This window comes from Phacochoerus africanus, chromosome 6 (assembly GCF_016906955.1).
Source record: "Phacochoerus africanus isolate WHEZ1 chromosome 6, ROS_Pafr_v1, whole genome shotgun sequence".
NCBI lineage: Eukaryota > Metazoa > Chordata > Mammalia > Artiodactyla > Suidae > Phacochoerus > Phacochoerus africanus.
In genome coordinates this window covers 131,090,481-131,233,987 of record NC_062549.1, presented here as the reverse complement: position 1 = coordinate 131,233,987, position 143,507 = coordinate 131,090,481, and the positions used below count along the sequence as shown (strand labels likewise).

The 143,507-nt window shown below is 45.9% G+C and overlaps 2 protein-coding genes across 11 annotated transcripts; one reads left to right on the top strand and one right to left on the bottom strand.

Annotated features, from left to right (window-relative positions):
• Positions 1–32,776: 32,776 nt before the first annotated feature.
• MCOLN3 (mucolipin TRP cation channel 3) lies at positions 32,777–63,435 on the bottom strand. Of its 4 annotated transcripts, none has more exons than XM_047785433.1 (14): positions 63,008–63,435; positions 62,448–62,666; positions 60,015–60,244; positions 54,480–54,647; positions 51,391–51,544; positions 49,827–49,911; positions 49,653–49,749; positions 44,057–44,156; positions 40,646–40,758; positions 40,417–40,566; positions 36,831–36,932; positions 36,604–36,726; positions 35,502–35,708; positions 32,777–34,549 (listed from the first exon to the last, which is right to left on the bottom strand). In XM_047785433.1, exons 3-14 carry the CDS (start codon positions 60,240–60,242, stop codon positions 34,418–34,420), a joined length of 1,659 nt encoding a protein of 552 aa, XP_047641389.1. In that variant the 5' UTR covers positions 60,243–60,244; positions 62,448–62,666; positions 63,008–63,435; the 3' UTR covers positions 32,777–34,417. The 4 variants fall into 4 exon arrangements, with proteins under 4 accessions (XP_047641389.1, XP_047641390.1, XP_047641392.1 ...); XM_047785436.1 differs by lacking the exon at positions 35,502–35,708 and adding an exon at positions 35,736–35,828 and having other exon boundaries at positions 34,489–34,549; XM_047785434.1 differs by having other exon boundaries at positions 62,448–63,435.
• A 9,001-nt stretch (positions 63,436–72,436) lies between these two features.
• On the top strand, positions 72,437–134,903 carry DNAI3 (dynein axonemal intermediate chain 3). 7 transcript variants are annotated; one of them, XM_047785426.1, is made up of 23 exons: positions 72,437–72,629; positions 78,347–78,416; positions 78,802–78,840; positions 83,628–83,809; positions 84,406–84,510; positions 87,188–87,337; positions 88,342–88,541; positions 93,544–93,660; positions 95,831–96,021; positions 97,025–97,149; positions 99,809–99,898; positions 101,429–101,515; positions 102,161–102,289; positions 103,458–103,531; positions 104,944–105,091; positions 106,413–106,500; positions 115,225–115,355; positions 118,848–118,911; positions 124,437–124,567; positions 126,982–127,186; positions 129,430–129,521; positions 130,365–130,487; positions 134,590–134,903. In XM_047785426.1, the coding sequence occupies exons 2-23, from the start codon at positions 78,353–78,355 to the stop codon at positions 134,731–134,733; spliced, it is 2,679 nt and encodes an 892-aa protein (XP_047641382.1). In that variant the 5' UTR covers positions 72,437–72,629; positions 78,347–78,352; the 3' UTR covers positions 134,734–134,903. The 7 variants fall into 7 exon arrangements, with proteins under 7 accessions (XP_047641382.1, XP_047641388.1, XP_047641385.1 ...); XM_047785425.1 differs by having other exon boundaries at positions 72,451–72,629; positions 129,430–129,578; XM_047785427.1 differs by lacking the exons at positions 130,365–130,487; positions 134,590–134,903 and adding an exon at positions 129,774–129,969 and having other exon boundaries at positions 72,451–72,629.
• The last annotated feature ends 8,604 nt before the right edge of the window (positions 134,904–143,507 follow it).

Genomic DNA, 143,507 nt, shown 5'->3' with positions numbered 1-143,507 from the left:
GATGGTGTTGGTTGTAGTGGCTCTTTAATAAGTAACTTGACTGCATCAGTAATGGGTTATGATAAGCCATAGGGGCTGACAATATTTGACCCTTTCTGGATTGGTAGATAGCCTAGGATTTTTAATTCACTTAATGTGAGGAACACTATAGCAGGTCAAACTGGGTGATTAGTGGAAGAATGCTGATTGTAAGCATATTAGGAAGAGGACTTGAACCACTGTGGATAAAGGTTCCAGTTTTATGAATTGCTGGGCTCTGAAAACCCTAACAAATCCTGTTCTACAGTAGGAGGTGTATAAATTAATTGAAGGTAGATTATATCCCCATTTAGTCTGAAGACGTTTTGAAAATTAGGCCTCATCTCTCTTCCTTTCTTACTGGGAGAAATCTATAGTAGATAGACGGTGACAAGGACCATTCCAGTCTGAACTCAAACCATGTAGGACTTTCACTGTGGGACAGACAGGCCCTTCATACCAGTTACACCATTGGGGTGTCCTGATCCAGCATCAAGGTTGTAACCCTACTGTTGAAATCTAGAATAGGATTATGGGAGTTCCTGTCATGGCTCAGTGGTTAACAAATCCAATTAAGAACCATGAGGTTGAGGGTTCGATCCCTGTCCTTGCTCAGTGGGTTAACGATCCGGTGTTCCCATGAGCTGTGGTGTAGGTTTCAGATGTGGCTTGGATCCTGCATTGCTGTGGCTCTGGCATAGGCTGGCGGCTACAGCTCCGATTAGACCCCTAGCCTAGGAACCTCCATATGCCATGGGAGCTGCCCTAGAAAAGGCAAAAAGACCAAAACAAAACAAAAAAAATAGAATAGGATTATCTTGTTATCCCTAAGGTAACTTTTTCCAATGGTCAGTGCTTTAGATCAGTAGGTGATAAGGCATTTTGATTAGTTGGTCTGAATTTTAATCACTCAAAGATTGTTTTGAGGCAGAAGATAGATAGGCTCCAGGTTAGATATTTACAACTAGCCTCCTGTTTATACTTCAAGAGAAAATAACAGGAGCAGGATAAATAGCTGGACTTTTTCTCCTGTGGACACTTTAAAATAATTGTAAGGCAGGGCAGAGAGGGGTTAAGCCCTGTTTGGGTAAAAGATCAAGAGGTCACATACTTCCCATCCTTGGGGTCAGGGAGACCCCAACTACACGTGTGCAGAAAGACTCTTAGTGTTAAAAAGGGAGGGGTACCACCCCATAATTGATGCTGTCAGTCTTCCCATAAACCCCTGTGCTGGAATCCATCTGGGCTAAAAGACACACACACACACCTAGGAGAGCCCTGGGTTCAATCAAGTGTGAGAAACAAAGCAAGATAGCTGGCCAGAGGAAAACCAAGACCTGGGAGATCAGCCCCTACCTTAGTGATTTAATGATGCTTTGGCACGCTCCCCACCAGCAGGAGAGTGTGCTGTTGTGCTTCTAAATACTTCCCTGCATGTTCTTCCACATGTGCTGTGCTTATAATAATAAACTTTATGACTCCTTTTATAGTTTTTCCTCCTTGAAACATTCTTGCTTTCAATGCGGGCAAGAGTCAGGGCAGCTCTGCTTTTAGCCTCTGGTCCCTGATGGTTTAGAGGTTAGGGTTCCTGGTTTTCAGCCAGCCTGTCCAAGTTCAATTCCTGAGCAGAAAACTAAGATGTCACTTCAAGCCAGTGCTCACTGCTGTCTCCCGAGATCAGGTTTATTCTCTATGGGCATCCCAACCAAAATTGCTAATCCATTAAAAACTATGTTATCCCTTAAAGTTGTTAATGGTTTTTGTTTTTTGTTTTTTGTCTTTTTGCCTTTTCTAGGGCAGCTCCCGCAACATATGGAGGTTCCCAGGTTAGGGGTCGAATCGGAGCTGTAGCCACCAGCCTACACCAGAGCCACAGCAACGTGGAATCCAAGCCGCATCTGCAACCTACACCACAGCTCATGGCAACGCCGGATCCTTAACCCCCTGAGCAAGGGCAGGGACTGAACCCACAACCTCATGGTTCCTAGTCAGGTTCGTTAACCACTGCGCCACAACGGGAACTCCTGGTTTTTTGATTAATTAATTAAAGCTCCATAGGGTCTTCTCAACTTAAATTATTCCTGTATTTACTTGGGAACGTCAGTTTCACTGATTAAAAAGAGACAGTAAGGAGTTCCCATCGTGGTGCAGTGGTTAACGAATCCGACTAGGAACCATGAGGTTGCGGGTTCGGTCCCTGCCCTTGCTCAGTGGGTTAACGATCCGGCGTTGCCATGAGCTGTGGTGTAGGTTGCAGACGCGGCTTGGATCCCGCGTTGCTGTGGCTCTGGCGTAGGCCGGTGGCTACAGCTCCGATTAGACCCCTAGCCTGGGAACCTCCATATGCCGCGGGAAGCGGCCCAAGAAATAGCAACAACAACAACAACAACAACAACAAAAAGACAAAAGACAAAAAAAAAGAGAGAGACAGTAAAACCCTCATGTAACCAGTCACACAGTCCCTATTTGGAGAACAAATGACTGTGCCACCTTTCCACACTCAGGATATAGTGACCATAAACAGATACCACTGTGCAGGCAGAGCCTCTAATACCAGAAGTGCTAGAGGCAATGTTTCTTATAAAGAGGCCAGGTTTGTAGTAGTAGAGTTCCTTTTGCCTTTTTTAAAAATCTTTTCCTTAATGCATACTTTTGTTGGGCTAACCAAGTTTGAATAGATTAAGTATTAGTTTAGGTTTATTTCATTGTTAACTATCGGTGACATCACTTTTTCCCTTTTTTTAAATGAATTTTATTACATTTATAGCTGTACAAACATCATCACAACCAATTTTAAAGCATTTCCATCCTAAACCTCCAGCCATCCCCCTACCCCAACCTGTCTCCTTTAGCAACTGTAAGTTTTTCAAAGTCTGTGAGTCAGTATCAGTTCCGAAAAGAAGCTCATTGTGTCCTTTTTTTTTATTCCAGATGTAAATAATAGCAGATGAGGTTGGTGTCTCACTGTCTCACTAACTTCACTTAGCATGATAATTTCTAGGTCCATCCATGTTGCTGCAAATGCTGTTATTTTGTTCCTTTTAATGGCTGAGTAATATTCCATTGTGTATGTGTACCACATCTTCTTTATCCACTCCCCTTCAAGGGACATTTAGGTTGTTTCCATGTCTTGGCTATTGTATATAGTGCTGCAGTGAACATTGGAGTACATGTGTCTTTTCAAGTCATGGTTTTCTCTGGATAGATGCCCAGGAGCGGGATTGCTGGATCAAATGGTAAATCTGTTTTTAGTTTTCTGAGGAACCTCCATACTGTTTTCCACAGTGGTTGCATCACTTTATATTCCCCTCAATAGTGTAATAGGGTTTCCTTTTCTCCACACCCTCTCCAGGTGGACCCAGAAATACTGGGCTTGGATTTTAGCCCTACAATTTTCTAGAATCAGGCTGGTCCATGTAGAATTGTACTTCTAGAAAGTTGGCCTTCTGGTTGTGAATGCAGTGTCAATACAGTGGTTTCTGGGGACAGGCTGTGCTCATACCTGAGCTCTTTCTCTCTAGAGGCCTCCTCAAGCTTTTTCTTCCCTCCCACCTGATCTTCTCCCTCCTCAGCCAGACACCCTCTCCAGCATTTATTGTTTGCAGACTTTTTTGATGGCCAGGGTTGTGCCTCCAAACCATCAAGGGAACTCAGACCCGAGTTAGCCTGTCGAACTCTCTAGCCATTGGGCTACTGGACTAAGGACCCATCTCCAATCTTGCCTGGGAGCCTGAAGGTGAAGCGCAGGTGATTGCGCGCGGGGGCGGGGGGGGGGGGGTTGGGGGGGGGGGCCACTCTGGTGCTATGGCGCCATCTGGTGGCCATCTTCTCTAACAAAATCTCCGGCCTCTCCCTGCCTCCCACAGCAGAACCCTGATTCAAAGCAGATGCTGTGTGGGTCCCGGCTCCTGCCTCTGGAGGAATACAAGGCAGTCTGAAACCCAGTGAAACCCTCAAGCATTCTAAACACTCTGCCACCAGATCAGGCTGCAAATCCACATCCAGTGCTAAAGGAACACCTGTGTCCTCTGTGTGACATCAGGCTTCTTGGAGCAGAGAGTTACAGGACCCCAGAGAAAAATGCCAAACCTCTCGGTGCTTGCTGGGGGTTCTGCCATACCCACCATCAACCCCACTTCTGAGCCTGGATATGCAGCCTTGGGGCTGTACAGGGGTCAGAAGGTACTCTGGCGCCATCGTGTGGACATCTGCTCTAACAGCAACTCTCAGGTTTTCCTCCTCTCTGGCTCAGCAGCCCCCAGGGCTGCATTGGCCTTGGGCAATATGCCGGTTGGCTTTCCTTTCCCCTATTTCTTTAAATACCAAGCAGTGCTTGACTAAGTGGGCTATGTCTCTCTAAGTCTTCCAGAGCACTGAGGGCAACCTACCCCCCACTTCAATCCACTCAAACCCTCAGCTCAGTACCCAACATGTTATGCCTCCTTCACTTTTTCATATATTTATGCACTTACACATTTATGGATATTGGTGTGTATGTATGTATTGATTTGTTTTCTTACCTTTCTGACTTTTATTCATTCATACATACATGTCTTTCTTTCTATTTCTTTCTTTCCTTCTTTCTCCCTCTCTCTCATTCTTACTTTATTGACCCCAACTGAAGCATGTGTGAGTTCTCTGCCCATGGACAGATTTCAAGCCACAGGGACAAAGTCAGATCCTTTACCCAGGCAGACAGAAGGGATCTCTGGGACAGCTTTCTTTATATCTACTGGCCTTAATTCCCCAGACCTGGCTTTTGATCAGGTCTTCCTACCAGGAATATAGAGAATGGAAAGAAAAGAACGGAGTTTCAGGAGACCTCTCAAGAGAAAAAGCACAGGGGTTAGTGTAGCTTCTCACCAAAATATCAACATATTACCACCTTCCATTCACCACCCACAGGCACTTTATCCAGATCACAAAACCCAGCTCAGCATCTGGTTTCAAAATTTCCAGCTCTGGCTTCACAAGAGATGGTGTCCTGGTGAAGACTCCTGCCTCAGCAGGTGGTCTGACCCCACTGAACCTGCCAAACTTTCTTACTACTGTGACACCCGACCAGGCTGCAAATCCACATCCAGTGCTGAAGGGACCCCCGTTTCCTCTGCCTGACTGGAGGCATCTTGGCCCAAAGAGTCCCAGGTGCCCTGAAAACAACCCCAAATCTCCGGATGCTTCCTGGGGCACCCCCCAAAAGCATCATCAACCCCATGTCTGAGCCTGGAGCCTGAAGCCTTGGAGCTGCACATGGGACCAGAAGGTACACCTGGCACCCTAATAGCAACCCACTGGCCTTCCTTCCTCCTGTCTGGCTGAGCTCTCCTGGGGGCTGCACTGGCCTTGGGCTGGCCTGTGGATTTGACTTTATATTTCCTCCTCCTCTAAGTGCCATGAAGTGCCCCAAGAAGTGCAGTATTTCTCTATCAAAACCTTTCAGGCCACTCAGCCTAACTTACCCAAGTTGATACTGTGAATACCCTCTACTGCCCCAACCATTGAGCCATGGAAGCCTTGTTACTTTCTTCATATAGTAATTACCTGAAATAATTAGCTGTGGTGTATGGATTTATGGATTATTTCCATCTTTATATACTTATTTATTTACTTATTTTTTTGTATCCCCTGTGGCATGCATATATAGTGTGGCCAGGAATTCAATCCATGCCAGCTATTACCCCAGGCTCGTACTTAAAACCCTCTGCCGCCGCAAGTATAATGTCAGGATAGCCTTTTGAATTGCTTTATCTATCAATTCACTTAGCTACTATATAGAATGCATTATGTATTTTTAGACTCTTGATCAATTGATCTCCTTTTTTGACTAGATACTCTTATTTATTCATTTATTTGGGTGCCACCTGAACACTGGGGAGTTGTCTTGCCAGGTTTTGATTTCCCAACACCGCTCTTACCACAGCCCCAGCAGGACAGAGACAGACTCAAGCAGGTAGCCATAGAGAACTCAATGAGAGCTTTCTTGATATCAATCAACCCTGCTTAATTCATCAGCCCTGGTTTCAGTCATGTGTCCATACCCTGGTGCTTACTGAAGAGAGAAACTTTTATGGAAAGTCAAGAAGGTAATTTCACTAGGTCTCTTGATCAAAAAAATCACCAGGATTGCACAGCTGCCCACTAAAATGTCACCAAATTCCACCCTCCATACATCAGGACCAGCCTCTATCCAGATACCTAAACCTTTGACAGTCAGGGGCTTGAAAATGGCCAGCTCGGATTCAAAACAGATGTGTGTGGGTCCTGGTCTGCCTCTGGAGGGACACAAGCCAATCTGGAACCCAGAGAAACCCTCAAGCATTCTAACCCTCCGCCACCTGACCAGGCTGCAAATCCATATCCAGTGCTGAGGGGACCATGTGTCTTCTGCCTCGACATGAGGCATCTGGAACAGAGTCACTGGTGCTCAGAAAACCATGCCAGACCTCAGGTTGCTTGCTGGGTGTTCCACCACACTCACCCCCAAACACACCATCAACCCCATCAGTGAGTCTGGATATGCAGGCTTGGAGCTGCACATGGTTCCAGAAGGTATCCTGGCGCTGTCTTGTGGACATCTGCTCTAACAGCAGCTCTCAGGCCTGCCTTCCCCCTGTCTGCCTCAGGTCTTCTGGGAGCTGCACTGGCCTTGGGCAAGCTGCGGCTTTGGATTTTTTTATTTTATTTTTAATGATTTTTATTTTTTTCCATTACAGCTGGTTTACGGTGCGCTGTCAATTTTCTACTGTTGCACAAGGTGACCCGGTCACACATACACATGAACATCCCTTTTCTCACGTTACTATGGTCCATTGTAAGTGGCTAGATACGGTTCCCAGTGCTGCACATCAGGATCTCATTGCTTATCCATTCCAAAAGCAATAGTTTTCATCTATTAACCCAAATTCCCAGTCCATCCCGCTCCCTCCCCCTTGCCAAGTCTGCTCTCCACGTCCATGAGTTTCTTTTCTGTGGAAATGTTCACTTGTGCTGTATATTAGGTTCCAGATATAAGTGACACCATATGGTATTTTTCTTTCTTTTTTACATTTGTTTGTTTGTTTATTGTCTTTTTAGGGCTGCACCCGCAGCATATGGAGGTTCTCAGGCTAGGGGTCTAATCAGAGCTGTAGCCACCGGCCTTTGCCAGAGCCACAGCAATGCTGGAATCCAAGCTGCATCTGCAATGTATACCACAGCTCATGGCAACACTGGTTCCTTAACCCACTGAGCAAGGCCAGGAAGCAAACCCACAACCTCTTGGTTCCTAGTTGGATTTAACCACTGAGCCACAATGGGAACTCCTTTTTCTCTTTCTTACTTTCTTACTTAGTATGAGAATCTCTAGTTCCATCCATGTTGCTGAAAATGGCATTATTTTGTTCTTTTTATGGCTGAGTAGTATTCCATTGTGTATATATACCACATCTTCCGAATCCATTCATCTCTCAATGGACATGTAGGTTGCTTCCATGTCTTGGCTGTTGTGAATAGTGCTACAATGAACATACGGGTGCATGTGTCTTTTTCAAGGAAAGGGGAAGTTTTGTCCAGATATATGCCCAAGAGTGGGATTGCTGGTTCATGTGATAGTTCTATATATAGTTTTCTAAGGTACTTCTATACTGTTTTCCATAGTGGTTGTACAAATTTACATTCCCACCAACAGTGCAGGAGGGTTCCCTTTTCTCCACACCCTCTCCAGCATTTGTTATTTGTGGACTTACTAATGATGGCCATTCTGACTGGTGTGAGGTGGTATCTCATAGTAGTTTTGATTTGCATTTCTCTGATAATCAGTTATGTTGAGCATTTTTTTCATGTGCTGTTGGCCATCTGTATATCTTCCTTGGAGAAATGTCTCTTCAGGTCTTTTGCCCATTTTTCCATTGGGTTGTTGGCTTTTTTGCTGTTGAGTTGTACAAGTTGTTTGTGTATTTTAGAGATTAAGCCCTTGTCTGTTGCATCATTTGAAACTATTTTCTCCCATTCTGTAAGTTGTCTTTTTTGTTTTTTGTTTTTAATGATTCCCTTTGATGTGCAAAAGCTTATTTTTGCTTTTAATTCTGCTTTGGGAGACTGACCTGAGAAAACATTTGTAAGGTTGATGTCAGAGAATGCTTTGCCTATGTTCTCTTCTAAGAGTTTTATGGTGTCTTGTCTTACATTTAAGTCTTTAAGCCATTTTGAGGGTATTTTTGTGCATGGTGTGAGGGTGTGTTCCAGTTTCATTGATTTACATGAGGCTGCCCAGTTTAAGTCAACTATACTCCAGTAAAATTAAATAAATAATAAAAGGAAACTTACTCAAATTATGTCAAGACACTCATCAACGCTTGATCTCCCTCTTCCCCATAGCACTTGTGGAAATGTGAATAGTCCCTAAAGGAAAAATCATGTTGAGTCCATATGAGACCATGTATGGGAGGCACATTCCTGAAGGAACTGGCTCTGAGGCCACCCTGGGGGATATGGACCAATAGAAATATGCCTTACAGAGAGGGGGAAATAATCACAGCTTTACACCATGTAACAATCCAGAACTACCTTCTCCTTCTGAGCCACAATGGGAAATCCAGGAGTTTCTTTTGAGGGTTTGATTTGTTCTACTTTCCTGAGGATTGCGGTTTCCAAGTGGAGGGTAAACCCCATTTAATTCCTAGAGCTCTAGAGACTCCCTTAGTAATTTGGGGAACAAAGGCAGGCCCATTGTCCCTCTTGATGGACTTAGGGGGCCCAAATGGGGAATTCTTTCCTAGAGAAAGGTCTTAGAAACCTCCAAGGCAGTCTCAGTTCAGGTGGGAAATAACTCCATCCAGTCTGAGAAGGTGTCAGTCAAAACCCACAAACATCTGAAACTTCCTTGTGCCCAGAGCATTACTGTAAAATCAGTTTGTCAGTCTTGACCTGAACATGCACCTCGATACCAGAGAGGGGTCACTCCAGTGACCTTGGGGAGGGTGAGTTTGGGGCCTGTTCTGGAGGCAGGGCAAGCTCCAACCAGCCTGGTAGTGTTGGACAGGGAGAAAGGACCGTGCTGGGAGATTTTGAGAGAGAGAGAGAGCTCACGGACTCATATGAGGCCTGTGGTGGCTCTTAGAGTGAGAGGAGGAGGGAAATCAGCCCAAGAGGAGTTGGCTTGAATATTGGGCAAGCACTGCTCCAGGATCAGACTTGCACACGGCGCAGGGCCTGGAAGGCTGGGCCAGTGGTCATGAATGAAGAGTGGAAAAGCAGGGTTTCCTTGGTGGGCAGGCTGCGACGATCCTACAGACCTGTCTCTTGGTTCTCTGAAAATTTCTTCTTTTTCTTCCATTCAAGCCTCTCCCTCCTCTGGATCACCCCCAAGGAAAAATCTGACTCAAGAAAAGTCACGTAAATTAGGAGGGGAGGATGACTAATTTTTAAAAAGTTTACCTGATTCAGAGTGGCCGTGGCTCATTGACTAAGAGGAATGGTGAAGGATTGGGAGGAGTGAGAGCCACAGCTGAATTGGAGGGGGAAAATACTCCCTCTGGACAGCTCTTGGTTGTTCTTACAGGAGGAACTGAATCAGCTACCCCAGGGCAGCCCATGGGTTTGTTCAGGAGGCAGGAGGAAGTGCTCTGAGTTGTCATTGGAGAGAATGGTCGCCAGAGGGCGCTGAAGTGCCATCCAAGCACAGCAGGGGCTTGGTGTTGGCACTGCTAGGCTCAGAGATGGGGCTGCAGATGGGGATGCTGGGTACCCCAGGAGATGTCCTGCAGGAGGGGTTGCTTACAGGCCACAACTGACCCTCCAGGCCAAATTGACTTAACTGGTGAAAGGAAACTTGTTCCACCTTCACACATCTGGGTCACTTTCAAGAGGCACAGCTAGCCCAAAGCCCACGTTAAAGGACAGCTCTTCAAGGTTCAGACTGCCTTTTGATTTTCCAGAGGTAGAACTCTGAAACACAGACAGTTGGTTTGAGTATTGGGCATTTGGTTTTCCAGAATCAGGCTTCCATGATGTTTGGCATCTGGAGAGCAGGGCCGATGGTCATCAGTGGAGAGTATAAAACAGGGGTCCTTTGGAGGGCAGGCTATGCCCATCCCAGAAACCTGTCTCTTGAGTGTTTTCTAAATATTCCACATTTTTCCTTGATCTGAGTCTCTCTCTCCTTTCATGCACCCCTGAGGGGAAATCTTACCTAAAGCCAAGTCATATAAGATAAAGGGTGGCTAAAAGGAGGATAGAGGGGAAATAATTTAAAGCCAATTATCTGACTTGTAGTGCATTCGGCTGATTGACTTCAAGGGCTGCTGATAGGGAGCAGGGAAGGATATGGGAGACTTTGAGAGAGAAACACCACCCTCCGTAAGGCCCTTGAGTTTTCTGAGAAAGAAAGGAGGACCAGATTAGGCTCGCAGATGGTCACGAGCAGTGCAGACAGAACCGCTTGCCATCGGGAGGCGGAGGATGGGATCTGAATTGTCAGTAGAGGTAATGGTCGCTAGAGGACAAGGAGCCCTGACATTGCCCAACTGCAGCTTGGCACTCCCAGACTTAGAGACAGGGTTGGAAATGGTGCTGGTGGAACCCTGAGGATGTGCCCAGCAAGGAAAGGTGAGTTACAGGTTGCTTCTGAATCTTGGGTCCAAAATTCCTCTCCTGATAGTGGGTACACAGTTCTTCCTTTACAACTAAGGGTCATTTCCGTGCTGCTGGTGGACCGCTAAGACTAAACGGTTTGGCAGGCTGCCGGGGGTCTCACTGCCTTTGGATTCTCCAGCATCATAACCCTGAATACAAAATATTTGGCTTGATTCCTGAGCATGCAGTTGTCCAAAATCAGCTTTCTGTTATATGTATGGCATCAGGAAACCAGTGCTTGAGGATCTGAATGGAGTGTGAAAAAGCACTAGTGTTTTTGTCTGGCCAGGCTGTGCTCCTCACTGGGATATATCTCCAAAATTTCTCCGCTGAGTGCCTTTTTGTTTTTGTTCCTGAACCAGTGCTTCCTCTCATTCATCTCCAGGGAAAGGGCATTAGCTAGGAGGCAATCGCATGTTTTAAGGTGAGCAGATGAATTTCCAGCTGGTGACTTGACATGAAGTGGGATTGATCAGTTGATGGATGTAGAGCAGTGGTGTTGGGAAAGGAGGAAGCAGTGCCATAGGAGACTTTGAGAAAGAGAGATTGCCCTCTGTCAGGTGGGATGTGGTTTTCGTTAGAGGGAGAGTAGGTTGAAAATCAGCTGTCAAGTGCACAACCCTAGTGCAGTCCATCCCTGGGTTTGGTCAGGAGGCAGAAGGAAATACTCTGAGTGGTTATTATAGAGAATGGTTGCCAGAGCACTGGCAAAGCCCAGAGGCTGCTTGGGATTGACTTGTGCCAGCACAGAGCCAGAGCTGAAGATGGGACTGGTGGATCCCCCAGGACATGCCTAGGGAGCCAGGGGTAAGATACAGAGCACCACTGACTCCCCAGGATAAATACCTCACCTGAGAGGAAGGACCCTGTTCTTCTGCCTTCCCATCTGTGGGGCGCCCTCAGACAGCTCAGGTGGCCTAACGTCCAGACAGTTGGGCAGGCTGGCAAGAGTGGTGACTGCCTTTGGGTTGTGCGGAGGCAGAAAACTGAACACAGAGGCACTTGGCTTGGCTACTGGACATGCAGTGCTCCAGGACCATGCCTGCACCATGTTTGGCATCTGGAAAGCTGGGTGGGTGGTCGTGAATGGTGAGTGGAAAAGCAGAGGTTCCTTGGTGGGGAGGTTGCACATTTCCCAAAACTTGTCTCTTGAAACTTCCTTCTACTTCTTCCATCTGAGCCTCTCCCACCTTTCATTCACTCCTAAGGGAAAAATCTTAGCTCAAGACAGGTCACATAAATTAAGACGGGAGGCCGATTAATGTAAATCCAGTTACTTGATTTGGAGTGGGTTCAGCTCATAGACTAAGAGGAATGCTAAGGGATAGGGAGGATTGAGTGGCATGGATGACTGTGAGAGAGAAATACCCCCATCCTGGAAGGCACTTGGTTGTTCCTAGAAGGAAAGGAGGAATTACATCAGCTCTGAGGTACACAAGCCCAGTGCAGTCCATGGGTTTGTTCAGGAGGCAGGAGTGGGAGGGCTCTGGGTTGTTATTAGAGGAAATGGCCACCAGAGGGCCCTGAAGCGCCGGGCAAGCCCAGCAACTGCTTGCTGTTGGCACTTCCAGGCTCAGAGATGGGGAGGGGTGTCTGGTGAGGAGGGGAAGGTTACAGGCCGCCCTTGACTCTCCAGTCAAAATTGGCTCATCCGGTAAAAGGGAAATGGTTCCACCTTCAACGCATCTGGGTCACTTGCAGTCAGCTCAGGTAGACCAAAGTCCACACCCTGGGACTGGCAGTCAGGCGTCTGGCTGACTTTGGGGTTCTCCCAAAGGAGAACTCTCAACCCACAAGTAGTTGGTCAGAATATTTGGCATGTAGTTTTCCAGAGCCAGGGTTGCACGGTGTTTACCTAGGAGAGCTGAAATAGTTGTTCCTAGAGGGAGAGGATGATTTACATTGGCTCTGAGGTGTACAAGCCCAGGGAAGCCCCATGGATTTGTTTCAGAGGCAGGAGGAAGGGCCTTGAGTTGTAATTCAAGAGATTGGCCACCAGAGGGCAACAGAGCCCAGCAGATGCCTGGTATTGGCCTATCCCAGCCCAGAGGTGGAGTTTGACTTGGGGGTGGTGGATCAGCAGTGGTCACGCCTTGTGAAGAGGGCTTGGGTCTAAATTAGCTCACCTGATAGGAAGGACCTTGTCTTGCTCTTCCCATCTGTGGGTCACTTTCAGACAGCTCAGGTAGCCTGAAATCCAGATTATTGGACAGTCTGCGAAGGGTTCTGACTGCCTTTGGATTCTGCAGAGGCTGCATCTGAGACAAAAGGGTGTGGGATGGAATACTGGGCTTGCGGCGCTCCCTGAAAGGGCTTGCGCAGTGTGTGGCCTCTGGGCAGCTGGGTGGGTGGCTGTGAATGGAGGGTGCGAAAGAAGCATTTCCCTGGTCAGCAGGTTCATCAATCACAGAGACTCATCTCTTGAAGGTTTTCTGTAAGTTTCCTTCTTTTCCTTCCGTCTGAGCTTCTCCCCTCCTCTCATTCACCCCTGATGGTGAAAATCTCACCTCGACCCAAGTGACAGAAATGAAGATGGGGAGGCTGATTCATTGAAATCTGGTCACCTGATTGGGAGTGGGTTCAGCTCAATGACTTAGAGGAGAGGGGAAGGATTGGGAGGAGTGAGCCCCTTTGCTGACTATGACAAAGTTCCATAGTTGTTCCTCCATCTGAGCCTTGCTCTCCGTTTGAGCCCTACTGAGGGAACATCTTACCTGAAGCCAGGTGACACAAAATAAGGGCTGGCAATGTGTGGTGGGGGGGGAAGCAATACAAAGCCAGTTTCCTGACTCAAAATGTGCTCCCCTGATGGATTCAAGGGAGTGCTGACAGATAGGGAACAGGGAGGCATATAGGAGACTTAGAGAAATTCCATGCTCCATAAGGCCTTTGATTTTTCTGTAAGAAAGACAGGAGGAGGAGGACAAAATTGAGCTCACAGGTTCTCAAGAGCTGTGCCAGTGGGGCCAGGTGAGTCAGGAGGAAGAAATTTGGGACGAGACTGGCTGGGAGTGGAAATGACCACTGGAGGATGAGGAGCCCTGACATACCCAGCTGCTGTTTGGTTTTGGCACTTTCAGGGTCAGAGATGGGGTTGGAAGTGGCACTTGCAGCACCCTGAGGATGTGCCCAGCAAGGAAAGGCAAATTAGAGGTTGCTTCTAACTCTTGGGTCCCAAACAGTTCCTCTGAGAGTGGGTGCATCGTTCTTCTTTCATGACTAGTGGTCACTTGCATAGGGGGTCACAGAGGCCTAAGACCAGATGACTTGACAGGCTACCTGGGAGGGGGAGAGTCTGAATGCCTTTGGGTTCTCCAGAGGTAGGACCTTGAATCAACAGGTATTTGGTTTGAGCCTTGGGCATGTCCGTTTTCAAGAACTGGGATTTGGTCAGGTGTGGAATCTGCAAGCAGTGCTCGTGAACCTGAATGGAGCGTGTAGAGGTGTCTTACGCCCTCGGGTGTAACGTAAGACACAGACCTCAGGAAGGCGCACATCCTCGCCAGCCACAACCATCACTTCTACACACTCCTTTTCTCCTTTTTTTTTTTTTTAACCTGAGTCACTGCATCCTGCCAGATACCCCAGAGGAATGATCCACAGATAGAACTAGATTGAGTAGATTAAGGCAAGCAGACGAATGTCCAGGTGGTGAGTTGACCTCATGTGTGATTGGCCAGTGGGTGCAGGGTAGTGATGTTGGGTAGGGAGGAGGAGGGAATGCCCTGGGAGACTTTGAGAGAGACCTTTGGCCTCTGTAAGGAACCAGTGGTGATTAGAGTGAGAGTAGGAGAATATTCAGCCATCAAGGGAACAAGGGGAGAGCAGTCCATTCATGGCTTTGGTCAGGAGGCAGAAGGAAGGGCTCTGAGCTGTCATTTGAGAGAATGGCCACCAGAGGGTGACAGAGCACCAACAGAGCCCAGCAGCTGCTTGGCATTGGCAAATCCCAGCCCAGAGGTGAGGTTGGAGTTGGGGACGGTGGATCCCACAGGGACGTACTTGTGAGGAGGGCTAGCTTACAGATGCCCTCTTACTCTCACTTCTGACCTTGTCCTCCCTATCCCATCTGGGTGTCACCTTCTGACAGCTTGGGTAGCTTAAGTCCTTATGATTTGACACACTGTCAAGAGTTCTGACTGACTTAGGATTCCACAGAGGCAGACATCCAAGCCCAGAGGGCATGGGATTGAGCACTGGGCTTACGGTGTTCCTGGATCAGGCTTGCCTGCTGTTTGGCATCTGGACAACCAGGCAGGCAAATGCGAATGGCGAGTGTAAAAGCAGAGGTTCCTTGGTCAGCAGATTGCAACCATCACAGAGATTCAACTCTTGAGTATTCTCTGAAAAGTTTCTTCTTTTCCTTCCATCTGAGCCTCTCCCCTCCTTTCATTCACCCCTTAGGGGGAAAATCTGACCTCAATCCAGGTCCCAGAAATGAAGAGAGGGAGGCTGATACATTGAAATCTGTCACCTGATTTGGAGTGGGTTCAGCTCAATGACATAGAGGAGTAGGGAAGGATTGGTAGGAGTGAGCGCCATGGCTGACTTTGAGGGAAAAAAATAACCCCATGGAAGGCACTTGGTTGTTCATAGAGTGAGAGGAGGGATTAAATCAAATATCAGGTGCACAGGCCCACAGCAGTCCATCCAATGTTTCTGAAGTTCAGGAGGCAGAAGCAGGGCTCTGAGTTGTCATGAGAGAGAATGACCACCAGAGGGCACAAAAGAGCATGTCAAGTCCAGCAGCTGCTGGGCGCTGGTTTTCCCAGGCCAGAGGTGGGGTTTGATTTGGGGGGGGTGGATCCCCCCCACCTCCAGGAGATGACTTGCAAAGAGGGCTAAGTTACAGGTCGCCTCTGACTCTCGTGTCTAAATTAATTCACCTGATAAGAAGGACCTTGTCCTGCCCTTCCTATCTGGGGTCTCTTTCAGACAGCTGGGTAGCCTAAAGTGAAGGTGATTGGACAGGCTGTCTAGAGTTCTGACTGCCTTCAAATTCTGCAGATGCTGCCTCTGAGACAAAGGGGCATGGGATCGAATCCTGGGCTTGAAGTGTTTTGGTGTGGAACATGCATCCATGTCACTGGGCCTCTGGACAGCTGGGAGGGTGGTTGTGAATGGAGAGTGCAAAAGCAGCTGTCCCTTGGTCTGCAGGTTGCATCCATCCCAGAGGCTCCTCTCTTGAGGGTTCTCTGAAATTTTTCTTCCTTTCCTTTCATCTGAGCCTTTAATGCCCTCTCATTCACCCCTGACAGGGAAAATCTTACCTCAAGCCAAGTCCGAGAAGTGAAGAGGGGTGGCTTATTCATTGAAATCTGCTCCCCATATTGGAGTGGTTTCCACCCAGTGACTTAGAGACGTAAGTGAGGGATTTGGAGGGCTGACTTTGAGAGAAAAATAAGCCCCCGGAAGGTGCTTGGTGGTTCTTAGTGTGAAAGGAGGGATTACATTGACTCTTGGGTGCACAAGCCCAGTGCAGTCCAACGAGGGGCTCTGTTCAGGAGGCAGGGCTGTGAGTCATCATTAGAGACATGGCTGCCAGAGGGCTCGGGAATGCCAGCCAAGTCCAGCACCAGCTTGGTAGTGGCACTTCCAGGTTCAGAGATGGGGTTTGAGATGGGAATGGGTGGATCCCGCAGGAGGTTGAAAAGGTTTTACTTACAGGCTGCAGCTAACTCCTCGGTCCCAATTGGCTCACCCAGTAAAAGGAAAATCATGCTGCTTTTCAAATATCTGGGTCACCTTTAGTTGGCTCAGCCAAACGAAGCCTGTGTTATTGGATGTGCCTCCAGGGTTCAGGCAGCCCTGGGGTTCTCCAGAAGTAGAACTATGAGCACTCTGTCAGTTGGCTGGAGCACTGGGCATGCATTTTTCCAGAGTTCTGGGGTTTGGCCTCAGGAGAGCTGGGCTCCTGCCCGTCAATGAAGAGTGAGTGTAAAAGCCAACGTCTTTTGGAGGGAGGCTGACTTTACGCCAGAGCCCTCTCTCTTGAGGGTGTTCTGCAAAGCTCCTTAGTTTTTCTTCCATCTGAGCCCCTCCTTCCTTTTAAGCACCACTGAGGGAACATCCTTCCTGAAGCCAGGTGACCCAGAATAAGGGCTGGCAAAGTGGGGTGGGGTGGGTAAGTAATGTAGAACCAGTTGCCTGACACCAAGTGTGCTCCCCTGATGGACTCAAAGGAGTCCTGACAGATAGGGAGCAGGGAGGCATATGGAGGACTTGGAGGGAGAAATGACAAACTCCACAAGGCCTGTGGTTTTTCTGAGAGAGACCGAGAGAGACAGAGCCTGAGAGAGAGAGACTGAGAGAGAGACCAAATCAGGCTCCCAGGTGCTCAAGAGCAGTGCCAAGAGAACCAGATGGGGTCAGGAGGCAGATGTTTGGGATGAGACTGGCTGCGGTGGTAATGGCCTCTAAAGGATGAGGAGCCCTGACATCCTCAGCTACTTTTGGTGTCGGCACTGCCAGGCTCAGAAACGGGGTTGCAGGTGGCACTGGTGGCAGCCTGAGGATGTGCCCAGTGAGGAAATTAGAGTTATGGGTCGCTTCTGACCCTGCGACCCCAAACACCTTCCCTGTGAGTGGGTGTGTAGTTCTACCTTCATGACCAGGGGGTTATTTGCATAGGGGTAATGACACCTTAAGACCAGATGATTTGACAGACTCTCTGGGGTTGGGGGAGAAAGCCTTTGGTTTCTCCAGTGGTACAAGCCTGAATCCACATGTTTTGAGACTTGGGCATGTCCATTTAAGAGAACAGGATTTTGTTGGGGGTGGCATCTGGAAAGCAGTGCTTGTGGACCTGAATTGAGTGTGTAGAAGCAGGATCTTTGGCTGCCCAGGATATGCTGTTCCTGAGAGCTATGTCTCAAATTCCTTCCTGGAATTCCTTTTCTTCCTTATCTACCTGAGCCACCGCTTCCTGTGAGTTACCCAGGAGGAATGAACCATAGCTAGGACTACATCGCATGTATTAAGGCAGGCAGATGAATTTTCAGTTGGTGAGCTGACTTGAAGTGGGACGAACTGGTGGACATAGGGTAGTGGTGTTGGACAGGGAAGAGGAGGGAGAGTCCCGGGAGACTTTGAGAGACACATCTGGCCTCCTGTCAGGCACAGGGTGGTACTTAGAGTGACAGGAGGAGGGAGCTCAGCCATCAGGTGAACAAAGTGAGTGTGGTGCATCACGGCTTTGGTCCAGAGGCCAGAGGAATGGCTGTGAGTTGTTATTTGAGAGGTTGGCTGGTAGAGGGTGAGGGAAAACAGGCAGAGCCCAGGAGCTGCTTGGCATTGGCATATCCCAGGCAAGAGTTGGCATTCCAGTTGGGGGTGGTGGGTCCCATGGGACATGCCCTGCATGAGGGCCTACTTTACAGGTTGACTCTACCTCTTGGGTCTAAATTAACTCACCTGATAGGAAGGACCTTGTCCTGCCCTTCCCATCTGAGGGTCACTTTCCAACAGCTCAGGTAGACTAAAGTCCAGATGATTGGACAGGCTCTGAAGAGTTCTGACTGCCTTTGGATTCTACAGAAGCTTACATCTCAGCCCAAAGGCATGGGATTGAATACTGGGCTTGCAGTGTTTTTGCAGATCAGACTTGCATGGTGTTTGGCCTCTGGAGAGCTGGGCAGGTAGTCATGAATGGAGAGTGAAAATGCAGCAGTTCCTTGATTGGCAGGTTGAATCCATCCCAGAGATTCATCTCTTGAGGGTTATCTGAAAATTTCTTCTTTTCTTCCATTCTCCCCTCCTCCCATTCCCCCCTTAGTGTGAAAATCTTACCTCTTGCCAAGTCAAAGAGGTGATGAGGGGAGGAGTCTTCACTGAAGTCCTGTCACCAGATTTGGAGTGGGTTTGGCTCAAGGACTGAGAGGCGTGGGGAGGGTGTGAGTGCCATGGCTGACTGTAAGAGAAAAACAACCCCCCAGAAGGTGCTTGCTTGTTCTTAGAGGGGAATGAGGGATTAAATCCACCAAGGGGTGCAGGAGTCAAGGGCAGTCCATCCAGGGGATCCATTCAGAAGGCAGGAGGCAGGGCTGTGAGTTGTCATTGGAAAGAATGTCTGCCAGAAGCTCCTGTTGTGGTGCAGTGGAAACAAATCCAACTAGGAACCATGAGGTTGCAGGTTTGATCCCTGGCCTCACTCAGTGGGTTCAGGATCCAGTGCTGCCCATGACCTGTGGTGTAGTTTGCAGACATGGCTCTGATATGACATGGCTGTGGCGTAGGCCAGCAGCTGTAGCTCTAATTGGACCCCTAGCCTGGAAACCTCCATATGCTGCAGGTGCGGCCCTAAAAAAGGTCAAGAAAAAAGAAAGAATGTCTGCCAGAGGGTGCTAAAACATGGTCCAAGCCCAGGAGCAGCTTGATAGTGGTACCTCCAGGCTTAGAGATGGGGTTTGAGATGGGGGTGGGTGGATCCCCCAGGAGGTGTCCATTGAAACGGGGTTACTTAGAGGCTGCAGCTGACATGCCAGTCTGAATTGGCACACCCAGTAAAGGATTCTGCCTTCTAAATATCAGGGTCACCTTCAGTCGGCTCAGCTAGCCCAAAGCCCACTCTGTTAGATGGGTCTCCAGAGTCCAGACGGCTGAGAAATAGAACTCTCAGCACGCAGGCAGCTGGCTGGGGTGTTGGGCAGGCAGTTTTTCAGAGTCGGTGGTTTGGCCTCTGGAGAGCTGGGCTGCTGCTGGTCATCAATGAAGGGTGAGTGTAAAACTGATGTCTTACCTGGCAGGCAGTCTTTATGCCAGAGACCTCCCTCTTGAGGGTTTTCTTCAAAGTTCCTTAAATTTTCCTCCATCTGAGCCTCTCCTTCCTTTCAAGAACCACTGAGGGAACATGTTACCTGCAGCCAGGTGACACAGACTAAGGGCTGGTGAAGCGGGGTAGGGGTGGGGTGGGGAACTAGCATAAAGCCCGTTGCCTGAGACAGAGTTTGTTCCCCTGATGGACTCAAGGATTTCTGAGAGATGGGAGCAGGCAAGCCCATGAAAGACTTAGAGGGAGAAATACTACCCTCCACATGCTCTTTTATTTTTCTGAGAGACAGAAAAAGACCAGATCTGGCTCACAGGTGCTCAAGAGAGTGCTGACAGATTGGGAGCAGGGAGGCACATGGAAGGCTTAATGAAATACCACCCTCTATGGATGGCCGTAGATGATTCTGAGAGAGTGAAGCAACAGGAGGACCAAGCCAGGCTCTCAGGTGCTCAAGAGCAGTGCCAACGGAACTGGGTCTGGTCAGGAGGCAGAAGTTTGGGATGAGAATAGCTGGGACTGGGAATAGCCACTAGAGGTCAAGGAGCTCCAACGTAACTAGATGCTGCTTAGTGTTGGCCCTTCCAGGGTTAGAGATGGGGTTGTAGGTGGTGCTGGTGGCACCCCAGGGACCTCCCAGTGAGGAAAGTTGAGTTACAGCTGCTTCTGACTCTCAGGTCCCAAACACATCCTCTGGGGGTGGGTGGGTAGTTCTACCATCATGACCAGGTGGTCATTTCCATAGGTGTCATGGAGCCCTAAGTGCCGATGATTTGACAGTCTATCTGGGGAGCAGGTGTGGTTTGGCCAATAGCCTTTGGTTTCTCCAGCAGTATAACCCTGAATCTACAGGTACTTGTCTTGAGCATTGGGCATATCTGGTTTAGAGAATGGGCTTTGGTTGGGGGTGGCACCTGGAAAGCAGTGCTTGAAGACATGAATGGAGAGGTGTAGAAGCGGCATTTTTGGCTGTGCAGGATATGCTCTTTCCTGGGTCTAAGTCTCAAATTCCTCCCTATGTTTCCTATCTTTTTCCTAACTGAGCCATGGCTTGCTAAAAGTAACCCACGAAAATGAACAATGGTGAGAAATAGGTTGCATGTATTCAGGCAGCCAGATGTATTTACAGGTGGTGAGCTGAACTGAAGTGGGATCAGCCGGACGACATGGGGTAGTGGTGATGGGCAGGGAGGAGGAGGGAGAGTCACAGGAGACTTGGAGAGAGACCTCTGGCCCCTGTAAGGCACGCGGTTGTACTCAGAATGAGAGTAGAAGGGAGTTGGGCCTTTAGGTGAACAAGGGTAGTGCGGTGCCAATATGGCTTTGGTCAGGATACAGGATTAAGGGCTCTGAATTTTTGTTCAACAATTCATCACCAGAGGGTGAAGGAGCACTGGCAGAGCCCAGCAGCTGCTTGGCATTGGCGAATCCCAACCCAGAGGTGGAGTTTGAGTTGGAGGAGGTGGATCCCCCTGAGGCATGTATTGCAAGGAGGGCCAGGTTACAGTTTACCGCTGACTCTCAAGTCTAAGTTAACTAACCTGGTTGGAAGGACTTGTCCTGCCCTTTCCACCTGTGGGTGGCTTTCAGACAGCTCTGTAGCCAGATGATCTCCCAGGAAATGTCACATACAGGCCACAGCTGACCCTCGAGTCTCAATTAGAACACCCCGTAAAAGGGAAAGTGTTCTGCCTTCCAAATATCAGGGTCACCTTCAGTCGACCCATGCTGCCCAAAGCCCATGTTGTAAGACAGGCCTTTGGGGTTCATATGGCCTTGGGGTTCTCCAGAAGTAGAACTCTGAGCATGCAGGCACATGGCTGGATTACTGGACGTGCAGATTCCCAGAGTCCCGGGGGCTGGCCTCTGGAGAGCTGGGCTGCTGGTCATCACTGGAGAGCGAATGTAAAAGCCAATGTCTTGTGGTGGGCAGGCTGTCTTTATGCAGGCACCCTCTCTCTAGTGTGTTCTGCAATGTTCCTTACTTTTTTCTCCATCTTACCTGAAGTCAGGTGACACAAAACAAAGGCTGGAGACGTGCGGTGTTGTGGGGAATAATGCAAAGCTGGTTGCCTGACTCAAAGTGTGTTTCCTTGATGGACTCAAAGGAGGGCTGACACATAGGGAGCAGGGAGGCATTTGGAGGACTTGGAGAAATACTGTCCTCTGCAGGGCCTCAGAGTCTGGAGAGAGATGGAAGGACCACATCAGACTCCCAGGTGCTTAAGGGCAGTGCCCGCAGAACCAGTTGGTGTCAGGAGACAGAAGTGTGGGACAAGACTGGCTGGGAATCATAATGGCCACTAGAGGACAAGGAGCCGTGACACACCCAGCTGCTTGGCACTTGCATATCCCAGCCCAGAGGTGCGGTTTGAGTCCATGGTTTGAGTCCCTCTGGGGTCTGCCTTGTGAGGGGGGCTAGGTTACAGGTCACCTCTCACTCTCGGGTCTAAATTAACTCACCTGATAGGAAGGACCTTGTCATCTCTGGGTCACTTTCAGACAGCTCAGGGAGCCTAAAATCCAGATGGTTGGACATGCTGTCAAGAATTCTGACTGGGAGTTCCCGTCATGGAGCAGCAGAAACAAATCTGACTAGGACCCATGAGGATGTGGGTTCGATCCCCAGCCTCGCTTAGTGGGTTAAGGATCTGGTGTTGCTGTGAGCTGTGGTGTAGGTCGCAGACACAGCTCAGATCTGGCATTGCTGTGGCACTGGCATAGGCTTGCAGCAACAGCTCCAATTAGACCCCTAGCCTGGGAATCTCCATATGCCAAGGGTACAGCCATAAAAGGAAAAAAGACAAAAAAGGGGGGGGTTCCCATTGTTCTCAGCTGTTAAGGAACCCAGCTAGCATCCATGAGGACAGGGGTTCAATCCCTGGCCTCCCTCAGTGGGCTAAGGATCCAGCTTTGCCATGAGGTAGGTTGCAGACATGGCTTGGATCCCACATTGTTGTGGCTCTGGTGTAGGCCTGTGGCTACAGCTCCAATTAGACCCCTAGCCTGGGAACTTCCATAAAAGAATTTCGATTGCCTTCAGATTCTCCAGAGGCTGACATCCAAGCCCAAAAAACATTGGACTGAGTACTGGCCCTGCAGAGTTCCCAGATCTAGTTTGCATTGCTTTTGGCGTCTGGGCAGCTTGGTGGTTGTCATGAATGGGGAGTGCAAAGGCAGCGGTTCCTTGGTAGCATTTTGCATCCATCCCAGTGTCTTGTCTCTTGAGGGGTCTCTGAAAATTTTTTTCTTTTCCTTCCATCTGAGCCTCTTCCCTCCTCTATTTCACCCCTGATGAAAATTCTTACCTTAAGCCAAGACAAAGAAATGAAGAGCAGGATGCTGTTTCATTTAAGTCTTGTCACCTGTTTGGCTTGGGTTTGCCTCTTTTGCTATGTCTGGTGTAGTAGATAGAGAAGAGTGTGTGTCATTTTTTTTTTTTTTTTTTTAGCCTGGAGAGAGAAATACCCACCCCTTAAAGGTATTTGCTTGTTCACTTTATTGTGAAAGAAGGTACAGATTCCACCTGCCCCTCCCCGGCCACACCTCCAGACTCAGATACCGGGTTGAAGATGGAACTAACTGGATCCGCCCAGAGTTGTGAAGTTGTTTACAAGCGACTCTAACTCCCCCAACCCCCCACCAACTGCCTCACCTCAGGCACAGGACACGCCTATGCCTTCAAGTGTGATGGGCCTTTCTAGTCTCCTTGGGTGGCCCAAGTGCCAGAGTGTTTGACACATTCCCTGGGGTCAGACTGTCCTTTGTTTTTAATGCTGGGCAGGGCTCTGGACCTAGAAACACCTGTCTTGAACCTTGGGCTTGCAACTTGCTAACCTCTGACTTGTGTGGGTTGTCATTTGGAAAAGGGGTCTGTTGGGAGTTCCCATTGTGGCACAGCAGAAATGAAACTGACTAGTATCCATGAGGATGCAGGTTCAATCCCTGGCCTCACTCAGTGGGTTAAAGGATCCAGCCACTGCTGTGAGCTGTGGTGTAGGTTGCAGACATGGCTCGGATCCCACATTGCTGTGGCTGTGGCATAGGCCAGCAGCCGTAGCTGCATTCATGACCAGAAGCCATGCTTTATAGAAGCCAAATGCCATGACGTCCTGATTCTAGAATTTTGTACATCCAAGATTCAAGCCAGGTATTTCTGGGTCCAGAGCTGTGGATCCAAATGATCAAAGGGGACTCAGACCCCAGACAGCCTGTCAAACTCTCTAGCCATTGGGCAACTGACCAGACAAGAACTGAACCGTAGATGTGAAGGCAGAACAATGTCCCCTCTCTGAGGTGAGGAAAATTGGGGCAGGTGGTCAGAAGTGCACTGTACCTAAGTCCCAAGCTCTGGGCACCTCTTTAGGGTTCCACTGACCCATCTCCTACCTCTGAGCCTGGAGGGGCAGCAAGGGAGCTGCAGGGGTGGGGAAGGAGGGGAGGCTCTGCTGGTGCATTTGTGCCCTTGTGTGGCCATGTTTTCTGACAGTAATTCTAGTCCTTCCTCCAGTCTCACTCAGCAGCCCCTGGGGTACTAACCCTGGGCACCTGGCAGCAAGATTTTGATCCTCTGCTCCCTCTAAACATAATGAAGAATGTATTTACTGACTTCTTCATTAACTTATTCTCTTAAATATTTATTTTTTATTATTTATTGGGTGCCACCTGCAACATTAGGAAGTTGTCTGACAAGGTTTTGTTTGTTTGTTTTTATCTTTTCTAGGGCTGCACTCATGGCATATGGAGGTGCCCAGGCTAGGGGTCTAATTGGAGCTGTATCCGCCAGCCTACACCAGAGCCACAGCAAGACAGGATCAGAGCTGTGTCTGTGACCTACACCACAGCTCACAGCAATGCCAGATCCTTAACCCACTGAGTGAGGCAAGGGACTGAACCCATAACCTCATGGTTCCTAGTGAGATCCGTTAACCACTGAGCCACAACGGGAACTCCTCTAGGGTTTTGATCTTCCAGTGCAGCTCTCACCCCAGCCACAGCAGTGACAGAGATAGACTCTTAAGAAAGGCAGCCATGCGGGAACTCCCTGAGAGCTTTTCTTGTATCAATCAACCCAGCTTATTTCATCAGACCTGGTTTAGGTCAGGGCTCCTTAACCCTGGTGCGGTCACTGAAAAGAGAGACTCATATGGAAAGGAATGGGGGAAGTTTCCCTAGGTCTCTTGAGAGAAAAAAGCAGAGGGATTAACACAGCTGCCCACCAAAATGCCACAGAAAACATGATCCATTCATTAGCACCAGCCTCTATCCACGTTCCTAAACCCTCGACAGTCAAGAGTTTGAAACTGCCAACTCACAATTCAAAACAGATGGAGTTTGGTTCCAGGCTCTTGCCTCTGCAGGAATACAAGGCACTCTGATACACAGGGAAACACAGGGAAACCCTCAAGAATTCTAAACTCTGCCAAAAGACCAGGCTGACAATCCACATCAAATGCTGAAGGGACTCCTCTGTCCTCGGCCTGACAGGAGATATCTTGGAGCAGAGAATCACAGGTGCCGGGAAAACAAGCATAAAAGTCCAAGTGCTTGCTGTGGAATTTGCCCAAAACACCATAGACCCGGAACTCTGAGCCTGGACATGCAGCCATGGAGTCTCCAATGGGTCCAGAAGGTACTCTGGCGCCATCGTGTGGACATCTGCTCTAACAGCAACTCTCAGGTTTTCCCCCTCTCTGGCTCAGCAGTCCTGAGGACTGCATTGGCCTCGGGCAATATGTTGGTGGGATTTCCTTCTTCCACTTTCTTGAAATACCAAGAGAGGACCACAAAATGGACTATTTCCCTCCCAAAGGATTTCAGAGCGCTGAGGCCAACCTACCCACGCCACTCCATTCAAATTCTCAGCTTCCAAAATATCATGTCAGGACAGCATTATTCCATTTTTCATATATTCATGTGCTTATGCATTTATGCATAGAGGTATGTATCTAGGAAACTATTGATTTATTTTCTAAACTATCCAACTTTTAATCATTCATTTGTGCATGTCTTCTTTTAATTCTTTCACTTTTCATTAATGCTTTCTTTCTTACCTTTCTTTCTTTATTTCATTCTTACTTTAATGACCCCACTCAAAGCCTGCACAAGTTGTCTGCCCATCGATGGTTTGCAAGCCACAAAGATTGCTTAAACCAACACAGGGACAAAGACAGATCCTTAACCCAGGGGGCCAGGAGGGCTCTCCACCAGAGCTTACTCTGCATCAATCTACAGGCCTTAATTCACCAGACCTGGCTTTAGAGCAGCTCTTCCTACCAGGTGCATAAAGAGAAAAAAAAAGAGGCTCACGTGGAGGGAAAAAAAAAAAAGCGGAGTTGCAGGAGACCTCTTGAGAGAAAAAGCACAGGGAATAGTGCTGCTGCTCATGAATCGATCACTGTTTAAGACTTTCCATTCACCACTCATAGGCACTTCATCCAGATCACAACCAGAGGCTGGGCTGGGGTTTCAAAATTGCCAGCTCTGCAACTGATAACTCCACAAGAAAAAAAAAAACAAAAAACATCAAAATATGGGAAAGACATGAAAAGATATTTCTCGCAACAAGATATACTGGTGGCCAACAAGCACATGAAAAAAGACTCACTATCCCTCACTGTTAGAACGAAATGCAAATCAAAACTACTATGAGGTCCCACCTCACCCCCGTCCAAATGGCCTTCCTGGGTAAGTCTACAAATAACAAATGCTGGAGTGGGTGAGGGGAAAAGAGAGCATTCTTAAACTGTTGGTGGTTATGTATATTGGTTCAAACACTGTGGAGGTAACACAGAAAACACAATAGAAAGGTCCTATGACCCAATAATCCCACCCTTGGACATATATCCAGGGAAAAGTTCCTCGAAGAAGATACCTGCACCCCGTGTTCTTTGCAGCACTATTAACATGGCTGAGAGATGGAAACTAAGTAAACATCCCATGACAGATACGTGGAGTAAGATGATGTGGGACATATACACGACAGAATCCTACTCAGCATGAGAAAAGAACAAGCAACTGCCATTCACAGCCACTTGCATGGAACTAGACACACTCATACTAAGTGGAATAAGTCCAAAAGAGAAAGACAGTACCATAGGATATCACTTCTCTCTGGAATCTGACATAATGTACAAATAGACCTTACCACAGGAAAGGAACTCAGACTGGAAAACAGACTTCTGGTTGCCAAAGGGATTAGGATGGTGTGGGAAGAACTGGGAGTTTGGGTATGATGGATGCAAATTCTTGCACTTGGGAGTTCCCATCGTGGCACAGAGGAAATGAATCCGACTAGGAACCATGAGGTTGCAGGTTCGATCCCTGGCCTTGCACAGCGGGTTAAGGATCTGGTGTTGCCGTGACATGGCTCGGATCCCTCATTGCTGTGGCTCTGGTGTAGGCCGGTGCCTACAGCTCTGATTAGACCCCCTAGCCATGGGAGTGGCCCTAGAAAAGGCAAAAAGACCAAAACAAACAAATTCTTGCACTTGGAGTGGAGAAGAAATCAGATCCTGCTGTATAGCACAGGGACCGCTCTCTAGTCATTTGTGATGGAACAGATGGAAGCGAATGTAAGAAAACACTATGTACAATACATGTAAGACTTGATTACTTTCCTGTAAAATAGAAATGGATGAGCACAATACATCAAGGATAATGGGGAAAATTCATAAAATCAAAACAAAAATAGCAGCTCTGCTTTCCTCAGAGAAGGTCTCTGGGTCCAGACTCCTGCCTCTCGAGAAAAAACTGGCAATTTGACCCCATTAAACCTGCCAAGATTTCTTACCAATGTGACATCCAAGCAGAAGTAGTTATCAATGATGTGCATATGTATGTATGTATTTATTTACATCTTCATGTATTTACTTCTGGATGATTCTGGACACACATATGGCATGCAGATATCATCTGGCCAACAGTTGAATCCATGCAACAGCTGTTACTGCCCAAGGCTCTTAATTAAAGCCCTCTGCCATCACGTGTATAAAGCCAGAATATCTTTTTTAGTGCTTTATCTTGTCAATTCACTTAGCTACCATGGAGGAATGTATGTATGTATTTATTGGCTATTTTTACCAATTGATCTCCTTCTTTGAAATATTCATTTTTACTTATTCATTTCTTTGGATGCCAATTGTGGCACTGGGAAGGTGTCTGGCCAAGTTTTGATCTCCCAACACAGCTCTTACCACAGCCACAACAGCGACAGAGACAGACTCTTAAGTTAGGCAGCCATGAGGGATTTTCCTGAGAGCTTGCTTGGTATCATTCAACTTCACTTAATTCATCAGACCTGGTTCTGGTCACTCCTCCATACCGTGGTGCAGTCACTGAAAAGAGAGGCTGATATGGAAAGACAAGAGGGAAGTCTCCCTAGGTCTCTTGAGTGAAAAAAGCACAGGGATTAGCACAGCCGCCCACCAAAATGCCACCAAAGTTGTCCACAATCCATTCATCAGCACCAGCCTGTATCTGGATACCTAAAAACTCAAGTTGCCAGCTCACAATTCAAAACAGATGCTGTGTGGGTCCTGACTCCTGCCTCTGCAGGAACACAAGGCACTCTGATACACAGGGAAGCCCTCAAGCATTTGACAGCCTCTGCCACCAGACCAGGCTGCCAATCCGCATCAAATGTTCAAGGGAATCCAGTGTCCTCTGCCTAACAGGAGGCATTTTGGAGCAGAAAGAAACAGGTGCCCAGAAAAAAAAGCCCAAACCTCTGGGTCTTGCTGTGGATTTCACCTAACAGACCATGAACCCTCTCCCATGGGTTGAGCAGGTGCTCTGGCGCCATCGTGTGGACATCTGCTCTAACAGCGACTCTCAGGTTCTCTCTCTGGATCAGCAGCCCCCAGGACTGCATTGGCCTTGAGCAATGTGCTGGTGGAATTTCCTTCCTCCATGTTCTTAAAATATCAAGAAGGGCCCTACAAAGTGGACTCTTTCTCTCCCAAAGGCTTTTAGAGCACTGAGGCAAACCTACCCAATACCACTCCACTCAAACCCTCAGCTCCTAACCCATCACGTCAGGAGAGACTTATTCCATTTTTCATATATTTATACACTTATGCATTGATGAAGATAGGTGTGTATCTAGGAGACTTGATTTATTTTCTTACCTTTTCAACTTTTAATCATTCATTCCTGAATGTCTTGCTGCTTTCATATCTTTCGTCTTTCTTTTCTTTCTGCCTTTCATTTTTGATCTTAATTTATTGACCCCACATGAAGTGTGCCTAAGTTGTCTGACAGTTGTTGGTTTGTAAGACTCAGAGATTACTGAAACCAACAAAGTGGAAAAGACAGATGCTTTAGCCAGTGAGCCAAGAGGGATCTCAACCAGAACTACCCTAAAATATACTGGCCATAATTTACCAGACCTGGCTGTAGATTACATCTTCATAACACATGTATATACAGAAATAAAAGAGGCTCACATGGAAAGAAAAGAACGGAGTGGCAGGAGACCACTCGAAAGAAAAAGCACAGATAGGAGTTCCCGTCGTGGCACAGTGGTTAACGAATCTGACTAGGAACCATGAGGTTGCGGGTTCGATCCCTGCCCTTGCTCAGTGGGTTAAGGATCCAGCGTTGCTGTGGGCTGTGGTGAAGGTTGCAGACACAGCTTGGATCCTGCGTTGCTGTGGCTCTGGCATAGGCCGGTGGCTCCAGCTCCGATACAACCCCTAGCCTGGGAACTTTCACATGCCAGGGGAGCGGCCCAAGAAATGGCAAAAAGACAAAAAAAAAAAAAAATTTAAAGACATCTGAAGCCACATAGATGGAACTGAAGACACTCACACTAAGTGTAATAACTCCTAAAGAGAAAGACAAATACCATAGGCTATCAATTCTGTATGGAATCTCAAACATAGGGCACCAGAAGACTTTTACACATGGACTCATGGACATGAAAAGGACATGAACTCATGGACATGAAAACAGATGCCTAGTTAGCAAAGAGACAGTGGGGATGTGGGAAGGACGAGGAGTTTGGTGATAAAGGATGCAAATTCTTGCCCTTGGAGTGGGGGCGCAATCAGATCCTGTGGTACAACACAGGGAATACTATCTAGTCATTTCTGATGGAACATGACAGAGAGGAATGGCACAAAAAGAAAAACAACATACCTGTAAGAAAGGATCTGGGGGGAAAAAAAGGGAAAAAGAAATACATAAAGGGTAAAGGGGGAAAAAAATAGCATTGAAAACAAAGAGGAGCTAAGGATACCCCACAGAAGGGCTCTGGGTCCAAACTATACTCGCTAAAAAAAAAAAAGAGCATCCTCAACTAGTTTAGGTTGACAAGATTTCTCAAAAAGGCAACACAAGAACAGAAGACGTTATCTGTGGTGTAGGAACCTATTTCTTCGTGTCCATCTTTACGTGTTGCTTTCCTGACTTCTGGGTGATTCTGGACCCACTCGTGGCAGGCAGCTTTGGTCTGGCCAGGAGCTGAATCCACGCTGCAGCTCGTCCTAGCCCAGGCTCGTGCAGAAAACCCTCTGCCACCGCATGTAAACGGTCAGCAGGGCCCCTTTCCGTGCTTGACCTGTCAATGCCCTTAGCTACCCTGCGGGAAGGTATGTACGGATGGATTGACTTCCCCGTCACTGGGTCTCCTGCTTTGAGGTAGTCCCCTTTACGTGTTCCTTCATGTGGGTGCCGCCTGCGAAGGCACTGGGCAGAGGGGTTTGGCCAGCTCTTGACCTCCCAACGCAGCTCTTGCCACAGCCGCTGCAGGGACGGAGACCCACTCTCAGGAAAGGCAGCCACGAGGGAACTCCCTGAGAGCTTGCTGGGTGTCAAGCCACCCTGTCTAACGCATCAGGGCCCCCTCACCCCGGCGCGGTCCCTGAGAAGAGAGGCTCGTGGCGAAAGGCAAAGGGGACGTCTCCCTAGGTCTCCGGAGCGACCAAAGCTCGGGGCTTAGCACGGCCGCCCACCCAAACACCTCCGAGGGCCGCCTTCCACGCATCCATCAGCGCCAGCCTCCGCGCAGGTTCCTAAACCCTGGGACAGTCCGGGGCTTGCCAGCTGCCAGCTCCCAGTTCCCAAGAGAAGCCGCGTGGGTCCCGGCTCCTGCCTCTGCAGGAACCCCGGGCACCGCCATCCCCACGGCAACCCCCAGGCCTTTCTCAACACTCTGCCACCCGACCAGGTGGCCGAGGCGCCTCAAAGACACAGGGGCGAAGGCGCACCTGTGTCCTCTGCCCGACAGGGGCCATGCTGGAGCAGAGAGTCCCAGGGGGGCACGGAGAGCAACCCCAAACCTCTGGGTGCTTGCTGCCGGTGCCACCCCACACACGCTCAAGCCCTGCTCTCAGCCTGGACCTGCGGCCTGGGAGCCAGTCGGGGCTCCAGAGACGCAGACGGTCCCCTGCCGCCCTCTGGTGGACAGCTGCTCTCACAGCGCCTCTCCGCGCCTCCTCCTCTCTCTGGCGCCGCAGCCGGGGCTGCAGTGGCCCGGGGCACCAGGCCGGCGGGATTTCCCCTTCCTCCAGGCTCTGCAAAAGCAAGAAGGGCTCCACAGGGTGGCCTCTTTCTCTCCCAAGGTCTTTCAGAGCCCCGAGGCCAACCTACCCCACCGCCACTCCGCTCCGGACCCCGCGCCCCGCATCGGGAAGGACGGCCTGCTTCCGTTTCCCAGGGATTCATGCCTGGAGGCCTTTAGGAAGAGAGGCGTGGACCTTGGAACCTACGGATGTATTTCCTCCACTTTCCAACCTGTACTCCTTCATTCCTACAGGTCGGCCTGCTTTCCTTCTTTCCTGTTTCTTCCTTTCCCTCTCTCTTTCCATCTTCCTTTCCTTTCCTCCCTTCCTTCTTTCTTTCTTCTGTTCTTTCTTTCTTTCTCTGACCCCACCTGAAGCGTGCAGGACGGGCTCCCCATCGACAGTTTGCAGGCCGCCGAGGTTCCCAAAGCCACCGCAGGGACAGAGGCAGATCCTTAACCCAGCGAGCCACGAGGGCTCGCCACCAGAGCTTCCTCCGCATCAATCTACCTACCGGCCTTAATTCACCCGACCTGGCCTTAGAGCAGCTCTTCCTACCAGGTGCATAGAGAGAAAAAAAAAAAAAAAAAAAAGAGGCTCACGTGGAGGGAAAAAAAACGGAATCGCAGGAGCCCTCTTGAGAGAAAAGGCACAGGGAATAGTGCCGATGCTCACGAAACTGTCACCGTTTTAGCACCTGCCACTCACAGCCCGCAGGCACTTGGTCTGGATTCTGAATCCCAGGCCTGGTTAGGGTTTCAGATTTGCCCCCTCTTCAGCAGTTGCAAATCATCAGTAATTAACAACAACCCTCTTCCACACTCTAACCTTAACTCCAACCCTAACTCTAACCTGAGCCCGCCCCTAAACTTAAGCCTTGTCTGGAACCCAAACCCCTTACTAAAATCCTAATCGGAACCTGAATTGGTTCCTTAACCCTAAACAGAATCTGAACCCTAATCCTGTGGGCCTCTGGCTCCTTGCCCATTTTGCTGCGTATTCTGGCAGGGCCTGCTCTTTTGAGCCCCGTGGCGCCGTGTCCCTGTCCATGTCTGTTCCACATCCAGTGCTGACCTGATGTGTGCCCTGGGAGTGGTTGTGATTAAGCAGCCTCGCTACAGCAGGCATGGAGTTGCTTTGTGTGTTTTCCCGGTGGGCATTGCTGGAATGAGGTGAGAAGGAGAACATGCTGCAGGTCCTTGTCCCCAACCCAGGCTCATCCAGAGTGCCAAGGTCAGCAGGTGCTGGCTGCTGGGCCACACGAGGGAGTCCCCATGAGTACCTCTTGATCTCCCCCTGACAACATGCAGGCTTCCTTTGAACAGAGTGGACAGCCCACCCCAGGTGGGAGCTCCTGGTGACCCTACAGGGGACAGGGCAGGGAGAGGCCAGAAGGGAGGGGAGAGGGTGCCAAGGGAGACCCATAGGGTAGGGGACCAAGGGGTCTGGGTTTGAGCTGGGGACGGATGAGCAGGTGGTGAGTGTGACCCAGGAAACCTGCCCTGGTGACATGTAGCTGAACCTGCTTCAGGGGGAAAGGTCTCCTCGGTGATTCCCAGCACAGGATTGTTAAACAAATCCCATCTAAGGAAGGATTTCTAACACAATCCCACTGAAGGGAAGGCTCGCCAAGTGAATCTTCCTAAGTGGAGGCCGGTGAGGCGGCCCCCTCAGAGGAGGGCTGTGGAAACTGCCAGGGGCAGGCGAGCCCCCTGAGTGGGCAGTGGGTGCACTTGTGCTGGTCACTGTCCACAGCACAGGCCTGGCCCTGCCAACATCAGGACCCTGTCATCTAGGTGTCCTCGGACAGCAGCTGATGTTAGGCATAAAGGGGGAGCAGCTCATGAGTGTAAAACATTTTCAGAGGAAAGCAATATTTGATGACTGTACTGTTCATTTGTTGACTTTTTTAGCCACAATTTTTCCGGTTTTATGGGGGAAGATGTGGGGATTATAGACGAGTCAAAATTTAAATTTTCAGAATCTGTGTATCTGCAGCTTCAGTACCACTGATGACCCATAGTTTTACGGCTAGGAAAGGATTTCTGATTTTACGTATCATGTAACGGATCTGCTGTGATGACAGGACAATTAAGATTACAACGGTACCTAGCAAATGGTTTCAGTTGGCCTCCTTGTGCATCTAGTGCACGTGTATGAGTCATTTTAGTCGCCAACAGGATGGAAGCTCCAGTGGGGACCTAGGATGGTGGCGTCAGGTCTCTTCTGGTCTGTCCTCGTGGGAGCCTGGGCTGCATTACAAGAAGCTCCCAGCTGACTTTTGGGTTCTGACCACCACGTGACGAGAGAAATTGTTAACGGTTTTGTTTTGCATGTTGCAACGGGTCCTAACTGCTCCCTACCCCAAGCCCTAAACCTAACCTACCCCAACCCTGAGGGACGCGAGACCATCTTTACTGTGTTGCCCCTTCACTGTCTCTCATTGTTGATGGCCGCCATGGCAACAGTAGACTTTGACCTGTTCTCCAGTGGAAAAAGCAAGTGGACCAAATAAACAACGACCCGCTCCACACTGATCCCAAATCCTGCACTTAATTACTCGGAAAATATTGTCCATTAAGTTGGAAATGTTTGCCTTCTCTGTAACTGTGTGCTGAGACCTGAGGTGCAAAAGCCACCGATGGGCAACAGGGCTACCAACTCCAACTTCAATTACAAAAGAAAACTGTAAATGCACAACCAAGTGCCCAGGCTGCTCTCCAGGTTTCTGCCCGAGCGATTCCTGAGACACGGCCCAGCAAGTTCTCTCCCTGCCATCTCGGTGGCCCGGGCCCATCTTCCTGATGGACTCCTGGGAGGGATCAGGGCGTGTGCATGATCCGACCCCAGAGCCCAGATGCTGACGTCAATGTACAGCTGAATGTCCTGGGTGAACCCATGGTGGCAGAAGACCACCCAGATGGCACATCATCCGCTGGCCAGCTGTTCATGGCTCAGAAGTCCCCGGCCTACAAGGGCCAGGATGCCCCACCCCATTTATGTAAAGAGCTGCCTGGTGAGGGGCTGTAAGATGTCCTTCCCAGATAAGGACCTGGAAGGAATCCCCTGAAGCCGGTGGACCCCGGAATGAAAGGTCCCCAGGTCCCCTGAAGCTGTTCCGTCCCCACCCTTTTCCAGGAAGGATTAGGTTGCAGGGCTCTCTCACTGCCACACTCTTCCCCATTCCACCCGTACTCCCCGCTGGCTTCCCAGGGGGCCACGCCCCGGGTCCGTCAGTATCAGCAACACGGAGTGTCTAACTTTCCTTGCAAATGACCCCCACTTCCCTCGGCACGTCTGGACCCGTTTCTATTCCATCCTAAAGCATTTCCCCATCTGCAGGTTGAGCTCCTGATCACAGACACCAAGGGGGACGGCTCTGGCAGGGTGAGCCCATGGGGCTTGGCCTTCAGGACTTGCCCAGGTGTAATTCCCAACCCGCCCCACTCCTCTGGCACCACGAGAGGAAGCAAGGATCAGGCTGCCCTAGATTGGCAGGTAGCAGGTATGTCCACACTCAAGGGGACAGCCTTCCCGTCGACACTGGAGGGCCGTCTTCTAATTGGTCCTCTCCCGACTTGGGCTCATCTTTGCACTCGGATATAAACGTGCGGAGTTCAGTCTCCGGGAACCCATCCTCTTGATAATGCTGTACAGAAGGATAAAAGAGGTTTTCATTGTGAAGTCCCTTGAAAACACATGTATTTCAAATTCAAAGTGGATCATTGGCAACAGAAGGGACCAATAGTATACCTACCAGTATAAGGTTATTAGAAATGTATTCTGCTTTTCCATATTTCAAAGGCCTCAAACTGACTTTTAAAATATCCACTGTGAGTGATAATAGCTTGCTTTTTTTTTTTTTTTTTTTTTTTTTTTTTTTTTTTTTAGGGCCAAGCCCTTGGCATATGGAAGTTTCCAGGCTATAGGTCCAATCAGAATTGCAACTGCCGGCCTAGGCCACAGCCACAGCAACACCAGATCCAAGCCGTGTCTGTGACCTATACTGCAGCTCACAGTAATGCAGGACCCTTAACCTACTGAGCAGGGCCAGGGTTCTAACCCGCACCCGCACCCGCACGGATACTAGTCGGGTTTGTTACCACTGAGCCGAACTCCAGATAACAGCTTTTCAGCTCGTGCCCCTGACTGTACGGCTCATACATGGCTAGAACTTCATGTATCGCTATTCCCTGACTGCTGCTCAGACCCAGCCTCTGGTGTGGTCCCAAACAAGCAGGGGCTTTCAGAGAGTAGCGGGTTCAGCCATAGCATATTCCAAACAAAGAGGTCGACTTTTCTTTACGAGAATTGGATTTTAAAAAATTTTGACTGCCTCAATTGTCTGCTTCAGTACCTACTGATCTTTATAATTCTAATAAAAGATTAGAAAGCTTGTTTGAAAAAGCACAATTCCTCAGAGACAAAACGTTCAACGTTCTAGAAATCGTTTCTCTGTCATTCGTGTCTCTCAGCATCTAAAATCAAAGTCCTTCCCGCTACCCTGAAGAACTTGCCCTTCTGTCAGTTCCCTCCCCCCGGGTCCTCTACTTCACTGCCACTCTACCAGTTCTAGCAGATGCGGCTCCTGATGAACCTACCTTAATTGTTTCGTATGTATCAGTGATCAGTGCGATGAAAAGACTTAAGATCATGTATATAAAGAGGCTGATGAATGAGTAGAGGTAAATTCTGCTAAACAGCCAGACCAAGTAACTTTTTTGCTGCATTTTTGCAAAAGTGGCAAACATATCATCTCCATTTATCAGTGAGAAAAGGCACTCGGAAACCACGTTCAGAGAACGGAACTGGAAAAACACAACAGAAAAACTCACCTCATTTCATGTTCCTTCCCATCGGAGGCTTTGAGCATGACACCCCATTAAAAATAATGGGAATATCCCCAGGTGCCCTTTCAAACACATAACCTGGAGTAAGTACAAGCATTTTTTTAAACAGGAGACATCACGCAGAAGTTTAACAGCATGTACCCACTGGAGACACCTAGGGAAACGGAGTCACTCCCACAGGCATTTGTTTTGTGACACTTATAGCATGTACACGCCTGCTGTTTTTCCTGGAAAAATCAGCTCCTTCTTGACGCTCCTCCGAATAAGAGCAGCCTGAATACAAGACAGAGGGGCTGGTCTGCACCCTTCGTGTTTTTCTGAGCTAAGCCTTGCTCTTCTCTTTACCTTCGTAGAAAGAGGTCCTTGAAATGCTTTTGCAGAAAAAGCCAGGCCCCAACCATGCATGCTCATGCTTCTTGCTTTAAACTTCATTCCATTCAAGATGATGGCATTATAGTCAGGACTATAACTCCAATAAAAAAATTTTTCAAATGGTTCTACAAGTTTCTCCCTATACTACTTTTTAAAATAAAGTCACATTTCAATAAGACTTACCTAAATAGCCTACTCCAATATATGCTGATGAATCAGTGTGGCAAACTTGCCTTGGCAGATAGTAAGAAGAACTTAATTATCTGACATTCCACAAAAGGAGTCGAGGCAGCCAAGTGAATCAACTACCCTCTCAAGTTGGTCTTGCTTTACCACTTTATAAACACGGCAACAGATACACTACCTTCAACGTTTTAAGGCTGAGTCGCAAAATAAAAGGAGCCTATTTTAAAAGAATAACAAGCCACTGGCACTGCTCTGAGAGCTTAACAGCAGCAGGAAAAACGTTGTTTGGCGGTACCTTATCATGGTAAGGTCCCAGCACGATCCATCCGCAGAAGCAATAGCCTAGATAAATCATAGCCGCACAGCAGCAGAACCTGATGACGCTGGGCAGCGCTGCCCGAAGGGTCAGAATGAGGAGCTGGAAAATAAGAGAGCTCATTAGAAGCCTTGGTCCCTCAGACAAAGCAGTGGGCTAACTGTGACAGAGAAACACCAACAGCGTGGAGCGCCCTGGATTCCTACATTGTACTTTGGAAAGAAGCTGAGGTATCGGAGAGCTCCAAGCCACACGAGCAGCGTAGAAGCCCCGAGAAGTATGCTGCAGACACCATAGCTCGTCAGACTCTGAAACAGAGTGGAAAAAACAACCAGTTACACATTAGAAATTCATGCCGGGAGTTCCCGTTGTGGCGCAGCAGAAACGAATCTGACTAGGAACCATGAGGTCTCGGGTTCGATTCCTAGCCTTGCTCAGTGGGTTAAGGATCCAGCTTTGCCATGAGCTGTGGTGTAGGTCGCAGATGCGGCTCAGATCTGGCGTTGCTGTGGCTGTGGTGAAGGCCAGCAGCTGTAGCTCTGATTAGACCCCTGGCCTGGGAACCTCCATATGCTGCAGGTGCGGCCCTAAAAAGACAAAAAAGAAAAGCAAAAAAAATCATTTGGGCAGAAATTATTTGAGTAGTAATGAGTCAGGCACTGTTTTAAGTGCTAAGGAGGAAACAGTGAACAAAATCCCTAATCCCTAAGTGGAAGTAAATCAGCAAGCCCCGTGGTACACTGGCTGCCAGTGACCGCTGAGGAGGAAATCCAGGGCGGGGTGAGGGGCGGCTGCGCGATGCCCCGCAAACAGGGTGGCGGGGACCAAGCACAGAGCGCGGGAGAAATGGATTTGGGATTTTGGAATAACCCGAGAGGAAGAGGAATCTGAAATATACATATTCTGAAATATATATCTGTACACTTCGCTGTACACCTGAAACTAGCATAACAGTGTAAATCAACTATACTTCAACAAAAAACAGCCTAACAGGAGTTCCTCGGTGGCTCAGGGCGGGACGGATCCAGCGCCGCCACTCCTGCGGCTCAGGTTGCTGCACTGGATCCCTGGTTCCTGGGCGGCCAAAACCACTCTAACAAGTAGGGCGATCCAGGATGGTGGCACTGAAAAGCGGGTGTCTGAGCATAGACGTGAGGAAGCAGGGGAGCAGCCAGGCAGAAATCTGGGGGAGAGCTTTCCTGCCGCTGGGGCCGGAAGTGCAGAGACTCCAGAGCAGGAGGGGCCTGGCGGGGGCGGGGCGATGGGGGCGTAGGGAGTAGCGGGGAAGGTAGCCTAGGGCCTCCTGGGGACAATTTCACCACTTTGCCTTTCACTCTGCAGAGACTAGGGAGATGGCTAGCTGAGAGCAGCAGGGACACGAGGCGAGGCTGGCCCCTGGCTGAGAGCAGAGGCTGAAAGAGTGACGGCTGCTGTGATGATACAGAATGGAGCTGTGGTGGTTTGGACCAGGCTGGTAACAGGGGAGGGATGAGGTGATGGTTGAAGGTAGCCAAATAGGGTTTCCTCTTGGATTAGATATGGAGGGGGAAGGAGACTGGTCGAGGCTGAATCCGTGGTCTTTGCCTTGAGCAACTGAAAGGAGATGCCATGAGCTGAAGGCCAAGGGGAAGTGGGTTTGAACGGTGCAGGTAGAGATCTCAGGCATTCTGTTACTGCCGTGTTAAACGTGAGAGGCCAGGGAGACACGCACATGAGGATGTGGCATAGACAGGTGGATATTTAAGACGGGAGTTCAGGGAGTAATTCCAAGCTGGAGACAGTTTGAAAATTACTGGAAAATAGATACTATTTAAGGCCATGGGATAGGATGGGGTCACCAAGACAGGGGCAGAAAAGAGAAGGTGTTTGAGCAGTGTGTCCTGAAGCCCTTTAGCACGTTGGTACGATGCGCGGGAACCAGCAAAAGAAAGTTGGAAGAGCAAGCAGGGATCTAGGAGGAAAACCAGGTGAGCGACAGCCAGGGAAAAGGGTCATCAACAGGGAGGCAGGGCCTGCGGTGCCACAAGCTGCTTCGAGGTTAAGATGAGGCTACATACCTGACTAGCAGATACAGCAACAGGAGCGAACACCGGAAAGCACCCTGTCTGTGGCTGTCAGGACGGCCTGACTGGAGCAGACACCACACAGACTGGGACGCGCAGGGTCAGAAGCAGGACTAAACCCTCTGCTGAGGTCTTTGCTGTATAACAGGGAGCAGAGAAATGGGGAAGGGCTGGAGGGAGAAGAGGCTGCGGTTTTGTCTTTTTAGAAAGGAGAAAAAAGCATCCTGATGGAAATGACGTGGCAGAGACGGAAACCGCACGATGCACGAGAAATGGAAGAGGAACAGCAGGAGCTCCGCCCCGAAGTGAGACGGTGGGGACGGCATCTGGTGGGCTTTCTACCTTCAGCTCATGGCATCTCCGCAAGGAGGAGGTGGGCTTGGTCAGAGACCTAAAGAGCACGTGCACAGTAACAGGAGCAGCAGAGTGCATGGACACTGACGCTGATAAGTAGATACATCAAGTGCAAGTTGGTGGAATTTCTATTTTTTTCTATTGTTTTGTGAATAGCTGAGAGTGAGGATGAGGCCAGGGTATTAGAGGTTTCAACAAGAGAAGAAAATATATGAAATGATTGGCTATAAGACAGGGGGAATGAATGTTCTAGAAAAATGTAGAAAGAGTCTTGGACACCATTAAGGGCTCACTGAGGTTGGTGAAAATGAAGAGTTGCTGCAAACCTGCCCCCACCCCTCTTTTTTTTTTTTTTGCTCCCTAAAGTTAGACACCTAGTTCATCGGTACTTGCTGCTCGTGGCAGCAGCTGCTCTCTGGCCTCCCAAACCCAGTCTCTAAGGGATGGGCCTGGGCTGTCTCCCCAGCTCCCCTGAAGTTCAGTGTGCCTGAACTCTCTCCAGGGGAAGTGAACAGGTGCAAAGGCTGCCATTCTGAGCAGAGGCAAGACTGAGAGAGACCCACCCACTCCACGTTTTCCTCCCATGGGCTGCGACCTGTTTGTGAGGCCACCCAGCATCAATCCCGCAGTCTGAGTGAGCCCTCGCGGCTGGCAGGGAAAGGACGGGAGACGTCTGGGTCCCTGAGTGACAGTGTGATGCCGAGTGACTTGCCAGCCTGGAAAACCTGCCCTGACTGTGGCATGAGGGGAAAAAGGCTCCTTTCTCCCATGAGCCATTGCATCTGAGGTCCCTGCCCAGGAATGTGAAGTATAACACATTCCCCACGTGGATCATACTCATATTTGGTAGTAGTCAAAGCTAGAAAGACATACGTTTAAACAAGATTAGTTTGAATAGTATTAGTTTTACTTGATTTTTTTGCTTTGGAGGAGGGTTGATATCCAGGCTGACTTAGTCCTAAACGAAAATGGAAAACCACTTAGCAGATCAGTGAGAAAAGCAGGAAACGGGAATATTTTCAATCCGAATGAACAAAGGAAACACCTGTAAGCCCACCCACAACAGCAGCTTGGGTTTGCCCCCTGCCCCCCTACCCACCTTCCAGCCCTACACTTCCTGTTGGAGATTCTGGGAGTTCTTTTAGCAACAACAAAAAGACACCTTTTTCTGTAGTGGCCTTGGTGTGTGCATCACACTTTGAAAAACAGCCCAAATGAGTTCTTGGCTTGATTTTTTAAAAATTAGTTATTTCAGGTTTACTCAATACAAAGTTTGAAAGAAATCATTTACTCTGCAAATTCTTTCATTTTGGAAAAATAAATGACCATTAATGCAAAACTAATACTAACAATGGAAATAGGAAAAAAATTTTACCTTAGCTTGGATTTCCATTTTCAGAATTGATCCAATGACAGTCAATATGTCACTAATAATTATCATAATGTACCATCCATTGACGAATTCCATTCGGTCCGAAACAGAAACTTCCTTCTTATAGTGAAGGAGGAAAAAGTTGGCAAATTCCTTTTGGGAGAAGAGAGGCAAGCTGAGTTTGTCTATCAGTCAAACGTTCCAGCACGTTCCGAGAAAGCAGCGACCCTACCTGCTGAAGCTGGAGGCCCCTCACCACAGACCGCGCACACAGGGTCAAGGAAGCCAAGCAGGTCAGAAGAACGAAGGCGTCGAAGATCATCATGTAGCGCGTGTTCTTCTGAACTGCAGGGAAAGAGGGTCACCCGCTCACACAGTGGGACACTTAGACCGTGACACGGGCGTCTTTCTTTCTTTTCATTTCTAGCCTCGTTTATTTTAACCGCTGCATTGCGTCCTTCAGCATGGATGTACCATACTTTATCTGTAAGGACCCTGGGATTGTAATCTGCATTTCCCGCTACAACCCCCTCCCCAGGTCCTCTTCATGCACAGCTACAAGTGAGCTCTTCAGACGGATGAATATCTAAAGATGGAATTGTTGGGTTAAGGCACGTGCATCTCTCTAAAAAGAGATCTAAGCACTTGTTCTCCAAAACGATCTTGCCAGTTTACACACCCACTCATATCACCACATCTCCATCACTGGATATGAGTATCTTTTAATTTTTGCCAATCAAAAGAGTAAATAATTTCAAATGCCGTCTTCATCATGTATCAAAATGCCGTTTGTATTCAAGTACCATATCTTACCCGTCCAATGTTTTTTGTGTGTTTTAATGCCTAAGACAAATACCCCTCATTATTCTTTCCTAGAATTTTTGCTGACTCCTCTTGCTTATTTATTTTTCCATATATTCTTTAGGATCAAATTGTCAAATTCCAATAAAAATTCTACTGAAAATTTCGGGGGACTCAAGAGATTAGATGTGGAGCCATTTGTGCAAAAATATGGTGTGCCTTTTCATTGACACGTCTTTTTTTTTTTTTTGTCTTTTTAAGAGCCACACCTGTGGCATATGGAGGTTCCCAGGCTAGGGGTCTAAACGGAGCTGTAGCCACCAGCCTACTCCAGAGCCACAGCAACTCAGGATGCGAGACTTGTTTGCGACCTACACACAGCTCAGAGCAATGCCGGATCCTTACCCACTGAGTGAGGCCAGGGATCGAACCTGCAACCTCATGGGGTCAGATTCCTGGTCAGATTCGTTTCTGCTGTGCCATGATGGGAACTCCTGATTCGTCTTCTTTTTGCATTCTTCAGGAGCATTTGCAAGTTTAAGATGGATCTTTTACACACATTTTTAGAATAATTTAAGTAATTCAAGCGTTCTTTCCAAGAAGACAGCAAGAGAAAAGGCTCTGACCCACCTTCTTCCATTAGTATTGAAGGAAGGTTAAAGGTCCTTCTTCTGCAAATCTCCACCACCAGACATCAGAGACCTTTAATATCAGCTTGTAGTCTTTTGTTAATATAGTTAGGGTCCCTGCATGTCCTATTAAAATATACTCATCTAGGTAAAAAATACTCATTAAGCACCATTATGTCTCCACATGCAGAGGATGCAGTGAACAGGACAGGCCCCTGATCTTGTGCAACTTCTACTCCTTTGAGACAAGCCAAACAAGTAAATGAACAAAATACTTTCAGGCAGAGGAAAGTCATGTGAAGAAAATAAATCCGAATAGCCAATACGTATTGAATGCATTTCCTGCCAGGCTTAATTCTAAGCACTTAACAGGGTGGTTTTTTTTTTTACTCATTTGCACCTCATGGCAACCCCCACGGTGGGTGCAATTATCCCCACTTTGCAGGCGAGAACCTGAAACACAGAGAGGTCTCAGAACTGGCCCGAGACTCCAGAGCCAGTAAATGGCAGAGTCGGGCTTCCAACCTTTGCAGTCTGTCTCCAGATCTGCATTGGTCACTTTGCATGAATGGTTCTTGGTAACCCCAGGACCTGTGAGAAATGCACATTCTCAGGCCTCACCCTAGACCCAATGACTCAGGAGCTGCATTTCCCTAAGGTCTCCAGGTAACACTAAAGTTTGAGCACCAATGCTAAGGGGGCTTGGCGTGGGGGACTGGGGAGAAGAAAGGCTCACTTTCCCCAGTGAAGGAAGGGCCACTAAGGGGGCACTGGGCTTTAGTTGAGACCTGAGTGACATTGCAACCACCCATTCAGAGACTCTGACATTGCAACCACCCATGCAGAGACTCCGAGAGCCAGTCCTCCCAGCAGGAGCATGGCCAGGTGAAGGGGGCAGGCAGAGCGCTGGCCCGTGCTGTCTTACAGAGCATGTCTTCACTGAGCAAGTGGGGCTGCTCTGTGCTGATGAAAAGAGCTCCAGACTATTTTGCAATGAAGCATTATCCTGTAGTTTTGTCAAGAGGCACCTGTTATACATATGACTAAATCTACTTTAGAAAAACTTAAAATCCAAGAAATAAGCATTTGAAAGAAAGCCTATGTGCCAGGCATGTTCACATGCCCTCATCTTCCCCCTTCTCAAGTTTCTGGAGAAGTGCTACAATGTCTACAGGTGACAAAAGAGGCTTGTGTTTCAAAGAAACAATTTTGTGATTGAAATAAACGTTTGTGATCCAAGATCCTCATGTATGTGAAGTTACCTATTAGTGAAAAGAATACTAGAATGAAGAAATTTTCTTTTATTTACTCGGACCATCTCATCGCTACTTTTGCATTTCATGAATCCTTCCGTAGGAAACCCTAAAGCAATTATTATCCAAACATGTTCTGAATAAGGACCCACTACACACTGCTGGGTTCCAGCCCAGACCTACAGACTATCCTGCGTGGAACGTGGGAGATGGGATCTTGGCAGGTAACTGGGATGATGGTCTGCTGACTTAATCATCAAAGTCTAGCATGACACACTGTCACGTACAAGGGACTAGGAAATGAAGCAGAGCTATTCTTTCCAGCCAATTTTCTGAAGTTCAGCTCCAAAATTCTCAGTGGTACTCAGTTTACACCTGAATTTGTGTCCGTATTTCTAGGAATGTACACTTTCCTTATTTAGTCTACTTTCTGACCTAGATAGGAAATCTTTATAAAGTGTGGGATGCTTCAAGGTCAAATCCTCCCTGACATCTCCCTGGCTGTAGGACCATGGGCACCAAAAATCAGTTCTGAGCCTTGGTTTCTTCATCTGTAAAAATATGGATGCTACCTATCTATCTCAACAATATTTTCAAATATTAAGGTAAGGAAAATGTAGGTGGAACTACTTATGCAATAAGTACTCAATAACATTGCTTTGAGTATATGTGATCTTTTTTGCTGGAGGGATTGTAAACAATTTTTTTTTTTTTTTTTGGTAAAGAGTGAGCCAGTGAGGTCATAAGGAAAAGGCAGAAAAAGCCAGTTCAATTACAAAAAACTTATGAATTACTTGGAACATCAAATAACTACAATGAATTGATTTACTTGCAGAGAATTAGGGACTTGGGAATGGTCCAATTCTTTTATTTACTGTCCCACATACCCCTGGACCAGCAATTTAATGACCACTTCACATTATTAACCGTCTTGAAAACTAGTAAAAATCTGTCACTTACTTGATCCAGATACATGCCAGTCTTTACATTCCCTGATGGAAATGTCATTTTCTAAACTTATCTTAATTCTTCCACTGTGGGCTCTGTTGTCAAATGTTATCTGTGAATAATAGGAAAAGGGTCAAAACAGACCTATAGTTTTTAAAGCCAAGATACCTCTATGCATTAAACCAGAAACAATTTTTCCAAGGTGATGAGAGACCCAGACTCTCATCTCTGACCTGTTGCCAACCCTGTTCAACCTGGGGAAGTTCCCTTTATTTCTTTGTGAACTGAAAAGGCTGAACTCAGTCTTCTACAGAGAATTTTCAGTCTCCAAAATCCTGTTTCTAAGCTGGTGTTCAAGCCCTGAACGACTTACCAAACAAGAGAACTTCTTGCTCCTTCTCAGGCTAAGCACCTTCAGATGCCCTCCTAAAATGAGCAAGAATGGGTACAAGTCTGTTTTTCCCCACCTTCCAGCAAGGCCTCAGATAGGCATAGATTTTTAATGCTCTTTGAAGTCATACTCAGACAAGGGCTCATCATTTCTGTCTTGAAACATTTTAGGTGGAGATCTTTCAATTTTCCTTCCGGGACTAGATTTCTTCAGGTATTACAAAGGGTGTGGTCATAGGGAAACAAAAGCCAGGTCTGGCTTCAACGGTAACTGTTTCAGGACAGCAGGCATCAAAGGGGCAAAGCCATGCTGAACACCTTTCATGCTTCTTCCACTGTCTTCCCTTCTAGCTCCCTTCATGTTCTCCTTGCAGAAACAGAGAGGCAAGGTATGAAGATTAGTCTCTTTTTTTTTGTTTTTGTTTTGGTCCTCTTCTCTCAAGTCCATAAGGAAAAAAAATTCTGTTAAAGTCTGTCATTTAAATGAGTTTTATAAGATTCTTCATGTGGGGTAATCAGATCTACTTCAGATATAAGATTTCAAATACTCAATAAGTCTAGTTACTCTGTTTATCCTCACGTTCAACTGCAAGTTTCTTCCCTTGACAAGCAACCAAGGGCATTGTTAGTGTCTGCCCATGTCCACAGTTGCTGAGGGGCCCAGCCTGAGCCTCATGAGAAGAAAATGCTCAGGATCACTTGAATGAGTCAGAAATCCTTGCCAAGGAGAAACCATGCTTTTCACCACACAAAGAGCTTCAACTTCTTACAAATAGTAAGGGGCTCATTAAATATCTATTGAATAAATAAACTTTCACTTAATGTCAATCATGTCTAAGTAAAGTTTAGAAGAAGTTGACTTCTTTAAATGAAAAAGAGGAGTTCCCATTGTGGCTCAGCGAGTTAAGAACCCAACTAGTATCCATGAGGATACAGGTTCAATCTCTGGCCTTGCTCAGTGGGTTAAGAATCTGGCATTGCTGCAAGATGTGGTGTAGGTTGAAGATTCAGCTCAGATCTGGCATTGTTGTGGCTGTGGCACAGGCCAGCAGCTGTGGCTCTGATTCAACCCCTCACCTGGGAACTTCCACTTGCCATGGGTATGGTCCTTAAAAAAAACAGACATAAAAAAAATGAAAAAGAAAAAACACTGGATTTAATTAACAACAGACAGTAGAGAAAAGAAAGAAGATTGGTTAATTTGAAGACACAGCAATAAAACTATCCAAAATAAGAAAAGAAAAAAAAAAAGACTGAAAATAAAACAAAATCGAGAGCTATGGGACAACTTTACATGCTCAAATACACATATTATTAGAATCTATGAAACGTGGGAGGAAAGAAAAAGAAAAATATTTGAAGAAATAATACTGAGTCAATGTCAAATATAATGAAAACTAAACCCCATAGGCCCAAGATATTCAATGGACCCCAAATACAAGAAACAGGAGGAAAACTACATTAAAGTATATCACAATCAAATCATTAAAATCAGAGCTAAAGAGAAAAAAAATTTCCAGCAGCCAAAGGGAGGCAGATACATCCCAACCAGAAGAACAAAGATGAGGAAGACAATAGATTTCTCACAAATAATACAACTAAAAGAGCAACGTCTTTAAAGTACTGAGGGAAAAACAGTCAACCTAGAATTCTATACCTAGTGAACCTTTTTTTTTTTTTTTTTGGTCTTTTTGTCTTTTCTAGGGCCGCACCCATGGCATATGGAGGTTCCCAGGCTAGAGGTCTAATCAGAGCTGTAGCTGCAGCCTACACCACAGCCACTGCAACTTGCCAAATCCGAGCCACGTCTGTGACCTACACCACAGCTCACAGCAATGCTGGATCCTCAACCCACTGAGTGAGGCCAGGGATTGAACCCGCAACCACATGGTTCCTAGTTGGATTCATTAGCCACTGAGCCACTACAGGAACTCGGAACTATTTTTTTTTTTTAATGAAGGTGAAGAGTTCCCCTGTGGCACAGTGGGTTAAGGATCTGATATTGCCCTAGCTGTGGTGTAGGTTGCAGCTATGGCTCAGATTTGATCCTTGACTTGAGAACTTCCACATGCTGTGGTTGCGGCAAGGAAGGAAGGAAGGAAGGAAGGAAGGAAGGAAGGAAAAGAAAAAGAAGGTGAAATGGTTTTTCAGGAGTTCCCGTCATGGTGCAGCAGAAAAGAATCCAACTAGGAACCATGAGGTTTCGGGTTTGATCCCTGACCTCACTTAGTGGGTTAAGAATCTGGCATTGCTGTTAAGCTGTGGTGTAGGCCACAGACACAGCTCAGATCTGGCATTGCTGTGGCTCTGGCGTAGGCCCATGGCAACAGCTCCGATTAGACCCCTAGCCTGGGAACCTCCATATGCCTCAGGTGTGGTACTAAAAAAAAGGCAAAAGACAAAAAAAAATGGTTTTTCAGACATACAGAAGCTGAAAGAACTTTTTAGCCAACAGACCTGTGTTATAAGAAACGCTAAAGGAGGCCCTTTTGTGTAGAAGTTAAAGGGCACCCGATGGGAGCCAGGAACTACACAAAAGAGAGAAGCGCGGAGTTCCCGTCGTGGCGCAGTGGTTAACGAATCCGACTAGGAACCATGAGGTTGCGGGTTCGGTTCCTGCCCTTGCTCAGTGGGTTGACGATCCGGCGTTGCCGTGAGCTGTGGTGTAGGTTGCAGATGCGGCTCGGATCCCGAGTTGCTGTGGCTCGTTGCTCTGGCTCTGGTGTAGGCCGGTGGCTACAGCTCCGATTCAACCCCTAGCCTGGGAACCTCCATATGCCGCGGGAGCGGCCCAAGAAATAGCAACAACAACAACAAAGACAAAAGACAAAAAAAAAAAAAAAGAGAGAGAAGCGTACTGGGGATGGAACTACATGGGCAGATATAAACACATTCAATTATTTAAGTTGCTTTAAAAGATATCTGACTGTTTAAAGCAAAAATAGTAACAATGCATTGTTCCAGTTTACATCTGGAAGTAAACTGTATGACAACCATGACATGAAAGCCAAGATGGGAGAAACGGAAACATGTTGCTCTTAGGTTTTCATGCTGTACGTGTAGTTATACACGTGTACCATGAGCCTACAGCAAAGTGTATTAGCCAATAAGCTAACATGTGCACTCTAACAGAATCCTAAAAAGATACTTAATTAATCCAAAAGAAGGCAGAAAAAGAGGAAAACCATATTACCAATCACATGCACTTTGAATTACGGAAATCCCTTAATCACAAGGTAAAGACTGTTGGGTTGGATAAAAAGGCAAAACAACTACATGTTGCCTAACAAGAAGCCCCCTGTAAATATAAGGCACAAATAAGCTTAAAAGGCTAGATAAAGATATGCCATGCTAACAGTAATCTAAAGAAAGCTGGAAAGGCTATGTTACTAGCAAAGTAAGTTTTTGCACAAAGAATATAACAAGGGTTAAAGAGTGTGCTAGTTCATACTGATAAGAGTCAGTTCAAGTGAACACAGGAATCCTAGATGTTTATATACCTAATAAAGAGCTTCAAAAGACAGGATGCAAAATCCATCCAGCTGTACGAATGAACGCTAATGCACTTCTTTTACATTATAAATCTAACTGGACACACACAGGATAGACTTAATAAACAGCTGTTGAGGCGTTCCCATTGTGGCACAGCAGAAACGAATTCTACTAGCATCCAAGAGGATACAGGTTCTATCCCTGGCCTCGTTCAGTGGGTCAGGGATTTGGTGTTGCCATGAGCTGTGGTATACCACGATCCAAGCAGATGCGGCTCAGATCCTGCATTGCTGTGGCTGTGGTGCAGGCTGGCAGCCGTAGCCCTGATTTGACCCCTGGCCTGGGAACTTCCATATGCCACAGGTGCAGTCCTAAAACGCAAAAAAAAAAAAAAAGTTGAATGAATCTAACATCTACTACATATCTGATACTTTGTTAGATCTTCATATCTGTTATCTTCTATCTCGACAACAATTTTGTCAGGTAAGGAGGCACTATGAGTAATAAGCCAAGGTCTGCAAACATCCGTAGCAAGGAAACTCAGCAGCTAGAGCCCTGGGCCATGACCTGAAGCCGACAGCCACCGCCTGCTAAGAGCTGACCATACAGAACCCACAATCCTCTGTTCCTTTTGCATTTGAACCCTCCTCTGTGCCAGGAACTATTCTTGGTACTGAAAACAGAGTGCTGAACGAGACAAGGTGCCTGCCCTCAGAGAACTTACATTGAGACACAGAAGACAGATAATTAACAAGTAAACAAGTTGGTATAGTGGCCCCCCCCTTCTCCACAGAGTGTGTATTCCAAGACCCTGAGTGGATGAGTGGCTGTCTGAAACCCCGATCATACCTGAACCTACACATATACTATTTTTTTCTATTCATATGCACATACCTATGATAAAATTTAATTTATAAATTAGGCACAGTAAGAGAGTAACATCAATAACTAGTAATAGAACAATTACAACAATATACTATAATAGAAGTTACAGGAACGTGGCCTCTCAAACCGTCTTATGCAAATTCAATGCCTTTTCCATCTTAACTAAGTACTGACCACGCGCTGTGGCCATAATCTTTGCAGTTTGAGGTGAAACAGCAAAACTAGCACAGAATTCTTTTGCCTTCTTCATAATTATCATGGATAGATTATTTGTTCTTACTGTAGATTTAGCAACCTTAACATACATTCTTTTTCCTTCCTTATTAAGTTGAGAACTTCCACACTTTCGCTTGAAGGAATCCTCTGGCATATCAGAATTGCCACCTCACCACTTGGGTGATTTGGGGCCACTCTTGAGTAAACTAAGGGTGACCTGCACATAAGCACCTCGAGCCCGGGACAAATGATCTGATAACTGAGGTGGGGGGATGAGACGAATGCGGATGAGTCCCATCCGGGGAGGGTCAGAGTGGGACAGCGGAAGTTTTCATTTATGCTCCTCAGAATGACATGCACTTGAAAATTTACCAATTTATTTCCAGAATTTTCCACTTAATAGCCTCAGACAGAGGTTGACCAGGTAACTAAATCCTCAGGAAGTGAAAACGCAGATAAGGGACTAGTGTACGACGAACCGGAGCAAAAGCTGAACCAGTGCTTCCCTGTGCATGTGAGTGGGACGGGGACACAGTCTGTGCATGCACACAAGTGATGAGACATCTGTGCAGATGCAGCTCTTTTTCTCCAGACAGGACCTAAACCCAGCCCAGTCCACACTTACAGTCAGGGTGAAGTCATAACAGTCAGGGAGTTCGTGATGGCGAATCGTCTGCAGATTAATGGCCTTGAGTTTAAACTGCAGCTCCACCGTTAGGAGTCTGGAAAACAGGAGATTCTGGGGCAGTGAAAACACAGACACACTAACATGAGCTGCACTCCCATCTGCCTCCCTCACCTGTGAAAGTCAAGGGTTAAGTTGAGCTTTTTCTCCTCCAGTGTTCCGGTGTCAACAGCTTCATCCGGCTCAACAAAGAAACATTCTGCCACAGAAAGGAATGAAACACGATATAGCACCTCAAATACATACAGAAACTGCATCTTGAAAGGATCAAATATTTAAGCCTAGATATTCAGATTCTGGGCTTTTTCTGAATTCAGATTTTTAAAGATACTCACCCGCACCACGTAGTTACAGGGACTCCCTTGTTATTAATACACAAGGGACTACAAACGTTCCTGGAGTGGGTTGGGTAGAGACAGACCTGAGCTCCCCACACTATCCTCTGTAGGGTGCCGTCTTCCCTTCTGTCTTTTACGCCTAAACTTGGAGGCTCTCTCCCTTTTTGTATCCTAAGCATAGATTTGAAGCACCTGCCGTGTCTAAGATAAAATTTTGTTTAAAGGACCTATTTTTAAAAATATTATGTGTTGACAATCTCTCCTCATAAACACCTTTTTAAAAAGGAAGGCAGCATATCTTGGGTGTCACTATTCGGTACCATAATCCTTTACTATTCTTCTTAAAGAACATTTTCCAGAGGCTAGTGTTAAAGGTACTTACTTGTTTTTAAACTCAATGACCTAAGCTAATGTTTTAGGTACAAACTGCAAATAGAACTTTGCTAGTAAGAATACACGTGCTTGGGAGTTCCCTCATGGCACAACAGGTTAAGCACCTAGCATTGTCACTGCTGTGGCTCAGGTCACTGTGGTGCGGGTTTGATCCCTGTCCCGGGGAACTTCCACATGCTATGGGCATGGCCAAAAAACAAAAAGAAAGAGTAAGCCATGCAATTCTAAGTTTGGGTGTCCCACCTTATCTGCAAAGACAGTGAACATGAAATGCTCTTGAGGGGACAGAGTTTCATATACATCAAGAATCTGCAGAGCTCCCATTGTGGCTCAGTGACGACGAACCCGACTAGTATCCACGAGGACTTGGGTTCGATCCCTGGCCTCGCTCAGTGGGTTAAGGATCTGGCATCGCCATGAGCTATGGTGTAGTTTGCAGCCATGGCTTGGATCTGGCATTGCTGTGGCTGTGGTGTAGGCTGGCAGCTGTAGCTCTGATTAGACCCCTAGGCTGGGAACCTCCATATGCCATGGGTGCGGACCTTAAAATGACCAAATAATAATTTGCCAGCATACTGCTTTATAAGGGCAATATCTGTCTATTTAACTGGCTTACCCAGATTGAGAGGCAGTGGAATACGGTGGCTAAGAGCACAGAGTGGGTCACATTTCAGCACCGCCTCTTACCCGCCCTGCCTTGAGCAGATCACTTACCCTCCAGTCCTTTATGAAATGAGGATAATAATAAATGTACCTCTTTGTTTTTGGTGTTTTTCCTTAAGAACCATGAGTTACAGTGAAGTACCTGACACATGATAACTCTGACATAGTTCTTACTACGACCTAATACCACAGACCAAATCAATGTTTTCAGAGGTGAAATTGCTGATTTTAAGTATAAATCAAGGCATTCAAAAAGGAAGTTGTAGCTTATAGAAGGACATCACCAGTTTTGACTTCTGGATCAACGTCAAAGGTGTCATTTCCAGGACAGACGTTTCCTTGCTTGTAGAAGTGCCAACAGATCGCCATGGCCGACTGCTCCGCGCCCTTGTTCTCGTAAGCGTGGTTCCCAACCGAGATGCTGCGTAGCTGCAAGTACTTCAACCGACAAGAGAAAAGAGGAACAGCTAGCCATGGGAAGTGAAGCCCAGACCCCCCTCCCTGCCTGCCTGCCTTTGAAACTGCGTCGTTTTCCGCCTTCGGTCCAGGTGGAGACCTGCACACCAGTGTGAGAATAAGTGACAGGCTACTGAGGGCAGGATGGCAGAGTAATTAGAGTTCTGGGTTCAAGTTCATCTCTGTGACCTTGAGCAAGTCACAAACTTCCTGAGCCTCTGCTTTCTTATCTGCAAAATTAAAGGCTTAAGCCATATAACCTCCAAGGATCTTTCCTTTTTTGAAGAACTGTTAGGGACTGACTTTTACATTTAGTGTGAATACAAATTGTGTTTCCTACAAGGTCAGAGTTCTGCTTTACTATAATACAGGAAGTGGAATACCATTGTTCCGGGTGAACCAGCCAAACTTTTTACAAAAAAAAATAGTATTTTAAAAATCATTTTGGCAAGAATACAGTTTACTCACTTTATAGCAAGAGTCCCCTACTGAAAGCCCTCCATGGCTTCCTGTTGCTCAGAATCAACTCCAAAGCCCTTTGCCAGGGCCTGTTAAGCCCTGAAAGACTAGCTCCACCTCCAGCCTTCCCCTCACTCCTTTGCACACTTGCCTTAAACATACCCATATTGTCCAGCCTCCTGTCCTTTGCTGTTTCCACTCCTTCGGCCTGAAATACTCTTCCCCAGACTTCAAGCCCCTAGAGAGGCGTTTTCTGGCCATCCTGAGGCCACTATTTATATTTTATGCTACTTAACTTTTTTCAGAGCACTCATCACTGTTGGAAATCAAATTATTTGGGTTAAACTTCTTTCAAATCCACCTCCTCCATTAGAATAAATTCCACAGAGCAAGGAATTTATCAAGGCCACTGCGCTTAACTGCAGCCCTGAGAACAGAATTGTAAGCAGAAAGGGTAGGAGTCCCCAAAGAAAGAGAAGCAGGCAGGGCTTTCTTGGCACAAGAGAAGCCATTCTTGGCCTAGGCCATTTTGTGATCTAAGCCTGGTCACAATGTTGATCTTTGAGCAAGTCTCAGGAGCTCAGGCCTTAAAGGAACAAAGGAATGCAGAAACCGATGACTGTTATCAGACAAGAGGAATAGCAATAGCAAAGACAAAATTCAGTTGCAAGGACTCCCCGCTGGGTCGGTGATAAAGATCAGCCAGAAGACTGAGCCGCCAGATCAACTGGAGCCCAAGGGTGATGCTGCTGACCTTCTCTGACCCTCCTGGCTTCAATCGGCTAAAACTTGGGCCAAGCTCCTTTGGGACTATGCACGGACCCTTAGCCTAAAACCTCCCCAGAGTTCTCGTTGTGGCTCAGCAGGAATGAATCCAACTAGAATCCATGAGGATGCAGGTTCCATCCCTGGCCTCGTTCAGGGATCAGAGATCAGGGACGCAGGGTCGGGGATCCAGCGATGCCACGAGCTGTGGTGTAGCCCTGCAGCTACAGCTCCGATTCGACCCCTAGCCTGGGAACCTCCATATATCTCGGAGCTGCCCTAAAAAGCCAAAAAAACCCTCCCCAATTTTGCTGTTGGGGAGACACTGCCTTGGTAAAGATCCCCGCTGCCCCCCTTACTTGGCTGCGGGTAACAAATTCCTCCTTCTCCCGATCTTTGGCTTGGCTGTGTCTTTTGTTTCACACCCACAGAGTTAAACGCAGTTTTCCGGTAGCAGCATAAGGCACAGAAGATACTTTTTACCTTCAGTTTAAAGTGCCTGACAGTGCCTGGAGGATGGGGGGGAATGATGTGTCTTAAGTAAACCCCACCCCAATTAATGTTACTACCTGTACACATGCAATTCTGCAAAGAACCCAGAAATACGATCAGCGGAATGGCCTGAATGGCAAATACTGTAGTTTTAAAATTGCTTTTAGGCTTACAGTTAAGGTAAAAACGTTTCAGGAGAAATTCAATGAACTGTTTACTTCTTGTTTCTACCCACCTCTCCCAGCAAACTACCAACTAGGTTCAGAGTAGCTTCAGATAAACTTAGTAAACTTAAAACAAGAATCTCAAAGCTGAATATTTCCATCATTACACTATTTTTTCCTTTACAAGTTGCAAGACATTATTTAACAACGTATGCAGCTTACTTCAATTACTGTAGATTCCTGGCCTATTTTCGAAAACTGAATGCTATCAGAAAGCCTTAGTGTCATAAACATGTATTTTATCTCACTGTGCATAGTTTGTTTCTACATAATGAAGAGCAACAATTGCATTATAACAATTTTTTGAAGAAGGGTTTTGATAATTTTGAAATGTTGTTTGCAGACTAACCCAGTTGGAAGAACTGACTTCAAGAAAGCTTCCAACAATTCCCACAGGATACGAATTTTCAGACTTGAGAAAGTACTGTCTGTAGCAAAAACAAATTGATTAGAAACTCAGAATAGAATTTGACTCATCTGTAGGAACAAGCTTCCTTTGGGGGGGAGTTAATCAATGTTACAATAAAATCATTGTCACAGATGACATAAACCCTTATTTTTTAAATGAACTTTCAGGTCTCAGTTACTATATACTCTGCAAAGTCAATATTCTCATTATTTGTGAAGAACCCCTGAAAGTGTAAACTCTGAAGACTTAATGACTACTTACAACCAGGGTCACGGCGGACCCTTTGAAATCTTAGAGGTTCTCATGCCAAGCCCTAGCTCTGGCTGGTTTAATTAAGACTTTGAAGTTTCTGTCTCTCTATTACCAAACAAAAGCTTCTCTTAACTTCTACTTTTGTAAAAGGCTGTCGGCAATACGAAAAAATTAAGGGTTTCATACATGACATTTATATATTTCATTTTAAAGTTCACCCTTGTATACTTGAATGTCAGTTTCTATTATGTATACTGGCAACAATTCTCTGGTCTAATTTTTCTCCCCCCAAAAAGTATGCACACACTTGATTTACCCGGTTCACTGCGAAGATGATCCGATCGTATACGTCACTTTGGGTGTACACGGCATATGTGTCATCCATCTGGTCCACATAGCCCTTTAGAAAGAGGTGTTTAAATGCTATCATGTTCTCTTCCTTGAAAGCTACCACCATCTGGTTACTTAGCCCGAAAAAGATCAGCTTAAAAGAAAAAAAAGGAAGAGGGTAAAAAAGTGATGAAATAGAAGTTCTCCATATAATAAATCAATTTATCTATTCAAGATTCAATCTCGGAGTTCCCGTTGTGGTGCAGTGGTTAATGAATCCGACTAGGAACCATGAGGTTGCGGGTTCAGTCCCTGCCCTTGCTCAGTGGGTTAACGATCTGGCGTTGCCGTGAGCTGTGGTGTAGGTTGCAGACCCGGCTGGGATCCCATGTTGCTGTGGCTCTGGAGTAGGCCAGCGGCTACAACTCCGATTAGACCTCTAGCCTGGGAACCTCCATATGCTGCAGAAGCGGCCCAAAGAAATAGCAAAAAGACAAAAAAAAAAAAAAAAAGATTCAATCTCTAACTAGCCAAGACATGAAGCAACCTAAATGTCCATTGACAGATGAATGGATAAAAATAATGTGGTATATGCATATATATATGTTCATATGTACATTGTATGTATACATGTATGTTACATACATATATAATGGAAAACTACACAGCCATAAAAAGAATAAAATAATGCCATTTGCGGCAACATGGATGGACCTAGAGACTCTCATGCTAAGTGAAGTGAGCCAGACAAAGATAAATATCATATGATATCACTTATATGTGAAATTTTAAAAAATGATACAAATGAGCTTATTTACAAAACAGAAACAGACTTACAGACACAGAAAACAAATTTACCCAAGGGGAGGGGAGGATAAGTTGGAGTCTGGAAGTAGTGGATACAAACTAAACCATATATGTTTTTATGTGTCTATTTATATATAAAATAGATAACTGAGGGATGGACTAGGAGTATGGGTTTAGTAGATGCAAATTATTGCATTTAGAATAGATGGACAATAAGGGCCTACTGTACAGCACAGGAACCGTATCCAATCTCCTGGGATAGACCTTGATGGAAAATAATATATTTTTAAAAAGAGTGCATGAAACGGAGAACAAGGGTCTACTGAACAGCATAGAGAATGATACTCAATACTTCATAATATCCTATAAGGGAAAAGAATATGAAAAAGAATATAAATATGTATTTATATGTACACATGTGTGTATATAAAATTGAACTGCTTTGCCGTAAACCAGAAACACATTATAAATTAACTATACTTTAATTTTTTTAAAAAAAGATTCAATGTCTATCTTGAATATATTCAATAGAAATTAAACTTTTGGCAGCTGTGAATTAATTTGTCCTTAAACATAAGGTGGGTTTTCAGTTTTAAAACAAAAGAAAGCGACCTCGCATGTTTTCAACATTTATTTTCTGGCATGATGTCAATTATGACACTGTCCTCACCAAGAAAAAGCTTTAGGAGTTCCCAGAAGTCCTTTAGGAGTTCTTTTGTTCAGAGAAGCAAGGTGACTTTGACTAAGGAAGTAAGGAGATTTCCCTAAGGAGGAAATCCTGAAACCCTGAAGTATGCGCATGGTTTGGGCAGGGGACCTTTGAGGAGCATGGGGGACGGCTCAGAAGGGCAAGTGGAACTTAGCACTTTGAGGGCCAGAGAGGACACCGGCATAATTCGATTAGAGAAACAGTGAAAGCAAAAATGTGAGCAGAAAAACTGGAGTCAGACGCTGCAGGGGCTTGAACAGTCAGTGGAAGAGCTCATATTGGATTCTGCAGGACATCAGGGTCTTGAGGCGGGTGTACAATAAAATGTCGGAAACATCTTACGTAAGTCCTATAATCAAACTATAGTCCTGGGTCAAACTACCAAAACTGTGATAATAAGGCCAAAAGTAAAAAATTCTTCCAGAGTTCCCATCTTGGCACAGTGGAAATGAATCCGAACCATGAGATTGTGGGTTCAACCCCTGGCCTCGCTCTGTGGGTTAAGGATCCATTGTTGCCTAGAGCTGTGGTGTAGGTTGCAGATGCAGCTCAGATCCCACGTTGCTGTGGCTGTGGTGCAGGCTGGCGGCTATAGCTCTGATTCAACCCCTGGCCTGGGAACTTCCACGCCTCAGGTGCAGCCCTAAAAAGCAAACAAACAAACAAAAAAAAGAAATTCTTCCAACTCATCTCTAAATTAAAGCAGACTAACATAACATATCCTTAATATTCAGGCAGGATCGACCTCAGAGTTTTACATGAAACTCAGTTGTTCTCTCTGCCTTCCTTTCCCGCCCTTCTTCTCTCTCTCTCTCTCAAACACACACATACACTGTAAGTTTAGAACATACACCCCCACTTAGATCCCAGAGTGAGGGGCGATGTGTATTTTATATGGAAAAAAGGGAATAACACTGAAAACCTATGTTCCGTAACTTTCTTTACACTAATCCCACAGTACAGTTCCTAACACATCCATTTCATAGATGAGTACATAGAGACTCAGAAAAGCTAAATAATTTTTACAAGTCACATCAGCAGCAAGTGTATAATCAAAATCTGAACCCGGAGTTCCCGCTGTAGCACAGCGGAAACAAATCTGACTAGGATCCATGAGGATGCGAGTTCAATCCTTGGCCTCGCTCAGCTGGTTAAGGATCAGGTGTTGCCGTGAGCGAAGGTATAGGTTGCAGACTTGGCTCAGATCTCAAGTTGCTGTGGCTGTGGTGAAGGCCCACAGCTACAGCTCCAATTCGACCCCTAGTCTGTAAACCATATGCCGCAAGTGTAGCCCTAAAAAGACAAAAAAAAAAAAAATCTGAACCCAAGTCTAACAGACTAAATCCAAGCTCTAGCCCCTATCATGCTAACCTGAGTATCCGGGTCTGTGGGGGGATATAGACCAGTCTTCCTCCCTCTCACCCGCCCTGGTGATGGGGGCCCCATATGCACACTTGTCATCATTCTCCACCTGACTCGACCCCCATTTCTGACAAGCCTCTTTAAGCTGTGTCCTACTTAAATTTCAATAAGACGATAGCTTGAGGACTTCCAGCTGTGGCAGGTTAAGGACCTGATGTTGTCTGCGTGAGGACACGGGTTTGATCTCTGGCCTCACTCAGTGGGTTAAGGATCGGGCATTGCCATAAAACACAGCATAGGCTGAAGATGCCGCTCAGATCCAATGTTGCTGTGGCTATTGTGTAGGCCTGCAGCTGCAGCTCCAATTCCACCCCTAGCCTGAGGACTTCCATATGTCACAAGCGCGTAAATTAATTAATTAATATTAATTAATTAGTTGATTTAAAAGATGATAGTTTAATATCCCAAGGAATTTACATCTATTGAAGTTGATGACCAAAAAGGCTCCAGAGAATTTCCAAAGACATTTTGCTGATTGATTCAAATACAAAAGTACATCCACATGCCAGCACTGAGCTAGGTCCTAAGCATACAAAGAGCCGCCTGTGACACAGCAACGTGGCATCTGAGCAACCTCTGCAACCTACACCAACGCTCATGGCAACACTGGTTCCTTAACCCACTGAGTCGGGCCAGGGATCAAACCCAAGTCCTCAGGATACTACTCAGGTTGGTTACACTGAGCCACAACAGGAACTCTCTAAATGCCTTGTATATGCTTATTACTAACAGGCTTAACATCTTCAATTGTTAGCTAATTTTCCTCTTGACCACCCTAGGAAACACAAGAAAGTTAGATGAGCTCCCTAAAAGATTTAGGAGTAATTAAGAACATAAATCTCAGAGGAAATAAAATCTGAGTTTGACTCTCAGCTCTACTCTTCTAGTTGCTGACTATGACAGGTTATTTTACCTAAGCCTCAGAGTTCTCACCTGTGTAATGGGGCTACCAGTACCTATCTCTGACTTGTCTTAAGAATTGAACACGATGATGTAAAATGCTTAGCCTAAAATACAGTAAACACACAAGTGGTACCCATCCCTCTAAGAGTATTCATTTCAACTGATACAGGCTTTCCTGCCTACTGATCAGAAAAAACACAGATAAATACTTTAACTATTGTGATACACTATATTATTCCTGGCAGCGAAAAATTTCAATTCAAACTTGCCAAATACTATACTGAGACCTGAACATCCATTTTTACATTGAAATATTAGAGAAAGAGAGCACCTGCCTCTAAAGTCTTGATTCTGCCACGGAGTCATGTAGCTTTAAAAAAAAAAAAAAAAAAACCCTCTATAAACATCAGTTCTTATTCTGCAAAATGAAAGATACCAGTATTTATCCAATAGGAGTGTTGTTAGAATTAAATGAAAGAATGTCCTGAAACAAGGTAGTCACCCGAATGTTAGTTTCCGTTACATAATATCTAGCATCAGAAACATAGGCCAGAATTTCACCAACCTCATATGATTGCAGAAACAGTCTTAGCTTCTAGCAATCTTAAGCATTTTTTTTTTTTAGCGCCACACCCGCAGCATATGGAAGTTCCCAGGCTAGGGGTCAAATTGGAGCTACAGCTGCCAGCCTATGCCACAGCCACAGCAACTCAGGATCCAAGCCGCGTCTGCAACCTACACCGGAGCTCATAGCAACACCGGATCCCCAACCCACTGAGCGAGTCCAGGGATCCAACCCACATCCTCATGGATACTAGTCTGACTCATTTCCATTGCACAACAACAGGAATTCCAGCATTTGTTCTTAATAATCAGTTAGCAATTTCAGAGTTTAAAAAAACTCTCTTTGAATACTAATTTTTTATTTACTTGTGCATTTTTCACCAAATTAAGAGAAAGTATTAATTAAAATACACCCATCATATTCATTTTTCCTATTAAAACCTGCTTTTATTTTTGCCCTTTTGCTTTTAACAAAAGATGCTTATTCTCACTAACAGGGAGATATACCTTCACAAAAGTAAACCTAAATTTAAAAAAAAAGAGCAAATCTAAGTATATATTAAGAATCACAAAATATGGTTTACCCCAAAAAAGAAGCCAAAGAAATGAGACTCAACATCTCCTAAACGAAGCCTCCCATTTCACTGCCCACACTACTCTTTTTAGTGAATTCCACGTGCACTGCAGGGCTCCCATGATCACAAGGTTGTGCGAATCCAAAGACTTCGCCTTAACAGAAATCCTGAAGTTTCTGAAGGGAGAGAAATTCTCAGGAAGCTAACCAGGAAGGAAAAGAATCCTCTGCTCAGGCACCAGCTAGTTTCCACGGCTGATTTAGTAACTTTCAGCCAAACTTCTTGACTGGAAAAGCCAAACATTAAAATTTAATTATGTGACTAAAATCATAACTTAATGAAAGATGAGAAGGAAAAACGTTAGTTTTCTTTCACAATATTGAAGAGAGAGGGTTTAGGGTTGCGTGTCTCCTTATTTATTGCTCTTTATTGTACATAACCTCAATGTGATGAATGTATGGTTATATATATAAACCACTGTCCATAGGCCTTTTTGTTAGTAAAAGAAGATTTCGGTGGACTCATGATCTGAGATGCTTACCTGGATAGTCACCATCGCAATTTTTAGAACTTGCATGGCAAGTTTCCATGGTTTTCGACCTCGAGTCCAGAACTTCTCACAAGGATTCATGAAAAAAAATTTGAGTTTTCGCCTCATCTGGTCTTCTAATAGATGCTCCTCAGAGGGACATGTGTGCTGGTTAAAAGTGCATGGATTTCCCTCTTCACGAGAGCTGCAGCTACTTATGACAGGCTCAGGATCTGCCATTTCTAGGAGAGAGAAAAAAAAAAGCTGTAAGTAAAGGCAAAAATCTATGTTCTTTGCTACTGCAGGGTAATTGAAGAAACCCCCCAAATGGATCTGCTTTCAAATAAGCACCACTATTCTAAACTGCAATTTTGATGTTTACAGAATCAATTAGAACAGAGCACATTATTTTTCTTTTTGTTCCGGTTACTCAGAGAAGCTTTATCCAATTGAAAATTACCAAGTACAGGAGTTCCCGTCGTGGCGCAGTGGTTAATGAATCCAACTAGGAACTATGAGGTTGCGGGTTCGGTCCCTGCCCTTGCTCAGTGGGTTGACGATCCGGCGTTGCCGTGAGCTGTGGTGCAGGTTGCAGACGCGGCTCGGATCCTGCGTTGCTATGGCTCTGGTGTAGGCCGGTGGCTACAGCTCCGATTCGACCCCTAGCCTGGGAACCTCCACATGCCGTGGAAGCGGCCCAGGGAAATAGCAAAAAGACAAAAAAAAAAAAAAAAAGAAAATTACCAAGTACAAGGGCTGCTGTTAGTAAAAGACTATATGTACATATATAGAGAGTATGTATATGCCTTTTACCTCATACAGTAACAGATATAATTGGAGCAGAGTGTCCTGAACACACAGGTAAGGCTTCAGAAAGCAGGTGGATATATGGATATGGCCTCTTATCCATAGATATATGGATATGGCCTCTTTTCCTAAGGATGTATTAAAAGTTTCATCAGATTATCAAAAAATATTTTTAAACCACTGAGTTAAAGGTAAAAGATATGCTATAGAAAACCATGATCCTCCTTGGTTTCTAACCCTAGTTCTACACTGTGACATTTCTGTGATCTTAGGCAAAGTCACTCAGCCTGTGTGAGCCTCCGTTTTCACTTCTGCAACATGGTACTAAGAATACCTACCCTACCAGCAGTAAATCAAAAGGCAAATAAAGCCCTTGCACAGGGTCTAACGCTAAGCAAGCAGCCTCACTCTCTTATAGCCCAGCAGACATAGCTTCCTAAACACCAAAAAGGCTCTTTAGAGGCAGTGTGAGCTTTACAGATTTGCAAAGGTCTGCGAAGGAAACTCAGCTCAATTTAAGTCCAAATCCCAATCAGCCACATCACTTGTATTAGCTTTTTATTGAAGGCCTTATATTTATTTAGTACATTTTACTTTTCAAAGCATTTCATAACCCCCCCCCCTTTTCTGTCCCTTTGAAAAGGATGGGGCTGATTTTATGGTCCTCATAGCTTATCCAAAGTGATAAAGTGGTTCCAGAAGCTAAAAACTATCTTGGATTTTCTTTCAGACTAATATTGATAATATGGAAACTTGTTCAAAATAAGATACCACAAACCACCAGGGACAGCAGAGTTTGTTTTTTATAGTATAGAAAAGCTGGATCTGTTTGATATTTTTACCATGATGTCTCCTGGGAGGTGGGGGGCGCTGAGGTGGGGGAAAAAGGATTTGAACTGCATCAATACAATTATTTTACAAGTCACTGTCTAGGTGCTTTCCAAGTCCAGAATCTGACATTTGGTTCTGAATCAAACATTCTTAGCAAACCCAACATCTCCAAACAATAGACACTGGCTATAAAAACTATCCATGGAGAAAGTTAAAATTCTTGATAAATGACAAGATTTATCAGGATATTGCTGAGTCAACAGAGCACACAACATATTTACAATAGCATATGCAGTACCTTCCACGTGAAATAATTATGACAGAACTCATGAAAGTATGGCTGTTAAAAGGTACGAGTTAAAAGGTCTGTCAAAGTCTGAGTACAATGACTCAAAGACATAGGGAGAGGAAAAAAGTTAATCCCTTTCGATTTTCACTCAAGAACATTTTCTTTTTTCCAAAAAGGTGCATTTTAACCAGCATTTTAAGAGACTTTACCTAAAGGATTTATAAGGGAGATGATTTTATGTTCATCGAAAGTCGCATATGAACATTCGTATAATAATGAAGCTAATAATTACACAGCCTGCTGGTTAAAGATAGATTTGAAGTCACATTCAACCCTTTCTATTTTGATACAGGGAAAATTAAACTTTAAACAACTAGCCACAGGCCGTGTAACAGAAGAACAAAAAGAAAAAGCGCCAACCACAGTAATTTATTCGGCCCAGAGCACCAGGCTGTCTGGGAAGTGAGTTTTCTGTCACTAGGACTGACCGCTAAACTCGCCGCAAACCTTAGCCTTACCACGTCACAGAATCCCTTCCGAGGGTGCACTTTGAACACGGCGACCGTCCGGACCCCAAACGGCTGCCGAGGGTCCCCAACACCGCTGCGCACCCAGCCGAGGCGCCGCGCGGGTCGCGGGGTCGGTGGGGACGCGGCCAGCGGAGCCTGTGCGGGCTCTCAGAATCCACGCCCCGCTGCACAGGGTCTTGATGCACAGCGAGGAGACGCTTCACTGGCCTAAAAGTTGAAGAAAACCAGGGACTGCGCAAATAGTAAAAGGCTGCCAGTTGACGACGACTGTCCTTACAAGGCCCGAGGCCGGCTGGAGGCTGCTTTCGCTCGGCGCAGGGACCCGGCTTCGGCCCCGCGTCCTCCCCCCGCCCCAAGCCCCCCGGGCTTCGCTTCCTAGAGAGTTGCAGTTAGGGGCTGTGCGATCCGCAGGCGGGCTCCGAACCCTCGGCCTCACGGGACGGCCGCCCGGCTCCCAGGCTTGGCCCCGCCCGCAGGTGGCTTCCGGGGTGGGGTGGGGGGCGCCTCAGCTGGAGTCCCTGCCCCCGGGCGGGGGCGCCGCCACTGACCTTGGGCCAGCGGCCGAACGGGCTCCGGGCCGAAGTGCTGCAGCTCGCACCCCGCTCCCACTCACGTCCTTTCCAGGGCGCTGCCGTCCCGGCCGACCCTCCCGCTGGGTATCGCCGAGGGCCGGAAACTTCGCGAACCCTCCCTGCGCGCCGCTGGCGCAGTTCCCACGCCGCTTGATGCTCAGGGCGCTACCGAGCTCGGCTCGCCTGCAGGGTAGCGGGGAGCCGGAGGGGGGCGGGGTGGACCTCAGCAGGTCGTTGTGGTGGGTGAGGCGGGGATGGGGGAGTCGAGTCAGAGCTTCTCTGCAGCCGGGGCTGCGGCAGGGCAGCTGCTCTAGAAGCGTCGGAGGCTCTGCTCAGCCCGAGTCCGACGCGAGCCCGGCGGCTGAGTGCCCGTCGATGGCACTGTGAACACCTGCCCCTGCCCCGCAGCGCTCCCGCTGCCTTCCACGCCCTTTCCGGGGCCGTCCTCGGGGATCTGGGGCGAAGGAGGCCTTCTGAACTGGCTGGCGCTGTCCCTGTCCTCTGCGCACCTCCCTCCCTTCGCTCCCCTCCCTGTCCCCTAAACAACCCGCTTCCCCCTCCTCCGGCTTCCCGCGTTGCTCAGGAGCTGTGGAGCCCGGAGGTGGGAGCGCTGGGCTCAGGGCTTCTTCTCTTGGCTAAAGAGGAGTGAAGGGCCAGGTGGGGTGTGGAGTGCCTGGGGGAGGGAGCAGCCCCTCTAAAAGCCCGCTATTCTGGTTTTCGTAAACAAAGGAAATCTTGAAGGTTGAGACGTTGCAAGCTTGAGCCTTGTACCCTCGCCTGGCCTTCCAGTTTGGGAGAATTGCTATGAAATGGGTGGATTGTTAACTATTCTAGACTGGCTGCCAGGCCTGAAAGAGCTCTGGAAAGCCAAAAAGAAGTATGACCCGAAATACTTGAAGTAAAGATGCTTTGCTTGGCCAAACTTCATTCAGACTCCTGAAACCGCCTAGGCTCATCTGTGCACTACCTTGTAACATCCAGTTTTAGCAAGAACCTTGCCAAGTTAGTTTAGCTAGAACCAGCCTCCCCCGTTGTATCTAATGATCAGCTTCCTCACCTTCCACTATTCCCCAGCTGGAGTCTGATCATTCGGGCCTTTTTTCAGCAAGAATCCTGCTAGGTCAGTTTAGCCAGGACCCCCCTTAACCCTGCCCTTTTTTCTTTTAGTGATTTTCCCTTCACTGACCCCTCCCCTGCAGATTTCCACTTGTTCAGGCAGTGTTAGGGGTGGAGCCCCATCTCTGTCCTCCACTGAAAATTCTCATTGCAATGGTCCATGCAGCTGTCTGGATGGATATTTAATAGGTGTCACTGAATTTTTTTTTAAAGTAGATCTCCAACCATAATTTTTTTCTTCATGATCTTTTTAAAAATTCAACCTTAGACTACTCATCAGGAATAGATCAAGAACTTGTTGTTTTGGTTATGGGCGAGTTTGTAAAGGTCACTGCATTTCCATAATGGGCATTTCCCCAAATTATTTCAAGAGCTTTTAGATATTTTATAAAAGCTTTTTTAAATCCTAAACCAGGATAACTGTCATGGGTAATTTATAAATGGGAATATCTTTTCTTGCGATGGGGTACAAGAATTTTATGCTGTTCTTAAAGCGGAATCCCAAGTGCTGCAAACAGTGTAGTCAAAAGGGTATAGCTGCACACTCAATTCTCAAGTGCAGTTTGGAAACTGTAACCATTTCTTATGCCATATGCCTCCACCTGGTTTAACACTATCTCCTTAGCATAACACTCACAGTGGGAGTTTGAAATGCTTGATTGTTCAGGAAAAATCTGAACTTTAAAGATATTTGCAGGTGTAAGCGATGGCCCTAGTTAGAGGTGAGTTAAGTAGACCGGTTTATAGAAAAAGCCAGGCTTTGGTATCAGACAGCTGGGGGCTCACATTCGCTTCTGTGCCACTTGCTGACTGACCTCAGGGAATTACTTGTCTGCCTTCCCATTTCTTTCTAGGTATAATTTGCCTAATAAAAAGAATGATGGATTTTAATTACTGGATGCAAATAAAGCACCCATTACTGTACCTGGCATTTTTTATGTGCTTGTAACTGTTGATCATTTTTTAATTTTTATTTTTAGAAAGTCTAAATGAAAAAATCAACTACATTCATGGATTACAAGAATTGTTACAATGCCAGTTATCACCAAGTTCATTTATAGATTCAACCCAGTATCAGTCAAAATTCTAGCAAGCTGTTTTATACAAACTGACAAGCTAATTCTCAAATTCTATGGAAATGCAAAGAACCGGGAATAACCAAAGCAGTTTTTTTTGTTGTTTGTTTTTGGTTTTTTTTCAGTCGATGTTGTTTGTTTGTTTTTTGTCTTTTTGCTATTTCTTGGGCCGCTCCCGCGGCATATAGAGGTTCCCAGGCTAGGGGTCGAATCGAGCTGTAGCCACCGGCCTACGCCAGAGCCACAGCAACATGGGTTCTGAGCCGCGTCTGCAACCTACACCACAGCTCATGGCAACGCCGGATCGTCAACCCACTGAACAAGGGCAGGGACTGAACCCGCAACCTCATGGTTCCTAGTCAGATTCATTAACCACTGTGCCACGACAGGAACTCCCCAAAGCAGTTTTTTAAAATAAGGGCAAAATTGGAGGACTTACCCTACCTCATTTCAAGACATCATAAAGCTCTATAAGACATATAAAGTGGAATGGAACAGACTAGCAGGTCCAGAAATGGATCTGTATAATATGTACGGTCAATCGATTTTTGACGAAGATGTCTAAACAGTGTAAAGGGGAAAATTAAACCTTGACAGTTAACATACTGATATTATTGGTTCAAAGCAATATACTGACTTCACGTCTAAAGGAAGACAGGAAATGTTGACGTGTGGTTTGGAAAATTAAGGTCGGCGTTCCCGTCGTGTCGCAGTGGTTAACGAATCCGATTAGGAACCATGAGGTTTCGGGTTCGATCCCTGGCCTCACTCAGTGGGTTAAGGATCTGGCGTTGCCGTGAGCTGTGGTGCAGGTTGCAGACACGGCTCGGATCCTGCGTTGCTGTGGCTCTGGCGTAGGCTGGTGGCTACGGTGTAGGCTGGTGGCTACAGCTCCAATTAGACCCCTAGCCTGGGAATCTCCATATGCCACAGGAGTGGCCCTAAAAAAAAGGCAAAAAAGACAAAAATAAATTAATTTAAAAAAAAAAGAAAATTAAGGTCAGCATTTCTGGAAGCATGACAGGAACACATTATAAACAGTTAATATGTAAGCAGTCAATTTTGCTTGTAATCATTGTTAGGTTATAAATTGTGTTCCTGGCTCTTCATACAAATAAGATAGATATTAACATGTTTCATGTAAATGTATATAATTAGTGATTATATACATAGAATACATTGCTCTAATCCCAAGGATGGCATTTCAAGAAATAATATTTTGCAAAAAGCAAAGTAACAATAAATTTGTGATTTCAACATATTTCTATGTAATACTATCGATCTTGCTGGGAAATCCAAGCATTACATTGTTTGAATATTACCTATTCATGTTGGCTGCATTTTCCAGAGTTTGAATATTCACTGAAGGATATACTTTTTTGCAAAACAGACCAAATATTTTCATTGTGTAAAAAGTAAATGAACTCATAAAAAGCAGCATATGCCCTAATATCCAATCTCATAATACTTCTGGAAGCACTTTTAAAGCAGAACCAACATCAAACACTAAATAAGAGAAAATTTCTCTCATCTAGAATATTTGTCACAGAACAAAGATCAAATCTATTGGATAAAGCAATTAATGTTTTATAAGTTTTAAATTGTCATTTGAAGAATAGTTTTTTAAATATTAAATATTTTTATTTTTCATCTTTAAATTTATTTTATTTAGAACTTATTTTGCATTAATCCTTCCCTCTTTTAATGGTTTTTATTATGAAATGAGCAGGGACATATAACTGAAATATACAATCTTGTCTAATATATTGATTCATAATAATAAACCACACTTCTATTATTATCTTTTTTTTTGTCTTTTGTCTTTTTCGTTGTTGTTGTTGTTGCTATTTCTTGGGCCGCTTCCCACGGCATATGGAGGTTCCCAGGCTAGGGGTCCATTCGGAGCTGTAGCCACCGGCCTACGCCAGAGCCACAGCAACACGGGATCCGAGCCGCGTCTGCAACCTACACCACAGCCCACGGCAACACCGGATCGTTAACCCACTGAGCAGGGGCAGGGATCGAACCCGCAACCTCATGGTTCCTAGTCAGATTCGTTAACCACTGCGCCACGACGGGAACTCCTATTATTATCTTTTTTAAAATATAAGGAAACCTCCAGAACTGTTAGTCTAATTCTATCACAGAAAAACAACTCACTGTTTATTATTATGGTTACTTATTATATTTTAAAAGCATGTTAAAAATTGTTATGAAAAATACAAAGTAACTCATGATTTCAGGAATTCCTTTTTTTTTTTTTTTGGTTCCTGAATCTCAAAGATTAATTTTTATTGGGAATTTGGAAACACTACTACAATGACCAATAAGCCAAAGGGAAAAAAACCCACAATTTTCTAAACCAGTTGTTTCTAAACAAGTTGTTATTGGGAACATATCAAGCTGTTCAAAATTTAAATATTCAATCTCAGGGATGAAAACACTTGACTTTTGGTTAAATCTTATGATTTGTACCCTCACAAGGCAGAAATATTCAATGCAGATTTTATTTCAAATCTGAAACTGTCTTCTTGATGGAGAGAAGAATCAATTTTCTCTCTCCTGCTATGTAGGAATTCCCCTGTGGAAACCTGGACTGACAACCTGTTTCCAGTCCACCACTGTGCGGTTTCATCTCTTTTGCAGAATATGCCCTCTACAGCAGCAGTGTGGTTGTTCTCACCCTTTATCTAATTTGGCTCCAAGGAAAGCATGACTATTCTAGATTTTGCAGATGTAAAACTGAGATACAGAGAGTGAACAGCTTGTCAGATCTCACAAACAAGTGGCAAATTTTGGTTCTGAAATAATTTTCTAACTTTAAGGACAGTGTTATTTGAACGATTCCACTTTAAAAAATATTTAAGGTGTCCTAATGGTGATAATCGTGACATGCCTAGAACCGATACTTCACTACCTCTTGGTGCCTGCTGGTGTTGCAGGACCATCCCCACCGTACGATGGCCCTCTCGCCACCAACCCTTTCTAGTGAGAAACAGCTAACTCTACTCTGCTACCACACGGCACCACATTTTCCTTCTCAGCTCCTTCACCGGCCCCTCCAGAGACACCTGCTTCCTGTGTGGGAAGAACCAGCATTTCTGATGGGGGTGAAGGGTGTGTTTCTTTAGTCCCCATAAGACTTAAGCCATTCTGTGCAGAATTCATAAGCATGCCTCTTGCCTCACTTCAGTGTTACATCTATTCCGATTTCTTATTGAAATTTCCGTCCATTTTTTCCTAGAATTGACACAATCAATCCTCTTCTCTAATAGGCAAAGCCTTGTTCCCAGGTCAAACTTGTATGTTTGTTTTCTCATTTCTGAAGCTGAGTACTTTTCTGGGATGCTTCTCAGTTTCTTGTCCAATAGGTTTGCAAGCAATTTGCAAACATGTCAGAATCCTGGTAATTCCGGGCTCCAGCAAGGATACTTCCTTCTCTCCCACTTTGTCTGCCTCCCAGGATGCAAACAAAAGGCATAAAGATTTCTTATTCAGGGTCAAGAAGCTCTTGTTTCTGAACCAACCTTTAAAAAATATTCTTTTTCATTTTTTCCCTGCTTTTTAGGGCTGCACCTGCAGCACATGAAAGTTCCCAGGCTAGGGGTCAAATTGGAGCTACAGCTGCCGGCCTACACCACAGCCACAGAAGCAACTCGGGATCCGAGCCACCTCTGCAAACTAGACAACAGCTTGTGGCAATGCCAGATCCTTAATCCACTGAGCAAGGCCAGGGATTGAACCCACAACCTCATGGTTCCTAGTCGGATTCGTTTCCACTGTGCCACAATGGGAACTCATAAAAAATATTCTTGAAGGAGTCAAGCACTAAAGTAATAAGTAGTAAAAACCACCTCATATCTAATTTGTCAGACTACCCTTCTGTATTCCAATCTGAAACTTATCAAGATGTCCTCAAATCTTCAGGGAAATGTTTTCAGTAACAGCTTCTTGACCCATGACATTTTCACTCAGCTAGTAAAGCTGAAACTAATGCTTAAGTATCTTTACACTTCAGGCAAGTTTAATTTAGCACCCCTGGAAGCACGGAGAAGTGTCCACTAGGCATCACGGGGATGTCTTATTTCTGACCGTTCCCGTGAAAGAGCAGGTGTTTGGTCATTCATTTACAATTTGAATCAGTAATATGAAGAAATTATGAAACATTTTCCATTTGATTTCTAACTTTCTTGGTATTGGGACTTATGAATCATTCCTCCAAATGGACATCCCCTGGGGGTGTCTATAAAGAATAGATGACAGAAAGGCTTGGTATGTCACATCCAAATCACAAGGTTATAATACTTACTTCCTTAAATCTGACTGCAAAGTGTTATGAAATTTTTTTAAGAAAAGGAAATTCTTTGGAAGAATACAAAGAAACTTTTGTTAGATAGCTTTTCTAGCTTTGCTCTCAAGACGAGTCAGTCAATTAAATGATTCAACATATATGAAATACCCATGGCAGATCTTGTGCTGAACAATGGTGAAACACCATCCCAGCCCTAAAGTCCAGCGGGGGAGACATCCATATAAACAAGCCGTTGCAACACCGTGTGACACTTGCTATAACAGAAAAACAGAGGAAAGAGTGACTAATTCTGTTCCGTGTCTGGATGGCTTTCAGAGAATATGACATTTGAGTTGTGTTTTGAAAAATAAATAGGAGTTTACTAAATAATGAAAATGAAGAAAGCCATTAGAGGTTGAGAAAGAGGGAGAAGTAGAGGCAGCAGGAGGAACACATGCCCGGTAACTAAAGGACATGGCATATTCAGGGAGGAGACAAAGGCTCTGCGTGCCCGAGCTCTGCCTCTCGGGCTGGGACACACAGACGCCTGGGCCTGTGTGGCAGTGTGCAGGAGCTGTGCAGAGCCTCCCAATGAGCATGGCCCAGCTGCCTGGGGCTTCTTTGAGTTTATTCAATGTTATGTCAGTTTTAGTTAATAGTGATTGCAGACATTTTCTCCAGTTTATTGAGATAGAATTTAATAAGGATTTCAGACACAGAATTTAATAAGGATTTCAGACACATGAAAACAGGAGTTCCCATTGTGGTTCAGCAGGTTAGGAACCCAAAATTGCTCACGAGAAGACCTGGCCTCACTCAGTGGGTTAAGGATCCAGCATTGCCACAAGCTGCGGTGTAGGTCGCAGATGCGGCTCGGATCTGGCATTGCTGTGGCTGTGGCATAAGCCTCAGCTGCAGCTCCAATACTACTCCTAGCCTGGGAATTTCCATATGCCACAAGTGCAGCCATTAAAAGAAAAAAAATTTTTAAATATGAAAACAAACACGAGCACTTTGCGGAGCAGAATGCAAAAATCTCGTGAAGACTTTGTATGAAAAAAATATATCTCAGCTGCGGAAATCTATTTCAAGCTATAACCCCTCTTACTATCAGCCTGATACCAACCTGCAATCCCTGTGGTTTCAGGCCTCTGGCTCTTAAGCGGTTCAATTGAGAAGCACTGTGCTAAAATGTGGGTTGATGGAGAGAGAGGCAGGAAGTGAAGTTAGAAAAACAACTTATTATCTTCCAGATATCTTCAAGGTAACTTTCAAAGCCCTATTTGGACAGGGTTTCATATGCCAGATTGAGAATATGTAAGCAGGGTGATAGCAGGACTGCATCTCTGTTTTGGTACACTCTATGGCATTGTGGCAAATAAATTAGTGAGGAAGAGATAGAACAAGTCACAAGACCACTCTTACAACCTAAAATAAGTCAGAGGCAGTGAAGACAACTAAGAAGAGATGGATTATTTGAGAGAGAATTTAGAAAAGGAAAATGTGTGGTAGGAGTGACTCCGATTCCTAGCTTTGCAAACAAATGGACAATGGATAATATTACCTAAGGTAGAAAATAAAGAAAGAAAAAAGAAAAAAGTTTCTGAAAGATACCTGAAAGACACATTAAAGACAATAACTTGACTTTTGCTACTGCTAAGTTGTGATGCCTCTGGTACAGTAATTATTCCTTCAATATCTTTATTCACTTGTTCACTCAATATCTTTATTTAGCAGCAGCTATTAAACACCATGAACAAAGCTAGACATGTTTGGAGATATCTAAGCAGTAGTGGAAATTCAGCCTAAATGCATTAGGCTAGAGTATAGAAATGGGAGTCACTGATGTGTTAGGGGGGCCATTTAAAGCTAAGGGGAATAGATATAATGCCTCTAGGAAATCCTAAGAGTAAGTAAAGAAGAATTTTCAGGACTTTGGCCCTGGGGAAAACTAACCTTTCAAAGTCGTGGAGTGTAAGAGCCTGGGAAAAGAGTTTCACAAATCACAATGATAAGTCCTGCTCCTAGCTTAATTTTTTAAATGATTTGTTTAATAAAAATTATTTGCATTTTGCAAACACAAATTCTTCAGATATTGGAAAGAATGTACATGATCTTCCTATATGTAAAATCATCTTAGGGTCATTAAATTATGACTCTATAACCCTATTGCCAATTATTTTCATTTAAATTAGGAGTAAGAAATTCAGACCAATTACAGCAGTCAATTGAATTACTTTATTATATTCTGCCAGAGTGCAAATTAGTCAGTTTTAATTATTTTTTTAAAGAAAAGGAGGGCAGGCAATAGTGTTCAGGGAGATGACCTTGACTGTATGATCCCATAGGACCCACAGTCATAGATAAAATGAGCCTTGGTGTTGCTGAGGGATTTAATCTTCTTCCCCTGAGACTGGTACTTCCAGTTTGACTCAAACTCTATACAGAAGTTATTTTGGCAAGAAGATGTAACACATTAGAAGTTACATTTTGGCAAGAAGAAAATGTAACACATTAGAAGTTCTGGGACCTCACGACACCTGATCAGCCAGATTTTCTCTCCTTCACGGGGATCGGAGGGCAGGTTCCTAGGAGGGGCCCAGGTCGCAGCTGGGGTAAAAAGGGCAGCAGCCAGAAACCTTCACGTTACCCTTCACTCCCTACTGCTAGAGACCACATCCTAGAAGAGTTCTCCTCAGGGTACGGTTGCACAGGGCGCGAGGCATGGAAGAAGCCTGATAAACTTAGGGTCAGGCCTGGCGGCACCGCATTGCAAATCTCCTTCCTGGTTAGTGGGAAACTGCGGCCCTCCCTCTGGTTCAGGTTGAGTGGCGTCATCCTCAAGCAACCAATCACAAGCCTTCTCTGAAAGATACTGTTAGGGAGCGGGCACTGTATTGGGAGAGCTGCTCTGTCAATTTCAGTAGCGGACTTGCCTCTTTTCTCTTAGCAACAGATGCATCACGGCAACAGCCTGCCTGGGGAGCTGCAGCTTAGGTTCCTGGGTCTTGTTTTTCTGAGAAGGGAGAGTCAAACTCCAGTCTCCAGCTCCCGAAGGAACTTTTCTCCAGAGCATTGCGAAGAGATTTCTTTTCCTTCAGTTTAGCAGTTTCAGGTAAGGGAAGCTCTGAATCGGAAAGGAAGCTTGAAAAACAGTATTTTACTCTTTCAAGGGCGTTTGGAACACTCGCTGTGCCAGCAATGTGCTAGACGAAGTGAAGACTACATAAATGTACCAAATTTTCTCTGCTTTCAAAGAACTGCCAGCCTAGCATGGAGACCAAAAATAGCAACGAGAGAGCAGTTAACGACACTCTTAAGAACTTTGAGGGCAGGTACTGTTTTGCTCACAGGTTTTATATTCCCAGTGCCTATCTCAATGCCTGGCGCAGGGTAGAAAAAATAAATATGGGATGGATGGATGGATGGATGGATGGGAAGGAAAACAGCATGATCCTGGTATAGGAGACCAAAGAAGAAAAGACTAATGTGGGCTGAAGTGATTAGATGACTTCAGGACTTAAGAAAGGGCTGGAGTAAATGGAGTGAAACAGATGACCAGGGGAACACTAGCTCTTTGAAAGTAAGGACTTTGTCTTATTGCTCTAGCGCCCTCCAAGATCTGATTGCTGCTCAGTAATTTCTCTCTTCTCCACCGTGTATGTGCTGAGGCAGCTCTGCCTTTGCAGAAGCCTGGCATAATTAACTACTCTACAGCATGATTAGGAAATGTCAGGGAGAACAAAATTCTATCAGCCTCAGTGAGAAACTTGTGGCGGCTTCAGAGAGTTCATGTTAGAGTTGAGCCTTTAAGAATGAATCAGATTTAGGAGTTCCCGTCGTGGCGCAGTGGTTAACGAATCCGACTAGGAACCATGAGGTTGCGGGTTCGGTCCCTGCCCTTGCTCAGTGGGTTAAGGATCCGGCGTTGCCGTGAGCTGTGGTGTAGGTTGCAGACGCGGCTCGGATCCCGCGTTGCTGTGGCTCTGGCGTAGGCCGGTGGCTGCAGCTCCGATTCAACCCCTAGCCTGGGAACCTCCATATGCCGCGGGAGCGGGCCAAGAAATAGCAACAACAACAACAACAAAGACAAAAGACAAAAAAAAAAAGACAAAGAATGAATCAGATTTAAGCAGGCGGAGAAACATGGCATCATGTGGAGCAGGAGCCGTCTGGAGGGAAGAGGGCTCTCCCTCTCTGTTTGGAGAGTGGATAATATCCTAGGAGGCTGGAGTAGAACTGGAAGGGTGAATGTGGTGAACTGAAGCCAACTGTGGAGAGACTAAAGGTGGTTCTTACAAGTTTGGACTCTAGCCTGTTTTGCAAATTCTGGTCTTCAGACCACTGGTGTGAGACTGTCTCGTGCTGGTTTTAACAATGCTGAGTCCCAAGTTCACTCAGACCTGCTAAACACAATGGGTCCAGGAAACTTGCATTTCAAAGGAATTCCACTTCTATTCTGCCGGAGGAGAATCCCTCTGTGCATGCTAGGCATCCACATTATATTCCCAGTATACAGGGAAGTGACTTCTTCAGATCTGCATTTTAGAAAGAGAATTCTGAAGGCCTGTCCTGTGGGTGACTGTTCTGGTTGGAACAGAGGCAGAGTGGAAAGTTAAACGTTCACAGTCTAGTCGAAGGGGAATCTGTGGACAGAAAAAAAATACATGTTTATTTTTACTAACTGCTAATTGAAATGTCTGCATTTGATAACAAACTTCAGTAGTATTGGCAGAACCTGTGACTTTGTCACCAAAAAAAATTAGAGCTCTTTTCATGTAACATCATAGATGTTATAGATAGATATATTATTTATGCTCATCTCTTCTTTAAAATTAAGGCAGTAATTAGAACCGCTGCTAGATCTTATTATTTAATGTATTAATAAAGAGGCAAGTAAATTATTATTTCATAATTTTTACGAGTTTGATAACTGTATTTCAATATAATCTATCTTCCTTGTAATGCCATGTTTTTATCTGATGCACGGGCCTCACTAGGCTGCCAAAGGTGTTCAGGGCACAAAATAGTCAGGAACTCCTGGTAGAGGAGGGTGTGTTGAGTGCCTGAACCAGAGGGTGTGGTCAGAGAGGAAGGCTTGGAATTCGGGAGCCATTTCAAAGGGAGAAGCAATGATTTAGCATCTACTTGAATACGTAAATATCTAATCTTGGAAAGGAATGGGTTAGAGGAGGAGAAAGAAGAATAGAGAATCAATATTGTGGGAAGAGTTATCTCTGGTAGATAAGTCTTGGGCCCTTCTGAGAAGATGACTGAAAAGCCCAGGGGCCCTTGAAACTTCCTCAGGATCTCTGTCCCTAGAGACTCTCTTGCCAGACTTCCAAGGTGTTAGTCTTGGATCTTATTCTAAATCTCTATTTAAAAATAAATAAATAAAAAACACTTGAGGCAAACATTCTGAACCTAAAAATACCTGGGGAAGGAGTTCCCGTTGTGGCTCAGTGGTAAAGAACCTGACTAGTATCCATGAGGATGCTGGTTCAATCCCTGGCCCCACTCAGTGAGTTAAGGATCCTGAGTTGCCTGAGCAGTGCTGTAGGTCACAGATGCGGCTCAGATCTGGTGTTGCAATGCTGTGGTGTAGGCTGGCAGCTCTGATTTGACCTCTACCCTGTATGCTGTATGCTGCAGGTTTGGCCCTAAAAAGACTAAAAAAAAAAAAAAACCAAAAAACCTTGGGGGAAGATAGAAGAGGATAAAAAGGATGATGGCCACCTAAACGAGGTCATCTAATTGAAGAAGCCTCAGGGAAGTCATTCTTTCTCAGGAAGACTCTGCTTGAGGATAAGGTGCCACTGCCACAGGTCTTGTTAGAATTAAAGATCTCATGGCTGGGAGTAAGCCACACGTGCTACAGGTAATAAATGGGAATGTGTACAGGTGTGAGCATGACAGCAGAAGAAAGTGAAGAGAGGATGCTGATGACTCTTTAAGTCACTGCATTGTGTCGCTTGTAATTTGTGTCATTTATCCTTCCTCTGCAGTAGCTACCCTCTTGAATAATAAAAGCCTTATTTAAAAACACACACACACAGTCAAGGACAAGTCTTGAAAGTTAGTTTGGAACCAAGCCACGGACAGCCCTGAATGCAACATTCCCCATCATTGGCGGAGGGCAGTCACAGGCTTTGGACTGTTACACGGAGGCTTTCCCCAGAGCAGTTTTCCTTCAGTGTCCCCGAGGCTGGGGGAGGATTGGGTTCAGGACGTCCTGTAGATGCCAAAGTCTGAGAATGTGTAAAACGGTGTGGTATTTGCATAACCTACCCCATAATCTCGCATCCTTTGAGTCATCTCTAGGATATGTGTAATACCTAACACAGTGTAAAAGATATGTAAATAATTGTCAGTGTATGACAAATCCAAGTTTTGCTTTTTGGAACTTTCTGGAATTTTTTCCCATATTTTTGATCCCAGGTGGGTTGAATCCAAGATCACAGAACCTGCAGGTGTGGAGGGGGGCCCACTATACTTACTTCTTTTGTCACTCCCTAATGTCTTTTTCTGTTAGTGTGGAAGGTACAGCACGTGTCCTTTAGTTCATTGGTAGCAAAAAGGCATCCTGGAATGGGTGGGTTAATTTGCAAAGAAGATTAATTTTTTAATGTGAGAAATACTTAAATGGATTGCTTAAATATTTATAGGTATTATCTTTCATAAATTCTGTTTTGAAATTCAAGCAGCTGTGATGGCTTTGAAAACCAATTGTAATACAAGCACAGGGTAGGGGGAGGCATAAACTTTCCTTTAGGAATGGATGAAGTTATCTCTTCCGCTTCTCTCACCAGGGAACCCCAGAATGTGCATTTCAGGCTCCCTTCCTTCTCTTAGGTCTTTGCTTCAATGTTACTTAAGTGAGGTCTTCCCTGATCCCAGCCTCTCCACTTTTAAATCCCTTTCCCCTTCCTACTTGATTTTCTGCTTAATAATTATTACCCTCTGAAGTACTAATTATTACCCTCTAAGGTACTAATTATTTGCTCCTTGCTTTGCTCTTTCCCCACTAGAATGTAAGCTCTATCGGGGGATTATCTATTTTTTCCAAGCTTTATTCCTAACATCTAGGAAAGCATCTGGCACGTTACAGTCACTCAATACCTAACTGTGGAACAAACAGTGATGGGGTGAGTCTGGGTGACCTTCACAATGGTTTTGTGTATTTTGAGTCAAATTTAGCTGGAATAGAATATGGGGAGGGTATATATTAATAAAGACTCTTCTGAAAAAAAGGACTAGATCAGATTTGAAATGAGGCTGAGGCTGGGAAGAGGGACGGAGGGTGCTAGACAGCCAGAACATTGGGTCAGAGGCACCTGCTGCACAGTGTTTATAAAATGGAAATTCCTACATGGTCTGACACATAAAATGTTGGTTAAATAATAAAATCATACCTTTTTAGCTAAAGACAGGGCTTTTAAATAGCATCATTTGTAATGAAACACAGTCAACAGTCATGGCTGAAATCCAAAGGACAGTCTGGGACCCAGGCAAAGAGTGCGGACGCTAAAGCAGGGCTGCTCGGGGTGGGGGCGGGGGGCACAACCTGCCCTATTGCTCCGCTCCACACGTCCCCACGTCCCCTTGGGCACGTCATCCACAGCTCAGGGCCTCCTGTTTTCACATCATAAAATGGGCATAAAGAGCATTGTATTAATAAAATGCTTACCTAAAAGGGTGGTTAAAATTAAATTAAAAAGGCATACAAAGTACTTAGAGCTGTGTCTGGCTCATAGCAAGCATTCAGTAAACATGAGGCTATTACCATTAAAATCTTCACTGCCATTTGAGAAAAATACATGTGAAAAATCTGAAGGAAAAGTGTATATCTATAAACACACAGACACGCCTACCCACACTTTGGCCAAGATTTAGTCATTAAGGGACTGGGCATAAAACAAAGCTTGTTATATTTTGACTGTGGGCTATGAAATAATACTCTGCCTGAGACTGGATTCTTAAAATGAGGCAAAGCACTGCCAGATGCCTGAATTGATGATGGTACAACTTTTTTTCATTAAATCTTCACAGCCTCCTTGTGAGGTAGGTTTCATTATTATCCCCATTAAACTGAAGCTTAGAAGGTAAATGATTTGCCCAGGGTCCCTCCACTGTTAAAAGTAGAGCCTGTTTTTTAATTCTGCTGGTCAGGCTCCTGAAATCACATTCCCTACCATCCAAGAAGATGGGGTGGAGGGGAACTCTGAGGAGATGAGCTGACAAGGGTTTGGTATCATGGCAGTGACCTTGGCCAGGTTACATCCTGTCAGAATTGCTGAGTCATTCATAGAAAACGTTTGGAGGTGTTCTCTGACAGTGCAAATAAGGGCACAGCGGTTACATGGACACATGCCAGGACAAAAGAACTATTCCAGTCGTGTTATTTTTAAAATGTTATACGTACATGTACATGCAGGCCCGTGTCTTTCAGCCTGTGTTTGCAGCTGAGGCGCCTGTCAGACAGCCGTGCACAGGGGGCACTGAGCAACTCCCTGGATGGAGAAGGCAGCAGGAGGCAGGGACCCAGTGTGCTCTGTGTCCCCCCGTGGCAGGACCTGCAGCAGAAACCTGGGAGTGTTGGCAAGTCACCTCTCATGCTTGGGCTGCATGGCGCCCCTGGAATGGCGGGATCTCATTAGGAGGGTTGATGTCACAGGGTCCCTCTGCACACAGAGCACCCGTGCTGCACGGACACGTGGTCGATTTAGCTGAGGGCAAAGCTTAGAGAACATGTTCTCATGTTTCTTAACGGATAATGCTCACTGTTTGAAACTGTAAACCAGCATGTACCAGTGATTGTCTCTCTTTATGCAGAGAGCCATGGCTCCAAAACCTCAGAGAAAGAAGACCCTGAAACGCGGCAAAACCAAACCAACGTTGCCTGGTAGGACTGCTTCTTCATTCAGAGATTTTTATGGATTTAGTATTTGTACATATATTGGCAGCCAAACAATCATGGTTTTATGTCTCAAATACATGTTTTTGCTGTCATAAAGTCAGAGAAGTGGAATTCAAAACTTGGGGAGTTATTCTTAATTTTTATTCCTTTCATTACAATCTCAATTAAAGGCCATAGCAAAGATATCACTATGATGTAATTCTGTGAGAAAGACAACTATTCAGTTTCTGCCTAATCATAAAATACTTTAAGTCTTCGTTATGTATTTGCTTTTAAGTTTTGTGGTTTAACATTTAGTAAAAGATTGTAATAAACTAAGATACACACTTGATTCAAAATGTAAATTTGACATCATTTTATTGTATTCTAGTTAGAGAAGAAGAAGAACCTTTAAATATGGAGAGCATGGGTAAGTGGAAATGCAATATAGAATTTATGTCCTCAGTTCTATAATATTTTGACACTCAGTAAGCAAGTAAGAATACTACAAATTGAAATAAATTATCAAAATGTGCATGGACTGAAGTTACATCATGTCATTTCGAATATGAAATAGGTTTTAAAGAAAGAATAAAAAGCAAGAGTGGAGGAGTTCCCATCGGGGTGCGGCGGAAACAAATCTGACTAGGAACCATGAGGTTGTGGGTTCGATCCCTGGCCTCACTCAGTGGGTTAAGGATCTGGCATTGCCGTGAGCTGTGATGTAGGTCACAGATGCAGCTTGGATCCCTCATTGCTGTGGCTGTGGTGTAGGCCAGCAGCTGTAGCTCTGATTAGACCCCTAGCCTGGGAACCTCCATATGCCGCGATGAGGCCCTAAAAAGAAAAAAAAAAAAAACAAACACATTAAGAGTGGAAGCAAGAATTCCAAACTGAGAAATAGACTGGACCAAGCAGTCCATTAAAAATCCATCAATGTATGATCATTGAGAGATGTTCTAAACTATAAAGTATGATAAATCTCCAAGTTATTACTTGATTATAAAAATATTTTTCAAACTCTGGCTCACGGGCAATATTTATCTGTACATCATGGTAGGATTCCACTATCTCAAAGAAAGAGGCTAATTTTTAAGCCAATAAACTAGAACTTAATCAAGTTAATGTGGTTCCTACTTTTAGAGGCTAAATAACCTATTCCAACAACTTTTAATTTTTGTTGTTGTTGTTGAAACTTTCTCTGGGTTGCCTTAGATGATGCATCTCATTTAGAAACAGAGAAAACAGCGAGGGTGGGGAGAAGGCAGCTCTAAAAGACTTGCAGGGCACAGTAGAGATTTTGACTTTTAATCTTGTAGGATAGGGAGCTGTTGGTGGCATTTAAGCAGAGAGGAAACACCATCTGGTTTACGTTTTTAAAGGGCCCCCCTGGCTACTCTGTGGGGAATTGCAGGGGCAAGAACAGAGGTGAGGCTGGTTAGGAAGCCACTGCAGCCGTCCAGGAGGGAGATGGCTGGGCGGCGCCAGGGGGTGCAGATGTGGAAGGTGGAGGTGGAGGGAGGCTGTCAGCTGACAGTCAAGGACACTGGAGCCAACAGGTGTGCTGCCTGGCGAACCTTTACTGAATGACTGAATGTTCCACCGGGAAACCTGAGAGCATCTTTGACTCCTTCCCCCTCAGCAGCTCCTCACTTGCATCCAAACCATCCCAAGTGGTGACAGTTCCACATCTAAAACATGTATCAAACCCATGCAGTTCACATAATCTCCACCTCTGCAACCTTAGCCCCGCATCCCTCACTCGGATTAGTCCCTCAGCCCCTGACTGAATCCCTGCTCCCGCTCAGCCCCCGTGGGTGTGTTCTGTGCACAGAATCCACCCTGACTTCTCTCTTTGCCATGTGAACTCTCCCCTGCCCTTTCTGCGTCCTTACAGCCGTCCTGGCTCTGCCCTCCTCTCCGACCTCGTCTCTCCATCCTCTCCCCCCACGTACAGCTCATCAGCCTCGCTTGGCACAAAACACACCAAACTTGTTGCTGCCTCAGGCCCTTTGCTCTGGCTGTTCCCAACACCTGAGAAAAAAAATTTTCCATGCTACTCTCTCTGCATCATTCAGATCCAGACTCCAACCCCACCTCCACAAGAGGCAGTCCTTGAGGGCCTCTCTCTCACCTAGTGCCTGTGTTATTGCCTTCATCGCACTTGTCATAATTCTGAAGTTAAAATACTGCCAATTTTCCTGATTCGTGGTAGTTCTGCACAGTTGCTACAAAGTTGAATAGAGGATTCTGAACCTTCCCTCCTAGGAGGAGCACAGGATTAGGTTCCTGCAGCCTCTGGTCACAATGTTTCATTAACCAATCAACCACATAGCCTTGTTTGATGTGTGCTTCTGTTTAAAGACAACTCATTTAGTGAACATTGTTGATTCACTAACACTGAACTCGTGGCCAACAACACTACCTACCATTCACGCCTGACTGATGCTTATCTGATACACGTATTTTCTCTGTAAAACACATCACACCTTCGTCACTTAGAAACACTAGACAGCTCTTTAGCAGTAATCTTGGGGACCATTTTAAATAGGCAAAGCACCAATACAAAGCACAAAACGGTGGGAAATATGTTAGTACAGAGACAGTGGAAAGGACACCGCTCACAGTTTGAGGGAGGATAGAGGATGGCAGAGCCACAGTAGAAACGATGCTGGATCCTTAACCCTTGAGCCACCAGGGAACTCCAGGCATAGTCTTGTTGGACCTTCCCTGGCAACACGCACATCGGGCAACTCATTTCTTTGCTACTCTAAGCATGTCCACTAATGACCATAAAAATGCCACCACTATTGGTCTTGAGGTTACAAATGCATTTTAGCAAGTGAATTCGCAAATACAAAATTTGTGAATAATGAGGAAGGAACACACTTATTTGTTTATGCGCTTATACTCCCTTCACACACATATGCCTGTGCTGGCCTGCCCTTGTGGGTTCTCATGCTCTCTCTCTCTTTCTCACACAAACACAAGCTTCAGGGGAACAGCAACTCTCTTGCTGACCGCTGTGCTCCAGTGCCCAGACCAGATGTTGACACAGAAGCCCTCAGTAAATGCTTGTTGATCGATTGAATACATGAATGAATGAACTGCTGTCTCTGTTCTTCCTGCCTAAATAGACCACCACACTACTGCCCTCTTCAGCTCTGTGTTCTATCTTGCACCCTGTTTTCTCCCAGATAGCACTTGTCACTATTTGTGCTTATGTATTTCTGAGCGTACTTTTCTGTCTGTCTGTCTAGATTGTAGACCTTGGCACTAGGACCATGCTTTTCACATAGCAGGTGCTCAGTAAATACTTCCTAACTAAATAATTGACTGGTAAGAAAGTCCATGAACCTGGGGAGGTGGCAGTGGTGGAGATGGTTCAGCTGAAAAATAGAAGTGAGTATATTTGTTTAAGGAGAGGGGAAAAAAAGAAAAAGGACCTTCAGAACTTTGAAGGAGGCCTGTGGTGAGCTGGACTTAGCATCCCCTATGCTAGAAGGTCTCTCTGCCGCCGGACTCCCCACAGTCAACATTAGGAGCCTCTGACTTCCTTGACGTGGCTCCTGACCTTGTCAACTGTCACTCAAAGCTTGCGGAGGTCATGCTGCCAAGGACTGGATTCCTTTTCCTACCAAAGAACCGAGAGGCCAACAGACTATCTAAACAGCTGTCTCCTAAGGCGCTCACAGGCAAGGTCCGGAGGTTTCTAGAAAACAGGCATGACTTTTATACACAGTTACCATTTATGGAGCAGCAACTTTGTGCCAGACATGCTCCTCTCAGCCTCTAGCTCTGGAAAGTAAGCATCGATGTGGCTATCACAAGAGGGAGCTCTGTGACCCCCAAAAGTTAAGTAATTTACCCAAACTGTAAGTCACACTTTAGCGTATCCATACTTTAGAGTGGCCATGGTATGCTAATTGCCTATTGCCTATTGCCACTGTAACCAGTTACCACAAGTTTACCATTGTGACATTTTGGAAATCAGAAATCTGCAAGGACTTGCACTGGTGGTAAAGTCAAGGTGTTGGCAGAGCTGGTTCCTCCCAGAGGTTCGGAAGGGTTAATCTGTTTTCTTATCTTTTTCAGCTGAAAGCTCTCTGTGTTCATTGACTCTAGGCCCCTTCCTGTATCTTCAAAGCCAGCAGCATAGCATCTTCTAATCTTTCTCTTTCTTTGACCTCTGGCTCCCTGTCCCATCTCCTTCCTCTTGTAAGGACCCTGTGATCACATTAGACACACCTCTGGGGCTCTTAAGATCCTAAACTCTATCGCATCAGCAAGTCCCTTTTACCACCAAGGCAGCACTTCACAGGCTTCAGGAATTGGGACATGGATGTCCTTGGGGTGACATCATTCTGTTTACCACAAGTGACTGTCAGCACAGGTTTTAGAATGAGGCAGTTTGAGGAAAGCAATACAGACTTGACAGAGCCAAAAAGGGGGTGGTAATACCTTTGAACCAATAATTTCACTTTTAAAACCAATCCTAAGAAAATAATTTGAAATAGGATAAAAATTTATAAATTAGATATTTGTTTGTAGAGTTATTTACAATCATTGGAAACAAATGAGGGAAAAAAATTATGGCTTACCAAAAACAGAATGGTTAAAAACTATGCTATAGAATTACATTAATTTAAAATGATACATTAGAAAAATTACATAATGTCATAGTAAAATTCTAGTGACATAATGGTAAGTATGAAAGAAAGGATTTAGAATTTCACATAAGATACTACATATGGAGTGACTAATCTATTAACACAGGTTCTCTCTTGAGAGGTAATATTAGGGATAATTGTTATTTTCATCTTTTAATCTTTTTAACAATGTATAAATTTCCTTTAAAAATAAGAACGGTGGGGAGTTCCCATTGTGGATCAGCAGGTTAAATACCTGACTAGTAACCATGAGGATGCAGATTAGATCCCTGGCCTCACTCAGTGGGTTAAGGATCCGGTGTTGCCCTGAGCTGTGATGCAGGCCAGCTGCAGCTCTGATTCAACCCCTAGCCTGGGAACTTCTATATGCTGAAACTGCAGCCCTAAAAAGGCAAAAAAAAAACCCAAAAAAACGAAAGAACAATGGTTGTAAAGTTTTTAAAATTTTAACCAAGACAAGTATTTAAAGCAAACAATTGCATGTTTCCTGGTATTGATATTTTAAATGGTTATATTCAATGTCCTAATTCCACTTGGCCATTCCCAGGTCATCCAGAAATTTATCCTTTAGTATTAACTACCATGACCCAGGAAATATTTGATTGTCGAGTCGATGAAGATGTCACAGATGACCAACCTTATAAACTTATCAGAAAAGAAGATATTTTGGCAGACTTTGAAAACAGAGCTGCAGTATCTGATTTCTACCCAGTCAAAAAAATTGTTCAGGTAAGTACAGAATCCTTCTTTATTTCTTGGTCCTACCTCAAGACCTTTCTGGTACATGATCACAAAAGTTGGAGAAATTGCCGAGTTCAAATCTGGTGTTTTCCATTACTTTCGGCAAAGGCTATCGTATCCACGCCTTCTTGGGAATCCCTCTGGATGACTCTTTGTGTTCAGAAAACTCCTACTGGTGACAGATTGTCTTATTCCACACCCAGAAAAAGCTCATCCTTGCCCAATTTTAACTAGAAAAGGAACCTACCCTTATTTTCCCAAAGTGCTTTTATTTGTTCGATTCATAATTTGATCCTGTTTCATAATTTGTCTGCAAACATGCTACAGGGAACAATACCAAATAAAAGGAATGCTTCTTTTTTTCATGTTAGAAATAAAATTGCATGATAAATTTCCTTGGATCCACTGTGTTTTAAGAGCTTTTGTAAGTTAATAAAATAATTTTGTAATTTGGCGCTGTTAGCCGTGATTTACTATAGTTATCTTCTATGATTGATTGATTAAAGAAATATCAGTTTTGTGTCAATGTCTATATAAACTGATCAACCCCTGAACATTAACCTTCTCTTGTGATATTTTTGTAGGAATATCCTGGAGATGAGCTTCTGCTTGTTTATGATAAGGATTTCAAATATGGACTTAACTTTTACCTTATTGGAACTGAAGAGGGCAAGGAAAACTATCTAAACGTAAGCACGTTCTGAGCCCGTGCAATTTGTGGTGGCCAGAAGGAAGTGGTGGTTCTGGGGGAGCCCTGTAGACATGGTCATGATTATTCTTTTTTTTGTCTTTTTACCTTTTCTAGGGCCACTCCCACAGCATATGGAGGTTCCCAGGCTAGGGGTCTAATTGGAGCCGTAGCCACCAGCCTACACCAGAGCCACAGCAACGCGGGATCCAAGCCGAGTCTGCGACCTACACCACAGCTCACAGCAACGCCAGATCCTTAACCCACTGAGCAAGGCCAGGGATCGAACCTGCAACCTCATGGTTCCTAGTAGGATTCGTTAACCACTGCGCCACGAAGGGAACTCCGGTCATGATTATTCTTGCCGAGCTCTGATCCCCTGGGGCCTGGAGCACTTCTGGCACCCAGAGCAGCTGAGCAGCAGATGTGGGGTGAGCTAACAGATGTCTCAGGGTCGCAGACACTTGGCTTATCTGCCCTTCATCGACCCCGTGAGAGGGGAAACAGCGAACCCGGAGTACCACCGCTCTCAGACCCGCCTTGACCCCTATTCCTGGCTCTCCTCTTACCATCTCCATGACTCGGGTAAATTCAGAGCCTCGGGGCTGCATGGTGGCACCAGCAGTGTCCATTTCCAGGACTGTTGTGAAGACTAAGTGGGTTGAGGCAGGTAGAGCCCTTGTATAGTGCCTGGCACACGTCTAAGCACTCCAAAACTGTTGGCTACGATTATTTAAAAGAAGAATTTTAAAGGACAGGTTGTTCAGTGGGGATTTGAGGGGGAGGGTGTGTCCAAGAGAAGCAGAAAATAAAAGCATGATAGTTTCCAAGGAAAGGCAGTCTGTTCACTTTGGGGGGGTGTGTATGAAAGGTGACGGATTTCTGACACTTGCCTTCTGATGTAGCACCCCCACGGGGAGGTTTGGTCAAAGTGCAGGAAGCAGGGCTTTGTGTGGCTGTCCAATAAGCAAGAAAAACGAAGCATAGAACTTTAAAGTGTTTAACACTTAAAATTTAAAGCAATCTTTCAGTTAGCCTTAACTTTTTCTTTCTTTCTTTCTTTCTTTCTTTTTTGTCTTTTTGCCTTTTCTTGAGCTGCTCCCGCGGCATATGGAGGTTCCCAGGCTAGGGGTCTAATTGCAGCTGTAGCCACCAGTCTACACCACAGCCACAGCCATGCGGGATCTGAGCCGTGTCTGCAAACTACACCACAGCTCACGGCAACGCCGGATCCTTAACCCCCTGCGAGGCCAGGGATCGAACCCGCAACCTCATGGTTCCTAGTCGGATTCGTTAACCACTGTGCCATGACAGGAACTCTGGCATTTTCAATTTTATTTTTATGATTGTTTTTCTATGTGTTTTAATTTTTTTATTACAGTAGAATATTTCTTTTTTTTTTTTGTCTTTTTGCTATTTCTTGGGCCGCTCCCGCGGCATATGGAGGTTCCCAGGCTAGGGGTCGAATCGGAACTGGAGCCACCGGCCAACGCCAGAGCCACAGCAACGTGGGATCCGAGCCGCGTCTGCAACCTACACCACAGCTCACAGCAGCGCCGGATCCTTAACCCACTGAGCAAGGCCAGGGACCGAACCCACAACCTCATGGTTCCTAGTCGGATTCGTTAACCACTGCGCCACGACGGGAACTCCACAGTAGAATATTTCAAGTGTGTATAAAAGTATAGATGGTATAACAAGTACCTGCACAATCCCCTTCCATAATTAACAAATGTTAATATTTTCTTATATTCACTTCAAATTCTTTAAAATGAAATAAATTATAATAGATAATGTTCCACCCCCCCATATCCTTCCTAACTCCATTTTTTCTAACTCCTTCCTCCTATAAGGGACCATTTTCTAAAGTGTTATGTCGGCTTCTGTCTGTGGTTTGCCACTGCTACCATGTGTGTGTAATGATACATGGTAATATGTTGTAGTAATTTAAAATCTACATAAAATTGCTAGATTTTAATCAAATTGCTTTGCAACTTTTTCCCACTGAATTGTAAAATCTTAGGATCTATCCATCTTGATACATTTAGACATCATATGCTATAGATTCAGTTTGTTCATTGCAAATGTTTTATGAGATTTCATTTTCTGATGATACCACAATATGTATGAGCCCTTTTCCCTAATGCTATTCATTTGGTTGCCCATTCTTTTGACTATTGCAAATAAAACAGCAGGAACATCTATAAACCTCTACCTGTATCTCTCTGCACATCTCCTGGTGGACATCTTGGTTTAAAAAACATTCACTCTTCATTATTTAATGGATATTGTATTTATTCATACATATAATCCTCTTATCAAAGGATATCATTAAATCAGAGAAAATTAGTTTTACATTTTATCGTTTTAGCATTCTATATTCTTAAAGATATATACAGTAATGTATATCTTTAAAATATATAGTAAATGCTTTTTTCTTATCATATATCTTTCACTTTTATTCCTCTCATTTTTCTTCTTTCTATATCCTTGATCCCTTTCTTGTTTGTTCTTTAATCTTACTTTTTTTGGCTTACTTTTTTCTCATAATTAAAGGCATGAACCTACAAAGAAGAAAAATAATAAGGAAGAGTTTAATTTATATGAGTAAAATTTATTGCAAAATATGCATATGTAAATTTGGTCGTGTATTTTAGAATGTTTTTGTTTTACTTAAGCCCCCAGAAGTACCAGAAGAACAGGAAGAATATAAAGAATATATTCCTGAAGATGTATATATTTATAAGCCACCTGTCTCTAAACCATGGGTTTCTTTGGGCAGTGAAAAAGAAATTGAAGAAGAATCAGTTAAGGAATCCACAAAACAGGTCAGTGACTTGAATATGATCTCCAGTCCTTATCTCTCTGTAACTTAGCAACGCTTACTCCTGAGGGATCCGCATGGCTTGCCGTGTTTCCTGCAGGAATATGGCTTTCCTTTTGACAGACGAAGGATCGCTGCCTTAGGTGGATGTTCTGGAAGATAAGCTGAAGTCTGAATCCCCACTACTCCAGGGCGTGGCCTTATTGGGAAACAGGGGAGCTTTATCCAGTATGACTGGGGTCCTTATGAGAGGATGGTCTTGAGACGATGCGGAGACGCAGGGAGAACAGCACGTGAGGAAGGAGGTAGAGACTGGAGTCAAACATCCATCAGCCAGGGACCCGGGCTGCTGCCGTCGCACCAGAAGCTGGCAGAGAGCCAGGGAACAGATTCACCCTCAGAGCCCTGGAGGAAACTGGCCCTCTGACACTGGCTTCAGACTTCCAGCCTCCACAACCGAGAGGGAATAAAATCCTGTTGTTTCAAGCCACCCAGTCTGTGGTACTTGATTAGAGCCTCCCTGGGAAACTAACCCAATGACCTTCCCAGAGCAGCCCCTGACAGGGGCAGTTGTGTGCAAGGGACTCCTTATGCAAATGCCCCTCAAGAGAATGGGGAAAGCAGCAGGACAGGGACATGCAGGAGCCCTGCAAGGGTACAGTCTCAGACCAAGGTCTGGCAGAGGTAAGGCTTCAGCCTGCACCCCTAAGGGAGTGAACTCTGGAGCGTAAATGACACCTCAGAGGTGCACCAAACAGAAGCAAAAGAGAGGGGCTTCCATATGCATCCTACAGTCTATCACTGGTCGAGATGTACCTTCCAACAAAGTGGCCCTGGGACCCTAGAGCTTCCTCCATGGAAGAGCGGCCCAGGTGGCTGTGGGTTCATGGACTTGGGAAGTACACAGAGGGACCCAAGAGGATGTGGGCAGAGGGCCAGCCTTGGCCACGCGGCCGTTCCCCTCCAGGGGCTCGATGACGTTCCCTCTCCTGCTCACGTGTCTTCCAGGTCACCTACATGATTTCTCGGAAACGAAGTGATTTTGGTGCCTCAGTTAAGTTCAGCGACCAGAATGCTTCCACTGTAAAAGACGCCTATATTGAATGCACAGCCTACCCAGATAAAAATTTTACCCTTAAGCAACTCGAGAGAGATGTTGGCATGCAAGCAGTCCCCCAAATCAGGGACACAAGTACGCAGACGAGATGGTAAGTATGCGATGCATTTACATTTTTTCCACAGGCAATTGCAGTAACATCTAGCAACATCCATGATTATTTTGAGAGGGCTTTACAGTGGAGGTGAATAGACTATGACTACAGCGCTCCACGGAGGAACTTACCTCTAGAAGGTCTAACTATAATCGACAGAGCCTTTTAAAAGTCTTAGGAGGAAAGTGAAACACAGATATGTCAGACCGTAAAGACCGTGAAGTGGGAAACAGCGATGCTGCCGATAATTACGGTGCTGCTCTAGAGAAGGGCTCGTCGTCTGTCACCCGGAATATCACCTTCACCTTCTAACTCCCCTAGTCTACCACCGGCATGGTCATTCTTGTGTCTCGAGTCAGACCGTACCACGTCTCTGCCTAAATCCCTTCCACGGCTCCCCGCACGCCCGGAGCCCTCAGGATGACATATGAGGTCCCCCTCCTTCCTCCTCGGTGAGTCACTCTGCCTGTCCAGCCCCGTCCCCAGACAAGCCGTCCGTGCTGTAGCCTACGAGCTACGTCCGGGCCCAGCATACCCTCCTTCCTGCCTTTGCCCATGCTATTCCTCTGCCTAAAATGCCCTGCACCACCTGATCCACCCTCTGCACCCTGTAGGTTCCAGTTCATACCCTCTGTGATTTCCTGGAAACGCCAGGTAGAGTCAGTCACCCTCTCCTCTGCACTAAAGCTTAGACGTGTCTTTATTGCAGCACCGATGACCCATGTTGTACTCACCCGCTTACTGGCCTGTCTGCCTTACAGCCAGAGTGCTTTGAGGCTGTAAACGGTATCATTCCACACAGCAAGCTCTTTAGTAAAATTTTTAGTGAGTTAATTGATGTGAAATGGATTGCTGAGGGACTCCTTTGGGAAATTGAGCTAGGCTTTGAAAGTTGTGTAAATTTGAAGACATATTTAGCTAAGACATGCATGTCTTTTTTAAAAAAGAATTAAACCAGGATTTTCCATCATGGTTCAGCTGAAATGAACCTGACTAGCATCCATGAGGATGCAGGTTCAATCCCTGACCTCGCTCAGCAGGAAGGAACCAACGTTGCCTTGAGCTGTGGTGTACGTCACAGACCCATCTCGGATCTGGTGTTGTTTTATTTTGAAATAATTTTAGATTTATAGAAGATAAGCCACAAATGTTGAGTATGACCTGAACATACAGAGAAAGGGAAAACAACCTTTTTTTTTTTTTTTTTTTTTAATCACATGAACAATTCAAGGGGGAGGGATCAACAGAGCTTGTACGGACCACAAGGAGACCAGCCTGGGAGGCTTGGAGGGAGGAGCAGAGGCAGACAGAGAAACAGGTCTGGTTCTCTGTCACTGATTGTAGGGAACTTTGGCAAGTTCCAAAGCCCAGGGAGAGGCAAGAAGGCAAAGCTATTAAAACAAGCTGAGCTGGGCAGCGTGTAGGGAGAGCGGGGCAGGAGGGGAGTCTGGAGTTGAGGAGACTGGATTGAGTAGGATTGGCCTACTCTCATTAAACCAGGGAAATGTGACCAGGGTCTAAAGTCAGGCGGCAGCAAACCAAGGAGAAAGGATGGAAAGGAGACACGTGTAAACGCAGAATGCTGTAAACCTCATCGCTAAAACCAACAAAAACTTTTTGGCCTTTCTGGCGCTCAGGTCATTTCTCTGCTTTTTTTTTAACATCGAAACCCCTCACAGCACTATGCACGTTTTCTAGCTCCAACTTCTCTTCTACCCTCTGTCTTAAGTACGCTCCAGTCTTAGCAAAGCCACCGAAGACCCCGTGGTCTGACTGCTTCATCCAGTCTTCAGACCCCCTCTTTTGCCACTGCTCGGCAGTGTTTAACACGCTGCCCATTTCTCCTTCCGTCAACACCTGTCCGTTGGCTGGTGGAGAATACTCACTGCACCCGCCGAACTCGCCTGCAGCGCCTTCTCTGTCTCTTTTACTGAGATCCTCCTCCTCCCAGCTTCTGAATGTTAAAGGGCCCACAAAGCTGACTCCTTTCGATGTTTTCTCCAACTGTAGTTGATCTCTGAGTGAATGTGTTCATTCCTGTGGTGTTACCTGTCATCTCTTGGCTGATGGCTTCAACCTCAATCTCTCCCCGAACTCTATGCTCATGTGTTCATACTCATCCGCTTCCTTAAATATCTAACGTCTCAAAGTTAACATGTCCAACCACAAACTTTGGACTTTCTGTTTTCAAGCCCCAGACTCCCAAATCTTCCTCATTTCAGTGAATGGCAGTGGTCTTCTTGTAATTGCTCAGACACCAAATCTTAAATTGTATTGGGTCTGTCTTCAACATACATTCCCTGCTCTCAGCTTGGACCAAGCATCGTCACCTCTGCCTGGATTACTGGAATGCGCCCTAATGGGGCTTTCTCTATCCTCTTGCATCATGCTGCTCACACAAGAGCCCGGCTAATCCTGTTAAATGAAGCTCAGACCATGTCACTGACGCAACCCCTCCTACGGCCTCCTATCCTGAAGGAACTTACAAAGCTTCGTGTGATGGCGATTGGAGTCCTCGGCCCTCGTTTCCCACAATTCTCTGGCCCATTCGTTCCAGCCCCTTTGGTTCCCTGCAGTCCCCAACGCATCCTGAGATCTGACACGTGCTCATGCTCACAGGTCCTCTGCAGAGGCCGCTCTTCCCCGTCCTGAGGGCTTTCTCCCTCCTCCATTCAGACCTCTGCTTGCACGAGGCTTATTCCCCAACACTCCTGTGGAAAAGCAGAGCCAACCTCTTGCCTTACTTTGCCTTCACGGTTCCCTCATCGCTTGGTGTGTACTGGTCATTGTCTCTCTCCTCTCCCCTTCTCACCACGACGTACAATTTAAGTTCCACGAGACGGGAACGTTGTCTGGTTGGTTTACTGCTCTACCCCCAACTCATAGGACAGTTCCTGGCAGGTATTCATTAAACGGAGGGGGAAAAGGACGGAGGAAGGGAAGGGGAGGGGATCGAGTTAAGGAAGAACATGCAGAATGACTGATGTGAGTTCAGTGTTAAGAGAGCCATGCAACGAACAGTGGGAGAGGTTAAGACAGGAGAATCAGCCAGAGAAAAGCATCTTCAAAACATGACTTTCAGGGAGTTCCCGTCGTGGCGCAGTGGTTAACGAATCCGACTAGGAACCATGAGGTTGCGGGTTCGGCCCCTGCCCTTGCTCAGTGGGTTAACGATCCGGCGTTGCCGTGAGCTGTGGTGTAGGTTGCAGACGCGGCTCGGATCCCGAATTGCTGTGGCTCTGGCGTAGACCGGTGGCTACGGCTCTGATTCGACCCCTAGCCTGGGAACCTCCATATGCCGCGGGAGCCACCCGAGAAATAGCAAAAAGACAAAAAAACAAAAACAAAAACATGACTTTCAGATCTCTGTGAACCGAAGAGTCAGAAACCATGCCAATGCAGTGTTAAAGTCAGGGCCCAAGTGCATAGGTACCAGGGTGAGGAAGGACGTGGCTCAGAAGCCAGGAGCAGATGGCCAGACCTGCCAGAGCCAGTGAGGTGAGGAGAAGGACGAGGAGTGATCAAGCCTTGGAAGATGATCAGGACGTCAAAGATCATTAAATCTCCGAGTTCCCGTTGTGGCTCAGTGGTTAATGAATCCGACTAGTATCCATGGGGACAGGGGTTCAATCCCTGGCCTTGCTCAGTAGGTCAAGGATCCAGCATTGCCGTGAGCTGTGGTGTAGGTTGCAGACGTGGCTCAGGTCTGGTGATCTGGCGTTGCTGTGGCTGTGGTGTAGCCCAGCAGTTACAGCTCCGATTCAACCCCTAGCCTGGGAACCCCCATATGCTGAGGGTGTGGCCCTAAAAAAGACAAAAGACAAAAAAAAATCTTTAAATATCAAGAAATGAGGAAGGAGAGAGGTGACCCATGAGTGGAAGAAACAGATTTTTGAGACAAATTTCTTTTTTTTTTTTTTTATTTTCCCACTGTACAGCAAGGGAATCAAGTTATCCTTACATGTATACATTACAATTACATTTTTCCCCCACCCTTTGTTCCATTGCAACATGAGTATCTAGACAAAGTTCTCAATGCTATTCAGCAGGATCTCCTTGTAAATCTATTCTATCTAAGTTGTGTCTGATAAGCCCAAGCTCCCGATCCCTCCCACTCCCTCCCCCTCCCATCAGGCAGCCACAAGTCTTTTCTCCAAGTCCATGATTTTCTTTTCTGAGGAGATGTTCATTTGTGCTGGATATTAGATTCCAGTTATGTGATATCATATGGTATTTGTCTTTGTCTTTCTGGCTCATTTCACTCAGTATGAGATTCTCTAGTTCCATCCATGTTGCTGCACATGGTGTTATGTCATTCTTTTTTATGGCCGAGTAATATTCCATTGTGTATATATACCACATCTTCCGAATCCAATCATCTGTTGATGGACATTTGGGTTGTTTCCATGTCCTGGCTATTGTGAATAGTGCTGCAATGAACATGCGGGTGCATGTGTCTCTTTTAAGTAGAGTTTTGAGACAAATTTCTTAGTCAAGCCAGCTAGAGCATTCTGTTTTCTTGCCAGTGTACAGAAAAGTGAGTCAGCCAGGACAGACTCAGGAGGTAGGCTCAGAAAGGAAGAGCGAACTTCTGACAGCAGGAACCCTAACCACAAAACTTTAAATTTATTAGCCTCTCAGTGAATGCTGACTGTTAATGATGGACACTGTTTCCACCATGTTGATGGAGTGACAAAATGTTAATAACTAATGAGTCTGGGGAAGGAGCATATGGGAATTTTTTATACCCTTCTTACAACTTTTCTATAAATTTAAATTATCTAAATAAATTGTTTTTAAAATAAAGAGTGAAATTCATGAGTAGTTTGAATGCCAGCCAGGATCTATTGTCCAGGGTGTAGAAAAAAATTCAATATATAAAATTTAAATACAAAAAATATCCTAATATTGTTTCAGAGACAAACTTTTGACCTGTCATGGACTCTATTTAATTGTCTTTGATCTAATTTGGGGTATTCACTTTCTTTTAATATATTAGGGCATATCCCAAAAATGCTACTACACAATATTATCCAAGAGAGTTTTCAGAAGAAGAAAAAGACACACTGGGACAATCGAAGACTCTGACTGAGTTTCTTAACAACGTGTCTATAAGGTAAAAGCTGCATGTGAAGTTTAAAAATATCAATGTAAAGTGTGTATGTGCACTTACAATGGTAGGTCTTTAAAAAACAGCTCCCTGCCTGGTGTCCAGATAGGATGTATGAAGACGTTTATCGGCGGCATGACACGTTCTACAGACTCTCGGTCTGTCTTTCCCTTCTGTTGCTAAGCGACATCCTAGACCCTCAACTCGAGGGCCCACCACGCAGAGTGAGCCCGAAAGGTGTATATGCTGTTTCCCGATGGCAAGTTACCATTGACTCACCACGGTTTCCTAATGGTTTTCCCCGCGCTCGCCTTCTTGGCTTCACTGCCTCTTACAGGTTTACAAAGACGAGATGCTGTGGGTGCTGGAGACGATCGTTACAGTGACGATAGGCATTTACCAAAATTGCTTTTAAATGAGAACCTGAATTCAAGGCAGGTATGCGTTTTGGATAGGTCACCCTCATCCCTAATTCTTGTGTTGCTGCCGCTGTTACTGGCTCTGAAAGAGAACTGTCTTGAAAACGCCCCCTACCCTGATACGAGGGCCCTAAGCAGAGCCTGGGACTTTTAAGCCAAAGAAACAGTTTGGCAAGCTCTCATCAAGTGGCTATCGGAGTTCAGGTCAGTGGAACCATGACGGTTCTGCCATTTGTACCAATAGGTCAGTTTCTGTTTCTTTCCAAAATGAAAGATTTGATAGACGAGCTCATATACAGTCCAGGTTAAGTTTTTTATTTTTATTTTTAAGAAAACATTTTAAGATTGAATGTCTTGAAAACTCCAACAACTCTCAAAAGTTGTGACCTATGCTTAGAATCTGGTTCAAAAATTCACTAAAAAGACAAAAAAGAATTCACTAATGATTCAAAGAGAGCATATTAAGTATTTGCCGCTCCCTTACAGCAATGTGCTATAGTGTTCCCTATGTGGGCAATGAGAAAGAAAGGAGAAAAATCTGAGGTTTCTTTTCCTCATATCAAAATTAAGTAGTTATTAAGAACAGTAAAAATGAGATGTCTATCTGTGTACAGTGCATTTCAGGGAAATAAACGGTCTGTAGCCAGTTCTCAATTACCTGCATTGGGTATTATTTTTAGCAGCTTTTATTCTTCCCTTTCAATTGCCATGCTTGTAAGAAGAACAGCTTCAGAATTCCCTCCTTGAGATGTGGGAAGCAGGGGCCAGAATTATAAGAAGAAAGAGGAAAATAGGTACCAGAAATTTAACACTGGCCAAGAATGAGTAAGCAACCCCCATTTACATCGCAGCCGTGCCTGTTACCCAAGAACTGTTTAAGGTTTACTTAATTTTTTAAGATTAATATAAGCCTGAGTTTGTTCTGGAAGAGAGCCCTTTGATACATGAGCTCTTTTTTTCGCATAGAATTTTGTCCAGAGCACCTAAGGCAGGCATTATTTGCAACAGAAGAAAAGGATCTGAGAGGAGAGAGAGAAACTTTAAGGAGATGCTCAAATCCACTAAGAAACATTCACTTGAGGGTTTAAGAAAAATGATACCCACAGGCTTTCTCTCAGACAGCAAACCTTGCCAGCCTCCAGTTCATCAGTCTCAGGATCCAGGTGGTAGAGTTCAGGGGGACGGACTCGGGAAACCAGAGGGAAGGTGCTGTCTTTACTTCTTCCTCGTGAGTTACCTCCCCATTCAGCCTGGAACAGAAAGAAATGGTTTTGAAAATGCTAACAAATGCTTCTCTTTGAAACTGGATTTTAAACCTGGACGCTCCGGGTATGAACCTACCCTACACAGGCTTGTTCAGACCTCAATGTGCATGTGAACCAGCTGGGTGTCTTGTTAAAATGCAGGTTCTGACTCGGGAGGTCTGGGGTGTAGCTTGTGACTCCTCATTTCTAACAGTTCCGGTCATGCTGAGGCCGCTGGTCCTAGGAGATGCTTCTAGTTTAACAGATGAGTTTTCGAGAAGGGTTTTCAATTAAGTGATACTGTAATGATTAATGACAGAGGTATTAAATGGTACCCTTGTTTGACATGTTAAGAATATCTATTATGGTATTTACTGCTTGTATATAATTATCTAAATACAAGGTTTTTTCCTTATTTTAGGAAATGCGTAACTGAAAACCACTCTGCTAAAAGCCATATCATCGAATACGAAAATCTAACATCTTAATTCTTTTTTTTCTTTTACAAAATAGTGTTGAGATAGCCCTGCAACAAAATGAAATCATGAATACATTTATGGACGACTGGAAAAGCCTGGCGGAAGAAGAAGGCACATTTGGGGACAAGACTGACACCCACCTGAAAGAATACCAGTCCTTCACGGACCTGCACAACCTGGCAGAGAAGATGATCACCTGCATCTGCTGGCATCCGGTTGTCTGCGGTGAGCGGGATCGCGGCTGGGAGGCCACTCTGGGCTGACGATGACACAGTCAAACCACAGACAGGCTCACTTCCAATGAGACACCGTCCATTCCCGAGTGCAGGCACCTGCCTGCCAAGCACTTTCTGTACCTTCTCCCATCACGTGTCCTCCCAGCTACCCCATGGGACTCCCCTGGGGTCTCTACAAGCAGGGGACCAAAGTTCAACTCAGGGAAATGACTGGCTCAGGTCGCCCAGCTGTTGCAATGCTGAATCTGGATTTGCCTGGGGCCTGACGGACCACCAAGGCTAACTTCCTTCCTCTGATGCCCTGCGCCCTGATTACTGGGCAAGATAGGAGACACGCCTCCTTCCAAGCACTCAGCACCCAAGGGAGGCAGGGATGTCTGAGGGCAGAACCAGGGACAGAGCCACCCGTGCCCTCCTTCCCTCCCCGACACTGTCCTCCTCCCCCCAAAAAACACAAACAAACAAAACCCGTCTTTCTCTGACTAAATCATCAAAATGCACTGTTTATTTATACTAACAGTAATCTCAGTTTGGACCAGCCACAGTTCAAGTGCTAAATAAGTGACAAGCGGCTATTGGCAACCCTGATATTAGACAGTAGGAATCCAGGAAAACTCTTGGTCTCCCATAGAATATTTTCACACAGGTTTGATTGAAATGGAAATGAGCACTGACTATAGAGAAAAGCAAGGCCTGGAGTTCCCATCGTGGGGCAGCTGAAACGAATCTGAGGTTGTGGGTTCGATCCCTGGCCTCGCTCAGTAGGTTAAGGATTCAGAGTTGCCCTGAGCTGTGGTATAGGCCGGCAGCTGTAGGTCCGATTTGACCCCTAGCTTGGGAACGTCCATATGCCATGAGTGTGGCCCTAAAAAGCAAAAAAAAAAAAAAACAAAAAAACAAACAAAAACAAAAACAAAAAAAAGGCAAGACCTAAAACCACTTCTCTACGCCCAGTTGCTACAGACTTTAATTCCTGGCTGTGTTTCAATCAGGGCTAATAGCTGTGTCAGTGGCTGTTCGACTCTCCTTTGAAGAAAGAGTCCACTTTTCTGGTAAATTATTGCTGCAGCCATCGCTGATTCTTTTCTGGAGTTTCTCCGATCCCATCCATCCTCAGGTAATTAAGCAGAGTCATCCACGTCGTCTAAAAATTTCAAACACTTCTTTCGTGTATCTTTAGCAGTTTTAATCAACAAATGCTTTACAACCACATAATGTTGTAAACCCTTATTAGGCTTTCTTCAGTTTCGAATTTGTCATCATTCTGTTTGAGCAAAACTCAAGTTTACACTTGGTTTATTGGAAAGGTTTATTGGAACAAACCAACATGTTATTTCAAAAAATACTGTGAGAGGCATGTTCAATTGATCTTAAGGAGAAAACCTTTTATGAGCTTTATGAGATTTTAGTGTCACCTGATTTTCCTCAGTTCCCAGGATCATGGTAGGAGATGTGGCGGGTAAAGATGACAGTATGAGAGACAGTGGGGAGGGCGGGGACAGTGGCTCTAGAGAGCACACGGCCCATCTGCGGGGACAGCCCCGCTTTGGCTCTTGCCAGGTGGTCCCACTCGTCAAGTTTTGTGTGACATCTCCCAATTTTTATTAATTTTTTGCTTTTAGCCTTTTAATTTTAATTAAAAATTCAGAAACAATGTTAATCAAATAGGTTTCTAATTGATGGTTAAATACTTAGGGACATCGAGTGTCTAAATTCATAAGTTTTCCTTTACTGGTTGTGCAAACAGTGTAAACATGTATGAGCAGCTGATGGTGAGAGAAGGTCAAGCGCCGGATGAAGGTCAAGGATGAAGACAAGACTTTAAGCAGGATGCGCTTGGCTATGGCCCCCCCGACACACACTAAGGAGTTAATCCTCGACTGGGTGATGGGCTGCATTTCCTGACCCCTGGCTGGCCCCCATGAGGGTTAGCTTTCCCACCCCAGCAAAGGCCCTCAGGACACACAGTTCACCCTGGGGGCTGGGAACTCACCCTGAGACCTCTAGGGGCTGACACGCTGGGCCAGCCTGGCCCTGGTCCCCGCGGCGGTGTCAACACTGAGCACAGCAACAGCTGTAGAAGGTGGCCTCGGGCCTTGCAGAAGGTTACAGAACGGCTGTAGAAAGGGGGTCTGCAGAGCGGGTCTGAAGCTGCAGGAAACAGACGCCAGGATGCACACCTTTGGGCTCTGAGCAGCTGCTCCCCCTTGCAAGTCATCCGCTTGGTTCAACCCTGGATACTTGGGGTTTGTTGTCCTGCAGGTGACTGAGCCCCTAGGGGCGGGTATTGCAGGTGAAGCCAGGGCAGTGCTGCCCCTCCCTCAGCATCCACTTGCGCAGCCCGGACAGAAGCGCAGCATCGCTGCGGATGGCCAGGCGCTCCAGGCAGCTCCAGCGGCCGCCCGCCAACATCTCCCAATTTTAAAACCAAACCAAAACGCACAGCAGCCCAATTAAATAAGGCTGCATGCTGGGTTTGCCTCCGTGTTCTGTTTCCGGTGTGTGCTCCAGATGACTTCTGCTTAGGGGAGGGTGCTTTGCAATGTTAGATTACCTTTTTTCAACGTACTTGAATATAACGATATTTTGCTTCTATAAGGCATTCTATAACTAGGGCTTTCCCTAATAAACTCTAGCTTCGCCTTAGTCCTTCTTCCCTAATCCATCGGAATGAAGGTAGTTTTACTGTTAGAGAGTCTAGGTGCTTTAATTATTACAGATACAGAGATCAAAATGGCAGCTCAATCGTCCTTCCTCGTCAGCTACTTACCACAAGAAAGGTGGCCTTTCTCTGGCTGTGGTTTTCCTACCTCCTCTGCAGTGTGGAAGGCTCCCCACTGCTGGCCACAGGAGCATGGCCCAACTTCCAGACAAATAGGAAGCAGGAAGAAAAACTTGCCTTTCCTCTGTTCTGAAGAACAGCTTTTAAAAGACTTGCAAATAATTTGCTAAAGAAATAATGCAAATGATTAATTTTGTCTTTGTTCTAATCAAAACTATAGGAAAGTATTAAAGGTTGTATTTTCAAAAACAGAGGTTTCTCCATAAAGCACCAAATAAACCAAGATAATCCGCCGCAATTCCAATTCGAACTCTTTAGCTCATTGGTGGAAAACCCACGGCCTCTGGAGCCTGTGTTTTTGGCCGTTATCTTTATGGAAGAGCAGTCACCATGCAACCATGCAAGTGTGTAGCACGGTGCCAGCACAGCAGGGCAGGTGTTAGCTGTGGTTACTACACCTATTTGCTCACAAATAAGTGTGTTCCTTTCAGGGCTTCCCCCCGCCCTCCAGGCACTTGATTTTGTTTACCTCTGGGTTCTGTGTTGTTTTAAAATTTGAAATATCACTGGCAGTGTTGCCAGTGATAATATTGTTCAACATATTTTAATTTTGAGCGCTCTCTCTGTGCCAGGCCCTGTATACAGCCGGGAATAGATAATACAACATCCTGGCCTCCCAGACATAGAGCTTGCTGTCTACTTACCGGAAACACTCTCATAGTTTTATTTATAACACATGATGATACGCTCCAACAATGACCAGTGGAGGGTAGGGGTGGGGAGATGGGCCTCGAGGACCTACCTGCTCTGGGTCAATATCCAGGATAAAACTCGGTGACAGCAGCTTCCAATCCAGAGGTAGAATTCTAGGAATGGACTCCAGGTGCATGGTTCTTATAGGTTTGACTTTTGACTGTCTTCATATTATTTTCTGCCCATGAGCCTAATAGTTTCTCTCACGGTCTCTTGAACTTGGTGGGGGGTTTCCCCTTAGCTAATGCTGGAGAGCCCGGATGACATCTTCTGCTTCAAGTTCTGTCCGAGTGACCCTAATATCATTGCTGGAGGCTGCATGAATGGGCAGGTACACGTGAGCTTTTTCAACTCTTTATTAGACGATATTCTGTAACAATATTGGTCGGTAGTTTTTTGAACATAAGCGTTCAGTTCAGCAGGGGAAACACATGTCAGCATGTCTGCCATTGTATCTGGGCTCGCGAGGTCCGCCGGAAACCCCACTGTGATAACGGGGACAAAACCTGGTGTCGCTGGGTTAGAACCACATATTACAAGCCCGCACAGAAGAACAAACCCAAAAGCATGAATGCCTCTTGGTCAAGAGGCCTCTTCTGAAATTTCCCCAGGGGTACAGGAGTCAGGGAATGATCCAGACTTTAAACAGAATTCTCTGGAAAACCGCCTATATCACCGAATTTATGTTTGTATACTTCGATGTCCCGCTTGCTCTTTTTCTTTTTCTCCTTAAGCTGTCTAATTTATATGAAGTTTAGATTCTATCTTCCAATTGCCTGTCTCTCCAAAAAAGCAAAATAGAGATCTTACAGCTATTCTATGACCGAAGGTTAAGTCCACTGTGACAGCCGTTGAGTCTGACCATTGCAGGGGCGCCTTATCTTCTGTGTGTGACTGGGAGGCGCCCCTGTGGTGGACCGGGAACTTCTGCATCATCCATCCACTCAGCCAGAACAAAACATCTAAGAAACCCAATTTTGTTCCTTTTTGGCCGCACCTGAGACAAATGGAAGTTCCCGGGGCCAGGGATCGAATTGGAGCCATGGCTGAGACATGGTCACATCCCGAACCCACTGCGCCCTCAATGGGAACGCCTAGGAAAGTCAATTTTTTCTTTGGTTTTGTTCAGGAGTAACTGGCGATCATAAGGATGACCTGGAGCTCCTCCTCCAAAAGCCTGCAAACCCTGAAATGCCCTTTTTACCTACTGCAAAGTTTGTTTTAGAATACTTTATAAAAGTGAATGATGAAAATCAAGTCATTCATAGTGCTATCATCCGGACGTTCTGTTAAGGTCTTAGTGTGCTGAAATGACTTTTAATCATTGAAAAGCATTCTGATTTAGTGTCACATGGGATACTTTATTCTGATTTTTCAAAAATGACCATCCATGCATATGCAAATTCAAAATTGGCCGTAATATTCATTTGAATAGAAATCATCGCTTCCTAGCCTTTTGGACAATTTCGGGTGTTTGCACGTAATTCTGGAGAACAGACTGCTTTCTCCTGGGTCTAAGACAGCTGTCCCCAGAAAAAGCACATTCCCCCGAACAGAGGAAGAACTCTTCCTGGAGCAGAGAGAATTGCATGATGTCTGCACTGGCTTTTAAAAGAAACGGCTAGAATTTACTTACACAAGCACAACACCCAAAGTGCTTAAACTCTTTTATGAAGAAGAAAACATTTCTTATACTCACTTTAAAAGCTGCCGTCTTATACACGGGCTAAATTTGATTATCCTCCCAAGGCGATTGATTTATCAGAGTGCATACAATTCCAATAGGGTTTTTTTTTAATGTTCAATATCCAATTCGCTACTTCCTGAAAATAGATTGCAATGACATTTATTTCTGTTCCAGATTGTCATGTGGGATATTACCGCACATGCAGATCGAATAGAAAACATCAAGGCAGGTGGTAACAGAAGTAAGAAAGTCACACTCAAGGTTAGCTTTTCCTCACTTCTCACTTGCAAGTTTTTTCCATTCAGGAGTTTATCAAAAAAGTACATAACAGGGTTGGAGTTCCGGTCACGATTCAGAGGAAACAAATCTGACTAGCATCCGAGAGAACGCAGGTTCGATCCTTGGCCTCACTCAGTGGGTTAAGGATCTGGCGTTGCGGTGAGCTATGGCGTAGGTTGCAGACTCCACTTGGATCCTGGTTGCTGTGCCTGTGGCATAGGTCGGCAGCTATAGTTCCAATTCCACCCTTAGCCTGGGAACCTCCATATATCACGGGTGTAGCTCCAATAAGACAAAAAAAAAGGCACATGACAGGGTTGCCGAGATAAACAAAGACTCAGTTCTAAGCCTTCACATCCTCCTTCAAAAATGGGATCTCACTGGTTCCTTAGAGAATGTGTCAATCATTGTTGTTAAAAGTTCATAGACAAAATCTTAGGCCAAATTGAAGGGGAGAGAGGTTAATCTTATTACTGGACTCTGGGATACATAGAAACCCTAATTTAGGTTTTTCCTTGAGCTGGTACTTCTCTAAGTCATTGATTTTAGTTGGAATGATAAGTCAAGTATGAGTTCACTCATCAGCTCTCCGAATTTAGCCCATAACTTTCTTTTCCCATTTTACAGCCTATGTTTCTCCTTGAACCAGACAGCAACAAAGAGGCGATGTATATCAGGCAGTGTGCAGTCTCCTCGATAGAAAACGGCCATAGGAAAGTAATTACAGATATTCACTGGCTGCCTGACACATTTGAGGTGAGTCTTGGTGCCTTCATACTTTTCTCCAGCTGGCTTGTAAGTTTTCAGAAGATTTTAATTGAAGAAATTGTCTCAAGTCAACAGTTCATTTGCATTTAAGTTGTGATATAACCAGGAACTAGACATCACACAGTTGTGTCACTGGTTGCCCGGCCAATATCTGACGTGGCGATGAGAAGAAGACCAGTGTTTCAACTTTGATGCTTTATAAACCACTAAAAAGTGTAGGTAGTGTTAACACTGGTAGAATGGTGGAGAGGAGAGGGTTGTAGAAACAGAGTGCAGATATTTTACACTCTTAGCCTTCATGGGTGTAACATCTGTGATTTCAGCTACTCAGAGCAGGCGACCCTGAAGATCTGTGACAGTAGAAACGTGTCACTTTGCAGGCAGTCTTGAATTGTGTGCATCGTGAAAACTACCTGTGCAGTGAGTAAGTCAGCTGACTGCCCAGCATCTGCGCTGCAGGTCGGCTTTGTGGTTCTGTTCTTGACCCACAAAGGTTGTGATTTTGAAAACCAGTAAGCTTCCCAGATATTTCCACCAAGGAGCTAAGAGTCTCCTATGTATTGAAACATTGAAAGGTGAGGATATCAAAAACTATTGTGAAAATTTAGAGTAATGAAAGGGGACTAGCCCTTCCAGGTATTCATATGGTTATGCAAAACCAGTTACTCTTCAGAGTTGTAATGGACCAAGATAAACAGCTCAAACAGAGTGTCCGCAAAAGTTTAACGTGTGATAATGCAACACAAGGAAAGAGTTGATATAAAACTCATTTCAGTTCACACCATATGCACAAATTAATCCAGGTGATTATAATTTAAATAAAAATAACAAATCACAGGACAAATACAGCAACTCAGAATAGAATATCATATTTCTGGATCTGATAGTTTTCTAAGGTAATGTTGAAAGATATTCAAAACATATACCTGTAAATTTCTAAATTAAAAATAAACAGCAAATATAAAAAAAGGAAGAAAAATATCTGCCCCAAATATAGTAAATACAGGTTTTCCAGTAAATAAGGACTGGGAACTTCCATATGCCACAGGTGCAGCCTTAAAACAAACAAACAAACAAAAAAAAAACAAAAACAAAAACAAAAAGTAATTACTGTTCTAGATACACAGAACTTACTTCTAGCATTTTTTAAAAATAGATTAACAGATTGGGTTCCGTCTTTGAAAATCGGAGTGGAATATCCTGTCAACTTGTCACTTGCTCGGCAGACTGGTATGTCTTATTTTAATCATTATCTAGTGTTTTTATACAATGTGTTCTTTTTTTAGATGCTTCTGAAGTCATTGTCCTCTCCTGTTCCTTAAGTAGGCTTTATTGTGGAAATTAAACCTAGTATAACCAAAGGACAGATAGTAGATTGTTGCTGGATAAAAAAACAATCTTTTTATAGGTACAGATGTGCTGCAAAAAGAATTAACTCAGTTTCGTTAGTAATGTCGCATAGCATGTCAGTAGTTATTCTGCTTCTTCACATTCACGTGCCTTTGAAACGCGGCCTCTGTTCGCCCAGTACCAAATAGAAACAGAGTTTCGGGGGAAGTAGAAAAGAACGGCTCTATTGCTTTGCCAGGCAAAGGGGCCACAGCAGGTTAGTGCCCTCAAAACTGTGTGTCCTGCCCTGGAGAGGGTAGTGGGGAGTCCTGTTTGAGTTACCATCAATTTATCCAAAGACTCTAACTTACACATCCAAATTCTTTAGTCATGTTTTACATTTATTAATCGGGTTACTCATAACCTCAGGGACTGAAATATGGAGCTAATATGGTATATTCTTTGCTGTTCTTATTATGTTTTCACTTAATTATGACAAAGACATTATAAACCTAGCAGTTCTATTCCTATATATGTGTGTGTCCAAGAGAAAGGAAAACCTATATCCACCTGTTCAAAGCAGCATTGTTCCTAATAATAGCCACAAAGCAGAAATAACCCAAATTTACGTCCTCGTCGCTCAGCCCGTCACATGAAGAATGGGTAAAGAAAGTGCCCTATATTCCATTCAATGGACTGTTATGTGGCAGTGAAAGAATGAGGTACTGCTGTAGCTTATCATAGAAATGAACTTTGAAAACAAGCTAAAGGAAAGAAGCCAGTCGTGAAAGACCACTTAGTATATGAGTCCATTTATTTGAAATGTCCAGGACAGACAAATCTATCGAGACAGGAGGCAGAGTTGAGGTTGCCCAGGGCTGACAGGAGAGACTGAGGGGAGTGAGTCTCCACGGGGGAGAAAAATCTTCGAGGATTGAGTGTGGTGATGGCTTGCACAGCTCAGTGAATATTAAAAACCACTGAACTGTGTACTTTAAGTGGGTGAATTTTGTGGTGTGTGAGTTATACTGCAGTAAAGCTGTTAGGTTTTAAAAACATGTCGATCTCCAAACTCAATTCTCATGTATAATAATATTAGCCTCCATACTAGTGAAGCTTTTAAACACCCCTATAAACTGTATAATTCCCTAAAATGTAAAATGTGAAACAGTCCTGTTTCATTTTTAAAAAGTCCTAGTTTCAGAGAAATTAGATATAGCCACAATCACGTGGCTAAGGTGTAGTGGCAAGAATGGTAGTCCCAACTTCTTCTTTGTACTTAATAAAAAAACAAACTGTAAACTTTTTTTAAGCACAATATGCTTTTGGGATATCAGACCGCAGAAAGCTTTAAGCTCCCAACCACCAGCAGAGAAAAAGAAAGAAGAAAGTATTGAAATTCCCTTTGACCTGCCATCCACTTTTCTGCATCTAGATCTCTCCTGGAAGCCTCTCTCTAAGGCAAGTGCCATGGGTTTTAGTCCATTTTATCCACTTATATACACGATGTAGTTTATATGCATAGATATACACACACACACACAAACACACACACACACACAGCAGAGCAGGCCAAATTAACACACGACATTACAGTCCATGTGTTCCTTCAACCAATAAATTATCTCATTGAGAGTTACTATAATACTTGCCGAGGTCAAGCCACAAATCGCAATTATTGGAAAGTCAAGATAGGTATTTGTTCAGGTACAAGCAGGCTACAACTTGTCAGGATTTGTGTAATAATTATTCGATTGCATAGCAGTTGCTTCAAACTGGTAGGATCTCCTGGAAAAGTTAATTTTACTGCTATTGTGGCCAAAATTCTGAGTTTTGCATATCAGTAGTAGAACTGTATTGTAACACCTACACGCACATAAAACTGAAAGTAATTGAAGGAGGAACTATTTGTAGTTATTGTCAATGGCAGAGCATGAAGAGACATTTTAATTTAAGAAAGATAACGGCTGTGGGTGGGATGTATGTGAAAAAGCAGGCATGAACTTCTGACACTGATGGCTCTCAGTCTTCAGAAGGTCTAATTCTAATTCTAAACTTAGTATTTTTCTTTTCCTTTGATGTACAAGTATTACTAGAATGACATTATCATGTATTCGCTCCCAGGGAAAAAGGGGGCACGTAGGGGTGAGAATAATTCTGAAATAACTGGGATTAGAAGTTAGAAAGAGAGGACTAGAACGTTTCTGGAGTAAGATTTACTGAGCTGTGGATGGTTTAAAAAGCAGCAAGCCAACAAAACTTCACCTGCGAATAACCGCATGGCATGTGGACCGACATCCTGACGGAGAAGAGGAGGAGGGAGCCGTGAGGGGGACGTGGCAGGTGTGCCGGTTTCCCACCCCCATGTCCGGAGCTCAGGGGCGCCCCGCCCCGCAGCGGACCCGGCAGGCAGTCCTGGGGGCGCCTTTGACGAAAAGGTTTCAGGAACATGGGAAGACGCCATCATTTTATGTTATTACCAACAATGATGTATCATGGAATAGAAAACAACATTTTCAGAAATTAAACAACACATGAGACTTCGGGATTTAGAAATGAGCCCTCCCAGACAGGCTCCCCTCAGTAGCCAGGTTTTAGAAACTGTGGGTTAGGTGCTTTCTGCGAGGGGGGAAAGCAACCACAGTCTGCAGGAGAATGGAGAGGGGAACAGGAGCAGGAAGCAGGACCCAGAGGTCTGGGGGCAGAAGGGAAAAGCAAGAGGGAGTCACCTATGATGAGGGGGGATGTGTGAAAATAATCTTTCTTGTATGTTTCCCCAAAGATAAGGCTGTCTAAAGGTGAAACAACTTTAGACCACTGCCCAACCAAGTTAAGCCTGGGGGAGGACAATCTCCTTTACAAAGCACAAGGTAACTGCCTTTGCTTATTAAAAATGCATTTACGGAGTTTGCTGGTGGCTCAGTGGGTTAAGGATTTGGCATCGACGCCGCTGTGCTGGTTTGATTCCTGGCTCAATAACTTCCCCATGCTCTGAGGGCAGTCCAAAAAAAGGCATTTAATAAAGTTTGAGTTTAGTGGGTCCTTATGTCTAAGGTGAGTACTTTCTGGGATAGTCTAATTTGTAAATAATAATAATAATATGGAAAAGCGATTCCTCTGATACAGAATTTTATAGTGACTGTAGAGCTGTAGCCAGCATATCAAAACTGCCTTTACACAAAAAGATTGGACAGAATTCAGTTCAGTGTCACAGGCAGTTATTGAGCATATTCGTGTATTTTTGAAAACTCGTTACACTAAACCAATTGAACGAGGCTCACTTAATGAATATGCCTTGTGCTCAAAGACTAATTCTACAGAATGGGATGCATCTCAGGTCTAGCAAAATAAGTGATGACGTGCTCACAGTCAAATTATCATTCTTAGAATAAAACGGAAGAATTAATATTTATACAGCACCATGATAAAACTGAGTAAAGAAAGAATAATTGACTTATAAATAGATCTTAAGCCACATGCCCTTGGGCAGGAGCCGAAAGCTGTGGGTGTAAGCTGCCAAGACTGTTAAAACAAAGGTGTGGGTCACTAGCCCACCTGGCGGGCAATGCACAGTGGAAACGTACAAGGGACAGGAGCAACTGAAGTATTTTCTGAGTCTTTGCCATATCGAAAGGATCTACATTTATAAATTGTTCAATGTGCAGTTAAATAATAGGACATTAAGAAAAACATATTATATAACTAATACCCAGCTTGGGCAAAATTCAGTTTGAAGCTGTGTGGTTCATAGATGTAACCCAAGACCTCATGCTAAAAAAAAAAAAAAAGGAATCATTAAACCTTTACAGACATTTTCAAAGCAGTATTAAAACATTTCATGTGTTTTATTTACTCGGGCCTCCTTCATCCCAGAAAGTTAGGAGAATTCCCTTCTCCTACTTCTTCACTTCATATTCAATTATTGGCTACACATTTGGAATTCCAGCCATGGGTTGCAACTAAAAAATGGACATTTTAGAATGATTAAATTAGCATGAATCACACCAACTGCTTGTGAGGATGTGGAAAATCGGGAACTCTCAGACCCTTCTGGGGGAATACAAAGTGGTACAGACACTTTGGAAAACCCCTGGCAGTTTCTTTAGACGCTAACCATACACCTGCCATATGGTCATTTAACTGTTCTAAAATGTGTGTACTGATATCCTATTTGCATTTAGCTGGTGGCTAGAGATGCTGGGCACATTTTCATGTTTGTTTGCCGCTTGTCTATCTTCCTTGGTGAGTTGTCCAAATCTTCTGTCCATTTTTCAGTTGCATTATTTTCTCATAATTGAGTCTTGAGCGTTCTTAACATAATCTGTGTACTAGTCCTTTATTAAACATGATTTGCAAATATTTTCTCCCATATGTGATGTACACCTTATTAAATTGTTATTCTCTTAACATGTCCTTTAAAAAGCAGAAGTTTTTAATTTTAGGACAGCTCAGTATATCAATTTGTTCTTTGGCGAATCATAATTTTGGTGTCGAATTTAAGAAATCTTTGCCTAATCCGAGATTAGGTTATTTTTTTCTAAGGGTTTTATAGTTTTATAATTAAGTCTATATTTTTTAAGTTGATATGCACAAGTTCTGGATCAGGGTTCCTCTGTGTCTGGTGTGGCAACACCATTTGTTTAAAACACTATTCTTCCTCCATTGGATAGCTTTTGCACCTTTGTCAAAAATCATTTTTCCGTATGTGTGTGAGTCTGTTTCTGAACTCTGTGCTCTGCTCCATTGACTGATGTGTCTATTTCCACACCACACCACCTGTCTTGATTACTATTACTTTATAATTAGTCTTGAAATTAGTACTAATCATTCAACTTTTTTCTTTTTCAAAATAGTTTTTGACCATTCTAGGTTTTTTGCTTTTTCGTGTGAATTTTATAATGAGTTTATTCTATATAGAAGCCTGCTGTGACTTTGGTTAGAATCATGTTGAATCTGTAAATCAATATTATAAGAATCAGCATCTTCAATATTGAATCTTTGAGCTCATAAGGATGATATATCTTCCCATTTATTTTCTTTGTCAATTTCTCAGTGATGTTTGGTATTTTTCAGTGTCAAGTCTTTCACCTCATTTAACTGATTTCTCTCTAAGTCTGTCATATTTTTAGGTGCTCTTGTAAATGGTACTTTAAAACTTTTAATTTTTGATTGCTCTGGCCAGAACCTCCAGAATCACAAAACAAAGCAGTGAGAGGAGACATCCTTCATTTTTTCCACTTCATATGAAGAAAACACTCAGTCTGTCACCCTTAAGTGTTATGTTAGCTGTAGGGTTTTTGTAGAACCCTTTATCAGCTTGAAGAATGTCCCTTTTATATGTAAATTCATGTTAGGTTTTTGTCAAAAGCTTTTTCTGCATATTTTGAGATGATCGTATATTTTTCTTTTTAAGCTTAATAACATGGTGAATTATTTTAGTTATTGAATGTTAAACTAGCCTTGTGTTCTGGAATAATAAATCCCACTTGGTTGTGATATGATCCTTTTACTATAATGTTGGATTCAATTTCCTAAAATTTTGTTAAGAATTTTTGCAGCTATGTTTATGAGTATTAGTATTAGTCAGTTTTTCTTTTTTTTTTTTTTGTCTTTTTGCTATTTCTTTGGGCTGCTCCCACGGCATATGGAGGTTCCCAGGCTAGGGGTCGAATTGGAGCTGTAGCCCCTGGCCTATGCCAGAGCCACAGCAACACGGGATCCGAGCCATGTCTGCAACCTACACCACAGCTCACGGCAACACCGGATCATTAACCCACTGAGAAAGGGCAGGGACCGAACCCGCAACCTCATGGTTCCTAGTCAGATTTGTTAACCACTGCGCCACAACGGGAACTCCCCAGTTTTTCTTTCTTATGATGTCTTTGGTTTTGGTATTTCTGGCCTCATATAGAATGAATTGTATTTACTTTCTTAATATTTTAGTATTGTTTTTTTCCCACTTTCTGGAAGATTTTATCTAGAATGGGCATTATTTCTTAATTAAATGTTTGGTAGAAGGGAGTTCCTCTAGTGGCTCAGCAATTAACAAACCTGACTAGTATCCATGAGGACTCAGGTTGGATCCCTGGCCTTGCTCAGTGGGTTAAGGATCCAGCATTGCCCTGAGCTGTGGTGTAGGTCCCAGACGTGGCTCAGATCCTGTGTTGCTGTGGCTGTGGTGTAGGCCAGTGGCTACAGCTCTGATTGGACCCCTATCGTGGGAACCTCCATATGCCACAGGTGCAGCCCTAAAAAGACAAAAAAAATATGTTTGGTAGAATTCACCGATTAAGCCACCTGGGCCTGGAGTTTTCTGTCTCTCTGTATTATTTTCCTGTTTTCTATTTCATTGATTTCTGCTCTCATCTTTATTTTTTCCTTTCTTCTATTTACTTTGGATTCACTTTGCTCTTCTTTTCCCAGCTTTTTTAAGCTGACAGCTGAGTCACTGACTGGAAGGCTTCCTCTCTTCTAGTAAGGGTATCTGGTGAGGTAGTCTTCCCCCTAAGGATAGCGGTGGCAGCGTGTCACCCTTCTGCAATATCGTGTTGTCGTTTTTATTCAGTTCATGCGTTTTCTTATTTTGCCCAAAATTTATTTAGAAGTATGTTTTTTAGTTTATAAATTGTCGGAGACTTTCCAGAGATCTTTCAATTAGATACATCAAATTTAATCCCGCTGTAATCGGGGAGCACACTTCATATGACTTTCATGACCATACATGGTCTACCTCGAGAAATGTCCCAAGTTCATTTTTAAAGAATGTGTATCTTCTGTGATTGGATAGAATGGTCCATAAATGTCTAGCAGATCAGTTTGGCTGAGAGTAATTTTACAGTTTTCTATATTGTTCCAGATTTTCCATCTCTTTGTTCTACCAGTTGCTGAGAGAGTGGCATTGAAATCTCTGGCTGTGACTGTGGCTTTGCAGTTCTGTCATTTTCGCTTCATGTGTTTTGAGGAATTGGTAATACCCTTTACTTTGAAATCTACTTTCTCTAACATTACTTTAGCCATCCAGCTTTCCTTTGGTTAACAACATTAGCGTGGTAATAAGCACCTTTTAAAATCCTTTTACTTTTAACCTATTTCTGTCACATTCGATGTGCATTTCTTATGGGTCTTACTTTTTCTCATCCAATTCGATCACCTCTTTTAACTGGAACACTTAGAACTTTTGCCTTTAACACGATTATCGATGTGGTTAGGTTTGCGGCTGTCATTTTTTCTCCCATCTCTTAGGGATCAGTGTTCTTTGTGATCTTATGTCCAATGCCTTGAAAACTATTATTATTTCATATATTTTGCCTATTTTTTTTGGTTGTTTAAAGTGAGAAAGCTTAAGCCCAGTCCCAATTGCTCCTTCTTGGCCCAAAGCAGAGGTCTCTCTAAAGCCTGCTTTTTGAAACATTAATTAGGAGATATGACTACTACTTTTTCTGAAAAACAAATGAATCTAAACTTTAATGTTCTTCAAGTGAGTGCAATTTCTGTTGACCCTTCATTTCCTTGCAATTAGACTCCTAGCCCAACTCTTTCTGAAGACTGAATATGTTATCATTTCAGGAGACAGAGGCCCTTTTTTCCCTTAAAGAACATTATATTTCATTTTAGTGTAGGCACAGCTTACACGAGGGAATAGGCACATAAAGCTCATGCGGTCAGAAGCATTATTTATTTCCATGCTGTTGTCTCCTTATCTGTGTCTATTTAAAATGTTTATTAAATTCCTGCAAAGTGCCAGGATAAATCTGTGCACAGACACGTCCCTGCTTTCATGGAACTTACATTCTGGTGGGATAAACACTAAAATAAGTAGCAAACATACGTATCTGTATCCATTTAAGGAAGGGCCTGTATAAAACGACACTGGAAGTGTGCCCAATTGTGCTCAGACACGAATGCTCTCCATCAAATGAATGTTCTCTTTCCAGACAAAGTCATGTTTGTGGATGTGGAGAAAGGCATACTTGCCCAAATCAGTTCAGATCAGGCACAGACACAAGTTTTTAGATTCTCATTTGAGACAGTAGTTGGCCATGTCCCCTCATGTGGGTTCAGAAGTTGATGTGCTGACAATACCCCAAGTTGGGGAAAGACTTACCTTTCACTTGGTGAGCCTATGTGTCGGGTTAACACGTGCCTTTTTACCTCTAAAGGCATTACTGTGGCCGTGTCCTGCTTCCTGGGTGACTGGCCCGTTTGGGGAGTTTATTTGAGGTCTAACTATATCTGGGGTCTCTGTCGCACACAGTGCCGGCTATCCACCTACTCGCGTCGGATCTGGACCTGCGGATTAGAATACACCTGTGTGTGCTTCTTGCTCATGTTTAGCTCGTTGTTATGATGGGTTCTCCGAATCCTGCGGCGCCATCCTTCTCGCGCGTGCGCTCCTGCGGTCTCCGTGCTTGGCACTGTGCTGCCATCTAGTGGCCACAGACCACTCCCTTTGCCCTGCCGTGTTGCATCCACAAAAGCCGGGGCCCTTCAAAGAAGTCACTTTAAGAAGTGCTGTGCTTATTCTGAGCTCTAAATGGCTCTGGAATTCCTCTTTGGGAATTGCCTTCACAGCCTCCGTTATACTCGTCTCAGCAACGTGTCACAGGACTTTAGGGTGTGGATTCTGGCGTCGGGTTTAAATCCCAAAGCTACGATTTGTTACTTCCAGCAGATCACATTGCTTTACCTCCCTGTGCCTTTTCCTCCCCAGCCCTCACCTGTTTGAAAAGAGGTGAGGATGAGGGGAGTAAATGATACAGGTAACTACCTCTTAGACTGAGTGACCATCCCATGAGCTAATACCTGTGAAGCTCTAAGAACACACAGTAAGCGTTAGCTACTCTGTGTGAGACCTCAGGCAAGCCGCCTAAGCTCTCCGAGCCTCGTTCACTCCCCTCGCAGGAGGATTAATGCTCTGGCACCTCAGGAGTTACTGTGAGAACTGAGTGACATGATCTCGTGCACACAGCTTAGTGCCTGGCACTAAGCAATCAGCAAATGACAGCTGCTATTGTTGTTACCATCCCTGCTGATCGAAAAGCCATGACCTGTGAGGACGAGGCTGAATTAAATAAGTATGCGAGGTGCCCCGTTCAGGTCTGAGTAAGTGCTGCTGCCAATGGCGTTTTTCTCTGGCCTCATCCTCTCCCGCCACTGCATTAAACATCAACTAAACCCTCTTCTTGGAGCCCCCACCTTGGCTTCTGTGACTTTCTTGAACCTTCTTCAGTCTCTCTCCTCTGCCCTCTTCCCTGGCTCCATGTCACCTCACCGCCCTCTCATCGAGAATGTCCCTCGGCGCACACTCTCCCGCTGGTGACACAGTGGACGTGCAGACCTCTGTTGAGAATCCTGAAATCTCGCCTCCCACCATCCCTTGCGACTGAAGCCGGCCTCGTCCCCACCGTCAGTGTGTCTGGAGCAGCAGGCTGGTAACTGGAGTCCCCCAGTCTCTCCTCAGGCCCACATGTCCGGTCTCCTACGCAGGCTAATTAAGTCTTGGTTTACGATGCAGCTCACATTTGTCTTTCCCTTTGCATTATCAGTGGAGACCCTTGGACCAGGCTCTTGGCTCCCCTTGTTAGACCAGAGGGATCTACCTTGCACCCCTTCAGGAAACATTTTTAAGCACATATTCACAATGAACGTGTATTTCAAATTAAATACCTTTTACCCTACTAATATATTTATGTACATTATTTGGAAAAGAGAAAAACAGACACAAAAATGAGAGCAAAGATTTGAAATAAATATTTTAATGATGTTAATTTTATGTATTCCATGGATAGGAAATGGCTTTTTGCTCTTGCTGAATGTATTGTGGATACTGTCAGTAAGAGCAGTGTGCTGGAATGTGCCTGGTTAGCTCTTGAAGTGTTGACGACACCTTGCAGCTCCGCTCTGTAAAGCTTCCAGCCTTGACTGGCTTTGGTTCCTGTTTTCCTGTCTTGCGCAGTATGAAAAGGACTGCTCAAAACACGTAGGTCCCAAACAGAGGAAGTGTCGGTTGACCGTGCCTCCTAAATCGTGATGATTGTCTTTTACTTTTGTGTGGAATTGCGGTAAAGTCTTTTTGAAATGCTCCTCTTTTCAGTACAGCTGATGTCTTCTTCCCCAGTGTTAGCTTTCATTTGGAAGTTCGCTGGTTGGTTTTCCCATGATGGAGGCAACCCACAGTGTGTCTTGTGCAGGTGTGGATTCTTCACAGTCTTTCCCAGAAGTTTAATATAACATTTAGCAAAAAAAGAGGGGTGGGAAAATGCCCAGGACACATCTTTAAGAGAATAGAAAAGCAGAATACAAAGCTAAAATACCTAACTAAAAAAAAACGCATTGTTTGTATATATTCACAGAAGAGTAATGGAGGAAACTATACCAATATTTTAATAGTGGGCACCTCTGGGAGACATGATAATGAATTATTTTTGTTATTTTCTTCATGCTTTTCTCTCTTCTCCGAAGCTTTAATAAATAACACTTGGAGTTCCCACTGTGACACCTGCAGAGGCTTAGGTCACTGTGGAAGCGGGGTTCAGTCTCGGGGTGGTGCAGTGGGTTAAAGAATCCCACATTGTCACAGCTATGGCATAGGTCGCAGCTATGGCTCAGATTCAAGCCCTGTCCTGGAAACTTCCATAAGCCATTGGTGCAACCATAAAAAAAATAAATAAATAAATGACACATAGTTTTAGATCTCAATAAATAACATTTATTAATTTAGATCATAAAAGTCTAAAATAAATGTTTAATAAATAACACGTAGTTTTAGATCTCAATAAATAACATTTATTAATTTAGATCATAAAAGCCTTTTGTTTTAAAACAAGATGCTTTTAAAAAGAAAGAAGCCCCAGATGACATTTGAATTTCAGCCCCCAGATTAGCTGTCCTCTTGCTGTTTGCATGGATAGTTGTAATATACCACAGTCATAGATGCTGGTAAGGAATAAACCTGAACAAATCAGCAAACATTAAATTGTGTTCCATATGTTGCGCTTATAACAAGTAACATATTTCAGATGGATGTGTTTTTTAGAAGTTAAGAATTTTTGACGCTTAAAAGGCTAATCTTGAATTACTGGAAAATTGCTGTATGGTACCAACTGAATACAAATGACGTGACTTTATTATTAGGGAATAACAGGGTGTTATCAATTCAAGAGCAATATCAATGATCTCTCTTATTGAGAAGATCAAAGGAGCTGTAAACCCGAGGATACATTTGTATCCAACTGACTGTAAATAATTCTGGAATGAAGTAAACGAGATGGAAGTTTTCAAAGTGTGCAGTGGAACCTTTCAGAGCTCCTGAAAAGTGGGCAGAGGGTTCGCCGCCTCCCACCCAGGAGACCCTTCGACCAGAGTAATGCAGCTCTGCTCTGTTTTACAGGCGGGGGCAGGGAGGTACATACAGCGTTTGGATTGAACAAAGCATCCTGCTGCTGAGCCAGGAGTCTAGAAATGCTTAGGCTTATGCCCCCACCAGGGCAGGGCTGGGGGGCAGATACGTGTGGCACAGGACGGAGGATGCAGACGAACTGTTTTTGATTTTTCTGTGTAACTGTGTGCTGCTTCTGTCCACATGCCTCAAAAAGACAAAATATTAGCCCAGAGCAAAGCAGTGAAGGCAGGAGAAATGAACCCATACCAGAATCTGGAAGGCGGGTTAGCCAATCATCTCAAGCCAATAGACGACTTCTGCACCAAGTTCTTTGTGGGGACAGAGGTGAGTCCGAATTATCTGCTTCTAAAATTAGCATTTTAAATGATGGATTGAAATGCATGGGTATGACTTCTGCGTATGCTTGTCTCGTATGCTTACGGCATCTACACTGTCTTCATAGTTGGTGCGCTTTGCTCGCATTGGACATTTTTAACCTCCGTGTCTCCTGGATTCACATATGAGACGTTCCTGAACGAATGTGGAAAAGTCTATAAAATTACACCACTCTTTTTACTAATAATTTATTGATCAACCTGCAAGTAGTTATCAAACAGCTATACCACATGGAAGACACTATGCTGAGTGTTAGAGATTTACTGAGAAAATATTTTGTTTGTTAGGTCAGTACAATCTAGTAGGAAAGACGGAAAACTCACTCAGTTCAAAAGATAAATGACAGCTGGATATAAAAACACCATGGCTGTCATTTTCCAGCACCTGCCATAAGAACAAAACCCTGCTCAGATTGATCATTTCCTATACGCCAGGGTCTGTGCCAGGAATTTTCCAAATTACATTCCCTTTAACCGGAATAAAATCAAACCCTCTAAGACTGCTGTCATCGGGCCCATTTCACACGTGAAGAAAGGAGGCTGGGAGCTTTAAGTCCCGCCGGGCAGAGACGCTCTTTCCATTCCCGACTCTCTCTCTCGCCCGACAGGAAGGGCTTTTCTCCCAGACCATCCACCGAGGGCCGACCCCAAAGCTCAGCCTCACTGGCTGCAGTTCGCTTGCATGCTTCCGTGCTGGGAGAGCGCTACTCAATTCCACCTGCTCTTGAGGGTGTACCCCCTGCGGGCACAGCCCTGGGCCCTGGCCAGACGTGAACCAAGAGCAGAGTCCCTGTTTCAGGGGCTCACTGCCTAGCAAGGAGCAGACGTGCTGACAGTGTGAGCCACACCACACCTGTCGTGTTGAGAGGTTGCGGGGATGCGAAGCGGGAGGTTAGGGAAGGTGACCTGAGAGCTCGCGGGAGCTGTGGGCTGAGGAAGCCACTGAAAGACCCCGGGACCGCGGGAGGACCAGCCTGAACAGTGCTCCGGAGTTTTGAGAGTCCGGACCTTGTCTGGAGAGAGTGGCGTAGTTTGGTATAAGAGGAAATGCTGGCTTGGGACCTGTGCTAGGTCACGTGCATTGCAGTCGCCGAGCAACAGGGCACCACTAAATAGATGTTCTGTAACTTGGGCCGCGCACCGAAGTTTTCGTTAAGATTTATAAACTATTATGAAAAATATAAATAAGCGTGAAGTTTACCGTCTTCACCATGTTGAGTGCATCGTTCAGTGGTGTTGGGTCCGTTCTTGTCGTTGTGTAGCCATCACCACCGTCCATCTCAGGAACTATTTCATCATCCCAGACTAAACTTCTGTACCCACTAAAGTAATGACTCCTCGTTGCTTCCTGCCCCCAGCCACTGGCAACCCCCGTTCTACTTCCTGTCCCCCTGAATGTGACTGTCCTGGGCCGCTTACGTCCATGGACTCACGTAGTATTTTGCCCTGTGCACACCAGAGTTTTGTAAGTGGACAATGATAGCTTTAGAAAGAGCAACGATCACAAAAGCTTAAAACAGAAATTAAAGGATGGCACCCTCCGCTGAAACTCCTCTTCGGGGCTTAGTGAAGCATGGAGACCCAGTCTCCTCATGCCGCGGCCGATGAGATTCCTCCTTTCTCGCCACCCTTCTGCGCCCGCCCCTCACTCACTCTGTCTGCTCCGCTTTTTCTCCCGTTCCTCTTATGCACCAAACACTTTCCTGCCTCTCACGTCCTCGCACTCCTTCCAAGGAGCCTCATCACACCATTCAGCAGGTATTTACTGAGCATGTAATGTATGCCAGACACTGGTCTTGCCCCGGGGACATGGCAGCGAACAGAACAGCCAGCGTTCCTGACATTCCTATGGGACGCTCTTCTTGGCATGACTGGTCCTTCTACTCCGGGGGGAGAGTCTAGGAGAGGCCAGCCTGGGATCCAGGCTGGCTGATGCGGGGTTTAAGTGGGGAGATGTGGTGTCCTGGAGCAGAGAGGCCAGGCAGGTGGTGAGCTCAGGGGGGGCGCCCAGGATTGGAGAGGGCCCGAGCAGTGGGGTGGAGCACCTCACCCCGGCCTGGGGGGCGTGGAATTTCAGAACTAGGTAACTGGATGGAGAGGGAGGAGGAGGTTTGTGTGATGACACGAAGGGCCCTCAACGCATATTTCTTAACCTGGTGTAGATGACCCCTTGGACCCGGTTCAGGTTCAGCATCCCACGTGCCGCTGGGAGAGCCAGGAGATAGTAACTCTCCAGCAGGACTTTGGTGAGGGCTGGGGTCTCGTTCGCAAAGCTCCGAGCAACTCGGGCAAAGCACTGAGGAGGTGGCAGCCCAAGGGCGATGGGCTGGCCGTGTCCCGCAGACGCAGACCCACCGCCCACTGCCTTAGACTGTGTTAGCAAGACAGGAGGGACCCCTTGTCCCCGGACTCTGAGTTCCCAGCTCCAGACACAGCCCTCGTTTGCTCAAAGAGTTGACGTGGAGAATGAAGGCACAGAAGAGTGAGCCCGTGGCCCCGGCCCCCGGAGCTTGTCCTTCAGTTTGCGTGAATCCGGTGTTTTCTGCCCTGCCTTTGCCTTCATCCCCGCCCACACCCTCCTTCCAGTCCCCCTAATTCGCCTTTCTGTGCCCCTTCTCTGTGTTTTCCTCTCATTCAGTGGGGAAAAAAAGACAAAAAAGAAAAAACAAAAAACAATAGACTTAGGAGACTGCATCTGGGTGACCTTGAGGAAGTCCGTTAACCTCTCTGAGTCTCCGTTTCACGTCCATGAGGTGGCATGTGGACTAAATTTCTTCCCTAAATCTCTTCCACCTCCGTCATACCCTGGTTCTGTCTTTCCCCTTGTGTGCGTGTTTCCACCTCTTCTTTACATCAGGTCCCTCTGCCTTCCCTGTTTCTTAGAATGGCTGTCAGCAGAGCTGGAACATAGGTTACTTGCTACAGTATTTGGATGGAATTTTAGGGTTCCCATCCTCAACTTCCAGAGGCAATAAGTACCGTAACAGGAACACACAGTCCCCCCTGCCGCCTTATTCCAAGCTCCCTGTTGAGTCCTTGCTCTGCGACGTGCTGAGAACAAGCCACTGACCAAGTCAGACCGACTCCCCCAGCTCCCGGAGCTCGCAGCCCATTGCAGCCCGTTCCCTGGAAACAGCAGAGGTTTTGGAAGCCCGCACTTGGAACTTGCGGACCTAGAATATCTTCAGAATTGCCTGTGTTCTCCTCGTCCCTGAGTGTAATTAAAAAAACTCAACCGATTCATTTTCCCGTTTGTTTAGTATAAACCTAAATAATCATTTCAAGCCTTTCTCTGCCCTCCTCCTGCACCAAGTCATCATTTGATCCAGCTGGCCTGCTGCTTTGTGCTTGTTTGGGTTACAGTCTGTCTGGGCGCAGGGAGGTGAGGTCTTTGGTCTCTGAAATTGCCGTGGTACTCATCAGGAACCTGCAATGTTCTTAGGAAGGTGAAGTGATATACACAGACTGGAAAATGGAAAGAGACCCCGAAACTGGCCGACTGATGAGTAAGTTCTGATGATTGTTCCTTTATTGGTAAGTTGTTCCCTTTTTTACAAAGGACTCATGACTGGCCTTGGGAAGTGTACGGAGGGCCCCCGAGGTCCTGACTCCACGCTTGCCACTCAGAGCGAGGGCTTTGGACAAGAGCACAGCTGTCACCCGGGAGCTTATTAGAAACACGGAATCTGGGCTCCTACCCCAGGCCTACTGAATCCGAGTACAGATTTTAATAAAATTCATCAGTGATTTGTTTTCACATCAGAATTTAGGGAGCACTGGTCTATTGATGCTAAAATAAAATTACTGAGATACTTGGACAATTGAATTTTAAAATAGCAGTGCTAAAAAAAATAAATAATTAAAAAAAATAAAAATAAAAATAGAAAAAATAAGGAGTTCCCGTTGTGGCGCAGTGGTTAACGAATCCGACTAGGAGCCATGAGGTTGCGGGTTCGATCCCTGCCCTTGCTCAGTGGGTTAAGGACCCGGCGTTGCCGTGAGCTGTGGTGTAGGTTGCAGACACGGCTCGGATCCCGCGTTGCTGTGGCTCTGGTGTAGGCCAGTGGCTGCAGCTCCGATTCGACCCCTAGCCTGGGAACCTCCATATGCCGCGAGAGCGGCCCAAAGAAATAGCAAAAAGACAAAAATAAATAAATAAATAAATAAAATAGCAGTGCTGTTTCAACAATTTGCATTGCAGTACAGCAGAAATTGACAGAACATTATAAATCTATTGTACTTTAATTAAAAATGTTTTAAAAAACTCAAAAGCCCAGTAGCTCAGGTGTGTGGAAAATCTGAATCCACATGAAATTATCAGCTAAATTCACCATGATTTTGAAGACCTCAGCACTACATGGCAGAAGTAACTCTAGGGCCCCCCTTTAGGGCTGGGACCCGTGTGTTCATGCGTCCCTCTGCTGCCAGGGCCCAGACTCTGGCAGCTGAACAGAGGTATGAAGGTCTCACCCAGGTGTGGGCGAGAATCAGAGTCCACACTTCAGGCCCCAGTCAGCAAAGCTCCCTGTCAAAGCTCGGAGCCCTAGGGTGCACTGAAATTACAACCACCTCCTCTAAAGCTTTGGATTTTACCATGGCATGAAAATACATTTGAGCTGCTTTTCAAAGTGTGCAATAACCATGAGATGAGGAAGAGGCAGCTCCTGGAATTGCCAGGACACCGTGGAGCGTGAGGCAGAGTGCTAGGCTGGGTTTACAGAAGGGGAGCTGGTCAGTCCTGTGTGTGGTTGGGGCAACTGGAAACGTGCCTGATGGAGCCGCTTGCCTGCAGGGCGCAGCTGCGGGGGCTCAGATCTGCACCCTGAACTTCATCTTCTTGGCTTCTGTCTATGGAGGGTCTGGTTGTGCAGGCTAGAGTCTGCCCTGGACCTGGGAGGACTGGCTTTGTCAGCACCGCCTCCAGGGTGCCGTTTTCATCTGGAGATGAACGCATATGCCTGCCTACTTTTCTTAGACGAGTCTCCTGACTAGAAACCCAAGTGTGTGTTGTCAATGAGAGGGGCATTGAGAAAGGGTTAGATATGATCTCAGAAGAGGGTCAGACGCGTGAAGAACGGAGACTGATGTTCCGGGCACTTCAATTCCATGATTTAAAGTTGCACTCAGAATTGTACGTTGGATATAATGAATTACGTGCAACGACTCTGATGCTTACTCGTGTTTCTCTTTATTCTTACCACTAACGTTCAGGAGTGTTAAGTGTACATGTGCCCATGGCAGTGATCTCCACCGCACCCCTGGGATGCAAGCTGCCGTCCTGATGCTGCGACTGGTTAATGCACAGCTGGACACTGGTTCCTCCTGGTCTCAGATTTTCTTGCAGCCTTACCCTGCTGCCAGCTTCCCACACTGCTTTTGAGGTGGCGCATGACAAACAAGTTATTTATTTTAAATGAATGTCATTCCGTCTATAGAACCAGTGACAATAATCTTGAAGCTAAGAGCTTTACATTTGCATCTCACTGATATTTGTCCTTTCTTTGAGTCATTCATCAAATCTTTATTGAAACTCTACTGGCGTTTCATTTGCTATTTTAAGGACAGCTCCATTTACTGCTTAAAGACGTAGGGCCTCTCAAAGGACAAAGGGATGGAAGAGCTGTGGGTTGAGACCTTCTACCCACAGTACCAATCTTGATACTTGATAACTTGATAATTACAGTTACCCCGTCTGTTACATTTCACAGACGGCTTCTAGACTCCTGGACAGCCCCGCTCCCCAGAAAAGGGTGGTCCAGGGGAGCCCGCTCACCAAGGACAAAACCAGGCTCTGAGCAACACAGGCAGCAGCAAGAAGAAAGCTGCTGTTTCCAGGGGTCTCTGCCTCCCCAGGAACCTTCACAAAACTTCAAGATGGGCTTAGGAGGGTGTCTCCTGTGCTCTCAAGATGGGGCTTAGCTCGAGGAAATTGGTCTTTTTCTGTAACTTAGAAGAGCTACATTTAAATTTATTTATTTATGGAGTTCCCATTGTGGTGCAGAGGAAACAAATCCGACCAGTATCCATGAGACTGCAGGGCTCCCGCAAGAGGGACGGGCTCACTGCAGTTTCCTTTCATCGCAGCTGGAGGGGGAGCAGGTGTGGCTATCAGGTGGCACCCTCTCCGAGTCTCTGCCCCAAGCCCCAGGGTCCTCCCGCCTCCCTGGTCCGATGGCTCCAGCATGGCCCCAGCCCGGCTGTGGAGCTGGCTGCTGCCCACAGCCACAAGCCATTAAAAACATGTGCCTGTCTAGGCCAAACCATAATGTGTGGCTACTTTATACTAAAACAACAAACTTATTCTATTTACAGCTGTGCGAAGGCTGGAGGATTTTTTGTTTGTTTGTTTGTTTGTTTTCTCATAACATCAATGGAACATTAAGCAGAAAAGAGCTACCAAATCTTGCAAAAAGCTCAGTGTCAAAGAAATCTCTGTCCACCCAAGTTCCTTGTAGCCGTAATTGCCCTGGCCACAAGGAAGCAACCCGAGAGTCGTTGATCCGTGAATGGATGAACCAAATGTGCTCTACGCATGCACTGAGATAGTATCCATCCTTCTAGAGGAAGGGAATTCTGGTGTATGCTGCAACACGGGTGAACTCCGAGTATGTTATTTTAAGGGAAACAAGCCATTCACAAGAAGACAGGTACTGTACGATTCCGCTTCTACAGAGGACTTCAGGCGTCACATTCGCAGAGCTAGAAGGGAAAGAGATGGTGCCTGGGGCTGAGGGAAGGGCGAGCGGGGAGCAAGTGTTTGGAGGGTCCAGAGTTTCAGTTTTGCAGGATGAAGAGCGTTCTGGAGATTGGTTCGCATCAACGTGAACGTATTTAATTCCACTGGTCTGTACTTCAAATGGCTAAAATTTTACAGTTCATGTTTATGTATACTTTTATCTCAATTTAAAAATTATTTGAGAAACACTTATAAAGCAATTCACACACACACACACTACGCTTTATAGGACCACAGGTGCGGCATATGGAGGTTCCCACGCTAGGGGTTGAATTGGAGCTGCAGCTGCCGGCCTACACCACAGCCACAGCAACGCCGGATCCCTGACCCCCTGAGTGAGGCCAGGGATCTAACCTGCAGTCTCATGGATACTGGTCGGATTTGTTTCCTCTGCACCACAATGGGAACTCCATAAATAAATAAATTTAAATGTAGCTCTTCTAAGTTACAGAAAAAGACCAATTTCCCTCGAGCTAAGCCCCATCTTGAGAGCACAGGAGACACCTTCCTAAGGCCTGCTGTTCAAGCGTCTTCAAGGGCTCACAAATATATCTGGATTCTCCATTCCTGCCCTTTGACTTCACCCAAGCCACCATCCTCCTATGAGAACCGCTGCACAGCCTCCCATGGTCCCTCTTTGCTTTTATCTGCCTCTGATCCGTTCTCCCCACAGCAGCCAGAGAATCTGCTCATACGTCAATCAGATTGTCTTCTAGGCCTAAAGAATTCATTAAAACACAACACACTTAGAATGTAATCTAGGGAATTCCTGTTGTGGCACAGCGGAAAGGATTCTGACTAGTAACCATGAGGTCTCAGGTTCAATCCCTGGCCTCACTCAGTGGGTTAAGGATCCGGTGTTGCCATGAGCTGTGGTGTAGGTCACAGACTCGGCTTGGATCTGGCTTTGCTGTGGCTGTGGTATAGGCCGGCAGCTGTAGCTCTGATTTGACCTCTAGCCCGGGAACCTCCATATGCCTTGGATGTGGCCCTAAAAAGGAAAAAAAAAAAAAAAAAAAAAGAAGAAGAAGAAGAAGAAAGAAATCTAAGTGCTTTTCCTAGCAAAGCTCTGTGTGGTCTGGACTCTCCTGGTCTCCGTTTGTTTCCTGTCTCCTCACAGGATTACCAAACTGCAGTCCTGCTTCGTGCCTCAAAATTACAAATGCACTAAAACACTTCTCCGCATTGGGTGTATATTCCTCCTCTGGGGATCCTTCTCCACAGCACAGGCTCTGGTGCAGAACTCAGGCCTGAACGATGCATCTTCAGGGAAGCCTTTTCTGACCATTCTGCCTAAATCATGACTGTCCCTTGTTATTCTTTCTTATGATAGTTCTTCCTTGATGATACTTTTCACATTTTTTTTTTTTCCCGCTGTACAGCATGGGGATCAAGTTACTCTTACATGTGTACATTTTTCCCCCCAGCCTTTGTTCTGTTGCAACATGAGTATCTAGACATAGTTCTCCATGCTACTCAGCAGGATCTCCTTGTAAATCTATTCTAAGTTGTGTCTGATAAGCCCAAGCTCCCTATCCCTCCCACTCCCTCCCTCTCCCATCGGACAGCCACAAGTCTATTCTCCAAGTCCATGATTTTCTTTTCTGTGGAGATGTTCATTTGTGCTGGATATTAGATTCCAGTTATAAGTAATATCATATGGTATTTGTCTTTGTCTTTCTGGCTCATTTCACTCAGTATGAGATTCTCTAGTTCCATCCATGTTGCTGCACATGGCGTTATGTCATTCTTTTTTATGGCTGAGTAGTATTCCATTGTGTATATATATACCACATCTTCCTAATCCAATCATCTGTTGATGGGCATTTTGGTTGTTTCCATGTCCTGGCTATTGACTTCTCACATTTTTTATTCTATACTTTGGGATTTGTTTATTGAGAATCTGTCTTTCCCATTGGACTCTAAGCTCCACAGGACAAATGATGTTTGTTTATTAACCATTGTTTACCCAGCCATCTACAGTACCTAGTCCATACAAACAATCCACAAACAATACGCATAGTATTGACTAACGGATGGGCTAGTGAATAAGTAAGTCAATAAGGACAGGAAGTGTTTCTCTGAGCCTGAAATATGGCCCGATGGGAATTTCCCTGGACTCCTACGAAAAGAGGAGGCTCAGTCCTCTGACGGACTCTTGGCCCAGCTGGTCTCTGCCTCTCCACTTAGACCTCGTTACTAGGGACCTGTCTGCCCATCGGAGGTCTGCCCACTCTCCGCTGCAGGAACGCTAACAGCTAGTAAAGGTGCCGTGGCCTTTTTCCACTCCGACAGCAAAGAAGCCCGTGAGCCTCTACTCGGTCCACGACGGAGCTGTCCACACGGTTCAGAGGTCCCCTTTTTACGAGGACATCATCCTCACCATTGGGGGTTGGAACGTGGCCATCTGGAAAGAGGGCGTTACGGTGAGTCACCTGCAGAGTCCGGAGCGGTGTGTGGTCCTCCGTTGTTGAGAGAGACAGTGGGAACAACAGCCAATAGGAAGGGCCTTTGGGACACTTTAGAGAAATTGGAGCAGGTGGCCTGGTCTCCCGCTTGTCAGCAGACCCGCTGCAAAAGTCTTTTGAAAACACAGCCGCTGGCTTTTCTTTCCCGAGGGAAGGAAGCATTTACTAATCTCTTGTTCTCCAGAACCAGCCTTTTCTTCGATAAAGTGTCCTTGGCCGTTGGCTCGCTTTGCCTTTCCCTCCCCTTAAAATAGAAGATGGGGTGCTGATTACCATGTGGGGTCCAAGGAGGAGAGATGGGTCTGTCGCCTTTTCTTTCTCCTGCCCCAGAAGTTTGTCAGCAGGTTCAGAAAGTGGGAGTAAGAAAGCTAAGGGCTCCATCGCCAGGCGGAGACGTGCAGGGGTCAAGGTGAGACAGTGCCAAGAATCGGGGGTCAGGATAGGGACAGGCCTGGGTCCAGGCAGACAGAACCAAACTGCCAAAAACTAGAACGACTGGAAAACCCCAGCGAAACAAGGTGTGGGCAAAGAGAAAGATATGTCCCTTTGGTGAGCTATTTAAGAAAATTATCAAATCTGACCAAAAAATTGTATATGGATATATGTTTTATAGCAGTAATATATAGTCTTGGATAAATTATGTATGTGTGGATATATACATACCTAAGTGTATATTTTTACACACATTGTGTGTGTGTGCTTTGACCTAGCATCTTTATTTCCTTTCATTTGGGGACTCTAACTTACACAGTTACCCCCCAAAAATGTGTGTGAATATGACGGGTTTGCCAATCGAAAAAAGTTGGAAACTCTTGAAGTGTCCATCCACAAAAGGACTTCTACTATAACCAAAGCATTTTTTTTTTGTCTTTTTAGGGCGGCACTCACAGCATATGGAAGTTCCCAGGCTAGGGGTCTAATTGGAGCTACAGCCGCTGACCTACACCACAGCCACAGCAACGCAGGATCTGAGCTGCATCTGTGAACTACACCACAGCTCAGGGCAATGCTGGATCCTTAACCCACTGAGCGAGGCCAGGGATTGAACCCGGGTCCTCATGGATACCAGTCAGGTTTGTCTCCACCGACCCACGGGGGGGAGCTCCCCCAACACACGTTTTTATGATTTTTTATTTTTTTTTTACAACAAGCAAGTAGTAGTTTGGCAGCTAAAGAAGAAGAAAAAGGAAATTTAGACAAGATTTCTTTTTTTTTTTTTGTCTTTTGTCTTTTGTTGTTGTTGTTGCTATTTCTTGGGCCGCTTCCCACGGCATATGGAGGTTCCCAGGCTAGGGGTCTAATCGGAGCTGTAGCCACCGGCCTACGCCAGAGCCACAGCAACGCGGGATCCGAGCCGCGTCTGCAACCTACACCACAACTCACGGCAACGCCGGATCGTTAACCCACTGAGCAAGGGCAGGGATCGAACCCGCAACCTCATGGTTCCTAGTCGGATTCGTTAACCACTGCGCCACGACGGGAACTCCTTTTTTTTTTTTTTTTTTTAAGATTTTCTAAAGACTATGCAGGGGTCAGAACCTGGTGAGAAACGGAAGGAGCCGAGCAAGGGCAGGTTTGGGGCATCACCTGAAGGCATCTGTGAAGTGGTCACCCCTTCGTCCCACAGGAAGGGTAGGGGGCCGCCCCCGGCTTCGTTTAGTCCCTGCAGATGGAAGCAGGTGAGGGAGCTCACCTGGTCGCCAGGCAGAGCCGGTCGGTGGGGGCACATCCTGATCTTCCGTGAAACCCCCTTGGGGGGGGGTTTCAAGCACCCCACAGTAGAGAAGAGAAGATGACCCCAAATCTCTTTCAAGTAAGATTTATAAGCCACTGGATGCAGCTTATGGAGAGAATTGACTTTCATTCGCTTTTCCTGCCAGCCAGAGCTGGATCCGTGGTGAGCAGACACATGGCAGGAAACGTTATTAGCAACATTTACTTATAATCTTGACTTACCGGATGTCCACCCAGCTCCATGGAAATAGCAATGGGCCTTAGCAGCAGTTGGATTATTGGAACAGCCAACAGCTCAATCGAAAGGTTTGACCTTTTCTGAAAAGTCACTTAAGAAAAAAGATGCTATAAAGACATACAGGGTGGTCTGTAGTGGTTATAGGACTGGGCGCTTTCACCGCTGCTCCCTGGTCTGGGAACTGAGATCCCCGCCTCTGTGCACCTCAGCTGGCACACACACAGGGAAGAAAAGAGCGGGCATCACAGAAAAATCCTACAAGAAAGCGGAAGATGACTTCTGAGTGGGCATGGTTTTGCTGTCATATGATCACAGCTACCTGTGTCTTACTTTCAGAAGAAATCGCTGCAAATGTCCCTCGGATAATACCAAAAGCTTCTAATGTATTTTTAATTTTTAGACTGGACCCCTCCTGCAGTCATCCTGTGCCCCGAAAAGGTACACCTCGGGGCACTGGTCCCTGACAAGGCCCGGGCTCTTCTACGTCGGCCGAGAAGACGGATCCATCGACATCTGGGACCTTCTGGAGAAAACCCACGAACCGGCCCAGTCGCAAAACATCTGCATAACCGCCATCACCTGCGTCAAACCCTGGGCCTTTTCTGGTGTGTGGACCTTTTCTGATGGGTGACCCTTTCTCGGGGTGTGGGGGCCGCTTCCGGGGTGTGGACTCTGATCAAATGTGCTGAGTCAGTTTGCCTTTTCGGGCGGCTCCGGCGCGTGGGGCCGTTCACCTGGACCGCCTCTGATGCTTCGCTTCCCTCCCCTTCCGTCACTCCCTCCCTTTCCCTCTTCGTCGGTTTGGACGCAGCCTGAGTTTCCGTCACTATCTGCTTCATCGACAGTTGTTTCTGAGATGCACTCAGTGTCCCCAGTCCAGGCCGATTCTGACCCACATCACGAAGAGCACGCTTCTCGCCCTCCAGATCCCTAAATCACAGTCTGAACCCTGAAATCTGCTACTTTTTGTTGCTTCTTTTCCAAATAGGCTAAGGTCTGTAGCCGTACCTTTTCATCACATCACAAATGTTCAGCATTTTATCACTTACGTGGCTCTTCCCTGGACAGTACCGAGCAGTTCTCTTAATGAGATCATGTGTCTCCCTGGGTCATATGTTGATTCAAACCATAAATTTTGAACTAATTATCAGGGAAAATAAGGTATAAGAGAGCAAGCAGAAATTTAAGTAAGCGTCTGTGGAAAATTAATTTATATTTTTTGTCCCAATTTCTCTGTTTCACCCAAGTAATACTTTCTGTGCAAACCCAGTACATTTTTGCCTTTTTTTGTTTGTTTTTTTTTAGAGCCACACTCACAGCTGTGGAAGTTCCCAGGCTAGGGGTCTAATTGGGCCTACACCACAGCCACAGCAACTCGGGATCCGAAGCACATCTGCGACCTACACCACAGCTTGTGGCAACACAGGATCCTTAACCCGCTGAGCGAGGCCAGGGATCAAACCCACAACCTCATGGTTCCAAGTTGGATTCGCTTCTGCTGCACCATGATAGGAACTCCCATATTTGCTTCTTTTAAAAGAAGTTTCCCTTTGTTTCCAAAGATGTGCAAGCATAAAATTGTCTCTCTAGGAGTTCCGTTGTGGCTGAGTGAGTTAAGGAGCAGACGTAATGTCCATGAGTGTGTGAGTTCGATCCCTGGCCTCGCTCAGTGGGTTAAGGATCCTTTGTTGCCACAAGCTGTGATGTAGGTCACAGAAGCAGCTCAGATCCAGTGTTGCTGTGGCTGTGGTGAAGGCCTGCAGCTGCAGCTCTGATTAGACCCCTAGTCCAGAAATTTCCATATGCCACAGGTGGGGCCATAAAAAGAATAGATAAATAAATTGCAGGGTTCAGAATCTCTAGGTCAGAGTCTGGCTACTGCTTGGCAGTATGTGTCGTGAAAGTGTGTTTTCCTATCTCTGCTACCCAACATTGCTTGTGTGTGTGTGTGTGTGTGTGTGTGTGTGTGTGTGTGTGTGTGTGTTCCTACAGGGATTGCAGGTCTAGGGTATAGCAATTTGAACCAGACCTTCTGAAAATGAGAGGAAGAATAAAGTCGATGAGACAGAAAATTAAAATTCTCAAACACGTTTGTTTTATATCCATTTTAAATAATCAAAGGAAGCAATTTGTTTTTATAATAAGAAAACTGGCTCTAGCTGTGCCTTTGTATGTCATCTGCGTGATGGTATCCCTTTGCCCTTACTGTGTCTTTGGTGGAAATGATTTCATTATTATTTTTATTTTTTTATTTTTTGTCTTTTTGCCATTTCTTGGGCCGCTCCCGCGGCATATGGAGGTTCCCAGGCTAGGGGTCTAATCGGAGCTGTAGCTCCCGGCCTACGCCAGAGGTACAGCAATGCAGGATCCGAGCCGCGTCTGCAACCTACACCACAGCTCACGGCAACGCCGGATCGTTAACCCACTGAGCAAGGGCAGGGATCGAACCCGCAACCTCATGGTTCCTAGTCAGATTCGTTAACCACTGCGCCACAACGGGAACTCCTCATTATTATTTTTAAATCTTCCATGTATTACCCCTTAAACTGGCCCAGCGGATCCAGCCAGAGAGGGCCGGCTTCAGCTGGGAGCTACACTCCTTATACAGCGCCTGGAGTTGGGCAGGTGGCTGACAGAGGCTCGGGGTCTCGGCCTTCACTTCGCCAACTGGCAAGTGGCTGCTGCGTGTGAATGTGGCCCCCAGTAGGCAGTGTCTGACGAAGGTGCCAAGATCCCTGGAACCAGAGCAGGTCCTCTGGGCCATCACAGGACAAAGCACGTTCCGTGGTCGCCTCCCAGGTGGCTTTCTGATTGCAGAGGTGCTTCTCCCCGTTTTTGACTCTTTCAGCTAAGCAGCAGCTGATAGCCATAGCCGATTACTATGGAACGCTGCACATACTGGAAATTCCGTGGACATTAAGTCACCCTTCCAGCAATGAGGTTGGTAACTTCCGGCTTTGCAGATTTATGTCATCAGATGCTGCTGAGGCATATTTTGTAAGTATGTTTAGAAATGACTACTTTTGCTCTGCAAGAGAACAAAAGAATCGTACAGTCAAAAATAAGGGGATGTGTTTCTGTTGTATGGCTTAAAGCGAGGGAAAAAAAATGCAATGAAAGAAAGACCCAGTTCATAAAGCTCAGATTCAGAGAAGAATTGGCGGATTCATACTCCAATAATGTTCTTTTCAGGTTATAACCCAGGCAGGAGATCCTTCTTTCAGGGACCCCCTTCCCAGAGGGACCCCTGGCGTGTTTATGCATCTCTCCATTGCCAGCTTCCACCCCTCCTCCTCCAGCTTGGCGGGCAGCGTGTCCGCCCCTCCACGCACAACACTCAAGGGTGTCGAGCGATGTTAATCTTTAGCTTATAAAAAGATCAATAGATGGAAATGTGTAACTGTGTGTTCAACCCGCATTAAACGTACAGGTTACAGTCTGTTGCAAGTTCCGACAGCATCAGCCTGGTTCCGGGCAAGGAGACACTTTCTTCCTTTGGCCGCCTTGCCCGAGGCCTCTACTGACATTCCTGCTTCTCTTCTTGTGCCCACATACCAAGCTCTCCAGGGGCCCAAGAACCAGCTCTGCCTCCAGTCCCTTCAGGGTTTACCTCAACGCCCTCCTCTGGGTTTCTCAAGTTTGGTTGGGACGTGGGACTTGCCCTGGTCTTGAACATGAGAAGGAAAGAAGCAGGTGGGGGGCGGATCCCTGAATTGCAGCCATGAAGCTGCAGCTCCAGGGCTCCCGCATGGGCTCCCTCTCACGGGCCGGTGTTTCTAACAGGCATCGAGTATAAGCCACTACTTTGAAAGAGAAGTCAAGCACCTGGAATATGTAGAACAGCGCAAAAAAATTCGTGAACAGGAAAAGAAAGAAATGGATCTGGAATTGGAGAAGAAAAAAATTGTAAGTTAAATTTCGGAAACCAACCAAAATTGCTTTCCTCTGATGCCAGTGGGGACATATTTGTATGGCTTAGTCTACAGTTTCGATAGAAAAATTATGCCTTTTCACATTCTTCTCTTGTTCTCATGTGAGTCAAGCAGGTATTTCTCTGATTTCCTAGTTTACTGTGCGTGAGAACTGCCAGCGGGACACCTAGTGAGATTCCGCCCAATTTAAGTTTCTGAAATTTTCATATTTTAAAGTCTTGTAGATACAGGGTTATCTACATAACAATTATAGATACAAAAATTCAAAATTTGAATGCTTTCACTTCATAGAATGCTATCATCTGGTGAACAATGCATTAAAACAGGGCAAAACAGGAGTTCCCCTCGTGGGTCAGTGGTTAACGAACCTGACTAGTATCCATGAGGACGGAGGTTAGATCCCTGGCCTCCCTCAGTGGGTTGGGGACCTGGCATTGTTGTGAGCTGTGGTGTAGGTTGCAGATGAGGCTCAGATCCCACCTTGCTGTGACTGTGGTGTAGGCCAGCATCTGTAGCCCCAATTAGACCCCTAGCCGCGGAACCTCCATATGCCATAGGTGTGGCCCTAAAAAGACACACACACACACACAAAAAAAAAAAAAAAAAACAGTGCAAAACAGAGTGGACTATGAATTCAGACGTGAGGGGTCACTTCCATCTTTCTTACTTACTAGCTACGAGATCTGGAGCAAGGTTTGTGTCTCTGCTGAGCTTCGGTTCTCTTATTTTAAAAATGGGACTCTGATAAGCCCCTTTTAGGATTACTGTAAGGCTTTCAGCACGGTGGTCTGACACCTAGTAGACTCTGATTAAGTGAGAGCTGGTAACAGACAGACAGACAAAAATGGACTAGAACTGAAGTTTTCAGGAGAGAAGAATTTGCAGGACACCCCCACCTTAAATTCTGCCCCCAAAAAAACCTAAAGTTCTGACAGCCCCACCCTCCTCTTTCTCAGCCTGTCCGCTTGCTGGGACCCTGTCGCCCTGGTGGCCTCTTCTCCTGATCCCCAGAGCCGAGGGCCTTTAACTGTTCTGTGCACTCGGCTCTTCTTCCTTCCTCACTGGGGTCATCTCAGTCCACGCTTCTGCTGGGCTCTCCTTCATTCCCTCCCTTGCTTTTGGTCACTGCCAGTTTCATCACTGCCTCGCGTTTCCTTGTAGCCGCATACGTAGCCTCCTCCAATGTCATGACTCATGCGAGACCCCAGGTCTCAGAAGCACGAGCACATGGAAAAGTTTTCATGCACTGCTTTAGCAAATGGGTCAACAAGGTCGCATTGATGGATACGAATTAGTGCACCAAAAGCGGAGGGCCTTCCGGTCCAACACTGTGCAGCGATGACAAAGCACAAAAGAACACCAGGGAACCAACTCTCCCTGATACAAAAAAAAAAAAAAGGTGTTGGTCTGGCTTTTGGGGCATCACGAACCCTGCAGTTCAGCTGGGGGAGAGTCTGCCCCGCTTCCCACACACCATCTGTGATGACTACGAGGGTTTAAATGCCATAGTGACAGCTCCCAATTGTCCACATCGCTGAGACTAAGTAGAACTGTGGGTAATCCAAAAACAATTTGCATGTGAAGTCCTTTTTTTTTTTTCACTTTTTAGCGCTGCACCTGCAGCATATGGAGGTTCCCAGGATAGATGGTCGAATTGGAGCTTCAGCCACCGGCCTACACCACAGCCACAGCAACACGGGATCCTTAACCCATTGAGCAAGGCCAAGGATAAAACCCGAGTCTGCATGGATGCTAGTCAGATGCGTTAACCACTGAGCCATGACGGGAACTCCGGAAGTACTTTTAAAACACCTGAACGTTATAATAGTCCCATTGTGGAAGCCTAGGATGCTTTTGAGTCACCAAACTGTGCCACCTGCTGCCTGGTGTTTCTGGTCCTTTTGCCATCACGCCCTCCCCCAAGCAGAGCTGCTGCCTCTCCAGCTTCCTCTGGAACGAGGCTGTGGGAGAGGGCCAAGTTCAGGGCCCGTCTGTTAGATTTAGAACATGAGAGGGGTCCCCCAGGAGGACCTCTCTCCTTACAAGCAACTGATAACAGGGACAAGGGGCCTAAGGGAGCTGCCTCCGAGGTCACAGCAGGAGCTAAACCGGGTGAAGTGTCCGCAGCCGGCAGCTGCCATGAGGAGCGCTGGTTATAGAGGGCGGGCCCGCGGGCACCCTCACCCACAGATCGAGGGAATCTATGTGCCCACCCCTCTGCAAACACTGCAGCCGGATGCTGTCCACGCACTGAAACGTCAGAGTAATGACAGCTCGAAGAACACATGAAATGAATTCGAGCAGGCGACCCAGCGCTGAGAGGAGTGACAGTTCCCACGGGGATCCATATGTTGAGACTGAGAAGAGGGTGAAACGCTGAATAATTCTGTGGCCTCTGGTCAGGGACCCCCACCCAAGACCACCATCAACCTGCGCTCCGGGCCACGAGGGAAGCAGGAGCCGCAGGGAAGAGGCTGGAGGAGGGTGCTCTTTGTGGAGGGAGGTGCTGGAGGTCCGGGGGCCCCCACTTCCCACTCGTGCAGACCGCCCAGTCCCCAGGAGGAGAGCTGCACGGGACCTGCTGCAGAGGTGGCTGCTGGCCGAGTGGGCGCCGGCCTTCTGTGGAGCCACAGAAACCCAAGGGCTGGGAGTTAGCAAGGGCCCAGAGCAGAATGTCCAGAAGGAGTTTAGGAACTGGGGACGGGGACCTGACCTCTGTGGCTGGAAGGTCTGCAGGCAGGAGATTGGCTGAAACTGCTCTGGCAGAAGGAGGAGAGAGGACCCCGGGGCAGTGAACTTGTCCTGATGGCAGAGTGAGGGCAGTGGGTTTTCCTGGGGCCGGGGGGCAAACTCAAAAGAGCTAGGCTCCGATCAGAAGCCCCAAAGGGCCTTCTAACTGGAGTGATGCAGCCTCCAAGAAAGAGGCTGGAGGTCACAGAAGGGGCATCACAGTGGGGCAGTTGCCCTTTCAACAGTGGACTGGCCGGGACCTTCAAATACCCAAAAACGACATTATCCTCATACCTAGAAGTGGTAAGAAAGCCTGTGGGATCTGTCACATATGCTGCACAGGTCAGGGGTTAGAAGAGCAGCAGTTGCTACTCTCACCCCATCAAGTCCTGCCCTCTCTGTGAATTGGTTAGTGTAGCTTCCACGTATTAAGTGCCTCCTGGGTGCCATGAACCATTCTGAAGACTCACCAATACTTAACTGTTCCTTTAACCCTCACGGTGCTAGGGAGCGGTTACAATTCTTAGACACGAGGAATCTGGGAAAGCAGAGAAATTAAGAAGAGAAGAGAGAGGGGAAAACAAACCTACGGAAAGAGGGCCTCGGTGGGCGGGGAAGGGAGCATCGTGTGTGTGGACGCTCAAAGGGGAAATGATTGCAGATTATTCTCTAAAGCAACTAGAATAAAATGCAGCACTGGTCCCCTTGATGGAATCCACAAAGACAGGACTGGGTGACAAGGGGTCAGAAGGCACCAGAAGACAACCGGATGGGGAGAGGATGGGAGGAGAAACAAAGGCAACAATGCAGGGATCCCAAAGCTCCTCTGAAAGAAGACACAGATGAGGGGAAAAATCATGACTGCCCAGCAAATTAACTGTCACGCTAACGAAACCAGAGCAGTCCTCATGCAAATACTGACAGATCAAAGAACAAAGCAGATGACTCAAATGATTCAGCAAGAGCTGCTGGGTAAATTAGCTGAATAAAAGCTCTTTGTTGTTATTCCCACCGCCCTCAACGTGCTCCTCCCTGGGTCGGTGGCAGCAGCTTGCAGCCCGGCCTGAATTCCCCCTGCCCCTGAGATCCCGCCTCCAGCGCTCAGCGGATCCGCCAGCTCCACCACCAGGAGACACCTGAGTCTGCACACACCTGCTCTGTTCTGTCTCTGCCCCCCAACTCCGGCCCCGAGCCCCTCCCTGACTGTGCGGGAAGTGCCCCCTGCCCTCTCCCTCGAAGCCCGTCCCGAGAGCGGCACCAGGCCAGCTCTTCAAAAATAGCCCCTTCCCCGCCTTGGGTATCTTCAGGTGTCTGTTATATGGATGACTTTTTTTTCTCCCCCCTAGAAAACATATCAGAAGTCAAAAGAACGATTGGAGACAGAATTGAAAACAGACTATGACGATTACTTGGAGCTGGAAAAGAGCACCCTCATCCGCCTTGGGCTTATCAAAGTGGAGGAAACGGGGTCGCACGTGGAAATGATGTAGGAGACCCTGCGGGAGCGGTGTTTGGGGTCTCGCGTGGCCGTCTTTTTCTTCACTATTGTTTATGTGAGGTGGACTAGCAAACTAAACATGAAAAGGGTTTGCGTTCACATATTAAGCTTTCATTTTACTGCTATTAAAGCTTTTGAATTAAACAATAAGGTATATTTCAATTCTGGGGACTGAATATATACCGAGCATAAAAGTTATTGCTGGAGTTCCCGTCGTGGCTCAGGGGGACCTAGTCCGACTAGTACCCATGAGGATATGAGTTCGATCCATGGCCTTGCTCAGTGGGTCAGGGATCTGGCATTGCTGTGAGCTGTGGTGTAGGCCAGCAGCTGTAGCTCCGATTCAGCCCCTAGCCTGGGAACTTCCATATGCTGTGGGTACAGCCCTAAAAAAAAAAAAAGGCTATTTCTAATGAAACTTTCGTTTTCCTGTGGTAAAACAGAGCTTCAGAGATCCCCTCCACCCTCAGTCCTTAACCAGCATCCACTCAGAGCCCCTAAGCCCAGGCAGAAGTAGAAATCAAACTTTGCTTCTAATTAGCAGGTTGCAGAGTTCCCGTCATGGCTCAGTGGTTAACAAATCTAACTAGGAACCATGAGGTTGCAGGTTCAATCCCTGGCCTTGCTCAGTGGGTTGAGGATCTGGTGTTGCCGTGAGCTGTGGTGTAGATTGCAGACGCAGCTCAGATCCCGTGTTGCTGTGGCCCTAGCATAGGCCAGTGGCAACAGCTCCAATTGGACCCCTAGCTTGGAAACCTCCATATGCCACGGGAGCGGCCCAGAAATGGCAAAAAGACCAAAAAAAAAATAGAATTAGCAGGTTGCTTTCCAAGAATTGTTCCCACTGGACCACTGCACAGATTGTAGGGCCATGTGCTAAACAAAATATTAGCAAATGAAATCCAGAAATACATGCATTGAAAAGGATTGCACGTGAAGGTCGTGTTGGATTTATCCAGGAAATATAAGGTTAATAGAAAATAGATCAGTGATTGACTAAAGCATTTATGATACCAAATAAATGCAGAAAGCATTCATTAGATTTCAACATCCACTCACAAGAAAACAATAAATTCTTTGCAACTACAAAAAGAAGGAAACTTCCTTAATCGGATGCAGGACATCTAGAACAATCTTGCAACAAACATTATACTTAATCGTGAAAAGTTGAAAGTTTTCCTCAGAGACGTGGAACAAGGACAGTGCCCAGTGTCGTGTCTTCTGGTCAGCATGGTACCGAAGGTTTAACCAGCACGGGCACAGAAGGGGAATAGTAATAGCATTTGACACCGAGTTGTGAAGGAGCTCTATGTACCTCAATAAGAGGTTCAGTGGCACAGGAGAGTGTCTAGCGTGGGAGGCGGGCTGCGGGGAGAGGAGCCAGGAGAGGAAGCAAAGGCTCCTGTAAAGCAAGCTAAAGAAGCAAGATTAGAGCTGGCCGAGAATGGGGAATTAATGGACGAGCCAACCAGGAAGGTGACACAATCAGCTTTACATTCAGGAAGATGAGGAGCAGATTCGAGTGGGAGAGTCAAGGCAGGAGACAGTTGTAACAGTTCAGGGTAAAAGACTAGGACACCCTGTGCTGAACCTTAAAGTGAAAATGGAGAAGAAAGGCCAATTGCATCCGATTGGATGGCAGGGAGACAGAGGGTGATGCCAAGGCTCATAAGTTAAATTGCCAGGAGGTGACGCATCATTTACACAGAAGTCGGGTAGGAGCGGCACTTAACCGTCTGTGTGCCTGGGACAGGCGGCTCATTGCTGTGACGCCTCCTCCTTCTCTACAGTCAGGTTGAGAGGACTTGCCTGTAACGTTTTGTAAGAGCAAATGAGTCCCTGCGTACGGTGGGGGGGGGTTGCCCCACACAGGTCAGCATCCTTATTAGAACATCCCAGGGCTCATCCTTGTATGTGAACGTTTCTCTTTCCTTTTTTCAAAAACATTTTTTTTTGGTGGTGGTGTTTTTGTGGCCACACCAACAGCATATAGAAGTTCCCAGGCCAGGAAGTGAATCTGAGCTGCAGTTGCAACCTACACCACAGCTGTGGCAACACTGGATCCTTTAACCCACTGCACAGGGCTGGGGATCGAACCTGCACCTCCACAGCCACCGGAGCCACTCTGGTCAGATTCTTAACCCACTGCGCCACAGCAGGAATCCCTCTTTCTTTTTTTTTTATCCACATCGTGCCTTCGGTGAATCATCACTCTCCTAGTTTTATGTACTACCTGTACCTCTGGCTTGAACTTCTCCCATAAAATCAAGAGAGGTATAGTCATTTGAACACTTCAGGTCTGGGGTGTATACTAGGCATCTCGAATTTAAACACGTCCGAAACCGAGTGCCTGCGTTTCCCTCCAAAACCCATGTTTCCCACGGTTCCCGCAATCATCTTGCTTCGGCTACTCCACAAAAACCTTGACAGCACCTTCATTTCGCTCTCGCACAATCCGCACCCAGTCTGTGCGCAGCCTGTTGGCCACGCCCTCGGAACGCACCTGGAGCCTGACCACGCCCCCTTCCCCACTGCTGTCGCCACAGTCCCTGCCGCCGCTGCCCCCGCCGCCTGGGGCTTTTGCCGCTGCCGCCGAACTGTTCTCTCTGCTCCTTCCTTCTTCCCTCAGCCTCTCTCAACAGCAACCGGGTGTCCGGGGTTTGTCTGTTTCCGCTATGCCTACAGCCTGCGGAAGTTCCCAGGCCAGGGACCGAACTCAAGCCACAGCCCTGACAACAACAAATTGGTAACCACTAGGCCACCAGGGAACTCCAGCCCCATGGTAATTTTAATGGAAGCCAGAGGCAGCCGTTCTTCTGCTCAGAGCCCCTCCTAGGCTTCCCAGCCAGAGGCTTTGCTGTGACCTGCAAGCTCATGCGGTCAGTCTCTCCGTTGTCACCCTGGCCTCCTCTCTCGTGCTCCCCTCAGCACAGACCACGCTGCTCCATCATGCCAGGCATGGTCTTGTCCCAGAGCTCTCGTGCTTGCTGGTCTGTGCTTCTCCGGCAGTTTTCCCTACTTCACTTTCATGTGTTCCCTCAAAGGAAAAAAAATGCTTTGAGTGCCTACGATGTTCCAGTGCCTACGATGTGCCTGCAATTTTAAACAGGGTGTTCAGAGTAGGTCTTACTGGGAAGGTGACATTGGAGCAAAGACCTGAAGAAGGCGAGGGGCCTTGCCTGGGGTTTTCTAGGAAAAGCATGTTTCCTGACCCAGTCCCAGCCGACTTCTGCTGGGGTCTCCCGGATGGAACTGAGTCGTGTGACCACTTTTAGTGCAAAAGAAGGTGGGACTGCAGAGGACAGGAGCGTCATGGTTACCTGATAAAGGCCATCGCCTGGGCTGGCACATGGTCCCAAGCAAAAGCAGGGTCCTCTTAGCAAAGAGGACACGGCGATGACGCGTGGAACGAGCATCGGCCTCATTGCTCACAAGTGGGATCTTAGCAGAGTCTGGCATTTAGCAAGCAGTCATATGTTTTGCTGCTATTTCATCTAATTTATAAATACAATATGATTATATATTCTCGCTACGGAAACCAAACATGGGGTTCCTCCTGCCTGTGAGAGCAGCTATTACCAGTTCAGTGTGATATTTTTATTGTGTGTTTATAACCTCATTTTTTTCCAGGTCATCTCAGCAGCCTATGGCTGCTAGCGAAGTCACATAAATAGCCCACATTTCAGGGGATCTCGCCCCACCTGCTCATCAGGCCTCTCATCCTGCTGCAAAGCGCCTCCAGGTGTGCCCTGCAGTCTCTGGGATGCAGGTAGAGGCACGTGTGTTTTAAAGCAAGTCCCAACCACCAGGCACTCAAGGCTCCCTTCTCCCCATATGCTGGAGATACCTAATGGCCTGCGACACGGGAGAGGGGCTAGGTCCGTGCCTCGGTGTGAGTTCTGGTCCAGCAAGAAGTGAGCACCACGGCAGGACTGGATGTGCAAGAGATTTACTAGGAGGCTGAGCAGGAAGGCCAGGGAGCGCTTTCAGACCTGGATGTAGTTTGGTCCCTCGGAAGGAGCGAGGGAAGGAAGCAGAGCAGGATAGCGTGTGTCCCCGACCAGCCACCTGCCCAGCTCCTCCGGCCTCTGGGCTTCAGAATCTGGGCCAACTCACCGAGCCGCCTCCTTGCTTGGGGCGAGCTCTCTTCCAGCCCTTCGGTGGCTCCAGCAGCTGCCTCTCTCAGGCCCAGTCCCTGCACTTGGCCGACAAGCTCAGGCTCGCTGCCGCCGCAAAGGACGCCGCCAAGCCCCGTGCTGGGAAGCTCTTCCTGAAGCTGCGGGATCCCGGTGTGAGACAGAGGAGTTGGCCTCGGCGCCTCCTTCGATTCCCCCTGTTCCCCCCTCCCCCACCCGCCCTGCCCGCCAGCCTCGTCTTCTCCCTCTGCCCTCAGGGCTTCTGGCTGGCGCCCAGTGTAGTGAAGAGAAAGCAGTCTCGAGATCCTAGCAGCTTCTACCCCAAGCAGACTGCTGCGTCCCCATATCTTGGTTACGTCATCTGTAAGATGGGGATAATACTCGCACCGCCTCCTACCAAACTATGCAGGAGTTCCGGTGGCGGCTTAGCGGGCTAAAAATCCAACTAGTGTCCATCAGGATGTGAGTTTGATCCCTGGCCTTGCTCAGTGGGTTAAAAGATCTGGCATTGCCGTGAGGTGTAGAGTAGGTCACAGATGCAGCTCCCTAGCCTGGGAACTTCCATATGCCACAGGTGCAGCCATACAAACAAACAAACAAAAAACAATGTATGTAAAATACCTGGCGTATAGTTGGTGCTTAATAAATGCTGCCTCCATTTCTTGTGTGGTCTCAGGTACAAACACACACACCAGAGAAGCCGTAGTGTTTCCTCTTTGTCCTATGGAATAATCTTTGCTTTTAACATTTTTGGTTTTGTTTGTTTGTTTGTTTGTTTGTTTGTTTTGGTCTTTTAGCCTTTTCCAGGGCTGCTCCCGAGGCATGTGGAGATTCCCAGGCTAGGGGTCGAATCGGAGCTGTAGCTGCCAGCCTACACCAGAGCCACAGCAACATGGGATCTGAGCCCTGTCTGCAACCTACACCACAGCTCGTGGTAACGCTGGATCCCCAACCCACTGAGCAAGGCCAGGGATCAAACCTGCAACCTCATGGTTCATAGTCAGATTTGTTAACCACTTCGCCACGACAGGAACTCCTACATGTTCGTTATTGTTAAGCATAATGTCTCTCATTCTCAAACAATGATCTACGTGGGGCTCTGCCTGCCTAGTCGAATATTAGTCTTTAATCATTTTAGTAGGAGACCAGATGCGTTGGACATAATATTTAAAATTTGAATGCTAGCTTTCTTTTTTGCAGAATTTGAAATGCTTACGGCTACCCTGAAAATTAGTTGTTCTAAGAGGACTTGATTTATTTAGATTAAATTTCATCATCACTCAGCTGTACAAACTGCCTTTTACCCACCAAAACCTGTTGCGTAATTAAACTAGCATGTCCCCTGGCCCTCAGGTAAACACAGTGTCTGTGTGCCCTGGGAATGCAAAGGTCGCTGCGTCCAGCCGACCGTGGCCTCATGCACTTGCTCGACTTCACTAATCCACCGCCGTCAATAATTAACACCTCCCCGTGCCCTGCACCCTGAGCCTGCTTGGGGAGGTCCTCGCCACTGGGCTGCTAGGCGGCCATCGCCAGGCCGGATACCATGTGCCTGAGCAAGGCCCCCGAGATGGAAATGAAATCCCTCAGCAAAGGGCAAATTAAACCCTGTGTGATTGTCCGCTTTGCTCATGGCTCGTGAGCCACTGGAGGGTCACGGGCTCACATAAAACAGCTTCACACAGTCGGAGCGGAATTGCAAACATCAGAGAAACCAACCACGGAAGCAACCAACCAGCCAAAAGGATGGTTGTGTAAAAATTATGTAATTGCTTCCGAATGCTTTCTTGTTCACAAACATGACATTAGAAATATATGCGGTGTGTATGGTAAATAATACAGGCTGTGTCTCTGCAGTAACACCGATGCTCCAAACTCAAAAGGACAGAAAATAAGGTTTCTCGATGGCATCTGTAGATGTGACATGCTAGACTGTTTTTATTCGTTTATTAAACAGGGGAAGGAAAGAAGATGTAAAACTGATTTCATGTTCTTCCCCAGCAAGTAAAGATACATTGTCTCGGTCCTTTTCATAAGCGGTATTTTTAAGAATAATAATTCTCTTTAAAAAAGTAAATAAATAAAAAGGGAGTTCCCATCCTGGCACAGTGGAAACGAATCTGACTAGGAACCATGTGGTTGCGGGTTCGATCCCTGGCTCGCTCAGTGGCTTAAGGATCCAGAGTTGCCGTGAGCTGTGGTGTAGTTTGCAGATGCGGCTCGGATCTGGCATTGCTGTGGCTACGGTGTAGGAGCTACGCTCTGATTAGACCCCTAGCCTGGGAACCTCCATATGCGGCAGGTTTGGCACTAAAAAGACAAAAGACAAAAACAAAACAAAACAAAACAAAATAATACCCCAAAACTCTAAATCAAATCTAATATACGGCAAGTGTCTGCTTTATTTCAACTGGAATAAACAAGCTAAATTAACCTTTGAAATGGACAATGATATTTCACTTTTAATGAAATTTCTTGACTGTATGATCAAATATAACAAATTTGAAAAGTGAAATAAACTCTCAATTACCCAGAATCCTAAAAGGCAATAACTAGAGCTTCAATATGTCTTAGTCCTTCAGTGAACTCTTTAGACAGCTGAAGACAAAAAATGTCTTGTTATTAGGGATTTATTATTAGGAATGTATTAGGGACCAATTTCAGGGTCAATCCAAATATTAGTAGGATTTAGTCAGACAGTCACATCTGCAGGACTGAACGTAATTACTGGTTGTCATCAGCGGAGAGACAGCCAAGGAGACTTTAAGCTCAGCCACTCCCAAGCTTTGTAATGTTGGGCAAATAACCTTTCTGATCCTCCACTCCTTCGTCTGTAAATCAGGATAATAATTCCCACTGCACAGAATTACCATGAAGATGAGAGTCAGATAAAACCTATGAAAGTCCCTTGTAAATCTAAGTGCTTTTAATATAAATCTATAGAATAATAGTCATCATCATTAGTAGTTTTATAGATGGAGAACTATTTCAAGATTCTAAGGTGATGTTTAAATCATCAAAGCAAACCCACTTTGTGTTTGCTGGTGGCTCAGCGGGTGAAGGATCCGGCATCATCACCACTGTGGCTCAGGTTCGATCCCTGGCCTGGGAACGTCCACATGCTGCTGGTGCAGCCAAAATTTTTCTTAATTGCGGTGATGTTCAGCTGAGCAGTTCATTTGTTTTTAATGGGTCACATTTTTGGTTACCTGAGAAATCTTTGCATAATCCAAGATTTTTTCAAAAGTTTTTATACTGTTGGGATTTACATCTAAGTCTATGACCCATTTCTAGTTGATTTATACACATATGTTATAAAAATATATAATATATGTTATTGAAGGGTTTTTTCTTTCTTTTTACAACTGCACTTGCAGCATATGGAGGTTCCCAGGCTAGGGGTGGAATCAGAGCTGCAGCTGCCGGCCTACACCACAGCCGCAGCAACGCCAGATCCTTAATTCACTGAGTGAGGCCAGGAATCGAACCGCATCCTCATGGATACCAGTCAGGTTCTTAGCCCATTGTGCCACAGTGGGAACTACCCTAGTATTTGAACCAGCTGAGGAGGCTGCACCCTTGCAGATGAGACTGTAGAGCCAAATGGAAGGCGAGTTTTCCCTGCAGGCGGTGGAGGAGGAGGCGGCGTCTGTGGGGCCCAGGAGGGAAGGGCCATCTGACACACCAGAGCTGGCCGCTGGCTGCGGGGCTTGAGGAGAAAAAGACGGATCAAGAGAGGCCAGAACATGCCCAGTTCGGTCCCTGTGCAGAGGGACCAGGGCGCCCAGTGGCAGCAACTTCCCAGCCCCTCCCTGGAAGACCTTTACCTGTTGTTTTGGCGGCTGACAGGTCAGCATTGTTATTTCCCGCGTCTTTTGACAAAGGGTCCCCACGTCCATCCAATGGCCTCTGGTCACTAGAGGAGGGAGCACCAGGAAGTAGTTGTTGGGAGACAACATCCTGTTCTTCTCCTGCTTCCTCGAAAGGGCAGGGCCCTCCTCCACCTCTCGAGGGGCAGAGTGTGGGAAGAACTGCGGGCTCTCTGGGCCCCCAAGGCACAGAGGCACCGGCGGACAGGACCCTGAGTGGGGATCGGGGCCTGGCTGGGCCGCAGCGTTTTCTCAGCCCCAGAGCAGCCTCCTGGGATGCGCACATGTTCTCGTGTCTCTGACGGGCTCTGCCTCTGCCAGGAGAGGCTTGTTTTTAACCAGCTGCCAGGACTGGGCGGGGGCCATCAGATCCCAGGGGTGTCGAAAGAAGCCGTGTTCACCAAAGCCCCAAGTCACACCCTCCAGCTTATCTGTCTCAGCAGGAAATCTGCTCACAGCTCCACTTGTCCGGCTTGTGTCACTGGCTCTAGTTTAGGAGGGAAAGAGGGGCGTCGATCTCCCAGCTCAGCCGGGTGAACGCAGAGCTGGCGGGGAGAAAGACCTGTCGGCAGGAGGGGGCCAAACGTGTAAGAAGAAACAAAACAAAAACTGTAGTCGGGGCGACAGCCCTGAAACGACCCCAGAACAGGAGCCCGGGCTGCAGGGATTCGGCTTGGGCGCTGCTCCTGCCCGTGTGAGCCGGCAGAGCCAACGGGGCGACAGCGCAGGCTCAGGACGAGGGGCCCCAGTGGGACTCGTCT

Excerpts from the sequence above, each read along its gene's own strand:
- MCOLN3 (XM_047785434.1), bottom strand. The coding sequence starts at position 60,242 with ATGGCAGATCCTGAGCCTGTCATAAGTAGCTGCAGCTCTCGTGAAGAG. Across the intron at positions 54,648-60,014 it reads TTGCGATGGTGACTATCCAG|CTGATCTTTTTCGGGCTAAG; the intron begins GTAAGCATCTCA and ends TTTTCTTTTAAG. Across the intron at positions 35,709-36,603 it reads TGGGACCTTACCATGATAAG|TTCCGTTCTCTGAACGTGGT; the intron begins GTACCGCCAAAC and ends GTGTTTTTCCAG.
- DNAI3 (XM_047785425.1), top strand. The coding sequence starts at position 78,353 with ATGGCTCCAAAACCTCAGAGAAAGAAGACCCTGAAACGCGGCAAAACC. Across the intron at positions 78,417-78,801 it reads AACCAAACCAACGTTGCCTG|TTAGAGAAGAAGAAGAACCT; the intron begins GTAGGACTGCTT and ends ATTGTATTCTAG. Across the intron at positions 129,579-130,364 it reads ATGCTGCTGAGGCATATTTT|GCATCGAGTATAAGCCACTA; the intron begins GTAAGTATGTTT and ends TGTTTCTAACAG.